This window comes from Macaca nemestrina, assembly GCF_043159975.1.
Source record: "Macaca nemestrina isolate mMacNem1 chromosome 11 unlocalized genomic scaffold, mMacNem.hap1 SUPER_11_unloc_3, whole genome shotgun sequence".
NCBI lineage: Eukaryota > Metazoa > Chordata > Mammalia > Primates > Cercopithecidae > Macaca > Macaca nemestrina.
The window spans coordinates 217,521-347,104 of record NW_027257574.1 but is presented as its reverse complement, the minus strand read 5'-3'; the positions used below and the strand labels follow the sequence as shown (position 1 = coordinate 347,104).

At 47.8% G+C, this 129,584-nt stretch overlaps 1 long non-coding RNA gene and 1 pseudogene across 4 annotated transcripts; one reads left to right on the top strand and one right to left on the bottom strand.

The window, feature by feature from the left end:
* The first annotated feature begins 18,920 nt into the window (after nt 1-18,920).
* On the top strand, nt 18,921-117,192 carry LOC139361154 (uncharacterized). 4 transcript variants are annotated; one of them, XR_011618694.1, is made up of 5 exons: nt 18,921-21,329; nt 21,415-21,470; nt 22,146-22,294; nt 89,889-89,958; nt 90,179-92,232. It is a non-coding gene; the product is annotated as an uncharacterized lncRNA (long non-coding RNA). The 4 variants fall into 4 exon arrangements; XR_011618693.1 differs by having other exon boundaries at nt 18,921-21,470; XR_011618692.1 differs by lacking the exons at nt 18,921-21,329; nt 21,415-21,470; nt 22,146-22,294 and adding exons at nt 46,832-48,015; nt 116,952-117,192 and having other exon boundaries at nt 90,179-91,033.
* On the bottom strand, nt 21,752-22,097 carry LOC139361155 (small EDRK-rich factor 2-like; annotated as a pseudogene).
* Nucleotides 117,193-129,584: the final 12,392 nt, after the last annotated feature.

Sequence of the window (129,584 nt, the reverse complement as noted above, 5' to 3'; positions counted from 1 at the left end):
TGAAGATCATTAAATATTTCATAGTCATGTTTGTCTTGGTGGTTTTAGCAATTTTATATTAAACTTAGAACTGTGAATCAAACCAAATGTGTTCTTTTGCTTTTGTGATACTCCTTTGTATGACTATACTGGTAAAGAATGATAAAATGTGTATTGGGTATTTTCTCTGTGTAGATATTAGGATTTTTAGGGGAACAAATTAATCATTCTTCTAACATACACTGTGCTGTGTGTTGGGCCTTTGTATATTAGTTGAATCACTATAATGAGGACCACTTGAAAGTCTGTTTCTATAGCAGATCTTTTATATGTTGACTTGTGTTATGCAAAATCCTTCATCCTCTAAGAAGACTAAGCAATGGGTTGGAGGAGAGATTTTATCACCCATTAGGTCTATTCTGAATGCCCAGAATTGAATGCAAGTACTAATTATGTTTTTGAAGTGGTGTGTGTGTGGGGGGGTGTGTGTGGTGGACTCCTTTTTAGGTCATGGGAGGCAGGTAAAGCAAAGATGAGATTTGCTGATGAACATTTGTGCATATGCTAGTGGAGAAGTCATATGACTTGACTGCACCTGCGTACTCTGATTTTGGTTTCGTTAGTGTCCGTAGCCGCAAGCCTCAGCCGCCTCTGGGACCCACCCTGAGGGGCTGTGGTGAGGGTTATTACAGAGTCGTGTGTCTTAGCGAATGGCACAAACGGCCTTGTGGGCCTACTTTGGCTTTGTTTGAACCTCTATATTGTTAAACTAAGTTTAACATTTTGAGGATTATAAATTGTGATTCTTGCCTAAGAAGAGGTTTCTGTTGTCTCTGAAGACAGGAGCCCCAATACAGATGGTCCCTGGCTCCCAATGGTTACATATGTGTTTTTTTTTTTTTTTTTCCAACCTTGTGATGGTGTGAATTAGTCACACTCAGTGCATTGTTTGGCCCAAGATGGGCTGCCTCTGGATGAACTCGTTGTAAGTTGAAACTATTATGTCAAATGTACTTTCTATTTAGGATATTTTCAGCTTACTCTGGGTTTATTGGAACAGTTTCATCCCACGGTAAGTCAGGGAGCATATGTGCTCATAAAAGTAGAGACGATCTCATAGATACCGTGAGATATAATGTCTCGGATGTTATACAGATACGATGAAAACAATCAAGTGGGACTTGGAAGCCTTGGAGGGACTCACATGGGCGGCTCCTGGAATGCAATCCTGAGCGCCACTGGCTTCTGGATGTGACATCTGTGCCTTCTGCTTAGCCCAGTGTGTTATCGGCTGCTCTCGAGGGCAGAGAGGTCCAGCGTTCCAGTGTTTAGGTATTTGAGCTGCCTTAAGAGGCTAGGTCAATTCTCACTGGTGTCTTCAGGGCTTTAGGCCTTCTGAACAAGCAGGAGGAAGGACGACGTTGTAGAGCTTTGGAAATCTCAACGGACTTCAGGGCCATCCCCCTTGGCAGGAGAGAGCCCCACTGGAGGCAAGCAGGGTGCCGTGCGGGCCTGTGTTGGGCCCAGGCATGTACGGACGTTGTGAGGGCCACAGGACACAGATCGGTCTTGGTTCACAACTGGTGTCGATGGCCACGCAGCATTTCTGCCAGGTACATGAGTGCGGGGACTTGGGTTTTGGGGTGTGCGTCCTGGTTGCCTAGTTGCTTGGAAGACCCCTCTTCAGACCTCAGCCTGAGTCACCGTGACAGGCCTCCTGCTTCACACGCCACATGGAAGCTGTGGCGTCGGTCAAGGACGTCCGCCAGGTGTCAGATGTGCGTGTGTATCTTCCTTGGTCTCGGGATGGGTCTTGTTTTGAGGTTATAGTAAACGTTCTTTAAGAGGGGTTTTGGATTTTTAATGTTGTTTGCAAGGAGGCAGCAAGGAGTGCTTGACCAGTGAGATGCCCTTTCCAAGCAATGCAATTTCAGATCCCAGCAGGTAATTAAGGCAGCGGAGCTGTGGGATCACTTTTCCCACCAATGAGAATTCAGATCACAGCAGGTAATGACGGCAGAGGGTGGGTGGCAGAACCCTGAACTGTGGCTGTTTCTGGTGTCTTGCCCCGCGGACAGAGCATGCTGGGGCCTCCGTGGTCCTCTGTGGGGTGAGTGGAGCGCATGAGCTGGGTGCTGCTGGGCCCTGGCTGGCTCCCCAGCCCGGGGTTTATGCAGGACTCGTTAGACAACTTGGAACCCAGAAAGCAGCACGAGGAGAACGGGATTGTGCCTTTCTGGATCGTTGGTGCTTCCCAGTCTCAGACACTGAGCAGGCTCTGAGGGGTCTCGCCGGGAAGACTTGCACAGTCGGCCCCCAGGATGGAGTGGGGCTGCAGCGGGTCTTGCAGGAGCTGGAAGTGGGGGTGAATGTCTCGCAAGCGGGACCTTTCAAATGGGCCCAGCAGGATGCATCCGTGGAAATGGTGACTCCTAACGCAGGGCTGCGGCCAGCAGGACCTGAAAGGCTACAGCGGGCTCTGTTTCTGCTCTCTCTCTCAAGTCTCTGCATGGTTTTCCTTGGTTTTTGTCTGTTTGGAGGACGCTTCCCCCTTTCTTGCGCTTACCTAGCCTTCTGAGCTTCCTTGTTGAGTATGACAAAGCCCTGAGAAGGCATTTTTATCGCATAATTGTGTTATCCTGGTGGCTGGATAAATGACCTGCAAATGTGGGTGACTCAGTAGCTCTGAGGGTGTTCAATATGCAAGCCAGAGGTGGGAAGGAAATGTTCAGGCAGGCATCAGAGGATCTGTTCTCTGCTTCACACTGGGGCCCTGGTTTGCTGACAGTCTTCACACTCGATCCAAAATGGGGATAATGAAGTCTCACGGATTCAGCTTCAGCTGAGGGCTGCCTCCAGCACAGTCTTGTGTGAGTAACAGTTTATAGGTTTGGTGCGAAGGGCGGGCGTCAGTTGATCTTATTTGTGGTGGTGCTTATGGTGGGTTTTCCGTAAGGAATGTAGACTTTATTAGCTTTGGCAAGGGAATCCTGAGTGATAAATTGGAAGAAGGTTCCAGGAAATTCTGGAACCTGCAGTGAATCTGGAATCTGTATGAAATTGAGATTTGGATTCTCACGATTTCCTAATGCTACCCCGAAACCCAGTAGTTGAGACAGTCGTAGAGCTTCGGTTGTGCTGCCCCGGTTCCCCATTTTAAAAGGAACACGTTGCTTTCATCTAGAATGTTCTGAGCTCTGAGTGCTGCCGGCAGAGTGAGCAGCTCTCTGCATCAGAGGGGAAGCCAGGGCTGCGCTCACGGCGTCGCGGCAGCTGGGAGCTGACCCTGGACCTCAGGCACGTGTGATGCTGACCATTTTCTGTAAACTCCAAGGGTGTAGCGGTCTCCTTGGTCCTTTACAGTTTTCTGAAGCTTTTGATGTGTCTGCACCTTATAGATTTTTCAGAAGTAGACAGCATTTTCCCACACCCTTGGGCTGAGTTTCGTCAGAGGCTGGTGTATGGGAAGCACCACACCCACATTCTGACAGGGAAGACGCTGGTGCCCAACTGAGGTCAGAGTGGAAATTTGTTCTTCCTTCCCTCCAGTCTGGTCCAGCTGCTCCCTGCATGGCCAGAAGAAAATCCTGCTTATCCAAGTCATAGGCAAACCCCCGAAGTCAAACATTTGTCTTTTTTCTTTAATATGCCCATTTAGTTTATATGGGATGATAAATAGAGAAATGTCTTTCAGGGGAAAATTAATTTCCTTAATTACAGAGAACTTTTTGGATAAAAACTGCAATCAGGAGGTTATTTTGTAATAAGATCTAGTTAAATACTACAGTGGAAAGCTTCCTTATATTTGATCTTAAACTTGGGCCCTGTGTGCGTGTCCGCACGCTCGTGCTCATGACGCCAGGGGCAGATGCGAACTACAGGCACAGTACATACTTTCTGGTTGCTTTTTTGAACGTCTTATTGCTTGGCCTCTCCGACTCCAATGTTGAGTTATGTTGATTCTGTTCAGAATGTTCATCCCTCCGTCTAGGGTCCAGTCGTCTTTCAGGGAGGAACCCACTTCCTCATCTCTGTCTCCTACAGTATTGTATATTTAATAGTCAAATATTTATAGGTTACTTGGGTGACTGATCTGTTCATTAGGAGGAAAACAATGCCAATTTTCACATCATTAGAATGGACTTGTTAAATGATTGTTAGTCTAATGAAGTTTCCATGGCAAAAGAGGCTTTGCAGATGTGAGTGTAATGGACAGTGAGATGGGGGAGGACCCTGGGTTGTCCAGGTGGGTCCAGTGTCTTCACATGTGCCTTTTGAGAAGGCAGTACGAGGGTCTGCCTCAGAGGAGGAGACCTGAGGACGAGATAGAGGCCAGAGGGCTGTGGGGCTGAGGGCGGGGGTGGGGCAGGGGCCGGAGGGGTGCAGGGCTGAGGCCGGGGCAGTGGTAGGAGGGGTGTGGGGCTGTGAGTCAAGCTGCGTGGTCGCTTCTATGAGTTGGGAGACTCCAGGCAGGAATACAAGCTACTGACCCCTTGACTTCAGCCCTGGGACTCCTGACTTCCAGGGCTCAGAGGAGGTTTGCATTTGTGGTAATTTGTTGCAGCAGCAATAGGAAGCGAACGCATTGTATCTGTTCTTCACCTCCAAACCTTTGAAAAGTAACCCTGTTGTTTTGGCCTTTTGTGTGCCTTAAATTCTAATGAGATGGTTTGTAGGAAATAATGGACACAAACGATGGCAGAACAAAAAGTTGGACAGAAGCAGTGTCTTCTGTGTTTCTGTGGTTTGGGTCTGTGAAGTTAGATTTCGGTCAGAGAGTGTGGTCTTGTTCAGCGTATACCTGGAGTACTTGTTCAGAGCTCCTGGGGGAGTGGTCTTTAACACTGTTAGCATTAAAACCCCAAGCACATCAGGGCCAGAGTTCCTGAGTCAGTGTTAGGAGACCTTTGAATAAGAGTTGGCATGTAGAGTCTGCCCACTTTACTAGTATGAAGCAGCAAAATCTTTCTTTTTATTTTTTGAGATGGAGTCTCGTTCTGTCACCCAGACTGGAGTACAGTGGCGAGGCCTTGGCTCACTGCAACCTCTGCTGCCTGTGCTCAAGTGATTCTCCTGCTTCAGCCTCCAAATTGCATGATTTATTTTCCTGTTTTATATACTTACTATGTGAAAACTCTGCAAACTTTATTAATACAAATGACATGCCAGAACTCAGGAGAATCCGGCATTTTCCCATGCAAATTAGTAGTGATGTGGAATTCCTGGGCTGGTTTGGTTTTATAAGACATGGGGCGGATTCCTTGCCTAATTTCTGTGGAGCTAACAATTGTTAGTCACCCAGCACTCTTACCTCCCCCAACAGCTCAGGTGAGGGGGCTGTTACCCCCACTGTCGTGATGAGAGGCAGGAGACTGAGGCTTAGATGAGCAGGTGACACATTACTGTCCAGCCCCACCCACCCTGTAGTTTCCTGCCATGGCTCAGCTGTCTTCCTGCAAGAAAGGACAGACACCCTGGTGCTGGGTAGAATTCCTTGTGACCCCCTTTCCATCCTCCAGGGAGTTCTTGCTTTACAGTGGTGGCTCATGGGGAGTCCTCTGGCCCACTGAGAAAGTGACTCATGTTGTGACATTCCTGCCTCTGTCCGGCTGCTGTCGATTGGGTGATTTGTAAAGAGACATTTATTGCTCACAGCTCTGGAAGCTGGAAAGTCCAAGGTCAAGGCAGTCCAAGGTCAAGGCACCTGCAGATCTGGTGCCCCAGGGCCTGTGGCTCACAGATGGCAGCATCTCGCCGGGTCTTGCGTGGCAGCGGTTGTCTCGTCAGAACTCACGTTGTGGAGGAGCAGGAGGGCTCCTCCAGGCCTCCCAACAAGGACACCAAGCCCAGTCCTGAGAGCAGGACCTCCCAAAGGCCCCACCTCTTAATGTATCCCGTCGGAGATGGTTTCAGCATGAGGTTTTGGGGACATTCAGGCCAGAGCCATTGCTCTGCTGTGGTGTCAGGGCTGCATGGCATCATTACCGCAGCAGAGCCACAGCTTCTTATCTGCATTTGCTGCAGGAGGAAGACGCAGGTGCCTGTGCAAGTTGGGGTTCGGTGCAAGAAGTGGAGACCCTCTGGGAATCTTAGCAGGAGGAACGTAGGGGCTTTGAGAACTGACACCTTCGGACTGTAGTTTTCTTCAGACTGTAAAAACCTTGGTGTGTGACAATACTGAACATTGCCTGAGCCCTGTGATCCTGTAAAACAGTGATGGTTAAGACATTCCCCCTCCCCACAACTGCGCCCCCACTTTTACTGCAAGAAGCCCCTTCCCATGTGGCTTAGGCTGACTGGCGGATGACCATTTACCGAGGACAAGGCCAGATACAGGCCTTCAAACCCCCCTTCTCTGCCTTATAAGTGATTAGCTAAACTGCCTGTTCCCACTAATCAATCACCTCCCACCTTGAAATGGTTCTTCGTGGTGCAGTTGCGGCTAGGGGGGTGGACTTGTCTTTGACTGTCGCCTTCCACAGAGGATGGTTAGGGTGGGCAGGAAAGAATTCTCTGCTACAGGTCTGCATTCCAGGCTGTTTCCAGAAGTGGGAATTCTGGTGCCGTGGAGTCTGCGAATGGATTTCTAGTGTCCCAGCTTCAGGTGGAGTTGAAATTGAGTGAGGCAACCCACCACACCCATCTGGAGCCAGGAACTAGAGCCATTTTTAAAGTGGCAGTTTCTCCATAAGATTACCCAAAAAATGCGCTCAGCACGTTTCTTTCTTTCTCATGTGCATTTGGCCATCTAAAATGGGAATGGTGGTTTTTTGAAGCATGGATGTAGTTTTAAATTTTGAGTATTGTAAACCTTAATGTAGCTTCTTAAAATGTTTGCCTGATTATCTGGAGATTTACTAAACCTTCGGAGTGGTAATAATGAGTTGATCTATATGACTTTGCTTTCTAGGATGCAATGAAAGTACTCTAATTAAAACGTCTGCAGTTGGGTCAGCAGGCGATTGGCCAAAACAAATTCTGCTTTTTGGGTTTCTTTAACCAAACAAGGGAGTAGAGTGTAGGCTGAAGTGGCAAATTCATTTCAGAGCACGCCAGAGCCCTCAGTGGTTGAGCAGCCTTCTCAGGTGAACGTGGAACGTGCCGTGAGTCTTGGCAAGCCTGGCTACTGATATGTGCACGTGACACCACAGAGCCACATCTAGGAAGATGTGGTTTCTGTAACAAGTTTTGGAAAACCAAAGTTCAACCTAATTATCCAACTTTGTTACAGAAAAAGCTTAGACCAGATGGCCAAAGACCTGATTGTTTCACGGTTGAGACATGGTTATAAAATTGCCCTTACTTGGTGCCAATCAGTGTTGGTCCACAGTGATACTCCTCCAACCTCACTGAATAGTTTGGAGACTGATATGAGACTGTGAAAATCTCCTTAAGGTGAAAAGGGCTCTGGGGCACCCGGGAATATCCGCACACCCGTGGCCATTCCCCTATAAGGTGGAAAGGACGGCTGGGTCACGCGGGAGCATCCGCACACCCGTGGCCGTCCTCTTTAAGACGGAAAGGGCTGCTGGGGTGCCCCGCAATATCTGCACACCCGCGGCCATTGTGGCTGTCCCCCTTTCTGCTCAGTCACCTCTGTGTTCCCACATTCAGGCTTTGGGACACTCATGAGTAGCTCGTCCCCTGGGCTGGTGAGGAAGGAGTGGGCGGTTGTTCTGAGGCTCTGTCACTCTCTGCCCTGTCATGAGCTGGGCAAGGCAGTGGCAGTGGCAGTGACCCTGGAGGAGTCTGGTCAGTGAGGGCTCCGGCAGGAAGTGCTGAGGCTTGAGGTGGCTCTGCCAGTCGTAACCAAATGTCTTCCCTCTTATTTCCATGATTCCTTCTAGTTCTGCACCTTGCACTGCAGAGTCTCTGTGTGTCTATAAATACACATGAGTTACGATACAGGTGTCTCTTTCCCCTCTGTCTGCGGCTGGGCCCAGGGAGTGAAGTGCAAGACCCCCTTACTGCTGGATGCCCACCAGCACGAGGCACTGCCTGCCCTGCTGACGAATGCCTACAGCGAGTCCTGGAAGCCGCCTCCTGAGCACCTGGACCGTTGACGGTGTATACGGGAGACAACTGAGCTCCCCTTGCCCCACCCTGAGCAGAGACTGGGGAGGCGGCGGCAGCACTGCCCCCATGGTGCATCCTTGGTGCATGGAGGAAAGTGTGTTCATGCTTAAAACACAGCCCATCCTCTCAAAAGCAGGGTGACAACCACATTTACTTCTGGAATCTTAAAAAAGGGCCTGTCTCTTTGAGAGAAGAACGTGGCATGTATGTGTGTACCTCCTTTGTTTTTTTTTTGGAGACAGTTTCCCTCTGTCACCCAGGCTGGAGTGCGGTGGTGCGTTCTCAGCTCACTGCAAGCTCTGCCTCCCGGGTTCATGCAATCCTCCAGCCTCAGCCTCCCAAGTAGCTGGGACTACAGGCACCCGCCACCACGCCTGGCTAATTGTTTGTAGTTTTAGTAGAGATGGGGTTTCACCGTGTTAGCCAGGATGGTCTCGGTTTCCTGACCTCGTGATCTGTCCACTTCGGCCTCCCAAAGTGCTGGGATTATAGGTGTGAGCCACCGCGCCGGGATGTGTGTACCTTTTTACAAGTCTTGCCCGACCTTTGCATTGAAAAATTATTGAAAAACTTAAGGATGTAACTGACAAGAACTTGATAGGTTTCTCCAAGTAAAAATTTGGAAAAGTTAAGTGAACCCATAATGTGTTTTATTTCTATGAGTCCCACACTTGGATTTTTAAATGTGGGCAAAACATCTGTATGTTCTTCAGCCTGATTTCCGTGGAATCGTGAATGAAACGTGCTGAAGTTGCCGTGCGGATTTTGTTATGTGGCGGTGACAAGTGGGGCTGGTCACTAAACAACTGGAGGGATCCCTGTCCTTTCTGTGCTCCTGTTGGACACTAGGCACGTGCTTGGGTGTTTTCTGTGTGTGGACAAGATGAGGACAGAATTTCCAGATTCACGCGGTGGTATCTTCTCCCTTTTCTGTTAAAACGTGTCTTCTGCTGCTTCTACATAGACCAAGTGTTTCTTTCTCTTGCCTGTCTACAGAAACGCTGTTTCACAAAAACTGTGTTGTAGACATGTGAAGCTGAATTCCACATGATCAAGCAGATACAGATGACTGAGTATACTGTTTTGTGGAAGGAAGGTTTAAAATGATTTTTAGGTTTTTCCCTGAAATAGAGAATACTTTCAACTTTTTCCCTGAGATAGGGAATAATGAAATGGGAAAATAATTAAATTTTCCCATGTAATTGTTAGATTATATTTAATTATTAGATTATTCATGTATTGCAAGGGAAAAAGGAACTAGATCACCCCATGTACCCTAATGAAAATTTAAAGGGTATGGGCGAGTTCATTTGAACTCCTTTAATTTGTTTTTGTTTGTTTGTTTTTGACAGGCTCACTCTGTTTCTCAGGCTGGGTGCAGTAGTACAATGACAGCTCACTGCAACCCCAACCTTCTAGGCTCAAGTGATTCTCCTGCCTCAGCCTCCCCAACTGCTGGGATTCACAGGCGTTAACCACCACACACAGATTATCACCTCTTGGAGACTAGCTTTGAGTTTGGGCATTCACTGAACTATATTTTGGTTAATTCTCAAAGTTTGTCACTGTTTATCTTTAATTTGCTAAAAATCTACATGTATTGTAAAATGCGTTACATTTCCTTAGCATTCACGGATTCCCCGTTAGTGGGGCAGAGACACAGAAGGGCAGAAGGCGTTCGGACATCATCAGGGTTGCAGTTGAATCCTTGCCCCGAACACACTGGAGCTCTGGGCTCTGTGGCCCCACGGGGGTCCTCTGTCCACTGAGGGGGCCAGGTTACCTGGAAGGTCCCTCCAGCCTCTGCAGTTTTGCCCTTTTCCGGTTAACATCTCATCGTTGTCCTGGGCAGCACTGCCATTCGTTCACTGACACACGAGTGAACAGCTGGTCAGTGGCCAGTACTGCTTCCTTCAGCTGGGAGGTGGTGATGTGATAACACTTCCGTGGAATTTGCTTCTTGGTGTATTAAGGGTTCAGTTGTATGTTTCTTTTTAATCTGCACCTCTGAATTGGTCTTTTGATTGCAAAGAGATTGCTTACTGGGTTTGTTTCTGAATATTTGGTGGATAACAGAGAACCTTGCTTATCTGTGTGTTCATTTAATGTGTTTTTGCCAGGCATTTATATGGGTGTGTTAGCCCTCAGCCCACTTTCTGTGTGTGGTGGAGTCATTGAAATCATTTATGTGAAGTCTCTCTTCTATTAAGGCCAGAGGACGTGGGGTGGTGTCTCCCTAAACTAGGGGGAAATGGCACTGTTCTGCCTTCCTCCCTGGGAACGCTGGTGTTTCCAGATCTCTGAACTTGGCTCCCACACTGGGAGAGTGGCTGTGGCTTCTGGAGCCCGTTTTGTGCGGGACTGACTCCTTCACTTGCTTTATTCCCCACCGTCTTTGCTGCTTTATGACGCAGGGATGAGGGAGTTGGGCCCGGGGGTCTTGCCTGTGCCTGAAGGGCCCGATGCAGAAACTCCTCGTGGGAAGGATGATCCTTGAGGGCAGCTTTTGGAGTCTTTTCCTACTTTTAACTGAGAAGCAGCTATTCACATGATTCTATTCTGCTGGTGTGTTTCAAAATAACTGGTGTAGAGTTGTGAAGATGTCCGAGACACCCATGATCCACTCCGGGCCAGTGCAGGACATTGAGCTCAGAATCCTTCAGACCATTCAGATGCCAAAGATTCTTGCTTGGTTATTCTCAAGCTTATGAGAATCTAAAACGCGAGCCACGGTATGGATTTTCTCTTGAAACCCCCTGACTTTGCCTTGTATTTTGGGCATGAATGACTTCATCAAGGGGAAAGAATTTGAGGAAGGAGCCTCTGAGGCTAGGAGGGGGTGGGAAGGGGTTGGTGGAAGAGGAGGGAAAAGGAGCTGTAGAGAGAAGAGCCAGGCTGGGGCTGGGGCATCTCCCCATGATGCTCCCCCACCCCTGGCGCGAGGCCCCAGGGACTGACTGATTTTCCCACAGGGAATGTGTATGATTGCGTGTCTGTTGCCCTCAGGGTGGGAAGGGAGGTCCTCGGTGGTGGCCGCTGTTGGCCTTCGCCTCCGTGGGTGAGGGCTGCTCCATCCCCGGCTCTCCGACTCCTTGCCTGGCACCTCCCTCGTTGGAGGCCGTGATCCATCAACTTTGTCAACACGTGTCCTGCAGACTAGTGCTGACTGCAGGTTCAGGTTCAGGAGTGGTCAGAGGAGGCCAGAGGAAGCCGTCGTGATGCGAAGCTAAACGTTTAATGATGGCGCTGTTGAGGGCATGAGCCGCGTCAGCCCAAGAGTCTGGGTAGGAGGGAACCGTGGGGTGGAGGGAAGACTGGACAGATGGGTACTTTCCTCGGCCCCTGGGAGCATGGCCAGGTCCACGCTCAGACCTCCTGGTTTCTCCCATATTTCCATAAATAGCAAGGGAAGGACTCGGGGCAGAAGTAGTTCAAGGGCCTCTAAAGACTTACGTAATTGTTAATAGGCCTACTTTTATGCTTTCTTATGTATTAAGAGCAAATCATGACACAAACTCATTTCTGTTTGAAGAAATCTTTACTGCTCTCATTTTTGTGGCAAGCAACATTGATTCTTTGCTTAGTGAGCGTTAGTGCCCTCCTGCAAAGTGCTGCTGCCTGGCGTGTCCTCGCACACACCTCTGTCCATTGGTCTCCGTTCACCTTTCCGCCTAGAATTGTAGGAGGGGCACTGGGATCGTAGGGCTAGAAAGAAACTCTGAAGGCCACTTTTAGGGGCGGCTTGCAGGCTTTGGTGCAGTGGAGACCTTAGGACCTGCCCCTCCTGGCACACCTGTGGGTGTGGCGAGCAGTGCCAGGGCTGAGGCACAGGTGCTGAGCCCGGAATGTGAGACGGCAGAGGCTGCACACGCCGGCAGGTGTCTGCTCCAGCCGCCGGGGGTTTCCGCAAGGGGTCGGGGGGTTGGTTTTCCTCCTTGAATTTGGGTGGGGAGGGTGTCCTGGGGTGCTGTGTCTGCACTTGTGTTGCTCTGAGGTCAAGTTGTGGCCCCGAGTCCCTGTCCCTCTGCCAAAGTGAGGGTTTGCCCATTTTCAGGTCAGATTTCCCTTGGGTCCGGGTCTCTGGGAGTGGGGCGCATTCCAAGGGGGCGTGAACACGGTGGACGCGCGTGGGCCTCTTCCTCTCCCCTCAGCTCCTGGGTTGTGTGTGAAGAGCTGCCCAGCAGAATCACCCTCCTGCCTGGGGTTTCATTCACCAGAAATCGTTCTCACTGTGGACTCTTGAGTCAAATGTAATCCAGGAATGGAACTTACTGTTACTAGATGCCACACACAGGATCAGGAGCTTAGTTGGGGATTATATGATCTGACCCCACACCTTAAAAGTAAAGACTATAGTTGTCAGGCCTCTGAGCCCAAGCCAAGCCATCGCGTCCCCTGTGACTTGCACGTATATACGCCCAGATGGCCTGAGTAACTGAAGAATCACAAAAGTTCAAATGCCCTGCCTGAACTTAACTGATAATATTCTACCAGAAATAAGTGAAAATGGCCGGTCCTTGCCTTAAGCGATGATTTTTTTTTTTTTTGGAAATTCCTTTTCCTGGCTCATCGTGGCTCAAAAAGCTCCCCCACTGAGCACCTTGTGACCCCCACTCCTGCCCGCCAGAGAACAAGCCCCCTTTGACTGTAATTTTCCTTTACCTATCCAAATCCTATAAAACGGCCCCACACTTACCTCCCTTCCCTGACTCTTTTCGGACTCAGCCCGCCTGCACCCAGGTGAAATAAACAGCCATGTTGCGCTCACAAAGCCTGTTTGGTGGTCTCTTCACACGGGCGTGCGTGACAATAGTTAGGGGGATACTGAAGTCTTTGGCAGCTCCAAGAGCTTTTTCAGTTTGTGTCAGGACCTTTTAGGCAGAAGGAAAAGCTTGCTAAGAGAATCTTACAGAAATGTTGGGTGCAGTGCCATTAACTTGTGGAATAAATGTGTAACTTTCCGTGGCGGTCCTCTGGAAAGAGATGCACTTTGAGTGTACCCTGGCCTGCTGGCTACAAGAATCGGCCGTGTCACCCCGCTTTCCGTGGGTCTGTAGGTGTGCGTGGTCCATTGCCCTGCACTGTGGCCATGGAAGGGAAGATGATCTGGAATGCTGTCGACAGTTATCGGTGTGTGTTGATGTGTGTTGCTTTCTACAGGGGAGAACATTTCTGTTTAATAAACATCTCATCACGATGATGACTGCAAGATATTTGAGTCTCATTCAATAGTGTTTCTGGGTTCCTTCTGTTTTTAATCTGCTTTCTAGCACTGGGCAAGTGAAGACATGGAAAGTAAAAACCCATCGAACTTGTAGAGACATGGTGTTGTGTAGGAGCAGACTGTAGCCTCTGGCTCTGTTTAAAGATTGTAGTAAACCTCTTACCTGGCATGGTCAGGGTGTAAATTATCTTGTTTAATCGAAATGTGTATGAGTCAAAGCTGGCGCCTGCAGTGTTGATGAAATACCAGATTTTAAGGGAATATGTCAATGTGCCGTAAGATACCAACAAAGTTCCTCACTGAGGTTCAGCGAGGGTTCGGAGGAGCTGGGCCTTAGGTCACCAGGGTCGTCTCTGGGAGCAGATGCTCAGTGTGGGCATTGGTCACTTAGCCTTTCCAGGGCCAAGGAACAGCTCTCTGTGATGGTTTTTGGAACCTGTATTTTGAGTCAGTTTGTCCCACTTGACTCGAAGTTGCCGCGCGATTTCAGACCTTTGCCTCCACCGTGCGCTCGTTTTCTTGTCCCCTGATAACTGCCTCGGTTGCCCCGGCCTGACATTTGAGCCTCGTCGTTCACGGACACAGACTCTGTGGTGGGGCGAAGGCCGCGACTCCGGCTTGCACCGTTCTGTGCCTCTCACCATGGTTTATCACATCACTCCCGGGATCTCCCGTTTAGAGGAAAAGTGTCCCTTTCCTGCAGGTCCTGTGTGGTGTGGAAACCACCCCTACCTACCTTTCTCCTGTTTGAACTGTACCGTGAAGCTATTTCTGTCCTAGTCAACCGTCAGAATTTAAGGAACAGTGATTTATGTAACTTATCATACGCTTCTCAGCAGTTCTTTATGAATTTCATTCTGTTGTGAAATGATTGCAGTTTTCATGGCTATGCTGGTCTCACGTTGTGGCCCTTGAAATGAATTCCCTTCCCCATTGTGTGTTAAGGTTGTGCCTGGGAGCTGTTGAGGCCTCACCTCTGCTTAGGGCAGTGGCTTTGCTCTCCTGACAACAGGAAGAATCTTATTTAGAGCATTTCTAATGTGGCTTTTGCTTCCAGACAGAATTACTTTTTTCACAGAGACAGCCACTAAAGTCATAAATTATGCTCAAGATGGACGCACGGGTCAGCTGACAGAGTGGAGTCCAGAACCGATCCAAAGACGCAAAAGCAGTTCAGTGGAATTTTGAGTCTTTTCAACAAATGGTGCTGGAATTATGGGACAGCCGTATGCAAAAGAGTGAAAACAGGGAGAAATTCCTGTATGAAAATTAAGGTGGGCCATAGCCCTGAATGTAAAATACCAAACTACAAAACCTGTAGAAGAAAGGGAAATTGTGGAGACCTAGGGTGAGAGCTCTTAGCCATACCATGATCCATAATCAAGGAAGAAAACAAGTAGGTAAGACTCATCAAAATTAAACTTCTAATATAAAAGACACCCCTAGGGAATTGAAGAGAGACATTTTCGATAGATGGGGAGAAGATGTCTATGAACCATGCAGCCGGCAAAGGACTCGTATCCAGAATGCACAGGACTCCCACGGCTCCTGACAGAGAACAAACCACCTGACTTAAAAGCGGAAGAGACCTGAACAGATGCTTCACTGAGAAGGACGGGAGGATGGCCCGAAAGCATCTGAAACGACCTTCAGCATGACTGGTTGCACCGAGATGTGCACCAAAGCCACAGTAAATTTGTTCACACCCCTGCTGGAGCGCCTGACTAAGGTCTTCCGACAGCCCCAGGTGCTGGTGAGGACAGGCAGTCGGGACTCCTGTGCGATGCTGGGGTTCAGCACGGTGCAGACAGCTTGGGTTTCTTACAAAACTGAACTCACACAAACGTCGGGCCCGGTGACCCCAATCCTGGGTATTTACCCTAGAGAAACAGAAGCTGATGTTTAAGAAAAACTGTGCCCAGATGTTAATAGCGCTGTCTATAGTTGCCCAAAACAGGTTACAATGTGCCACAGCCATACGTGGAATAATAAATATCCAGCAGCCCCGAGGCCTGGCTGTCGATCGCAGGACACCCTGGGTGCACCTCCAAGCACGATGCCCAGGAAATCGTGATTTTGTGAGTGTTTTGCCACAACGCTCGCAAAAGGCAGACCCGAGGGATAGGAGAACACAGAGAGGGTGGTTGCTGAGAATGGGAGGGTATGCTTATGAGGCCCCGTGAGTGGGTTTGGGGCTGTTGCACTGTTCTGCTTGTGTGATGATGATTATGGGAATATGTGTGCCGAAATTCACAGAACTGAACACTGTCCACTTCACAGTAATTTTTAAAAAGTGGTAATATGCTCATTTTCGGTACTGTTTTTAATGGAAGATGGAGTTTGCAGATGATTTGTCAGGGCAAGCCTGTCTCAAGAGTTTGTAGACGATTCGTTAGGGGCCTGTCTCAGGGCCCTTGGGTTGGGTTGGGTTGGGTTGGGTTGGGTTGGGTTGGGTTGGGTTGGGTTGGGTTGGAAAAGCCTTCCCTGTTGTGGGCAGTAGTACGGGGCATGGAAAGGATATTGCCAGGGAAACACGTAGAATCCTTTGAGGAAACGTGTATTTCTAACTTGCTATAAGATAGAATTGGAAATTGTAATGGTTTTGTTTTCTAGAGTCTTGGTAGAATAGGGAAGACAGTGTAATAAAAGCTAATTTTGAAATGAAGAATTTGAAAGATTTTCAACAGCAATAGCTCTAGGAAGTCACCCTGAAAATGATTTTAAAGATGTTCAATAGCAATAGCTCTAGGAAGAGTCACCCTGGAGTTGCTTCTTGAGCATTGGTTTCCTGGCTGTATCTTCCGACTTTCATTTTTAAGTTTTGCTGTGAGTTGGGGATGTGTGGGAATAGCCATCCCCAGGTGTTGGGTAGGAGTGGCCCTGCAGGGGGGTGCATGTGCCCCGAGGCCTGAGGCACTGTTTCAACCTAGCTTGGAACATGGGGACTCTTGTCAGTGGCTGGAGTAAGAGTAGCAGCCTGGCAGGCTGGGGGAGCCCCGGGGTGGTCTGGGCACTGTCCTCCCTGCCTGCAGGATGGCAGCTGGAGGAGCTCGAAGGCTGCCTGCCTCTTGGCTGTCAGCACAGCAGCCCCTCCTGTCCCTGGAGCAATCTTTGGGTCCATGAGTCTCTGCGCCGGGACTTGCCTCCTGGGACCTCCGCCACTGTCCTGAGGGCCCTGGTGCCACTTTCCCGGTGGGACCCAAGTCTCAGGCAGCTGCGACCCCAGATTCAGTTGCTTTCCCTGCCGTCTCATTCCAGCACGAGTGCTCATCTCACTCAATGTAGAGCCTCAGGTTCCTTCAAGATCCCCAGAGATGGAATCCCCCAATTTAACAAGATAGTTGGTCACAAGATATGAGTGGCACTGATTTAACTCAGCTTCCAGAGTTTAAGTTCCCAAGACACAGTCCTGCTCCTTCCCTGGCCTCATCCTGTGTGGCTGGTGTGGATGCGGGGTTTCCGGAGGATGGGGCTGAGGCAGGTCAGCAGCAGGGGGATGGCTCATTATTGATCGCTCAATGCCTTGAGGATAACTAGGATTAATGACCTTTATAGGGCTGTAGCTTTGGGGTATATATATGTGCGCGTGTGTGTGTGTATCTGTGTGTATATATATATGTGTGTGTGTGTGTGTGTATATATATATATATTTTTTTTAAACGAGGTGGACACGGTTATCATTGCATTTTTCTGACATGAAACTTGGAGAGCCAGAGGGTTTAGGAAACTCCTGAAGCCACATTGTCAGCGGGACCCGGGCGGTCTGGCCTTAGACCCTGCACTGTTTGCCCCTCACCACTCTGTCAGCAGACCCGGGTGGCCTTAGAACTCATGCTGGTCGTCCCTCCCTGCCACGTTGTGGGGTTTTTTCTGTCTCTGGGCAGCATTTGATAGCTTGTGAAACAAGACCAAGAGTTACTCTGAGTGGATATGCCATCATCTGAGATCCAGAACGTTTCCTGGACCTGATGTTGCCGATGTCATGTAAGGGAAGGTAAAAACATTTTCATTGTGGTCACTGGGGCTCCTGAAATGGAATTTTTCCCAGTGAAAATTGACTCATAAAAATCTTTTAACTCAATACTATGTGAACAGGAAGAAATGTGTTGGGCTCTAGTTAAATGTCTCAGAGCCACAGAAGTAAATGAGGGTACCTTCCGAGCACAGCCTCCCGGAAGAGGCCAAGGACGTTTGTCTGGAGGGTTTGCCATGAAGCAGGACCTGGGCAGGGCTGGTCTGCCTAGGGAGGCCTCTGCCATGATGTAGGTTAGTTGAAGTAGTTGACGGGTGGTGGCTTGAGGTCGGTGGTCCCTGAGGAAGCCCCAAGCAAGGCCGGTTTCCGTGGGATGGAAACCTGCCGTTCAGTGGCTGTAATCCTGGCTTCACGGGTCTGACATACAATCCTGCACTTGGATACTTGGATCCCAGCCAGGTCAGATGGCCCTGAAAGGACATTCGGACTGTGACGGCTGCACCCATTCTCAGCATCTGTAGGGTCTCCTATGTATGTGTGTGTTTCCATTTTCTTTCAGCACAATTTCTTCCAGTGAAGTCGTGAGAAATAGAAGGAAACATGGAATGAAGATGTGATTGAGGAAAATGTGGCGTGGTCTTCGACCTTATTTTGCCTTGGGTGGTGCTCAAGAACTCCACCTGACCTCAGAGCTGAGCGTTTCTGCCAGGAAGTCCTGCCTTTTATCCTACCTCGAGGCCTGTTGAGACACTCCAAGAAGCTTCGTTAACAAATTGCCTTTTGCTTTTACAGCAGTTGGATATATTTGCAGCAAAACAAAGGAATAACCCCCCAATACGGTGACTAAATGCATTTAAGTATAGAAAACATTCAGTCTTGAAGGGCCTGGGATTTTAATCATCTTTGGATCATGTAACAAGTGGTGTTGGTGATTAAAATCTCCTGACAGCTTTGTTCTGCCACGTTCCTCAGTTTTGAATGATGATCTTCCTGGTGTTGTACCTTGGAGGGGCGTTTGTGTCAGTAGACAGCAGAGTGGTGGTTCCCAGAGGCTGGGAAAGGACAGAGGTGAGGCCCCTGAAGGACACTGGTCTTCCTGGTTTAGGGGTTTGGGGCTCAGCCACCTTCCTGTGTCCGTGTAAATTATACCCAGGATCATTTTCACTCGCCCCACTTCACTTGAGCATTGGAGCTTCGGGATATATGTGCCCACGTCACCTGGGCCGTGGTCCTGGAGTTGGGTGAGACTGATTCCCGGGTTTATAGAATTACTCTGGGATTATTGAAAACAGAAGCACTTGAGGCATTCGTAATGCTATTTCCTGAACGTAATTTATGTTCAGTTCTTCAGAAACATTTATCTGAGGAAGCATCTATCATTTTTGTTTTCTGCCACTCAGTGCTAGAAAGAATTGTGCAACACTCAAGTGAGTGGCATTATTCCTCTCCCTCCACCATGCAAGCAAGATTAAAGGTACCTCTGGCTCCCCTCAATCTTCTCATCTGCAGGGTGCCTGGCGTGGCAGTGTGCTGCCTTCCGTCTTCTTTTTGGGGAGAATTAGTCGTGTTTGTGTGTACCGCTCAGCTCAGCCTGGTGCAGTTTTGTGGGTGAGGAGCTTGGATGCTAGGTGACCCTCCCAGGCCTGTCTCCCACCTCCCTAGGCCTTGTTCTAAACTGACAGATAAACAGTGTGTTTTGGAAGAGGACAGCAGCAGGGCAAGAGAGAGTTTGTTCAGACTTGCTCCTTGCACTGACGTTTGAGCCTTCATCCAGCCTGGGCCCTTCTACAGAGCTGCCTTTGTGTGTTGCAAACCACTTCCTCCCAGTAACCGTGCTTTCAGAGGTTTGGAAATGTGACTTAACTCATCTTCAATTTAAAGCGTACTATCAAATTTTAGTGTTGAAACTGATGTATTTTATGGCCTTTATTTGATTTCTCTTGATTTTTTTCCCCCATATGAGACATGGCATCTTAAGGGAGACAGCCTGGTGTTGGCCGCCTTTCCTAAGGATGGAAGTGAATTCTGAAAGCCCTTTATGTAGGCAGCGAAATAATCAGGGAACCGTTATTATAGCTATGCCTGTCCATGTAAAGTGAGCACGACTCATAAGCAGAAAAAAGTGCAGCCCGGGGGCAAGGTGAGCCCTAATGCTGCCTGTGCCTCACTTCCCTGCCATGAGGAACGGAAGTGCAAGCGCAGGTGGTTGAATTAGCCTCCAAGCCCAGCCTGCGGCCCCCTCACATCCCTCTGCATTTGCAGGGGCACAGGCCGTGCTGCCACCCCTCGCTCAGTGCCAGGGCTGATGCGTCAGGAACAGGGGGTACTGTCCGCCCCTTGCTCGGTGCCAGGGATGATCTGTCAGGATCCCTCGTGCTCATCTGGTCCTCCTGTCTTCATCACCAGCCTCCTGCTGGTAACGGGCTTGTTATTACCTTGGTATGGATAATAACATACCCATACCAACGTATGTAATAACGTACCCATACCAACGTATGTAATAACATACCCATACCAAGATGTTGTGGGGCGGTGCTCAGTCCTCTGATGGAAACGGCCCTTAGCCGATTCATATTCAACAGGACTGGGAAATGGGTTCTTGTTCCATGTCCTGGATCCCAGGAAGCCCTTGTCCTGGACTCTGTAATGCCTGGGGTCTTCCTGAGAAACGCTGGTGCCACTGGAGCACAGCCCGGCCCCCTCCAGTTTCTCCGCTTTGTAACTGCACTTGTGTTTAGCAGGTCTTCCAGGACTTAGACGCTGCTTGGTGTGAGCCAGGTTTTGTGTGGAAAGAGGACAGATCCGAGCCAGCAACCAACCAGCCCAGAACCATCTTTTATGCTTCCAGATTCTGTGTCCAAAAACTTACCCGTGGACATTGAGGGTGATGCATTTCTGCTCCAAGACATCTGTGGACTCACATGGAGGGATGGAAAGGATGTGGAGCCTCTTCACTCCTGGCCTGGGCTTGGACCTGCTGTGTAACCTCTCAGTGGCACCAGGGCCCCCTTGTGTCACAGCGGCCTCGGGTTGGTGGCACTGCCCCAGGATGTCCCGGGCTTCCTGATGGTAGGGCCTGCTTGTGCCATGGTGGCCTCGGGATGGTGGCACTGCCCTAGGGTGTCCCAGGCTCCAAGGCCAGTGTTCCGTCCAGCGAAGGGAAGTTGTACCGTAAGGTCTAGTATCGGAAGGTGCCTGGGGTCCTATCCTTCAGAGCGGTCCTGCACTCACCACAAATCAAGCCAGGGGAGGCCCTGCCAGAATTTGCAGCTGTGTTTCAGGTTGTTCCACAAGGCCTCTTTTATTTTGGGCTAGTCAGGTATATAATTCTTATTCTCTTTGGTTTTTTTGAGACAGGCAAAAAAAAAAACCTTTTTGTTGCCCAGGCAGTGGTGTGAGCACGGCTTACTACAGCCTCAACCTCCCAGGCTCAAGCGATCCTCCTGCCTCAGTCTCCTGAGTAGCCAGGACCCACAGGCACATGTTCCACGTGTCCCCATGCCTGACTTCGTTTTGTATTTTTTGTAGAGATGGAGTTTTGCAATGTTGCCCAGGCTGGACTCAAACTCCTGGACTTAAGCAGTTCAGCTGCCTCAGCCTCCCAATGTACTGAGATCACAGGCATGAGCCACCGTGCCTGGCCAAGTGTGTTTCTAATTTCAAAGTTAAGAGGACCCAGAGTCAGTTAATGACGTCTCTACTGGAACATGCTGCTTATAGTACATTAGGAAAAATCATCCAGAACTTGGAAAAGGGGCTGGACAGACACATCCCTTCGAGGTTGTCCGATGAACCCCTGGGGTCTTTAACCATCTGGAGGGATGTACCATGTCAGACTCACTGTTGACCGGCTGAAGCCCAGGTTTCATGAGGTTATGTGTCAGCTTGTAGTACTTTCTCTGGCAGAGATGCGAGTGACTTCTGCTCAGTGAGAGTCTCATGTCAGGGACTTCATGGCCTGAGGGACGGCAGCCTGTTTGAGCTGATGGAGCAATCTCGCGCTACCCTTATTTTCTGAAACGCCTATGAGTGACTTCTCACACGGTCTTTGAAGCGGCTTCATGCCCGCGCTCCTTGGTAATGATCGAATGCTTTTTTAGACCCCTCGTCCCCTTTCTTTGGGGTGTTCCAGTCTCAGTTCTCATGTGTTCTGCTTCTGCAGGAATTTCTGAAGCTGCTGAGTGTAGAAAGCACTGAGGAGGCTGTGCTCCCACCCCTGTGAGTCTTCCAGGCATCATGCTCTCCCCTTGGCGAGGCGTCGTCCATGGCACACTGAGGAGGCTGTGCTCCTGTCCCCCGTGAGCTTTCCAGGCGTCCTCGTCTCCCCTCCAGGGGGACAGGAGGAACTTTTCAAACCCTTCTTTTTTTTTTTTTTTTGAATTACAAAGCTACTTTTAATACTTTGGGGTGAGGCCCACAGGAATAAAAAACACTGGGAAGGGGTAACCCCCTCACCCCCGGGAGTGGCCCAGGGGGAGAGAGGCTACCTGAGGGGAAGGAAGCACAAAAGGGACCCGCTGCAGACTCAGGGCAAAGGGAATGCCATCGGTGCTGGGACCTGTGAGCACTACAGGAGGAAACGCGAGCGTGGTGGGACTGGCTCCAGGCACACAGGCGAAGGGCAAGAGGGTTGGACACGAAGCCACAAAGCTACTTGGGTTCCTCCTTCTTCTCGTTTGCCTTTTTCTGCTTCTGCTGCATGATCTCCGAGTCCCTCTGCTTGCGGGCGGCAGCAGAAACCCGTCATCTCGGCGCTTTCCCTTAACTGAGTCGCTCTGCTTTTTCATATTCTTCTGGTGGGCGAGCTCACGCTGGTTACCGCGGGTCATGGCGACGGCAGCGGCTCCCTTTCAGACCCTTCTTAAACTTGTTTTCATGTCTTTGTTTTAACAGATTTCTTTGCATCGTCTCCCTTATCCAGAAGTGAGGGTGAACGCTGAGTTATTCACGGGAGTCAAGAAACCACACGCAGCCCAAAGAGACGTTTGTTTCCCTGAAATGATTTGTGTGTGTTCACCTTAAAATGCAACTCAGGAAAACAGGTGTGTTTCGAGGAATGACTTTAAATTACCCAGGTAAAAATGTGACAGTTAAATTTCATCGTCTGTGCGGGTGTCCACAACCCCCTTCTGTGATTGCGTGTGAGTTTGTGACTTGTGGTTATTTTTGAAGAAAGAAAATCTGTTGCTGAGGACTTCAGAGGGTGTGCTGGGATTGTGTAGGGTGGACATCGGGGGCTTCAGTGTGTGGCTTCCTTGAAGAGGTTCAAATTAAGGCTGAGAGTCCCTACTCCAAAATGCTCTGAAACCTGAAACATTCCGAGCTTCCTCATGACACTGGAAGGAAATGCTTTTCGGAGCACTTTGAATTTCAAGCGGGGGATGCTCAAGTGGAAATTGAAATATTGCAAGACCCTTCTGGCCCCAGGAGCTTGGATAAGGACATGGAGGGGGCCTGTGCCGGGTGTCCCTGGAGTGTGAGGCAGCCTGGGCTTGCTGGACTAGTTTTTGTAGGAGCCACAGAAGGGAAAGAGGGTCAAAGTGGCCACGTCTGACTCCTGAGAAGTCTGGACCAGAAGGAGGTGGGCATGGAGGGCAGCAGTTGAGTCCCCAGCATCCGGGGCTCCTGTCCCTGGTGGAGTTGAGAAACTCCTCTAGTTGTGGCCTCTCCCCTGTCAGCAGCCACTGAGGCCTGAAGGGAGAGGGGGCTGAGGAGAGGAGGAAGGATAGGCCTACTTCTGGAGAGGGCCAGCATCGGCCTGTGCTAGCCTCGTGTGTTACTCCTGCGTCCAGGGTGCACGGCCATACCTCGTGGTGTAGTGGTTCCCGGGATGCACAGCGCTCTTGCCTGCAGTAACGTCTTTGTGTCCGACCCTTGGTGGCAAGTTACCTTTTTCCCCAGTGAAAAGAGGTAAAAAATCGTACAGAAATGCATTTGTTCTAATGTCTATTTTCCGATAAGACATGGTCGCTTAGGCTAAATCTTTGGGAGGTCAAGGCAGGAGGATCACTTGAGGCCAAGGAGTTGAAGTCCAGCCTGGACAACATAGCAAGACCCCATCTGTATAACAGAAAAATTAGCTGAGTGTGGTGGTGCGTGCCTGTGGTTCCTGCTACTCTGGAGGCTGAGGTGGGAAGATCACTTAAGGCTACAGTGAGCTGCGATTGCTCCACTGTACTCCAATCTTGGCAACAGAGCCAAGACCCAGTCTCAGAAAGAAAAGTAAAAAAATAATAATAATTAAAAAAAAATCCAGAAATATCATTTTCTTTTTAAATCATCCCAAAAGAAAAATCGGTTTTTTCTAAGAATGTAAAGGGAAACTGATATGATTGTTTCTCCTTTTCAAATATTTACAGTAGTCCGTCCACATCATCTCTCATCTCATTACAGAGCAGCAGGTTTCTTTGAGGTTAGTGGTGTTTCTCTGTGTCGGACCTTGGAGAACAGCCAGCATGAAACCTCTTACCACGATCGTGCGCATTGTTTGTAGTCCCAATTAAAATCCTCTCCAGAGACGCCTGTGCTGCTTATTATAGCAGAACTTTGGTTGTGCTGAAATGTGCTTTCAGCTAATGATTTTAAGTTCATATCTGAGATGATGCTGTATAATTCATGAAGCATATGGGATCAGTAATGATTGAAGATAATTCTGGCTGATGTCCTTTAGAGGATATTTTTCACTTCAAGTTAAAACTTCCTTCGCGATAGTCATTTTGGGATTCATTTAACTATATGCTATATTTCATAGCTCAAATTTTCATTAGTCATTTCATAACATAGTATTTTGAAAGCAGATTTGGCAAAATCTTTCTAACAAAATGCTTGCTTATGACGTCCCAAGGAGCCGCACTCAGAATTGCTGGTAACTGGTACATTTTAAGGATGATGATCGAAGTCACTTGAACGGGAAGGGCTGCTTTGTGAGGCAGATGGGGTTTCAACCCCGACCCTCCTGATACACCAGTCCTGACCCTGGCCTTCTCTCCTCTCCACTGGGAGATGAGAAGGGTGCCAGCATCCACCTCGCAGGCCGTCCTGAGAACCCGGGACTAAGTGCTTGTGTTCCTCTTGCAGGTGGTGCAGATGTGTGGGGGCTTGACGATATACACACTGCAGGCTTCCAGTGTTGGGGTAATGCAGTTTTAGTCATAAAGGTTGGATTTTCTTTGCTCCCCTGCAGACCAGGTGCAGTGCTGCTATTGTAGCAGATGTGTGGATCCTCTTGGGTGGTCCTCAGGTGGACAACGAGTCACCGATTCGGATTCCCAGTGTTAGATGTGAGAGGACCATGGACCTCCTGTGTTCAGAGGGGAGGAGTAAAAAGCTTCCCTTGGAATTCCAGGACTGTCTATCCCAGGAATGTCAAACCACTGGCTTTCACCTGACGCTGTCGTAGGTGACACTGTCTGGAAATGAGGACTCATGTTCCGCATACCTGAGCCAGTACCCGTCTCCCTCCAGGGCCGTGGCCGAGCCCTCCTCATTTCGCTGGGTTGCCAGCCTGGGGATCTGTAAGCCCAGTGACGTCTCCGGTCTCGGCCTCCCTCCCCGTGGGGACAGGAGGTGGCTTCAGGAGGCTGGTGATGAATGCCTGAATGAAGCCGACTTGTGACTGCAGTTCTGTCTAAGGGCCTCCCCGGGTGTTAGATGTCAGTAAATGACAGCTGTGTGTGGATCTCATGTGATGAGAGAAACAGTGGGGGAAACCAAAGCTTGTGGAGTCTGCAGGTTCTGGACTTGGGGTTGTGTGCGCCTGTGTACTTGGTGAGGGGTGTGATGTCTGGAATGAGTGTGCAGGTGTGTCACGTTTGTGCGTGTGTGGTGAGTGTATTTAGCAGGTGTGGGTGGAGTGAGCATGTTCATGTGTGTTGCATGTATTTGAGGGTGTGTGTGGAGTGTGTACACGCATCATATTTGGTGAGTGTATTTGAGGGTGTCTATGGAGTGCATACATGCGTTTGCGTGTATAGTATTGGGTGAAGGGGTGGCATGTGTGGAGTAAGCATGCACACGTGTATGCTGTGTGTGGGGTTTCTACGTGGTCCTCCCCTGAGCCTGCTCCTGGGCCCTGCTGTCCTGGCAGCTTTACAGTTTGGTGCGTCTTTGATTCCGGAAGATTCTGGAACCAAATTCTGAAGCTGTGATCACAAACTTGCAGCCCTGGAGGACGCTGGCCCGTGGAGCCAGCACGAGGGTCTCTGTGCTGGCCTCTCCCTGGGCTGGGCTCTGTCCACAGAAGAGCATGTCTGATGATTGAGCTGTGTGGGTCTGTGGCTCCCCAGCCTCGAGTCAGCCCTCGGTTCTGTCCCACCTCTGTTTTTCTTGCTGAGGGGCTCCGGGAAGTGGTGCCTGGGATGGCGTTTTCACCCTGGGGTTGCTTTGCCAGCTGCCCAGGTGCTGGCTGCCTGAGCCCTGCTGCCGTCCTGGGTGGACGGGGCTGTCGCGGGGACATCCCTGCATGGGAAGGCAGGTTTAGGAAGTGCCAGAGGTGAGTGGCTTCCTCCCACACTTGATTTTCCGGAAAGTTCTGGGTCTCATATTTTTCCCTAAGGGAAGTTAGAAACTGAGTTTCTCTTTAGGGGAATGTCTTTGCAGCGTCTGTTGTTTGAATGTTCTCCAGGTGTGGAATACTCGGGGCCGTGTGTGTTTGGGAACATCCGTGTCCTGAGCGAATTCAGTAGGGAATGGAGAGAAGCCTCCTGTCATCTTGGCCTGTGTTTCCAGCTTGTTGAGGGTTGACGGCTGCTGGTATCCCAGGGAGAGTAAAACACTGGGTGTTGTGGGATGGGAACGTTCCCTCTGACAAGGTCAGTGGGAAAGCATCTAAACAAACATCGCTGTTCTCCGGGCTCCTCGGGATCGAGCTTGTTTTGTGGTGTTGAGGGAAAGCTACCCTTGTTCCTGTTCCTCACCATTTGAAAGGTGTCCAGGACACGTTCCTCTGGAGAGGTGATGTACGTGAGTGGGGGTCAGGTCACAAGCTCCGAGGTTATTTGGGACCTGTCAACTGATTTCCTGAACGCACATGTGCTTGGTAAAGATGTTCCTGATTAGCTAAAACATGTCAACAGGGCATGATAGCTGGTGGTTGTTTAAAGACTATCACAATTTTCCTGTTACTTTTTAAATGCCTGTTGAATAAGGAAGGATTCACATATTTCCCTCTTCCTGTCTGCATATTTGATATATTGTTTTTTGTTCATTTATGTGGGTGTACAGTTCACAGGATTTAGAAGCAGTCTCAGCCCTGGGGAGATTTCAGGGCCGCCTCAGTCAGTGCTGAAGGGAGGCAGGGATTTGGGGGCTACCTCCTCCATAGGACGGACACCAAGGGTCAGAGGTCAACAATCTCAGTGAGGTCACAAAGACGGGCACGCCCAGCACCCTGGCCCATGTGCCTCTCCTTAACTTTTGTCTCTGCTCAAAGCTGCTCTCCTGGGTCATCACGGGTGATCTCTAGGCACATGCTTGGTCTTGCAGAAGTGGTGTCTGGCTGTGGTCAGTGTGGGCCCTCAGGACTTCCATGTTTTTGGCTCACATTAATATTGGGCAGTGGTGTATGTTTGTTTTGGAGTGGTAGATCGGGTGGATTTTGGCTTGTCAACTCATTTAATACCTGTTCTCCTAGGCGCTGGGACCCTCTCCTAAGCCGCCTGTTCTCCTAGGCGCTGGAGCCCTCTCATAAGCCACATGTTTTCCTAGGTGCGGGGGCCCTATCATAAGCCGCGTGTTCTCCTTCGGCCCTGGGACCCTATCATAAACTGCATGGGAGGGATCTCGGAGGTGCTCCTTATGAGGATCTGATTCCTGACCTGAGGTGGAACAGTTGCAATTCAAAACCAGCCCCCAGAAAAATTGTCTTCCATGAAACCCATCCCTGGTGCCAAAAAGACTGGGGGACAGCTGGCCTAACAGGTGCTAAGATGTCAGTAGATTTTTGGACTCGGGCCTCAGTTGAAGAGGATTAGATTTTGGAAAGTGGGGATTGAAGGCTTCTAAAGGGCAGGTTTTCATCTCCAGTGGGGCCTGGGCAGAAGTGGGTAGAACTGACCCAGAACCTGACAACTAGTCAGGCTGGCTCACTGCCTGTGTCCTGTGTGTGCAGCCTTGCTGTTTATTCAATTGTCTGGTGTTGTGGATTCCATCCACAGCCTCAGAGTAGTGGAACTCATTTCTTCAAGGCTGACCTTATTTAACTTTTTCAAAAAGACATGAAAATCATTTAGTATAAATCTTCCAGATACCTGTATCCTTTCTTTTCCCAGAGGCTTTTAAGTATTGCAACTTAAAAATCCTCTAAAATAACTTTAAAGGAAAACCTCTAAGTACATTTTTCATGAGCACCCTTGACAGCTTTAATATGTGAAGTAAATTCCCTTGACTTTTGTATTCCTGTTTGCAGAAGACTTTATATTTTGTCAATAGTGGCCACTGTTCAGTGACCATCATACCTGCCGTGTCTCATTTAGAAAGTTGGATGTGGATGTATTAACTTTTCAGACACACAAATACATGGGCTGTTTGTTTTTGGTTTTGATTTTTTTGGTTTTTTTTCCCCCCCCAGCTGAATTCAAGAAAGGGAAACAAGCAGAGTAAGTACCCGAAAGCGTCTAAGTGGCTGGGTGGGGGATCCTACTATGGTGTTGGATTATGTTGTGCCAGACATCGCTCCTTGAAAAGCTGACCCCGAAAAGTCTGGCACTGACCTCACCCTGGGACATTCGTCTGTCTCACCAGAAAATGAAGAATCTGCCAGAGTACTGTGAGTCACATTCAGTCAGAACTCGATTAACTAAGAGGCTTTGTCTCAAAGGCCAAAACATGAGGACACATTTTTAATTTTTAAGGAGCACTTCATCGTGAGTCAGTTCTGATGTGTACTGCATTAGGAGACCTCTGAACTTCCACGGTCAGGCCCAGAACTCTGAGGGAAAGTGGTTGTGCCCTTCTCACTGTTTTTGTCACTAGCTTTATTCATTTCCTTAAAACCCTTTTTGTATGAGTTCTATTATAGTTTGAAAAAAATTCACTTAGGTAGAACCGGAAGCGTTTCCGCAGTGTTAATACTCATGACACATTCTGGCTCTCGGTATATGTGTATTGTATAAATGTACGTGTTTGTATGTGGTGAACCCATACTACTTGTATTTCCACTGTGCATGTATGTGCAATGTATAGGTATGTACACTACATATGTGTCTTACACACGTGCATGCTGCAGGCATGCATGTACATGTGTATATGTGTGTATGGGCATATGGGCACTATGGTTATATGCACACTACTTGGACACCTATCTGTTCTGCGTGTGTACATACATGCACGTATTTAATGCCATATACATACCTGTGTACGTACACCATGTGGTTATGTGCACAGTATTTCTGCAGATGTATATATACATATGTGCGCACAAGCATGCATGTATACTATGCACACTGAAGAAACTTCTGGATATGTACACACTAATACATACACATGCTGCATATGTATGTACACAATTGTATATGTGTATACGCTTTATACGTTAGTATATTGATGTACATTGTATACATGTGCATATGTGTACACTGCGCATGTGTATGCATGCTGTCGTGCACCTACGTGCATTGGATAAGAATGTATGCTATATGCATGTGTATACATATAGCAAATAGCATACCTGTGTACACACCAATGTGCATGTGTACGCCATATGCATGTACATACAGGTTATAGTATACCTGTGTACACTGTTTGCATATAGGTGGGTGTACATGTTATGTATGTGCATACATGTTAGCGTACCTATGTACATTTGCTATGTGGATGTATGTATGCTCTATGTACGCACGTAGTGAACTTGTTTGTACACTACATATTTGGATGTGTGTACACTCTATGCGTGTACACTACATGGATCTGGATGTGTGTGCACTCTACGCATGTAGTGCACTTATGTACACTCTACGTATTCGGATGTGTGTACGCTCTATGCAGGTACACATGTTACAGTGTACCCTCATATATGTACACTATGTGAATGTAAATGTGTGTGTGTTCTGTGGCACCAGGAATAGGGCTCCCGCAGGGATCCAAGAATGCACCCTCTCGCTGGCACTGGAGAGTGTAGGATGAAAACAGTTGTTGGTTGCAACCTAGTTGAAATTTGGCAGGTTACTGTACCCTCTGCAACGATTTAGGGACAGTCACTTCATTGATGTGTGTGTTCCTGAAATCATAAACAGCTTTGTGAGGTGTGTCTCATCCCCAGACGAGAGAGGGAACCGAAACAACAATGACTCGGTCACTTAAGTGAAGTAGAACTAACATAGTAACTGTCTAGTTTTCCATATGATAACTTTGTCAGCAGCTCAATGAGAAATCGCCACTCATCAGGAAATGTGTCCACTTTCTACTGTTCCTTATTCGTGGCGTATTTACTGACTCGTGTTATTCCTCACGATGTAGCAAAGTCCCTCCTAGAGTTGTGAATCTAAACAGTTCATGACAAATGTAGTATCTTCTTTGTTAACATTGAAAACGATATGTAAGTTCATCTTCAGATACTGTTTGGAAGGATGAGAAAGAAGATATTTAGGACAAAAGAATAGAGAGCTTTCAAGTAAACAGGGAAAATAAGGACTTTGTGCAAAATATTTCCAAATTTGGAATTTGAGAATACTAAATCTCACATCTAAGATCGTAGGTAGTTTTTTTTTGGGGGGGGGTTAAAATTAGTACTTGGTTTTCCATGTCTTTGGGAATTTCAGTCCTGATGGAGGATTGCAAGAATAATCTGATTTTTCAGAACAGAAGGACAGTCTGTCTCAAAGGTAAATTCCAGGTTCTACCATAGAGAAACAGAAATTGCTGTCAACTTTCTGTAAGGTTCTTCAGTTCTTTCCTCTTCTGTGGTTAAAAAACCATCTCTGGGTTTAGTCTCAGCCAAGTTCCTCTTACTAGGTTGCCTTACATTTCGCACAGCTGTTGAGAGTCTTCATCATTCGTAGTTAACTTGTTAAAAGCAAAACCTTGTACTAGTTAGATCTGAGCACCTTGAAGGCAGGGCTTTGTTTTATATTTTTAATAAGCAGCAGGGTGATGGCGGGACTGGGGCCCTTCATCCCATCATGCGTTCCTCTAAGCTCTCAGAGTTCTCACTGCGTGCTGAGTGTGGTGTTGGCTGTTTAGGGTTTAAATAGGAATACGAGGCTCTGCGACTTGGGACGCTCTTACCACCTTCATAGAGAGCTTGGTGACAGCTTAGCATGACAGCTTGCACACCTGTTGTGTATACTTTATTACGGCCCCACAGAAAGGGTATTGATTTAAACGTGACTAATTTCTCGTGTTTCTTTTTGCCTTTATTCCTAGTTACAGTCCCGATACTTTTTCTTTCTCTAAATCTAACGATTTAATTGGAGGTCATTATTCTTGTACCATGTGTCAGTGCTATGTCAGGATGGCTCAGCTTTACGTTGTCAAAGGATTAACTAGAGCAGGATGCAGCCTTACTGGAACTTGCCCATTTATGAAATATAGGCACTTTATTTTTTGTTATACTCGAGGTGTGCTCAAATGTAAACATTTTGAGCCATGTGAGAAGGATATACAAGATTGTAATGAAGAAATCAACAACTTGATCAAGTACCAGCTAATGAACTTTATGTTTGAAGTATATGGAACATGGACCTAGGCAATCAGTTTTCATCTTGACCTTTTATTTTTTTACTAGAATCTTGGTCTGTCACCCAGGCTGGAAGGGTGGAGCACAGTAGTATGATGTCGTTCACTGCAACCTCTACTTCCCAGGTTCAAGCGATTCTTATGCCTCAGCCTCCCTAGTAGCTGGGGTTACAGGGTGTGTGCCACCATGTCTGGATAATTTATTTTTAGTAGAGATGGGGTTTTGCCATGTTGGCCAAGCGAGTCTCCAACTCCTGACCTCAAGTGATCCACCCACCTCAGCTTCCCAAAGTGCTGGGATTACAGGTCTGAGCCACCATCCCTGGCCTGATCTTCTGTTCTAATATTGGTTATTCAGTCTGAATGATATCGCCTGGTTGTATTAACTTGTTGTAGAAAGCACAATTGCAATGAATCTGGTTGTGTATGTACGTGCTGACTTAGCGTTCATGGTAGCACGGTGAGGTGGGCATTGTTCCTGAAGGAAGGCCAGATGGGCAAGTCGGGGCTTAGATACGAGACTTCTGGACAGTCACTGCTGATCACTGCTGGAGATCAGGCCTGTCTGACTCCTGTACCCCGAACTCTTCTTAACACACGAACGAGCAACTGTCAAGAGTCGGTGCTCGAGTGTGATATGGCCTGTGGTGTTTGTCTCTCAGCCTTGCTTTGGCTGGGGGTAACAGGGCAACAGCTCCCTCCCTCGTATGGCTGCCTGGGAGTCCCAGGAGAACCCACTGATACCGTTTATAAATGCCGGACATCGAACGTTCTCCTTGGTACCAGCACATCTGGAATCGGACAGTGCAGTTAGATTCTCGTCCAGCAAACCTGTACAGGAGTGTGTGAACTCTGCATTTGCTTCTCCCGGACAAAGGTGAATTCCTGGTCACTTCTGGATGGCAACAGGTGTGGCCTCAGGAGCAGCACGGAGACAGGCACCCGGGTGAAGGAAGAGCATCTGCAAGAGGGGTTGGGGAACATGACAGACACACGTGCGGGTTCAGCTATTACCGTGGGAGGTGGGGGGGGGGGTTGGGTAAGACCAGATTTTCTCATTGTTGCCCCTTTCTGTAAAGGACCCTGAATTGACTTCTCTGTGGCTCCTCGCGCCTCCTTGTCAGGTTGGAGGAGACTGCTCCCCTGGCTCAGGCCCTGCTTGCGGTGAGACAGAAGCTGCTGTTGCATGCTCTGCCCTCCCTGTGACGTCCTCTGTGCTGTTCTCCTCCGGGAACAGTCCTGCCGAGCAAGCTTGGACTCTGCTCCCTTCTGCCCTTGGATTTTATGTGTGGAAGGCTTGTGTTCTTTCCTGGTTTTTGATGATGCTGAGCAATGTTTTTGCAAGGGTCACACGTGCCCATACAGGGAGAAGCCCCTTTGCAACTTTAACATCTTGACGCTCTCAAGCAGAGCTTGCTATCGAAGTTGACAGCCTCCTGTGTTTTTGTTTTGGCAGAAACTGAATTTCAGTCCTAGGACAGCTTTAGCACACTTGATCCTAGCTCTTCTCTCTCACTGCTCCCCTCGTGTGTGGCAGAAATCATATGCCCTGAAGTTTACCAGTCCCTTCATTTGAAAATCAGTTAATGTATGCGATCCTCATGAGAATTTTACTTTCTATAAAAGCAATCGCAAAGACTGGGTTTTGTGAAACCAGTGTTTTATGTGTATATTAATTGCACTCACAATAAGCTCTGCTTTCTAAATATTTCATGTTTCAGGTTAGCACTGGAATCATGCCCTGGAATAGTTTTGCTTTTCTGCTTTTATTTTTGGCTAAGGTAAAGTTGAGAACATTGTGATATTAGGTGTAGTGAGCCCTTTTAGTTTCTTCTATGTCTGTTTTCCTTTAAGCCAAAACCAGCAGACGGATACCAGTTTGTGAGCACCTGGCATCTCCCGGGCCTTTCCTGGGTCTTCCCTCTGCTGTCTCGTCTCGTGGACAGAGCAGTCATTCATGGAAGGTGAATCTGAGAATCTGTGCGTGGAATTAAGTAAATGTCATAGCTCTCTTCTGTGACGAACTGAATCACATTAAGCCCGGTAAATTGTAACAGCGGGTTTTGCACATACAAAGCATTGAACACCAGGACAGGTAACCAGGCTGCGACGCTTCTGGTCCTGCACAAGACCTCCAGTATCACAGCACATTTAACAAATTGGCAGCATTGAGTGTTTGAAAACGTCGTGTATGTGCCATGTCCGTGATTTTGGAGGGCCTGGAAAAACACCTCTGTGGTTATAGCAATCTTGATCAATGGGAGCTTAAGGTTAGTACTGGGGCAGACTGTGTTTTAAAGAATTAAGGTCTCTAGAGCATGTTTCAGTTTTCCCATGAAGAAGAAAGATGTTAGCTGTTCTTTCCTGGACTGTGGCTATCAGAGTGCCCCACCACGGTCACTCACATGTTTACTTCATTTCCGTTAGCCAGGCTGGGCTTGGGCCAGAATATTTGGTTGTCAAATGTCATATGAGGCTGAGGAACTGTTTTCTGCTTCATCGTTGGCATATGGAAATGCTGTTTTTCAAAGCATACTCTACTTTCTCATTTGTGTTTATATAAAATAATGGAATGGTTATTTTAACTGTGCAGTTTCCTATGCTTGATTATTTAATTGCAGAAAGATAACGGTTTTATTTTGCTAAAATCTGTGCTAGGAATTGTGCAAAATCTTTGTGAAATGCCCAGTTTACTAGCTTAAGTTATAGATCTTTGTATAGAAAAGAAAAAGCCTATTGCTACAAGGAGCATTGTCTTTATCGATGCAAAAAGCTTTAGGCTTATTGGCCGTGTAGTCAGTAAAATGCATCAGAACGTGGTGAACATTGAGAAAAGCATTGAAGTTTTAAAATGTGCCATGCAGTTTTCTTCAACTCCCTTGCAAGATACTTAATTTGAATAAAAGACCGAATAAAGTGTTCCCATTGAGGAAAGGGGCAGGAGGACTGTTGAGAATGTGTTCTGAATCTGAGCAGTCCTGCCACGCTCGTCTGTGATGTGGTGGTGTCCATGGTACCACTTTTACAGAACTTTAAGAATGCTACTTCTGTGAATAAAATACATTTATTCTTAGCATTTCAGTTTTGAGAAGTGTAAAACGTGTTAATGGTTTCTTTCCCTTACAGAATTTACTACTTCTTAAAAAAAAAAAAAAAAAAAAATGCCGACAAGACTCTGAAGCACATTAATCACTTAAAAAGAAAAGAAAAAAAAAGGGCCAGGCGTGATGGCTCACGCCTGTAATCCCAGCGCTTTGGGAGGCCGAGGTGGGTGGATTGCTTGAGCCTGGGAGCTTGAGACCCAGGAAACAAGCCTGGGCAACCTGGTGAAATCCCACTTCTACTGAAAACACACAAATTAGCTGGGCGTGATGACTGCACACCTGTTGTCCCGGCTACTCCAGAGGCTGAAGAGAATGGCTTGAGCCTGGGAGGCGGACCTTGCAGTGAGTGGAGATCACGCCCTTGCTGTCAAGCCTTGTTGACAGTTTGGACGCTGCCTGAAAAACACCAACGATAATAACGTATGGGTGAACTGCCCGGCTGCTCTGTCTAGAGTAGAATAAATCCAATTACGTTTTTGTCTTTTATTAGCATTGAAATCTTCTTAATCATCCCTTTGTTTTCATTACATTGTAGCAATATATTGCTGTTTAGAGTCTGGAACAAGTAGACTTCTCTGGATCAGGTTCTTACTGGATTACTAAAACTTAGAATGATTTTTCCCCTCCTTGGATGTGACTTATAGAACTTTGCCTTTTGAGGTGATGTGCTGCATTTGATAGCGGACACAGGAACGCCCGAAGAATTCACTTACGGGGCTAAAACGTACGTGCTTTGTAGTGTTTCCCTCCTAGAATGAAAACGGTACCTCTCATTTGGGGGTCGATGATGCTATTTGCTGAAAACATTTTAAATTTTATTTATTTTAATTTTTTGAGACAGAGTCTTGCTCTGTCGCCCAGGCTGGAGTGCAGTGGCACGATCTCGGCTCACTGCAAACTCTGCCTCCCAGTTTCACGCCATTCTCCTGCCTCAGCCTCCTGAGCAGCTGGGGACTACAGGTGCCCGTGACCACGCCTGGCTAATTTTTTTATTTTTGGTAGAGGCGGGGGTTTCACCATGTTAGCCAGGATGGTCTCGATCTCCTGACCTTGTGATCCACCTGCCTCGCCCTCCCAAAATGCTGAGATTACAAGCGTGAGCCGCCGCACCTGGCCAAAAACATGTTTCTTTATTGCCTCAGTCCTCAGTTGGGTAGTCTGTTCTTTGTAGGACATTTAGGGAGCGCGGGGACATCTTGAGTCTTGAAAGGCGTGCTCTGTGAGATGGGAATCTTCCGGCTGCTTATTTAGGGAATCCTGCTGGCTGTCATTGACCGGAGAGCGCAGTTTCCTGGCTGCGCTGGTCTTTGAGGGGAGGGAGACTGAGGGGTCATTTTCCCACCTGGACCAACGTGTTTCTTAAACCTGGTTTGTGTATCATTTGAATCTTTTTAAGAAGCAAAAGCCACATCTGTGACTTTCAGATGTGGAAGTCATGTTAAAAATATATATATATATTGGCTACTATGAAGAAGTTTTGTCCTTGTGACCTGTGAATACAGTCACGGGAGAGCAGAATGTTCACGGTGTGGGTGCTTACAGTGTACATGTAGAGTCACATTCTTCACAGGTATTACGTTGAAAAGTGACAAATAAGAGAGAGAGATTTTCTTCATTACAACCTCGGTAAGAAGCTGGCAACACTCTTGTTTTTGGAGGGGTGTGAAGGGAATATTGAGAAAGTGTCATCAACATTAGACTCGCCCACTCTGGAAATCCTGTGCCGGCTGGAGTGAGGATCCCGTGGTGGAAAGATGCACCCCTCTGCCCGGGAGTTGAATCTTTGTGGCGCTCAGAATGTACGGTTCATCTCTATATAAAGGCAGAGTGTGAAACGCCGTGGAGGCTGAGAGAAGAGATGTGGTCAGCAAGTATGAATGAGACGTTTGGGGCTTGTTAGCACCTGGCGTGTGTGCAGCAAGCTTTGCTATCTGCACACGTGCGATCCTCAGAACACTGGTGTGTGGAGCCGTAGGGCTTCGAGGGCCCCAGCTGCTGGCGGGCTGAGGATTTCCCTGTTACCACCAGGAGAACCGTGATTTTGAAGGCTGTCACTCAATCCCAAGTCCCGGAAGGGGCTCCTTTCAGAGAGGAAAACACCCCTAGAGCCTCGGGCAGAATTCAGTGATTTTTCTTATAATGTTGCTTAGATTTCGCAAACATGAAACCAAGAACATATTTCAGAATGCTTATGGTTCTTTTGTAACCATGGAAACAAAGTAATTTGCAGTCGACGGACAGTTTGCGGAAGCTGAACTGCCTACAGCATGAGCACGGCGCTCTCCCTACCGCCCTGGGCCTTGCTCCGGTTTGCTGGGGAGGCTTGGCAGGGCCTCTTGGCTGGGATACTTCTCTCATGTCCCATGTTGCTACCCCTGGTCACAGCCATACTCCTGGGCACCTGCGCCGTGAGGACACTGGAGTGGACACGGAGCCACGGGGGAGCGGTTGGTCATGAGGTGGCATCCACATGGTCCGAAATAGGTTTCTGTTCATTAAGAATGATCATTGCAATAAAAACAGAGTGAAAGAAAACCCTCTACTGACCTGAGAATGCGTCAGCTGAGTTGGATGGGGAAGTGCAGTGAGGAAGAGTTGGATGGGGAAGTGCAGTGAGGAAGGTGAGGGCTGAAAGGAAATGTGGGAGGGAGAGGAAAGGAGAGAAGGGAAGTGAAAGGGGGAGGGAGGATGGGAGCGAAGACGGAGATGGAGGAGGAAGAAGAGAGAGGGCGGTGGGCAGGAGCCAGGGAAATGAGTCCCAGAGCCGGTTCCTGACCGTCGTGGGTGCGTCAGAGCTGATCTTCCAGGAGAGGCGGCCTGGGAGGGCTGACCCTTAGGAAGTGAGGGCCAGGGGGAGCTGGTTTTTTGGCCCTCAGCGGGGCTGTTGCTGACCTGAGATGCAGTCGATGGTTATCCCGAAAAGGTCGTGTGCATAGTCACCGTTTGCTGCCAGGTTGGAGAGAGAAATGCTCCTCCCCATGGGTTCTTTCTATTTTGTGGATTTTTCCCAGTTTACCTGAGCAGCCTGTCAGTGGAAATATTAGGGATTACTAACATGTCTCCATTCTACAGAGCAGTCGGCCAGCTTTGGATCCTGTAGTTGTTGGGGGCACCATTCCCGTCCTTTCAGTGCCGGCCCAGCGTGGAAGCCGCAGCCCGAGGCGCTGGGAAACCTGCGGGGTTCTCGCTGCCGGGGTTCTGATGGGAGTCGTGCGCTGGAAGAAAGATGTCCTTAGGGCAGAGCCTGGCGAGGAGGGGGTGCTGCTGTTGCAGCAGTACATGGAATTTCAAATGACGAATGAAACAAGCTTTTAATTATGACCAGAACTCTATGCTCTGCGTTCCTTCAAATGGAAACGTTGTGCTGAAATGAATTTGCTGTTAATCGGTTGCCTCATGCAAGACGGAGGGCTGGGAGCAAAGTAGAATGTGGACTTATCTACAAAGCTTCCTCCTCTCAGACTATTATCAGTTGGATGGTGCTACACAGGAATACATGAGAATTTGTGTGAGAAAGGTGATGGGTGCAGACCTGTGTGACCGGCAGGTGTGGGGGGAGGTTTGAGAGAAGCTTTTGGCTGAGTGGTGTCAGGTGCAGGTGCTGAAGTGTGATGTCTGTCTGGATGGAAGAGCACACACGCCTCTGGGCTGCGGGAAACAGATAAAGGAGGAGGTGGACAGACGTGAGTCGTGTCTGAGGAATGGTAGCAATTCAGACAGACCCAGGATCAGGCTCCCACGGGGGAGAAGTGGACATCAGGACCCAGGGAGCGTGGGGCGGGGGTCATGCCCAGGCCTCTGCGGGTCTTGCTCTTGTGTCAGCAGGGCCCTGTGCTTGCCCTCCTTAAAACTTTCGTGATCCATAAAATGGGCACGACAAAATCCACCTTGTGACACTGAAGCTTAAATGAGATGATGTACATGGTGTCTTCCTTCCCTTCCTGACACATCCTAGACTCACAGCTATGGTAGCAGCGACAGACTGGATGGAATGCTGGAGCCGCTTTGCGCCTGGTGAAGCCACATGGATTTGTGCGGTGCTGGCAACTGTCTCTGAAAGCCTTTGATCAGGGCAGTGGCAGTCTCGAGTGGCTCTTGGCATACTTCAGTCTGTGGAGTGCAAGGTTGACTGGAGATTTGAGGCCATTGATACTATCCAGGGGTGAGCTGATGGGGCCCTAAAACATGGGGGAAGGCCGTGAGGACTTGGCTGCCAGAAACATTGTAGATTTCTGGCTTCGAGAACTTGCTGACTTATGGACATAGGAAGGTAAACCCAGATGGCTCCAAAATTGTAAGTCCAGAAGAAAGGTGGGAGGGTACAATTGCTGAGTAGGTCATGGTTGCCCTGTCCCTTTCTTTCTGGCCATCGTTTCTCCTCCCTCCCCCTGCCTTTGTGGGCTGGAGGGCCTGAGCCTGCACAGCGGTCTATTTCATGGTGACGATGGCCGATTATTACCCTGCAGTAAGAAGTCTCTCCATTTTATTTGGCAGCAGTAGTTAAATAAATTTAAGGAGTGATGGTGTAGTAGTATTTGTTTTGTTTTTGCTTTTTTTTTTTAAAATGTCATTTAAGTGAATGTTATTTCCAATTTCACTGATCACTTTGAGAGGCCAAAATATGCTTTGATTTGTTATTTTGTGTTTGAGCTAGTTTATTGCCTCACAGGAATGCCAATTATTCTGTTGTCACACATCATTAAGTAGCTCAAATTGTGTTACTATAATACTTAGCTGAATTACCTCCCTTATTTTGGCTTTTAAAAATCTAAAATCTGTGTGAAACACAGGATGGTGCATCTCCATTGAGGGTTGTTGAGAAGTGTGACTTTTCCTGGCATGCTTGAAAATCAGTGACATTATTTTATAGAAACACTTTGTAACTGACTCCAAAACTAGAAGCTCCTGTAAAGGGCAGGGTAGGCAACGTGTTATGCTTTGAGGGCCACAGAAGTCTCTGCATATATTTCTTTTGTGAAAACTTCAAAGTGTAAAAATCACTTCTGGTTCCCTGGCCAAGGCTCGGTCGGGGATCGTGGTTTGGAGACCCTTGACAGCAGCTTAGCTGAAATCTGGTCTCCCATGCGGTGAGCAGGAGCCCACCTCATTGCTTCAGCCAGGAAGATGCTGCCCTCATGCTGGAATTTACTTCAAACAAACTTGAAAGCTCTGGCACGGCTGCTCATTTCCATACTGTTGCAGGCTATGTAAAATACGGAGCATGCCTTGGCGTTTTGATTTTGTTACTCCTCTTGAACGGCTCTGAGATGGCTCATCGCGAGTTAGACACTTCCAGAAATGATCAAGCAGAGCTGCAGTCATCTTGCAGATCAAGTGAAGTTTTTTCTGAAAGCTTGTTACAGGCTTAAATTTCTGATCCCGTTCCATCCACTGATCTTGTATGATTGGTTTCTTTTTGCACCCATTTGGGCTGTGAATCGTCTCCCCACCGTGGTATAACTTTAGCTCTGATTTCATGCATAAGCTGGTATCCTCACTCCTCTTCTGCGAGGAGAAAGCGCTGCAGGTCCTGCCTGGTTTCCGTCCCCTCCCTGCACGCGGATGGATTGGGAGGTATTTGTGGTGTGTGAACTTGCTACCCCTAGAGGCTCCTTGTTCACTCCCCTGGATCATACTCCTCCCTACTCCCATAGACTGTACTCCTCCCTCGTGGTTCATTCCCCAGACCTCATTCCTCCCTCCTCCTTCCTGGCTCACTCCCCTGGACCACACACCTCCCTCCTGGTTCACTCCCTGGACCACACACCTCCCTCCTGGTTCACTCCCTGGACCACACTCCTCCCTCCTGGTTCACTCCCCGGACCACACTCCTCCCTCCTGGTTCACTTCCTGGACCACATTCCTCCCTCCTGGTTCACTCCCTGGGTCGAACTCCACCCTCCTCCCTCCTGGTTCACTGCCCTGTGTCCCCACGCCTCCCTCCTGGTTCACTGCCCTGGGCCCCCACGCCTCCCTCCTGGTTCACTGCCCTGGGCCCCCACGCCTCCCTCCTGGTTCACTGCCCTGGGCCCCCACGCCTCCCTACTCTCCTGAGCCGCATTCCTCCTTCCTGGTTCACTCCCCTGGGTCCCCACTCCTCCCTCTTTTGGGGGCTTGGTAGTTTCTGCTGTGCTTGTTCCAGCACGATAAGGCTGAGTGGCAGCTCCAGGGCTGTGGCTGCTCACGCAACTGTGGCATTAGTGCAGAGAACTGCGGGGATGCAGCTGCCCTTGCTGTGATGCTTCAAGTGTCATAGTCGATATGGGAAACTGGGTGTGATGTGGATGTCCCAGAAAGGGACAGGAGCCTCCCCTCAGCCTCTGTCAAACACTTCTCAGCCAGGCGTGGTGGCTCATGCCTGTAATCCCAGCGCTTTGGGAGGCCGGGGCGGGCGGATCACCTGAGATCAGGAGTTGGAGACCAGCTTGGCCAATGTGGTAATTTTTGACGCATTAAGGATTAAGGAAAATGACTCACACTCGTTTGCCTTGCTTTATAATTGACGATTGGTGTAGCCCAGTAGTGTGAACTTGTTAAGCAAGCATTCTTACCGAAAGACTAATCTTTAAAACTCTCTTCCTCTGGACACGTCTTTGGCTGCTGTAATCAAATGCAATATAATCAGCACTGGTTAATGGCTTTCCTTGCTGGGCTAACAAATGCTCCTCAGAAACATTGGTTTCTTGTTATTTTCATTTATAAGTATGTTTTAAGCCTTCTAATTTTTCTAGCTTTCCTGCGAGTTGGGAATAACTGTGATGGGTGCTTAGTTTGGGATGTTGACGTACACTCTATGCCCAGCTACTATGCCATTGTGTGAACACTGATTTGTCACTTTCTCATGAAGACTGATTTCACCTAGTTTGGTAAATTCTATTAATTTTAAGGAAGGGGGTGGAATGCAACTGCTGTTAGGAGGCTTTTTTAAGGATCGAGGAAATGTTGCCATGATTATTACCATTACAGAAGGAACATAAAAACACGTGCTGCCTTCAGTCATGATGAATCTGTAAGTCCGCATCTGTGACTGCAGAAAACGGCAGCCCCAAATCTTAAAATCGTGTGGATGCACCAAGTCCATCTGCAGGGCACTGTGGAGCAGCCTGCGTTAGCCGAAGGTGGCCCACAAGCCCTGAGGGATGGTGTCTGAGTTATGATAAGGCTCTGACTTGGGATTAAACATGCCTCCAAATACTGTGATATTCTAAACAAAGACACGATACTGCCCAGGGAGCCCAGTGGACACCTGTAGGCAGTGTAGGTGAGAAAAGGCTCCAAGGAAGAAGCTCATCTAGGAGGATTCTGTAAGGCAGTAGACACATCAATGTTCACATAGGAGTGTTGAGCTATATTCATTCCTTTTAAGCAGCCAGGCTTGTGTGTGTTTTCAGGGGCACTCACATGGCGCCCCTTTCACCCTCACTGCTGGTCAGGTGAGGTGTTCAAGACTAGCCTGACCAACAAGGTGAAATCCCATCTGTACTTAAAAATATAAAAAATTAGTCGGGCGTGGTGACAGGCGCCTATAATCCCAGCTACTCGGGAGGCCGAGGCAGAAGAATCACTTGAACTCGAGAGGCAGAGGTTGCAACAAGCCGAGATTGAGCCACTGCACTTCAGCCTGGGTGACAAAGGGAGACTCTGTCTTAAGAAAAAAAAGATTTTAAAAAACCCTACATGCCCCTAGTTGCTTCTGTAGGAGACGGCATGTTCCCAAAGGTAGACTTTGTGTTGAGGACTCTGCAGCGTCAGGCTGGAGATAGTCTCCCTTCCTAGCAGCGTGGGCCCCTGGGCTGCTCTTCTACCAGAAGGGATGGTGGCATCTCTGGGAGGTATCTGTGGACTCAGATCTGTGTGGATTAGTGACTTGTGTTACTCACAGATACATAATTTTATGGGTAAATGAATACCTGGACTGGCTGCAACTTCAGGACGAGATTCGGAAGTAGGGAGTGAAAAGTGACGACGGAACCCTGGGCTTGTCTTGCCGCCCCAAGGCCCCGATCGGGGCGCCTTCTCATCTGAAGTCCCAGCACGAGGTCAGGGTGGCCTTCCCCTCTGAAGCCCCCAGCAAGTGATCGGGGCATCACTCCCCTCTGAGGCCCCAGAACCTGGTCGGGGCGCCCCTCCCTTCTGAATCCCCCAGTACCTGGTCGGGGCGCCCCTCCCTTCTGAATCCCCCAGTACCTGGTCGGGGCGCCCTTCCCTTCTGAATCCGCCAGTACCTGCTCGGGGCGCCCCTCCCTTCTAAAGCCCCCAGACCCTCCTGGCCGTTTGGTGCTGCTTCTCCAAATGCTGCCCTTGGCTGTTTTCCAGGAGTCACCTGCACCCGAGCAGGCTGCCTGTTTCACTTCTCAGATCTGGGGTGTCGGTGAAGCTCATTTATCTTGTCTTCCTCCTCATGTGCCATATCTCACCTATTGTCTGTCAGAGTTCGTGTGAGTACGTGTTGTGCGTTCTTAGGCTGTAATCGGTGCTTAGGTGACAAGAACGTCTTAGAGCAATGGACTGTCTGCTCTAAAGGACGCTGTGGATGAATCGAGACACGGTTTACTTGTGGGGTTTAAATTTCCTGGGTGTTGGAGGCAATTGGGGAAAAAAAGTCTAAAAAAGCCCCTGGGGATGAGGAAGGCAATAATGAAAAAAATTACTCTATACACACTTAGCAGTGGATTTAATTTGTAGGTGAATTTTGCATTTTGGGAACTACTAAAGCTACTGTTTGTAGGGATTCCTTGATGAGCTTCTTGTTTTCTGTCAAGTGGAAGGTAAATTGGATCGGTTTTGTCTTTAATTCTGACTGACTAGGATCTACTTTCTTTTTCCCCCCATTCACGTTAGGGTGGGGATTGGACTAGAAGAGCTATAGGATCTCTTTATTTCTGATCTTAAATGAATTTTTTCTTTACTCACTTTTTTTTTTTTTTTTTTTTTTTTTTTTGGTGAGCTGCTATTTTTTCCTTTAATGCACTGTTCTTTGGTTTGGGAAATGTGGTCTATTTGTATCGTGCTTTAAATGTACACAATGGTTCTAAATTGCTATTTTTCGTTAAAGTTAGATATAACATCTTAATTAAAATGTCATCTAAAAATCAGGCACAATCTGAGGCCTGGAGACCCCTCTTGTCACTTCCAGCCATGTCTCCTTCCCTGGCCACGTTGCCTCTGGCCACATCTCCTCCCCGCACCACACCGTGTTATCCCCACAGCACGTCACCTCTGGCGACATCAACTCCCTCCTGGCCACATCACCTCTGGCCTCACTGCCTGCCTGCCTCCCTCCCTCCCTCCTGGTGGCCTCCGTGGCTCCTGCTGCCTGCCCTCCCGTGGGTGTGTTCGAGGCTCTTTCCCCATTTTCTGCTCCTGAGTGGGTCTCGGGGCCTGGATGTTTCAGAGGATGCAAGTTTCTTCCCTTCCAGCCACGGGTCTCTAAGCGACAAGTCCAGAGAGGGCACTAAGCTCTCCTTACCCACCTGGGGGCCCCGAGCCCTGACCGCCGACCACCAGGGCTTTTCTGTAGGGTGTGGGGCAGACTCATGCGTGAATTGGGCTAAAAAGGTGCTTCCAGGAATCCTTGTTTTAAGTGCACTGGAGCAGAGCTGGGGAGCGGGGACCACCTGGTTTGCTGAGAAGTTGGTCCTGATCACAGCCGATGAGTCAACATAAGCACCTCCTGAATGAAGCATTCCACAGACTGATTTTACACATGACAGTTGTGATGGCTGGAAAAGCCTTCACACAATGAGAGAGTTTGAGCTGCATTTGAAGGAAGAACAGGTCCCTGTAGGTGGAAATGAAAGATAAGGGTGATCCAAGCCCTCAGCAGCAGCGGGGGTGGGGTGGTGCAGACTCCCCATGGATGGTGGGCATGGCTGAAATGCAGGAGAGGGCAGGGGTGCGAAGCAACAGCAGGGCGGCATTAAAATTCCCCTGCAGAGAGGGGACGTGACTGAGATACTATCACATGTATACAACTGAGAGATGATTTGAGAATGATTTCTGGGAGCCTGTGGGAAGAGCACGTGGTCATCATCAGTTCTGGGGATCTCTTTATGAAGTGAAGGAGCCGTGCCTCTGCCTATCTTGTGAGCTGTTAAGATCAAATCGGATAATCTTCAGTGAGCCTTGTAAATGCTAAAGCTTATGACAGGCTGTTCCATCCCCCTTGTCTTCACCCTCCTTTCCTCCTCGGAAACGTGAACCCTGCTGGGTACCTCATTATCTGCCTGGCTTCCTCATCCATAACGTGAGCCCTGAGTACTTGCTGGGTATCTCGCTGTTCACCTTCCTTCCTCAGTAACATGAACCCTGAGTATTTGCTGGTACCTCGCTGCCTGCCGTACAGCTGGTTGTATCCTTCTCAAACGCACTTAGCTGGCACATAAGCGGAAGTGCTCGCCGGGCTTTGGGAGGGCTTTCTGACATGTGGGTGCCTGCTTTTCCCTGTTAGGCTGGAGCTGCAGGAGCCCTCCTAGACCAGACAGAGGACCAAGGCTGTGGCCTCGGGGTGGGGGCTGTTGGAGCTCGCTGGGTTTATTGTGTGGGTGAGAGCAAACTTCAGTCCCACTGCGGCATCGGGATTCAGGGTTCCTTCTGGAATGTTTTGAGTGAGAAACAGGAAGTGTGCACAGGTGCGTCTTCTGCGGATTTTATGGTTATCTTGGGAGAGCACTGGTGCCTCTGAGCTATGAACCTGCAGAACCACTTCTTCCACTAACGGCCGCCTTTATAGAAAGAATGACTTACAAACGATGCCACTTCAGATGGAGGTATTTGCAGGTGTGGCCTGAAAAATGAACAAAATGACTTTCATCTCAAGGAAAGTACCTCACATTATTCCCAATGATAGACATTTGAGCTTTCCAATGAGTATTAAAATATAAAAATCTTGTGTCCACCACTTTCTCATGTGATCAATGGTGATATTGATGTGTTTTTGTTTGTTTTTTGATATAGAACGAAATGTGGAAGTTGCTCATAATTATGAACCAGTGTTTTCTAACCAATGTGTGATTACAAAATCGTGTGCTGGTAAAAGCCATTCAAGTGCAGGACGGACCAGTTGACTCAGAAGGAATTGGGGCAGAAAGGCCCGTCGACCAGAGCGCAGTCTCTGCGTTGCAGACAGCCTGTGCGGAAGTGCCACTTGTTACATTTGGCAGCAGAGAATACTTAAAATGATCTGAAAACACAATGAAAATACTGCTTCCTACTTGTATATCAGCGTGGGGTCGGACATCTTTCATAAACTTCAGCCACGGCTCTGTAGCCCACTGAACGCAGATGCAGGCATGAGAATCCTGCTGTCTGAGGTGCAGGGATGTTAGGTGTTTTCACAGCAGCACAAACTGTTGCCACGCTGCTGCTTATTTTGGAAAATGGTTTCTTCTTGAAGACTGTGTTAAGATGTAATGACTTTATCGTTGTAAAATAAACTAAATTGTTTTATTTTTTATTTTTATTTTTTTGAGACAGATTCTTACTCTGCCACCCAGGCTGGAGTGTAGTGGTGTGACCTTAGCTCACTTCAACCTCTGCCTCCTGAGTTCAAGTGATTCTTGTGCCTCAGCCTCCCTAGTAGCTGGTACTACAGGTGTTCGCCACCATGCCAGGCTAATTTTTGTATTTTAGTAGAGATGGGGTTTCGCCATGTTGGTCAGTGCAGTCTTGAACTCCTGACCTCAAGTGATCCACCTGCCTCTGCCTCCCAAAGTGCTGGGATTACAGGCATGAGCAGCCACCACTCCCGGCCTGATAAGAAAGCTTTTTTGTGATCTTGAATAAAGTGCAAAGGGTTCCTGAGACCCAAAAATTTGAAAACTACTGGCTTAAACTGAGAAAATTGTCCACGATTTTTCAGTGTATCTTCTAATCTGTTGATGGAGAAAGGACGGTAAGGGTTGCTTTACTTTTTTCCTTTCACAACTCAATGGTGCTGGGACAACTAGGGTATCCACATGGAAAAGGATGGACTGGACCCTTCCTCACCCTACACGCAAAGCTCAAAATGGATCCAGCGTAAGGAGTCGACTGTGAGACCCATTCTGTCAGTCTGCTGGGTACCATAACGGACACCACAGACCGTGCGGCTTAAACAACAGCATCTTATTTCCTTTTTTCTGGAGACTGGAAGCCTGGGATCAAGGTGCGGCCAGTGTTGGATTCTCTGGGGCCTCACCCCATGCTGTGTAGACGGCGTCCTCTCTGTGTCCTCAGAGGTTTGTCTTATGTGCATGCAGCACTGAGGACTGTGTCTAAATTCTCTCAAAAGAATACCAGTCATACTGGATCAGGGCCTACTCTTAAGATCTTATGTGACCTAAATTTCCAAGTTAAAGGCCCTGTACACTTAGGTACAGTGACATTTTGAGTTTCCGGGGTTGTGACTTTAACATGTGAATCTTGAGAGGGGGGATAGTTCAGCCCATGACACCTTTAGGGAAGAATCCTGGTGAAACTGCTACGTTGGATTAGGCAATGTTTCCTTGGCTGAGACGTCTAAAGCTGTAACAAGCAACTGAAGGGAAAAAGACGGGATCAAAATTAAAAATGTTCATTTCAGAGGATACTCTTAAAGTAAAAAGATAACCCACAGAACGGAATACATTATCATGATAAGGACCTGATATCATGAATATATTTAAAAGCTCTTAGTAAAAATCCAATTTAAAAAATGGACAAGGGATTTGAATAGACATTCTCTAAAGAAAGACATATAAATGCCTTAAAAAGCACATGAGATGTTGAGCAGAATTCATCATCTTAGAAATGGAAATCAAAACTACCGTGAGATACCACTTCACAACCACCGGGATGGGTAAAACCCCAGTATTGGACAGGGACATGGTGGTGAATTTGGGAAAACTGAAATCTTGATATATTGCTAGTGGGAGGGGAAGTAAAATGGTACAGTTGATTTGGAAAAGTCTGGCAGTTTCTCAGAAAAGTTAAACATGAAATCACCGTACAACCCAGCAATGTCACTCCTAGGCATACGCCCAAGAAAATTGAAAATATTTTTGCCAAAAAAATCTTATGCAAGAGTCTTCATAGCAGCATTATTCGTAGTAGTAGAAACAGTCCAGGTATCTGTCAACAGGTCACTCACTGTGAGATTCCACTCTCCCTGGACGTGAAAGATGTCAGCACCGAAGGTCACGCACTGTACGATTCTCCTCACAACAGGTGTCCAGAATGGGCAAATCCAGAGAAACGGAAGTCGGCTGGCGATTGCCAGGGGCTGGTGGAAGGAAGGAGCAGGTGCTGACTCTTAATGGGTTCAAGGTTTCTTCGACCCGTGGTGAAAAAGTCCCGGAATTACATACTAGTGGTTGATGTACAGCTTTGAGAATATGCTAAAAAGACTGAATTGTATCCTTTAATATTGGGGCTTTTATGGTTTGTAAATTCCTTTCAATTTCAAAAGGAACTCAAGAACTTCTTTGGTGTTGATATTTGGATTGTGAAAGAGACAGTATCCAAAACAAGTTACTAGGTAACTCGCGTCCCCAGAGTTAAACTTCATTTTCTGAGGATCTTAAAGGAAGTGTTTGAGCCTAGGAGACACAACGATCCTATACTAGATGTTACACCCCATCTTACTGATTTCTATCTCACAGAACCATATTCAGGGAAAACCGACATGTAAACGTGAGCTGAATGCTATGCAGAGACACATTCCTCTTACCCGGATGATCTTTAGTGGTGCAGTAAGAGATGAGGTCATAGCAACGTTAGTTTAGCTAGTTTAATTTCCATGGCAACAGGAATTTGGCACATCGGATGAGTTAGATGTCCCTGCACAGCTCCTAACGGGGTTGCCCATTTCTGTGTGGTGTCTGTGTATATTCTCGCTGTGGAAATAAGTGATAGCACCTGCACAAACACTTGCCCGGAAACGCTCACGAAGCTGGTGAAGGCAGAGGACAGGCGAGAGGGAAGCATGGCTCAGCCCTGGCAAAGAAGATCGTTATTCCGAACGCAGTCAGGTGGAGAGTCTTGCTGCTGGTGTCTGGGAAATGTGTTGTGTTTGCTTCTATCTGAACAGCTGGACCTGAGCGTGTCTGTGCTTTGACATTAAATCTGTACAGTATCCTTGGCAGGGTGTGTATCTCTGTGGCAGAGGACACCCCAGCCACAGCGGATGTCAGCGGCGGTGGCTGGACTCAGGGTCTGTGAATGTTGCGTGATCGAACGTGTTTGGTTCATTCTCAGCTCCTGCCCAGGTGCCTCCCGAGCATCGGGTGCTCTGGCTCCCCAAACCCTTCCCATCTGTGTGTAGCATGACCACCACCTTCCTACCATGTGTTTGTCCTACCATGGCTGCCGTGTCTAACGGGCGCTTTGCTTTCCAGCTACTTTCCTATAATCAAAACCCTTGAGGCCGGGCGCGGTGGCTCAAGCCTGTAATCCCAGCACTTTGGGAGGCCGAGACGGGCGGATCACAAGGTCAGGAGATCGAGATCATCGTGGCTAACACGGTGAAACCCCGTCTCTACTAAAAACACAAAAAATTAGCCGGGCGAGGTGGCGGTGCCTGTGATCCCAGCTACTCGGGAGGCTGAGGCAGGAGAATGGCGGGAACCCAGGAGGCGGAGCTTGCAGTGAGCTGAGATCTGGCCACTGCACTCCAGCCTGGGCGACAGAGCGAGACTCCGTCTCAAAAAAAAAAAAAAAAAACCCTTGAACGACTTTGCCTGCGTTTCAGAGACGATAGGGTACTAGTTTTTCATGATTGCTCTGAGGATTTCCAAAAGCAAATGAAACTTACAGGATGTAAGATATTAGAAGTGACAGTAATTATAGATGAGTTTTCTCAGTGTGTTGATTGTTGTAAAATTACATAGCACTCTATTTTTAAGTGTATGGTTTGGTGGCATTAAGTGTGTTCACACTGTGGTGCCACGATCACCGCCATCCATCTCCAGAACTTCCTGGTCTCCCCACGCTTGAAACTCGGTCTACCCAACACCAGCTCTCCTCCCGCCCCAGCTCTGGGAAGCACTACAGGTTGCTTACAAAATAGGCTTTTTCAGTAAGAGAAGGGGAAGGAAAAGAGCTCTAAAGACTGTCTTGAGATTTGAGGAAGTGTTTTAGGTTTTGCTGTCTGGTCCCCGGTGTAAAGGAACTATTGAAGACATGGGAGGGCGAAGGTCTGTGATCTCAGGAAGTGCTGGGCTGGGCAGCTTTCCCGCTGTGACGGGGGCACTTGCCCTCAAACCCGCCTGAGATAATCTCCTGAGGATGGTGCTGCCTTGTGACAGCTCTGAACTTGGTCTCCTTGAACGTTGCCAAGTACATAAGCTTTGGCGGTTACCGTCTAGTGTCTGTGGGAGACCTAGAATTTGAACATTGTTGACTTTAGAACACACTTGTTTGTATAACACTCTACCTGTTCTCATCAATGTGTTCTCTTTTTTTGCCTTAATATTCTGTGTTGCGGTAGCAGTAGTTGCAGCGGACGCTACTTCTGGTTCATGGTCATTGCCAAACACAAGCTTCTGGAAACCGTGTGAAAAATGAAGGGGAAAGTGCTTTTCTGCAAAGGCCTTTTTTGAATATCTTGTTTTTTTCTGGAATATCTGTTGTGGTGTAAAACGTTTTCATATTTAGGGGTTTGTAACGTGTTTTATACTGGTTAGCTTTGAAACCCCATGTTTTTGCATGTCATGGGGCTACTTTGTCCTGTTATTCTATGATATAGCTGGTTTGCAAAACTATTGGTTATTTCCCTTTTAAAACCAAAGCAACTTACAGATTGAGTGTGATTCCTGTAAGAATTTAATTGTAAAATTGATTTGTGTTCAATAAGCTTACTGGAATGGCTAGATCCGTGGACAAAAAGATAAGAACATGTCAAGTCTCTGGGCCATGAAGGACTTCCAAATAATACACATGATACATAGTAATTTCTTAACAAAAGATTAGATTTAGTGCACAACTATTTAAAACCTCCACATTTTCTATTATAGGCATTCCACAGTGCCCATGGGAGTAGGCTGCAGGACTGCCTATGGAATCCGAGGTCTGTGGGTGTTGAGGTCCCTGCTCTAAAATGGCATCGTGTTTGCATATGACATACGCACATCCTCCTGCAGACAGTCATGTCAGGGTTGCTCGTAACAGCTATACCATGGACATGCCATGGGAGTAGTTGTTTAATGAATAATAAATTCTGAATGCTTAGTACAAACACATTAAAAAATATTCTTGATCTATGATTGGTTGAATCCACAGGCCTGGAACCCCGGGAGAGAGTACAAACTCTAGAAGCAAAACGAACAAAGAACTTGAGGTCAGCAGTGACGGGTGTGGGATCACACTGAATCTCATGTGTTTTGCTGTCTGTGTCACTGTGTCCCGTGTAAACGGGAATCATTTGTCGCTTAAGGTAAAATAGGTAATGGGAAACATTACACAATGGGCACGAAGGCGCGCCCCTCATTACCCCGTGTTACAGCCAAGTTTCTGCCTCCTGGGGAAGGATCTGTTCTGTGGGGAGACTAGACGTTGATGATTTCCGGATGTGTGAAGGGAAACGCCCTCCGAGAAGCGTGGCTTTGGCCGGAGCACATCAGACGAGAGTTAGCGTGGCATGGAGTTTCCACAGTGCCCCTCAGGCCTGCTACTTCTCTCCTCTCCCCACCCCTGGCCCTGACTCTTACCAAGGGAGGAAAGTTCAGCTCCAGTTGAGCCCCGCACAGGGCTGTGGATCTCTAGGGCAGGTGCCACCTTCGCCTGAACAGGCTGTGTCAGAGGAGGGTCTGGCCGTACTTGAGCTGTGAGAGATGCTCTCAGAGATCCAGCATCCTGAAAACCCAGGTGCTGAAGGTTCCTCCTCTTCCACCATCCTGCGGGGAAGGGGGTCTTATCCTGCTTCCCCTCAACCCGAGCTGACTTCTTGTCTGTTCTGTACACCTAGTTTTTCAGAGCAATTATTGTTAATCATCTAGCAGACAAACACCATAAGGTGACAGCCTGGGAGGGTAGAGGGGGCTGGAAGGTAGTTTCCTGAATAACAGCGTTCAGTTTCCTGTTTTGCCATCATTTTACCCAAGGTCCCCAGATAATTGAAATGTTGTCAGCAAAACACCCATTTTTTATTTGTATCTGAGGTCCCCCCCCCTTTTAAGGAATGGGTGCAAACTTTTAACCAGGGACCTGACACAAAAGGATTTCTTTGCAAAGTGAAGGTCGGGGATGGTTGGCATTTGCCATCTGTGACTAGCAGGGACCCAGGCTGCTTCCATTCTGCCGCCTGACTCCTGACCCTCCAGCTCCTGCCCCTGTTCCCACCAGCAGGAAGAGGAGCGGGAAGGTGCCTTTTCCCCTTTAAGGGGATGAGGTGAGAGTTGCACCTGCCAGTTCTCTAGTCCCTGGGGTGATTCTCCAGCATGGGTGGGAGTTGGGTTTGGAGGCCTGAGCCCCGTGAAGCTGGGGTTGCTGTTCCCTGAGCAGCAGGAAACTGGACTCTGGGAAGTGGGGTCAGAGGGTAGCATCCGCAGGAGGGGCCTCTCATCCCATTTGACATCTTCAGTGCAAAAGGGGGTGTGGGATTCATGGTCCATTGACAAATAGAACGTTATTTTTGTGTTGTTTTTTAAGCACATCGAATCCTAATTCCTTTGGCCTTTACTAAAGTGGCGTTTTGTAATTCCACATGATTTCATTGATATACTCGCAGGAGAGAATGCTTCCTGTAAACCAGAAGGATCTCTGAGACGGTTCTCGGCCCATAGAGAGTTAATTTTCCCAAGGTTAAAGACACAGCCTCAGGAGGGGTTGAGGACACACTGCAGCAGCCTCAGGAGGTCCTGGACATGTGCCCAAGGTGTTTGGGGCACAACTTGGTCTTGCACATTTTAGGGAGACGTGAGACATCAATATATTTGAGATGGACGTTGGTTTGGTCCAGGAAGGGAGGGACGGCTCGAAGCGGGGAGGGGTTTCCAGGTCACAGGTAGATCAGACAAATGCGTTTCTGGTGCACCTTTCCAGAGGAAGCAGCCAGATCCGCATTTATCTCCGTGTGCAGATGGGGACTTTGAATTCTCTCCTCTGTCCATGGGGAATTTCCTTGTGGATCGGTTGTGAGGGAGGTACGTGGCTTTTTTTTCCCCTCCCCCCAGTAGCTGTCTCTGTTCGGAAGAGCATGGGAGGCAGGTTTGCTCCAAGCTCTTCCTCACCTTGACGTCCCTTTAGCGTAGTGATTTTGGGGTCCTGAGATGTATTTTCAACTTCATGTTTCTGAACACACTGGCACTCCAAACAGTGTTGTAGGAGGCATCTAACTTACTTAGAAGAAGAATCTATTTGGAAAGACTTGAGCACCTTCGTCCTTGAGAGAACCAAGCCTTTGTTTAGTTTGCTTTGCCCTGAGGCTGTTATGCTGCCCCGGGCTGTGCGGCCTTAGAAAGCTGTGCCCCTCTGAGCTCCTGCCTGTGGAATCTGGTGACTTTGAAGTTAATCCAGCAGCTACATGTTTTGGAAAGCAGATTGCCTCTTAGTGTTGGTGATTATGATTCTAGCACTAGAATTTCAGTGTGTATTTTCCACCTTCTTACTTTGTCTCCTCATACACTGAGATGCTGCTGCATTTGCTCTTAGGGTTCACTGAGGGAGGGTCAGTTCTGACCCTTTCTTAGATATTGACCTTGAACGGACAGAATCGAGATTCAGAAAAACTCTCGAGCTGTGAGAGTGTGCTGATATCTATGTAAGTGGGGTTCATGTGTCAAACTCAGGTTTAAGAAAAACCAATTCTAGGCTGGGCATAGTGACTCACACCTGTCATCCCAGCACCTTGGGAGGCTGAGGTGGGCAGTTCACTTTTGAGCCCAGGAATTTGAGACCAGCTTGGGCAACATAGCAAGACCCTGACTCTACAAAAAAATTAAATAGGAGTGGTGATGTATACCTGTGGTCCCAGCTACTCGGGAAGCTGAGGCTGGAGGATCACCCAAGCCTGGCAGGTTGAGGCTGCAGTGAACCATGATAGCACCACTGTACTTATGGTGCACTGTTCCTCAGTGACAGAAGAACAACCACCCCCCCCCACACACAAAAGGTATCAATTCATGCAGTGGCCAGTTCTGCTGGGACCACCTGTTAAGGCTACTCTGGGCCTCACGGTGTGAGAAGAGTCTGTCCAGCGGCGAGAAGGAGTGGCTTGAAGGCCTAAAAGCCAGTTGTTGTGGTTCAGCATGACTGCGGGTGTGGAGTTGGGGGCAAGGCTCTCCATGGCATGAGTGGGTAAACGGATGGGCTTCCAGAAGGAGCCCCTGTGACTTTGCCTGGTTTACATCCGTCCAATACAAATCCACAGGCTCTTACTCTAGAAGCTTCTGCCAGGGCTGATGGACTGGCCTGGGCACAGAGGGTGCCCTCAGAGCCTCAGGGTGCCGTCTGGTTTAGGAAGAGCACTGAGTCACCTAGATCTAGGATTCAAGACACTACAAGGGGACTCGTCACACTCGGAGCTGCAGCCATCTGCATTCTAGACTTGGTTCTAGGCGAAGTATTTTGGAGCCTGTTGGTACCCTGTGTTCTGTTTATGTGTAAAACCAATTAGAGTTATAACTAGTTAAAACCTATTTTTAAAATTTTGCCACAGAATATGGCAATTGTGGTGGAGCCTGGCCAGAGACTCCCACACTTGGACGCTGCCGCGTGCTGGGGCTGCAGGCGTTGACTGCATCGGCTGTCCCTCCTGGCGTGTCTGTGTTCTTGACACGGGAGCCCATCGAGGCTTGGCCTGTGGGACCCATGCAGCCGTTTGTCTCCGTGTGCCTCTGAGGTTCCACAGACTTCGCGGTCCCGTGGCAGAGTGTATGGTATCTGCTTCATCCTGATCTCCCCAAACCCCAGGACAGGCCAAGAGTTCCTTACACACAACTGCAGAGGGCCCCGTGGTGTGGATTTGCGGTGACACAGCCTTTCCCCAGATCAGCCTTCGTCTCCAGAGTTGGCTTTAGCGTGATAGAAGCTTCCTTCAGACTGGGGGGCCCTGAAGCTTTGGTAATAGGAATTCAGTGACCAGCACGGATGACATCCCGTTTCTCTGTATTTTTAGCAATAGTTGTTAACATGACCACGAGATGTACAGAGGAAGGAAAAAGGAGGTTTTATTTTCAGAGTAACACTTTGTGCTTTGGGAAATGTGGTCTTGGGGGAGCTGTAAGCACACGCCCCTCAGGAGGAGAGGAGGCCGCGGCGTTACACGTTCCGGGGTTTGTTGGTTGTGTGTGTTCATCAGGCTCAAGGAATGTCTGAACCTTTACAGGGAAAGTGGGGTTTGTTCATCCGATTCGTGCAATGTCTGAACACTTACAGGGAAAGTCTAGCACACATGCAGTGAGTTAACCTGTAACATCCATGTTCACCTTGGGGCAGGCGTAACATTTGAAATGAGGTGGACTGGGCGTGTCATGTACAAAGGTGAGCTGTTGGGCGCAGACGTTTATGCGCAGCCTCAGTCACAGCCAGGACTGGCTCAGGGTCTGCAGCTTGTGGTGGGAAAGGACACTCACGAGGCCATTCTGTCCAGTTGGGGCTGCCGGCAGGGTCCCAGGGTGGGGCTGTCTGGTCAGCCAGCGTCTGGAGTCCACCCAGGTCCCGTGGGCAGCATTTCTCTAAACCAGGCTTCTGATTGCGGAGGAGACTTCATGCTGGTTAACAGACTGTATAGGAGTAGTGCCGTGCGGCTTTGGGGTCGACCTTCCCTATGATGCCTGTTACATTTCTCTCCAGACCTCATCATAGCCACAGAGATTATACCTCGTCTGACAGCAGGGGGTGCCATGTTGACATAGTAATTTATTGTATTAAACTTTTTATTACGATATTAATAATCTTTTTTTTTTTCTTTTTAAAGAGATAGGGTATTGCTGTGTTACTCAAGCCAATCTTGAACTCCTGGCCTCAAGCAATCCTCCCACCTCGGCCTCTCAAAATGCTGGGCTTATAGACGTGAGCCAGTGCGCCCAGCCTACAGCCATGTTTTTAAAACTCAGCACTTTAATAATCCTACTCCTTTCACCCCCTCAAGCAGGCTGGTTGGCCTTGTGCAAACTGGGGTGTCACGATCTTAGCCCCCCCTTTTATTTTTCGCTTTGGCCTCAAGATCTGATGAGAACAGCAGTTACAAAATGGGCATTAGGTGATTCTTCTGTTACTAAAGCCAGAATTCTCACTAGTTAGAGATGTTTGTCCCCAGGATCCCAGAAAGCTGCTTTGAATCAAGCCCGTAGCAAATAAGTAAGGAACTAAACTCTTGGTCCTCTGCTTAGTACCAGGGGAATGGGTTAGTTGCTGATACCCTTTGATCTGTGCTCACGTGCTGCATCTCATCACGGGAAGCAGAGTCGCCCTGTGGAATAAAGCCCAGTTCACGGTGGCAGGTCGAGATGCTCGGGGCTGTCAGTCCCTTTTACAGCGGCAGACTTGGAGACTCAGCATCGCGTGCAGAGCCCGGGCAACCAGAGTGTATCCACTTTAGAGACCACACGGATGGTCGGTAAGGTGGACGTCCGGGCATATGGCCTTGATAGGCCCACTGCGAGGTGAATTAGGAATTCGTTAGCAAAGAAATCAAACTCGCCTGTGGGTCCCAGCTGCTTGGAAGGCAGAGGTGGAAGGATTGCTTGAGCCAGAAGGTCAAGGCCACGATGAGCCATGATTGTAATACTGCACTCCGGCCTGGGTGACATAGCGAGACTCTGACTCAAAAAAAAAAAAAAAAAAAAAAACACACAAAAAACCCCCCCAAACCTTACTCTTCATAGCAGGAGGGAGAATTTGTCAAAGTAACTGCAACAAAATCTTAGATGATATAATTTCAGTTGCTAAGTGAGCTGTCCAGCCCACGTGGCTGGCTCACAATGCAACAGAGCCAGGTGCTGCTGCAACTGCCCCCCTCCCCACCCGATCGCTTGTGGACATTTTCTGTTTTCCCATATCTCCCTTTTGGATACGTAGCTCGCTACTTTATAGCTAAGCATCAGTAAAACAGGTTGTCTATTTTGAAAAGTAACTATTATGTCTTTTAAGGACAGAAAATGAAGCCGGTGACAATAGCATGGCGACCTGGTGAATAGATTTAGAGGAATATTTAATACTTAGCACCACGCTGATCCCTTCTTCTCTCATGCTTAGTTACAGCTACCGCCTCCTAGGACAGAACACTTTGAGCTCTGTGAGTAGGAATTAAACATGTTCTGAATCAGAAGTTTTAGTTAAGCAGTATTTTATGTGAATGCCTAGATCCTAAGTGTTCACTGTACTGGTGTGTGGTGTTGAAGAAGGAAGGAGGGGTTGGGGCCGCATCTATGGTGCAGTGTCCGGGTTCCCATATGTGAGATGAGGGCCATGAGACACGGCCTGGAAGGTTCAGACTGTGGGATTGAATGGATCTACCCACTCCTGGAAAGCCTCAAGTCTAACTTGACTTGGGCTGGTTTTAGGGAGATGGTGGCAGCGCTGTCCTCACAGGTTACCGGGAGGGGCTCTGGCACCGTCCCCGTCAGGTGTCTCATGATCAGTCCAGCTTGCTCATCTCAGAAGCTGCTGGTCGTGTTCTCGCTCCTGTTGTTTGTTGCGTGTTATTTAGGTTCTGTTCATGTGGGGACCTAGGAAGTTTCATAGTGAGAGGAGAGCCGCTGAGGCGCCTTCCTGCCTGGACGCCAGCCCCACGGAGGACCGTAACTGCTTGAGGTTGGCTTCTGCCCCCGACCTCACCTGTGGAGGCCTTGATGCAGTGGTACTTTCTAAGCTCCTGGGACACACAGCGCTGTTGTGTGGATCCACAGGCCACTGTGGCGTCCGAGCACGTGCTCCCGGAGGAGAGGACTCTGTGGGCATTGATAGTGGGAGCTGGCTGAGAGTCCAGCGAGTGAGACTCCCTGTGACGTGCACAGCTGCCATCTGCACAGCCCCTCCTGAGGCCAAGATGGTCGTGCGATAAATGCACAAAGCGCGTCTCCAGCAAAAAGCCGCCGAGTGTCCACATCCAGGATATCCATCACGGTGCCTTTTTGGTGTTAATACGATGAATGTGAGCAGCAGGTGGTCTGCGTTCTGGGTGAGTGTGTGACTGTGCCACTGCAGTTTTGTTCTCATGTCTTGATGAGCATGAACGGTTCCTGACGAGGGTAGGTAAGGATGCTGTGACCTGAGACTCTACAGTATTGTAGCTTGAGGAACCAAGGAGTTTTTCTCTTTTGCAAACCCATCAAGGAGGATATTCCAGGCTGGTGACTGCTCCATGAGGTATTCAGGGATCCAGGTTTCTTCCCGACCCCTGCTCTGCTTTCCCAGGGACACGGCTGTCCTTGCCGTGGTTAGGAATGGGTGATTACCACGCTGGCGTGGGAGGCTTAAGGTGAGAGTGGCCGTGATTTACCTAATCTACATAATAGCAGGGAGCTTGGGAGTAAAGTGTAGCCATGGCATGGAGGATGGATGATGGATATTGGTGAACGACTGGCTGCACTCACCGCAGCTGGCCCAGGAATGGGGAAGGATGGCTGAGTATGCCGTTCAACGGTACCTGGTTCTTTCAGATTTGACTTCCTTACGGATTTTCTGCTGTAAAGAGGAGAGAGCCTGTGGTTCTAGGCCAAGCATCTCACTCATCTCATAACATCTTGTATCCCTTAGCCAACATTTATGTCAAGTTTCAGAAGTCCTATCAAACTGGCAAGCATTTCTCAATTTGGTTTAACCATTGGATTTTATATCTGTGTGTGCATGTCTATTTTACATCTATGTGGTTATTTGACACTCTGTAGTACCTTTGTAATAGGTTCTATTTGGTGGAAGTTACTTTCAACAAACCCTTGCTGCTACTTGAATTTTCAAGGTTGCAAAGTAGAAAGGAGAGAATAAAAACCACATCTTCTCTAATTTTAAAATTTGTTGTTTCTCAAATCACACCAGAAGTACAGATATTACAAATTACAAAAGCAGCCAGAATCAAGTTTAAGAGATTTCTGGGTGATTGTGGCTAATCAGCAGTATTTGCTGAGGTGTGTGCAGCAGAGCAACATGCCAAGAAGCCCGGGACGGGGGAGAATTGGGAGGCCAGGCTGTGACTTCGGAGGTGCTGTTGCTTCAGGGAGAGAAGCTAGATGTAGAGAGGATAAATGGCCACAGGTGTGACCACCGCCGTCCTTGCTGCGGTACGGAGGCCTTTGTACAGGGGCCTTTGTAGAGGGGCCTTTGTGAGCTGAGTTAAAAATCGAAATTGAGAGAGTGCAACGCATTCTTAGTTTTTAAAATAAAATGCTAATAGAGAATGTTTGTAAGAATGTAAAATGTTACATCTTTGGAATTTAAGAATAATAATTTGCTTCTGAGATCTTTGTGACTGAGATTTGAAATCTTAAGTATGGCTTTTTCTTCCATGTTTTATACATATGCACGTATACACATATATGTAAGGTATATAAAAGGAAAATAAGCGTGTCTGTATTCACATTTATATACACTTCCATAATGTGTATACTTCTAGTCACACATAGGTCTAAGAGACTACGACTTTACTTGATAACCATGAGAGGGTAATTAAATAATTTACGTGCTCTTAGCCTTGCTTTTGTATGTGAGCAGGGACCCTGCGAAACGTGCCTCCCGCGTTCCAGGCCTCACACAGCCCGTGCCAGGTTTTGGAAGCAGGAGTTTGTCTGCAGCCACTTCGGGAAGCACGTGGTTGCCAGGATTGCCTGGAGCTCCGGGCTGTCTCCAGTCCCAGCCTCCCTGGGGTAGAAGCTGCCCTATCAGGGGCCTGGACATGAACGTTAGGGCCTGGAGCCAGGGACCGCTCCCGAAGCGGGGGGCTCTGCTCACAGCTGGGCATGAGAACCGAGGATAGGAGGCGGAAGCAGCCTCGGGCCAGTGCACGGCCTCCCTGAAGTGCTTGCGGGAAGCCCCAGCTGCATTTTGCTGACCCCATAGACAGCACCACACTCTGTGAGATCCCCCTGGCCCACCCCTCAGGTTCCTAAAATGATTAAGGTTTCCTGAGCTGCAAATTTTTAGGTCTAGGCTTAGTATGTGTTGACGCCCATAGGAGCAGCAGATCGTGGAAAGGTGGGAACCGGGGCTGGGAGGGTGGTGACCACGGCCAAACTGAGAACCGTGGTGGGCTTGGGAGGTCCATCTTCTGTCTAAAGTGTTTTTCAAACTAAAAAACATAGTGTCTCAGGAGCATGAGAGGGCAGGTCACAGACGGGGAGAACGCATCTGTAAAAGACTCATCTGATAAAGGCTGTTATCCAAACCGTGCAAGGAACTCTGAAAACTCAACAAGAAAATGAACAACCTGATTAAAAATGGTCCAAAGACCTGGACAGATACCCTAACAAAGAAGATACACAGATGGCAAATCTACACTTGGAAACATGGCCCGTGTCTGATGTCATAGGGCGAGGCGTAGCTGTGCACCCATCAGCCTGGCCAAAACCCGAACTCCGACACTGCCGCGTGCTGGTGGGTGTGTGGGCATCAGGACCCTCACTCATCGCTGGGGGAAGTGGGGCAGCTCCTGTGGGAGGCAGCGTGGCGGTTTTCCGTGGAACTAAGCTCTCCGACCACAGGAGCAATCACAGTCCTGGACGTTTACTCGGAGGAGCTGAAAGTTTACTTCCATGCGGAAATGTGCACACAGACGTTGACAGCAGCTTTTATAGTTGCCAAAACTAGAAAGCAACCAAGATGCCCTTCAGTAGGTGAATGGATAAACTGTGGCATGTCAGATACTGGGATATTATTCAGCACTAAAAAGAACTGGACCCCTAAGCCATGAAGACAAGGAACGATCTTAAACGCATGTTGCTAAGTGAGACTCCAATCTGGAAAGGCTGCCTGCTGTCTGAGTCCAACCACAGCACAGTCTGGAAAAGGCAAAGCTGTGGAGACAGTCAAATGGTCAGCGGCTGCCAGGGGTTGGGGAAAGGAGAGATGAATAGGAGGAGCATAGGGAATATGTAAGGTGGGAAACAACTCCAGGTGGGGCTTTCATGGGGGATCCATGCCGTTCCACGTCTGAAACGCACAGGGTGAGCAGCAGCAGGCCGAGTCCTCGTGTGAGCTGTGGACTGTGGGGGGTGGTGCCGTGTTGATGCGGGTCTGTCGGTTGTACAGACATGCTGGTCAGGTGAGGGCAGGAGAATAATGGAGGCTGTACCTGTGCTGGGAAAGGAGATATGTGAGGACTCTCTGTACTTTCCTCTTGGTTTTGCTATGAACCAAAAACTGCTTTTAAAAATGTATATTGAAAAGATAAACAAAAGAGTGCTGGCCAGACAACATCTGTGTGAGGGTGTGGCCTGTGTTCTACATTCAGAATTTCCGTTAGAATACACACATCTAAATTTTTCAAAGTTAAACCTTTGCATTAAGTAACTTACTACAAAGTTACAGTATCAGCTTGAGCGCTGCCAGGATGGCCAGGATCCTGTATCCTGACCAGCTTCTCCCCTTAGAGGTGCAGTTGACGTCCATGGCCACATCCCAGTAAGCAGCAGGGCTGGAATCAGGAGTCAGACTTTGCAGGACAGAGAGGAAGTGAGATCTGTAAGCACGTGACTGAGGGCCGTCAGGGGGGAGCCCATGGCAGGGGGCCGGCAGGGATGACTTTTTGATCAGTTTTCCTTATCACTGAGGCCATCTTAGACTTGGGGAGTTGGAGTCTCCACTCTCGGGTGCCTCAGACACCAAAGGCTGCTCGTAATCCTCAAGTTCCAGATGCCTCAGGGGAGGTACCTGGGTTGTTGGCTGCAGTTCCGTTATTTGCTGCTTGGTGGGATTTGCCCGCAGCATTTCTGGTTGTTTTTAAGAGCTGATGTTTGAGCTGCTTAAAATCACATATGGATGTCGATTTATCAATAAAAGTTAAGAATAGAATTTTGGCTCAAAGAGTTGTGAAAATGCTCAAGGTCGTGTACTAATGTATACATTACATTTGTGGAAATATCTAAAAGTCCAGGATTTATATTAAACACTTCTCTTGATTTTTGTAATATCTACCTGTAATTTTTCCATTTGATTAATAGATGTCAGAGGGCTTAAATTTTGAGTGCCTGAATTCACTGAAATTAAAACTTCTTACATCAAATGTAATTGAACTGAATGTAGCCAACAGTGCATGCTTTTATAAGTACTGATTAAAATATATATAAAAACACATATCCACGAACAGGCAGATGGGGGCAACATATTAAACCATGGAAGTAGAATTCGTATTCTTTGTTTTCTGAGAAGACAAATTTTTAAAAAGCCAAGGGGTCTTATAACTGTCTAGTTTCCAACTTATTTACCCTAAAGTGGAAGATTGATAGCAGCAGAAGAGGAGATCCTGGGCCAGTGCAGGCTCTGGGAGCAGCGGGGTGAGTGCTGGAAGGAGCTGGCTGGAGGCAGAGCAGGGAGGTGCTCAGACAGGCCAGGACGGCCTCAGGGCACGCGGCTCAGTGAGTGAGAAAAGGTTCACATTTCTTGGAGAGAGCCCTTGTCTCTGCCCACGGAAAACCCAAACTCCTTCCAACGGGGATGTGCGTCTCACGTAAAAGTTGTTACTCCCAGAAAGAAAGCCAGTGGATATAGAAATTTTACGTATGCAGAAATTATTTCAAATTTGTTTCTAACCTTATCCTTTTCTTCCCCCATCTTAATGTGTGGTGACTTTCTGCAGGTGACGCACACATCTTAGGAGAGCGCTGTATTTCAGTTGCTGTTGGCTCTGATGTGACTTTGTGGTGTCCGATGTTCTGGTTCTGAGGTTCTGCCCAGAACGTGGCTCCTCCCTGCTGAGCGTTGCTTGTTGAAGGCCCGTGTGGAAACTTACCCTGTAAGCTCGTTGACCGCAGCAGTCTTGGTTCAGAAATCTTTGGACCTCCTGAGACTCCACACAACCTTCTAAACTTTCTAGCGTGACCTTTTCATTTTAGTGTTCCCCATTAACTCAGATGTTTTCCAGAAAGTAAGTAATCTGCTGAATGCAGGGTGGGGGTGCCCTCCGTTGGCTCTGGGGAGAAGCATCGCTGTTTCTCCGGGTGGAGCTTCCCGCCCACCATGGTGTGCTCCAAGACGCAGCAGGGTTCTTTGGCAGAAGTAACCATCGAAGGCCCGTGTCTCCGTGGCAGGGTGGCTGTGGGTGTGCGGCCTCGCGGCCATACCGGCCCCTCCCCATCAGTGGCACCACGGAGAGGAGCAGGGGGAGGCCTGGGATCTGTCTCCAGAGTCACAGCTGTGCTTCCGAGACTGCGTCGTCCGTTTGTAACTAGACATACAGAGAAAGTGTTGGAGATAAGCAGGAGACGGTGTCTGTCCCTAATGAGCTCAGGCGTGCCCTTGAGAGGGTCAGGTTTCTGTGCGGCTGATCTGGACTCAGCCTGGCTGTGGCAGTGCAGGTGACTGCTGGGCTTTGGCAAGGCTGCACCCACTGTCCGTCTGAAATGGCCCCCTTCCCTGGCTCGCGGTGCCAACTGGGCCCCCAGGCCTGATTTCCCGCCACGACGGAGGCCCTGTGTATGTGTCGGGGAAGGGGGAGGTGGGGGTCCTACTTTATTGCCGTATCCAATGCCACGCGGGGTCAGCACTCGGGAAACACGTGCTGTGTGGGTCAGCGATTGAGTTCAGAAACCTGGAAAATTCAGCAGTGTAGGCTTTGGGCATGACCCGTCCAGCCTTTGGGGCTCTTTCTTTCTCTGAATTTCCTTCCATGGCATCCTCCTCATCCCAGGGCCCCGTGTTCCCATATGGCTGTTGGCAGCTTCACAGGTTCCTCTGCCTCCCCTCCCAGGCCCTGGTGTGGCTGGGGCAGCTAGTGGCTGTGCAGACCACACAGCCAGTAGACAGTTGGTGCCAATGCCTTGGGCCTGGTTTACTTGAGTCAAGAACTGCAGTACATGGATGAGCTAACCCCGAATGCCTGAATCGGAAGGCCTTGGGTTGCAGAGGGGTGGGGGTTGGATATTGAAGGACACCTGCAAAGCAGAAGGGGAAATGGCTGTGCTGGATGGGCAGCTAGAGGAGTCTATGCAGAGCCTGGGACCCAGTGCAGACACAGAGCTGACATGGGCAATGCAGTGACACGGCCACCGTGGAAGTGGGCAAAGTTACAGTCTTCAGACCGATATGGAGGAGCTGGCCTAAAACGATTCTCATTTTCCTTTAATCCTAGCAATTGCTGGCTTACAGGGTGGGGGAGTGAGATCTGTGGTGGCCACGAGGAGAGACAGGGATTTTAATTAAACCCCTCTTTCTGGGAGAGGGGAGTAGCCGTTTCTGTAGGGCGGTGAGAATCGTCATCTCAGGCAGCTCAGGCTGCTCTAACGAAACACCATTGACTGAGTGGCTTATGAACAACAGGAATTTGTTTCTCACAGTTCTAGCGGCTGGAAGGCAGGATCAGGGTGCCGCACGGGTGGATTCTGGTATGGGCTCCTTCCTGGTTGGCACACACCTTCTCTCTGGCCCTGACACAGTGGGAGGGCGAGGGAGTTGCTGGGCCCCTTTCTGAGGCACAAATCCCATTCAAGGGTCTCCAGCCTCGGGAACTCATCACCTCCCAAAGACCTCCTGACAGCATCACATTGAGGGTGAGGATTTCAACCTGTGTTCTGGGGGGCAGGCAGTTCGTAACCGTCACCCTCTTTGTGTATTTGTGACTCAACATTGAGTCTGTGTTCGGCTCTCCAGGAGACAGAGCCTGTGTGGACACTGAGCAAGGTCAGAGCTGCAAGCATGTGCACATCGGGGGCAAGGGAGCTGCCAGGGGTGTGAGAACGGGGTTTCAGCGTCAATCGGAGCTGCTTTCCCAGCAAATGTACTCATAAGCTATCCTGGCAACATTTGCTTTTCACGAAGAGTCGATCAGGCAGTGGGGGCAGCAGGAGGTGTTGCCAGAAGCTTGGAACTGATGAGCAGCAGAGAAGGGGCAGAGGCCACGACCTTGGGGTGGTCAGCAGTGTCAGGTGTCTGCCCTCCAGGCCTCACGTCTGTGACTGTGCAGAGACCGAGCCGACCGGGGCTTGCCGGCCACTGTGGCGCTCATACAGGTGATTATCGCGGTGTTCTTTCTATGTAATGTTCCCTCAACTCCATGCCCACCCCACCAATTTCTGTGCCTAGCAGAAATCATGCTGCGTTTCCTTGATGAAGCCTTGAGTTTCCTGTGGAGATGTAGGAATAGCACGATTTGGCTCATGTCAAAATACTTTGCAGTGAAGCTGCACGGAAGAGGTTTCTAGGCTTCCATTTGACGTTTTCAACAATGCCTGAGTGTTACAGGACCGTCTTGCTTGTTAAAAAGCACCAGATGAAAAAGGCTACTGGTTAATAAAGGAGACTTTTTACATTAGCACAGAGAAGGGTGGCTTGAGATAAATTCAGTGTAACGTAGGTGTGTTTGTAAGCCGTCTAAAGGACCATCTCTCTGCTGGCGACACATGTTTCCCGGTATTGGTTTTGTTCTGAAAAAGGATGACTGGCATTCGGCAGAGTCATTCCAAAATTCACCTGGAAGTGTTCATGTGGTGCCTTGTTTTCTCCTGACATTCTGGGCACCACGAGGAATTATTCTTGTCTTCAGCACTAGCAGGAGACTTTTCCTGAACATCTGCTCCTCTTTGGCATTGTGGGTGTGAAGGGGTCAGAGTGACCCTGTCTTCATGAAGCTTTCAGACACCATGGGGATAGTGTGGCATGAGTGTCGGGCTCGGGTGGGAGGGAGACTTTCCCCAGAAAAGAGCTGCCGATTCCAGGACGGCCCTCGACCCCTCCTCCCTCTGTTCCTCTGCGTCATGTCTGAATTAAGGCTGTTCTATCATAGCGGGGCTGTCATGTTAACTGGAAGTGTGATTTTTTTTACTGGGCAGTAAGTAAATTAATGGTACATTTGCCAAGGACAGCGAGGTTTGATTTGATGAATCCAGTGGGGGAAAGGAGAAGGGGCTTGGCTGTGTGGGGATGTGTGTGATGGGAGCAGAATGGAGTAGCCATGCAGGCTGTTGGGATGGAGGGGCCACGCCCGCATTTCCATGGGGTCCGTCGCTGTTTGTGCCACTAGACCTGAACCTCTGTCTCTACTTCTAACACCCGCATAATGAGGAAGCCCCTGATGGGCCTGAGTTGTTACTTCCCATGGCCATCACTGGGAAATGCCCCGGACGCCTCTCCTGGCTGGTGACGGCCCTGGGCCTGGACACTGGCTTTGTCCTGAGTTGCTTCTTCTTGTGGCCATCGCTGGGAAGTGCCCCGGACACCTCTCCTGGCTGGTGACGGCCCCAGGCCTGGACACTGGGTTCGTCCTGAGCTCTGCGAGGGGCTTGGGCTCCACGTGCAGCAGGCACCTGTGCATCCCTTTGGATATGAGATGTTGGCGCTTGGCTTGCAGGTCAGCGCGATCTGGGTGTGGTCAGGATCCAGTTCATCCTTTGGAGAGAGAGCACCTGCCCGGGGAATCCTCTGAGGTACATAATCATGCAGTGCCCTCACAGGATGCCCGGTCCTCCGAGAACTTCCCGCCATTCCCCTGGACCCGCAGGTATGGGAGTCAAGTGTGGTGTATGTGTCACGGGCGGGGATACTGAGGACACCACGTGCCTGCTCGTGCGAAGACCTGAAGCGCTGCGTGAGCTCGTTCCCAAGGGGCTGTTGGCATCTGGGGGCCTGTGGGTGTCTTTCCACTGGCAGGAAATAATGGGTGGCCCATGTTACCTTTTGTGTCTTTTTTTTTTTTTTTTTTTTTTTTGCCGAAAAGCCCTAATGCCAATGTCGCTGTCCCGTTGTTGGAACCGCTCACCTCAGGCTCACTGGCCCTCCTGTTTCTGGGCTGCTGCAGTGTTGTGTTGGGATAACTGTGTTACCTTCGTTTGAATTTTCTTCCTGTTCTTTTGGAATAAGTGTTGATAGTTTGTGCTGCTTGTTCACCCCAGAGGCGAGGATGTCCTTTAGGACTGGAGGAGCACAGCCCCTGCAGGGAGGTGCCGGGCCTCTGCCTCTCATGTCGTCCGCAGCCCTCTCCACACGTCTGCTCTTCGCTCCTCGTGCCCACGGCTGGGGTCATGGGCCGCTCGCTCTGCTGTTTGAGATCCTCGGAAAAGGTGTTGCACTGAAGGGAGATTGGGGGTGTGCGGCTGATTTTAAATAGGAGGAAATGACGGTAACAGAATGAGCAATGCCTAGCACTTAGTCTCAGGCTTGAGAAATTGTGTTTTAGAAGCAAGGTATCCCCAACTCCGGTTTTCTTCAAATTAAATCCTTTAAAGAGTCCACAAGTATAAATAGTTAAAGCCTAAAACTATGCAAGAGAGGGCCTAGAGCCCAAACCACTGCCAACTCTGACTCCAAGACACCTCAGAAACTTGGTCCTCCTCCTCAGAGAACCCCGCTTCTGCTCCTCCTTCCACACTGCTCCCTCCACACTCCTCCCTCCACACTCCTCCCTCCACACTCCTCCCTCCACACTCCTCCCTCCACACTCCTCCCTCCACACTCCTCCCTCCACACTCCTCCCTCCACACTCCTCTTCCGCCCCCTCCCCTTCTTCCTTCCCCTTCCCTTCTTCCTTCCTTCCTCCCCTTCTTCCTTCCTCCTTTCCTCCTCCCTCCTCTTCCTCCTCCCTCCTCTTCCCCCCCTTCCCCCCCAGTCCTTGGGCAACCTACATGGAACTCTGGTTCAAAGTCACTGGTCTTTGGGGCCGCCCATTTGATAGACGAGCATGCTGGGGACCAGACACAAGTGACTGACTCAGACTCGCACAGAGGCTGACCCAGCTTGCATGCTGTCTCCTGCCTCCCGTAACACCGGGTTGTCCCTAATGGAAGAGAATCAATGATGCTGCTTCACTGATCTCCAGGGAAAACAGGTTGATAACAGGTTATAAACATGGCAACGATTTGGAAAAACCGTCGTCCACTTGTCAGCTCCATCTCTCCTGCCCGGAAGATGTAGGGAAAACCTGCCTTCAGCCCACCCTCATCCCAAAACAGGACAGAGGACAAAGGGGCAGAGACCCAGGTCCTGTCAGTGCCCTCAGGAAACCCCCCGTTTCCTCCTTATGGTGGAAGTGGAAACCATCCCACTGGACTAGATTTTCCCGGGAAGCCCCTCCACCCCGAAAGCAAGGAATCTGGTTTGAGCACACACCATTCTTGGTGTCATCACTTTCTGCAGCTGAACCCTGCATACGTGGCCCATTAATCTTGCTAGTCCAGTGTTACTGGGTCCTGGGAGTTTCTGTGGGCTGATAGCAGGTGTTTACCATTGTGTTTAGAGAGGAGAATAGAACTTTATTGTGTCGAAATCAGATGATAACCATTGCCATGTGATTCCTTGGGTTGGTTTGGGTGGGGGGTGCTCAATGCTTTTCCTGAGGCTAAGTTCTAGTTTGAGACCGTCTCTCTTTGTCGCCCAAGCTGGAGTGCAGTGGTGCGATCTTGGCTCACTGCAACCTCCGCCTCCTGGCTTCAAGCAGTTCTCCCTGCCTCAGCCTCCCAAGTAGCTGGGATTATAGGTGTGTGCCACCACACTTGGCTAATTACAAAAATGTTTAATATAGGCCGGGTTTTGCCATATTGGTCAGGCTGGTCTTGAACTCCTTGCCTCAAATGATCGACCCACCTTGCCCTCCTAAAATACTGGGATTACAGGCTTGAGCCACTGTGCCCGGCCTGATCCTAACACATTTTAAAGCTGCCTTCATGTACCAAAATCCAGTCCTATGTTTGAAAATCAGTCTTGAAGAGCCTAGGAGGAGAGGGATAAGCTTCAACTAGGTAAATAACTATGTATATGTTAAAAAGATGGGCCAAAATCTACCCCAAATGTTAACTCTTCTGCTTTGCGTATTATATCCATTTATAGTTATTTCAGTACTAAGATTTTTAAAGATTCTTTTGATAATCATGGACAAATTACTATTAAAACTCAGCTGCATTTGTAACACTTCAAAGAACTAATTGGATGACATCATTTTTCCCAGAGGCATTTTGGATTGTTACATAATTAATGTTTATCTCTTTGCCAGAAATCTTTTTTTTTTCTTTTCCAGAACAGATACCTGAAAAGAAACTTTCCTTTGCATTAAGTGTTATTTCACTGTATGACAATCAATTTTTGAACGTGAGAACAAGATCATCATGTATTTTTGGGATAATTCTTGCTTAATAGTGATAATGCTAAGTGTTAAAATTATGCAACAATTTGTTTCTTTGAAAATTACTATTTGCCTGCTCACCAGGTGGGAGCTGATGAGAACATGGATGTAAAACTTAAATTGTATTTAGCTTGTTTAAAAGAAGTTTAAAAAAAAAAAGCTTTTTTTGTTTGTTTGTTTTGTGCTACTACTGACGTTGCTTCGTTGTGGAAATGAGGTTATTGCAGGCACCTAGAATTTTATCTCCTTCACTTGTACAATGGGAAGAAATTCTCCAACAAGCACAGGAATCTGACTTTCTGATATTGAGACTCCTAGGCATCAAGCCCCATGGAAGGGTTGGTGATTACGTGAGCGTTGGCGTTGATGTGGGCACCCTCCAAGCCAGACGCAGGGAGCAGGGAAGGGCAGAACAGGCCCCTCAGGAGCCATGAGAAAATCAAGTGTTGGCAGCAGTGGTGAGGGTTGATGTCAGGGGCTAGGAGGTGGCGGCGAAGGGATCATGTGCCTCAAGGCAGCCCTGGAACCCGCGGTCCCTGCAGTGAGATCTGATCTGCAGGGGATGTGGACGGCCACGTGGTGAGGTCCACAGACAGCCTGGACTTGGCTGCGTCAGAACTCTGGTGGACGTTGCAAACGGCCCCACAGGGTTGCAGTGCACATTCCTCGGACAGAGAGAAGACGCTTGGAACTGTTCTCGGCACGAAGCCAGCGCCCTGTGAACAGTGGCCACTGCTGTCGTGACTGAGTGCTGTCCAACTGGAGGCATTTGCTCTGCTCAGTTCACTTAATTGGGCCAGGAATGGGGTTGCCCTGCCTTCAACAAGCTTGACGCATTGAACGAGGACTCAGTCAGTAAAGTACTCTGTAAATACGCTCTCCTGGCTAGAGCGAGCAAAGCCCAGGGAGAGAGTGGTTCCTCAGTATTAGACAGGTGTTTGTGGCGGGGCCAGCTGTGCGGCTGCCAGAGCGAATGTGACCAGGAAGCCTCTGTCCCCCCGGAGGTGGCCAGCGTAACTGTTACACATGCCGTAGGTAGAAAGTGGGCACTGCTGGGAAACTTGCTCATGTTGCTGTTTTCTGATGGAAATTCAAGGTTTCTGAGCATCCTACATCAAATTTGTACATTGCTGAGACTGTACACCTTTCAACACTTGTTTTTTCCTGCTTTTCAGATCCATACAACCTGGCATTTGGCCGTGGCTTCCAGGACAGGCTGGATGCAGAGTGAAGTCCTCTCCTCACTGTCAATCTTTGCACATGTCTTTCTTGAGAGTCTCCATTAGGTTTTTACTTAACTAGACTTTTAAAGTTGCCATGCACATAACTCTACCAGTTACAATCGTGAGCTAACATGGGTTTTTGGTTTTACTTTGATGAATGTTTAACATTTGCATGCTGGATGTGGGGGTGGAGGTCATTTATCTGCTTTTCATTTCCTTCTTGGTTATACTTAGTGTCTTTCAGGTAAGGTGTGGAAAGCCTGGTACAGGGTGAATTGCAGGCTGCAGTGTGGCGCGGTGGACGAGAGGCGCGGGCTGCAGTGTGCACAGTGGATGAGAGAAGCTATTTCCATCCTCGAGGGAAACACACAAGAAACAATTTAAAAAACTGATCGTCTAGCTTGCATGAGGTCCAACAAATTCAGTTTGCAAAGTTTAACTTCCAAGTTAACTTAGTAACTTTTCCCCTAAGTCATTAATTTAGTAGCTTATGTTTATTGCCTAAAGCAAGTCATAAATTCTGAAATGAATGACTAAACATGTAATAATTTAGGCATACAGCACCTGAAGGGAAAACTGCCAGTATGCTAAAATATTGGATACAGATGCTCAAAAAATATAATGTAGCATTCTTACAATGCATGTGCTTTTAGCAGGTAACTTGGTGAGTAGTTTTGAGCTATATTTGTAGGAATGTGTATCTTGAATACTTTAGGGTACCACTGCAGATGTGTGCTTGAGAGGTATAAATACTGAATGTTCTTCTCCCTTCCCTTAAATGAAAAACATTAGCTCCCTTCATTTTTATTTGTATTTCTTGAAGTGGACTCTCGCTCTTGTTGCCCAGGCTGGAGTACAGTGACGCAATCTCGGCCCACTGCAACTTCCGCCTCCCGGGTTGAAGTGATTCTCCTGCCTCAGCCTCCCCGGTAGTTGAGATTACAGGCACCCACCACCATGCCCCGCTAATTTTTGTATTTTTATTAGAGATGGGGTTTTACCACAGTGTCCAGGCTTGTCTCAAACTCATGACCTCAGGTGACCTGGCCACCTTGACCTCCCAAAGTGCTGGCATTACAGGCGTGAGCCACTGCGCCTGGCCAGCTCCCTTCTATAATGATTTATACAGTTGTTTTTGCTTTGTTTTTTTGAGACGGTGTCTCACTCTGTCGCCCAAGCTGGAGTGCAGTGATGCAAATCTTGGCTGACTGCAGCCTTCACCTCCTGGGCTCAGGTGATCCTCCCACCTCAGCTTCCTGAGTAGCTGGGACTAGACGCACGTCACCACGCCCAGCTTTATTATTATTATTATTATTATTATTATTATTATTATTATTATTGGTATTTTTAGTAGAGACAGGGTTTTGCCATGTTTTCCAGGCTGGTCTGGAGCTCCTGGGCTGAAGCAATCTGCTGGCCTCAACCTCCGAAACTGCTGGGATTACAGGCGTGAGCACCACATTTGGCCCATTTTTTTTTTCTTCCTGGATTTGGAGTCGACTTTCAGAAAATCCTTCAACCTTGCAAGCTTAATTTTCCGTAAAAATATTCCTCTAGGATAAAAACAAGACACAAAGAAGTACGTGTGGACTGCAGTTAAAAATTTTCAACACAACTTAGGAAAGTTGACATTGACAAAGAGCAGGAGGCCGCTTCAGTGCCTTCTAGGCAGTGGGAATGGCGGTCTGTGGGCGACCCTAACATGTGCGGCGTCCTGAGACGTGATCGTGGTGTTCACGCTTTTACCGAGGGCTTCCCGGGAGTACCAGAGGCTGTTCTTCTGCAGTCGGCCAGCCAGGCAGCAGCTGCTGGAGAAGGAACAAACAGTAAAAGACAGATGTACACGGTGTTATTGTGGCAGAGAGGTTAAAACCAGGCTCACTTTGTTCTTACAGTTTTAAAAAGCTAATAATGAAGTCCTTAAATATGTTCAGGATTTCAAAGCAGTTGTGGGTGTGTCTGTGTCTCTAGCTCCCGTTCGGGTACTTCCTGCGAAGAGAGCTCAGAGACGCCGCCTTTCCTTGATGAGGTGACAGGGCCTGGAGAGGTGTGAACCCCGTGGTGGGGGGGATGACTGACCTGGGGTGAGGCTGGGTCAGCGTGGGGATCCACCCCCACTCCACGTTCCTGTAGGGAATCCACAGTTCTAAGTCTTTATGATATGGGTAAAATGAACCTGGAAGAGGGGTTATTTTTTAAGAAGTAAGTGCCATGCTCTTTTTTCCTCATACTTTTCCGTGTTTAAGCAGCATTGAAGGATAAGGCACTAGTAGCCTGTTGGTTTGGAAGCAATATTGTTGGTTATTTTCCGTTGAATCTGACCTTAAGGTTGCCTGGTAACAGAAGTTTTCCTTTAACAACATGGGACTCTGTTGAATCTGTTGCCCCATTGGCTGAGCCGCCTGAAATCAGTGCCATGGCAGCTGAAGAAGCCTCTTCCCCATGGAGGAAGCCGCTGGATTGGCAGGAGGCACCGCCCTTGATTGAGGGAGTGAGGCGGGTTTGCAGGGACCCCACGTGGCCCCTGCAGCTCTCTCCTGCCCCCTGCTGGTTGGCCAAGCAGCCTCGCGACAGTGTGCTCATTGTGAATGTTCACTGGGGCAGGCCAAGGCTTTTGTTCCAGAAACACTGACTTCAGAAAGGGCCGGCTGTGTGTGTTGAGCATGGCAAGAAAGACTTAAGTGTGTCTTAAACCTCTTGAAGAACGCAAGTTGATGTTTCAAATGCATCTCGAAGGCTAATGACTTTGCTATGGTCAATATTCAGGAGAAAAGAAGGTTTGATGAAATAGACAGGAGTGGCAAGTGACGTGCTTGTGCCCTGTATGACTAAGCGATGTCCTGGCCGTTCCACACCATGACCTCTGAGCAGCCAGCCTGCAGATACTGGGTCAATTTAGATATCCCTGATCTCTGCAGAGGTTTGATAAGGTAGCCCAGGAGCAGTTAAACACAAACGCTGACTGGAAACCCTGGCACACGGAGGCACTGGAAACAGCAAGCTGCTATTAACATCATAGTGAGAGGCAATCGCCTGCTCTCTTAGGGGTGTCAGCTTCTTTTGCTTCTAGACGTTCATCTGCGTTACAATACAGTTTTGCTCAGTTTATCCCCATTACTCCGCTGTCTTCGCTGTTAAAGTCTCAGCCGGCACTTAGCTCTGACACTGCAGGAATTTCACTGTGCAGCTGACCAGGCCTACCTGGCTTGGCTGTAAAGCAGGCGAGAGCTTTCCGTGGGGCTACTTTGTCCAGTTATTCTATGATATAGCTGGTTTGCAAAACTATTGGTTATTTCCCTTTAAAAACCAAAGCAACTTACAGATTGAGTGTGATTCCTGTAAGAATTTAATTGTAAAATTGATTTGTGTTCAATAAGCTTACTGGAATGGCTAGATCCGTGGACAAAAAGATAAGAACATGTCAAGTCTCTGGGCCATGAAGGACTTCCAAATAATACACATGATACATAGTAATTTCTTAACAAAAGATTAGATTTAGTGCATAACTATTTAAAACCTCCACATTTTCTGTTATAGGCATTCCACAGTGCCCATGGGAGTAGGCTGCAGGACTGCCTATGGAATCCGAGGTCTGTGGGTGTTGAGTTCCCTGCTCTAAAATGGCATCGTGTTTGCATATGACATACGCACATCCTCCTGCAGACAGTCATGTCAGGGTTGCTCGTAACAGCTATACCATGGACATGCCATGGGAGTAGTTGTTTAATGAATAATAAATTCTGAATGCTTAGTACAAACACATTAAAAAATATTCTTGATCTATGATTGGTTGAATCCACAGGCCTGGAACCCCGGGAGAGAGTACAAACTCTAGAAGCAAAACGAACAAAGAACTTGAGGTCAGCAGTGACGGGTGTGGGATCACACTGAATCTCATGTGTTTTGCTGTCTGTGTCACTGTGTCCCGTGTAAACGGGAATCATTTGTCGCTTAAGGTAAAATAGGTAATGGGAAACATTACAGAATGGGCACGAAGGCGCGCCCCTCATTACCCCGTGTTACAGCCAAGCGTCTGCCTCCTGGGGAAGGATCTGTTCTGTGGGGAGACTAGACGTTGATGATTTCCGGATGTGTGAAGGGAAACGCCCTCCAAAAAGCGTGGCTTTGGCCGGAGCACGTTAGACGAGAGTTAGCGTGGCATGGAGTTTCCACAGTGCCCCTCAGGCCTGCTACTTCTCTCCTTTCCCCACCCCTGGCCCTGACTCTTACCAAGGGAGGAAAGTTCAGCTCCAGTTGAGCCCCGCGCAGGGCTGTGGATCTCTAGGGCAGGTGCCACCTTCGCCTGAACAGGCTGTGTCAGAGGAGGGTCTGGCCATACTTGAGCTGTGAGAGATGCTCTCAGAGATCCAGCATCCTGCAAACCCAGGTGCTGAAGGTTCCTCCTCCTCCACCATCCTGCGGGGAAGGGGGTCTTATCCTGCTTCCCCTCAACCCGAGCGGACTTTTGTCTGTTCTGTACACCTAGTTTTTAAAACCAATTATTGTTAATCATCTAGCAGACAAACACCATAAGGTGAGAGCCTGGGAGGGTAGAGGGGGCTGTGGAAGGTAGTTTTCTGAATAACAGTGTTCAGATTCCTGTTTTGCCGTCATTTGACCCAAGGCCTCCAGATAATTGAAATATTGTCAGGAAGACACCCATTTTGTATCTGAGGTTTTTTCATGTTTGTTTTTGTTTTTGTTTTGTTTTTAAGGAATGGGTGCAAACTTCTAACCAGGGACCTGACAAAAGAGAAGGATTTCTTTTCAAAGTGAAGGTCGGGGATGGTTGGCATTTGCCATCTGTGACTAGCAGGGACCCAGGCTGCTTCCCTCCTGCCGCCCGACTCCTGCCCCTCCAGCTCCTGCCCCTCCAGCTCCTGCCCCTCCAGCTCCTGCCCCTCCAGCTCCTGCCCCTCCAGCTCCTGCCCCTCCAGCTCCTGCCCCTCCAGCTCCTGCCCCTCCAGCTCTTGCCCCTGTTCCCACCAGCAGGAAGAGGAGCGGGAAGGTGCCTTTTCCCCTTTAAGGGGATGAGGTGAGAGTTGCACCTGCCATTTCGCTAGTTCCTGGGGTGATTCTCCAGCATGGGTGGGAGTTGGGTTTGGAGGCCCGAGCCCCGTGAAGCTGGGGTTGCTTTTCCCTGAGCAGTGGGAACCTAGACTCTGGGAAGTGGGGTCAGAGGGTAGCCTTTGCTGCATCCGCAGGAGGGGCTTCTCGTCCCAGTTGACATCTTCCCTGCCAAAGGGGGTGTGGCCTTCATGGTCCATTGACAGAACGTTACTTGTTTTTGTTTGTTTCTTAAGCACATTGAACCCTAATTCCTTTGGCCTTTACTAAAGTGGCACTTTGTAATTCCACATGATTTCATCGTTATACTCGCAGGAGAGAATGCTTCCTGTAAACCAGAAGGATCTCTGAGACGGTTCTCGTCCCATAGAGAGTTCCTTTTCCCAAGGTTAAAGACACAGCCTCACGAGGGGTTGAGGACACACTGCGACAGCCTCAGGAGGTCCTGGACGCGTGCCCAAGGTGTTTGGGGCACAACTTGGTCTTACAGATTTTAGGGAGATGTGAGACAACAATATATGTGAGATGTACGTTGGTTCGGTCCAGGAAGGGAGGGACGGCTCGAAGCGGGGAGGGGTTTCCAGGTCACAGGTAGATCAGACAAAAGCGTTTCTGGTGTACCTTTCCAGAGGAAGCAGTCAGATCCACATTTATCTCCGTGTGCAGATGGGGACTTTGGGTTCTCTCTTCTGTCATGAGGAATTTCCTTGTGGATCGGTTGTGAGGGAGGTACATGGCTTTTTTTTTTTTCCTCCCCCAGTAGCTGTCTTTGTTTGGAAGAGCATGGGAGGTAGGTTTGCCCTAAGCTGTTCCTCACATTGACGTCCCTTTAGCTTAGTGATTTTGGGGTCCTGAGATGTATTTTCAACCGCATGTTTCTGAACACGCTGGCACTCTAAACAGTGTTGTAGGAGGCATCTAACTTACTTAGAAGAAGAATCTATTTGGAAGGACTTGAGCACCTTCATCCTTGAGAGAACCAAGCCTTTGTTTAGTTTGCTTTGCCCCGAGGCTGTTACTCTGCCCTGGGCTGTGCGGCCTTAGAAAGCTGTGCCCCTCTGAGCTCCTGCCTGTGGAATCTGGTGACTTTGGAGTTAATCCAGCAGCTACATGTTTTGGAAAGCAGATTGCCTCTTAAAGTGTTGGTGATTATGATTCTAACACTAGAATTTCAGTGTGTATTTTCCACCCTTCTTACTTTGTCTCCTCATACACTGAGATGCTGCTGCATTTGCCCTTAGGCTTCACTGAGGGAGGGTCAGTTCTGACCCTATCTTAGATATTGACCTTTGAACGGACAGAATCGGGATTCAGAAAAACCCTCGAGCTGTGAGAGTGTGCTGATATCTATGTAAGTGGGGTTCATGTGTCAAACTCAGGTTTAAGAAAAACCAATTCTAGGCTGGGCATGGTGGCTCACACCTGTCATCCCAGCACCTTGGGAGGCTGAGGTGGGCAGTTCACTTTTGAGCCCAGGAATTCGAGACCAGCCTGGGCAACATAGCAAGACCCTGACTCTACAAAAAATTAAATAGGAGTGGTGATGTGCACCTGTGGTCCCAGCTACTCGGGAAGCTGAGGCTGGAGGATCACCCGAGGCTGCAGTGAACCCTAATAGCACCACTGTACTTATGGTATGCCTGAGTGACAGAACAAGAACCACCACCACCACCCCCACACACTCACACACAAAGTATCAATACATGCAGAGGCCAGTTCTGCTGGGCCACCTGTTAAGGCTACTCTGGGCCTCACGGTTTTAGAAGGGTCTGTCCGGGGGCGAGAGGGAGTGGCTTGAGGGCCTAGAAGCCAGTTCTTGTGGTTCAGCGTGACTGCGGATGTGGAGCTGGGGGCAGGGCTCTCCAGGGCATGAGTGGGTAAACGGACGGGCTTCCAGGATGAGTCCCTGTGACTTGGCCTGGTTTACATCTGTCCAATACAAATCCACAGTTTCTTACTCTAGAAGCTTCTGCCGGGGCTGATGGACTGGCCTGGGGAGAGAGGGTGCCCTCAGAGCCTCAGGGTGCCATCTGGTTTAGGCAGAGCAATTAGTCACCTAGATCTAGGATTTATGGCACTACAGGGGACTCATCACACTCGGAGCAGCAGCCATCTGCATTCTAGACTTGGTTCTAGGCGAAGTACTTTGGAGTCTGTTGGTACCCTGTGTTCTGTTTATCTGTAAAACCAGTTAGAGTTATAACTAGTTACAACCTATGATTAAAATTTTGCTACAGAATATGGCAGTTGTGGTGGAGCCTGGCCAGAGACCCCCCTCTCGTACGCTGCCGCGTGCTGGAGTTGCAGGCGTTGACTGCATCGGCTGCCCCTCCTGGCGTGTCTATGTTCTTGACACCGGTGCCCATCGAGGCGCGGCCTGTGGGACTCGTGCAGCCATTTGTCTCTGTGTTCCTCTGAGGTTCCGCAGACTTCACGGTCCCGTGGCAGAGCGTAGAGTATCTGCTTGCATCCTGATCTCCCCAAACCCCAGGACAGGCCAAGAGTTCCTTACACACAACCGCAGAGCGCAGAGGGCCCCGTGGTGTGGATTTGCGGTGACACAGCCTTTCCCCAGTTCGGCCTTCGTCTCCAGAGTTGGCTTTAGGGTGATAGAAACTTCACCTGAACCCTGAAGCTTTGGTGCTAGGAATTCGGTGACCGGCACTGATGATACCTCGTTTCTCTGCATTTGTAGCAATAGTTGTTAACATGACCACGAGATGTACAGAGGAAGGAAAAAGGAGGTTTTCTTTTCCGAGTAACACTCTGTGCTTTGGGAAATGTCTCGGGGGAGCTGTAAGCACGTGCCCCTCAGGAGGGGAGGAGGCCGCGGCGTTACACGTTCCGGGGTTTGTTGGCTGTGTGTGATCATCGGGCTCATGGAATGTTGGAACGTTTACAGGGAAAGTGGGGTTTGTTCATCTGGTTCGTGCAATGTCTGAACACTTATAGGGAAAGTCTAGCACACATGCAGTGAGTTAACCTGTAACATCCATGTTCACCTTGGGGCAGGCGTAACATTTGAAATGAGGTGGACTGGGCGTGTCATGTACAAAGGTGAGCTGTTGGGCGCAGACGTTTATGCGCAGCCTCAGTCAGAGCCAGGACTGGCTCAGGGTCTGCAGCTTGTGGCGGGAAGGGACATTCACGAGGCCATTCTGTCCAGTTGGGGCTGCCGGCAGGGTCCCAGCGTGGGGCTTCTGATTGTGGAGGAGACTTCATGCTGGTTAACAGACTGTACAGGAGTAGTGCCGTGGAGCTTTGGGGTCCACCTTCCCTATGATGCCGGTTACATTTCTCTCCGGACCTCATCGTAGCCACAGAGAGTGCACCTCGTTTGACAGCAGGGGGTGCCATGTTGATATAGTAATTTATTGTATTAACCTTTTTATTACTATTTTAATAACTTTTTTTCTTTTTAAAGAGATAGAGTGTTGCTGTGTTACTCAAGCTAGACTTCAACTCGTGGCCTCAAGCAATCCTCCCACCTCGGCCTCCCAAAGTGCTGGGCTTATATACATGAGGCAGTGCACCCAGCCTACAGCCATGTTTTTAAAACTCAGCACTTTAAAAATCCTACTCCTTTCACCCCCTCAATCACGCTGGTTAGCCTTGTGCAAACCTGGGGTGTCAAGATCTTGGCCTCCCTTTTATTTTACCCTTCGACCTCAAGTTCTGATGAGAACAGCAGTTACAAAATGGGCATTAGGTGATTCTTCCGTTACTAAAGCCAGAATTCTCACCAGTTAGAGATGTTTGTCCCCAGGATCCCAGAAAGCTGTTTTGAATCAAGCTTGGAGCAAGTAAGTAAGGAACTAAACTTTTGGTCCTCTGCTTAGCACCTGGGGAATGGGTTAGTTGCTGATACCCTTTGATCTGTGCTCACGTGCTGCATCTCGTCACGGGAAGCAGAGTCGCCCTGTGGAATAAAGTCCGGCTCACGGTGGCACGTCGAGACGCTCGGGGATGTCAGTCCCTTATACAGCGGCAGACTTGGAGACTCAGCATCGCGTGCAGAGCCCGGGCAACCGGAGTGCATCCACCTTAGAGACCACACGGCCGGTCGGCAAGGTGGATGTCCGGGCATATGGCCCTAACAGGCCCGCTGCAAGGTGAATTAGGAATTCGTTAGCAAAGAAATCAAACTCGCCTGTGGGTCCTAGCTACTTGGAAGGCTGAGGCGGGAGGATTGCTTGAGGCAGAAGGTCAAGGCCGCGATAAGCCATGATTGTAATACTGCACTCTGGCCTGGGTGACACAGGAGACTCCGACTCAAAAAAAAAAAAAAAAAAAAATTGCCAAACCTTACTCTTCATAGCAGGAGGGATAATTTATCAAAGTAACTGCCACAAAATCTTAGATGATGTAATTTCAGTGGCTAAGTGAGCTGTCCAGGCCACGTGGCTGGCTCACAACTCATGAATGTGAACAGCAGGTGGTCTGCATTCTGGGTGAGTGTGACTGTGCCACTGCAGTTTTGTTCCCATGTCTTGATGAGCATAAACGGTTCCTGACGAGGGTAGGTAAGGATGCTGTGACCTGAGACTCTGTAATATTGTTGCTTGAGGAACCAAGCAGTTTTTCTCTCTTGCAAACCTGTCAGGGAGGATGTTCCAGGCTAGTGACTGCTCCATGAGGTATTTAGGGATCCAGGTTCCTTACCGACCCCTGCTCTGCGTTCCCAGGGACACGGCTGTCCTTGTGGTTGGGAATGGGTGATTGCCATGCTGGTGGGGGAGGCTTAAGGTGAGAGTGGCCGTGGTTTACCTAATCTACATAATGGCAGGGAGCCTGGGAGTAAAGTGTAGCCATGGCCTGGAGGATGGATGATGGATGTTGGTGAACCACTGGCTGCACTCACCGCAGCTGGCCCAGGGATGGGGAAGCATGGCTGAGTATGCCGTTCAACGGTACCTGGTTCTTTCAGATTTGACTTCCTTACGGATTTTCTGCTGTAAAGAGGAGAGAGCCTGTGGTTCTAGGCCAAGCATCTCACTCATCTCATAACATCTTGTATCTCTTAGCCAACACTTATGTCAAGTTTTAGAAGTCCTATCAAACTGGCAAGCATTTCTCAGTTTGGTTTAACTATTGGATTTGATATCTGTGTCTGCATCTCTATTTTACATCTATGTGGTTATTTGACGCTCTGTAGTACATTTGGAATAGGTTCTATTTGGTGGAAGTTACTTTCAACAAACCCTTGCTGCTACTTGAATTTTCAAGGTTGCAAGTAGAAAGGAGAGAATAAAAACCACATCTTCTCTAGTTTTATAATGTGTTGTTCCTCAAATCACACCAGAAGTACAAATATTACAAATTACAAAAGCAGCCAGAATCAAGGTTAAGAGATTTCTGGGTGATTCTGGCTAATCAGCAGTATTTGCTGAGGTGTGTGTAGCAGAGCTACACGCCAAGAAGCCCGGGAGCGGGGAGAGTTGGGAGGCCAGACTGTGACTTCAGAGGTGCTGTTGCCTCAGGAAGAGAAGCTAGATGCAGGGAGGATAAATGGCCACAGGTGTGACCACCACCGTTCTTGTGGCGGTACAGAGGCCTTGGTACAGGGGCCTTTGTGAGCTGAGTTAAAAATAGAGATTGAGAGAGTGCAATGCATTCTTAGCTTTTAAAATAAAATGCTAATAGAGAATGTTTTGTTGGTAAGAATGTAAAATGTTACGTCTTTGTTTAGAATTTAAGGATAATAATTTGCTTCTGAGATCTTTGTGACTGAGATTTGAAATTTTTTTTTTTTATTTATTTTTTTTTTTTGAGATGGAGTCTGGCTCTGTCACCCAGGCTGGAGTGCAGTGGCCAGATCTCTCAGCTCACTGCAAGCTCCGCCTCCCGGGTTTACGCCATTCTCCTGCCTCAGCCTCCGGAGTAGCTGGGACTACAGGCGCCCGCCACCTCGCACAGCTAGTTTTCTTTTTTTGTATTTTTTAGTAGAGACGGGGTTTCACCGTGTTAGCCAGGATGGTCTCGATCTCCTGACCTCGTGATCCGCCCGTCTCGGCCTCCCAAAGTGCTGGGATTACAAGCTTGAGCCACCGCGCCCGGCCTTTGAAATATTAACTATGGTTTTTTCATCCATGTTTTATACATATGCATGTGTATACATATACGTAAGGTATATATAAAAAAATAAGCGTTGTAATCCCAGCACTTTGGGAGGCTGAGGCGGGCGGATCACGAGGTCAGGAGATCGAGACCATCCTGGCTAACACGGTGAAACCCCGTCTCTACTAAAAATACAGAAAGAAATTAGCCGGGCGTGGTGGCGGGCGCCTGTAGTCCCAGCTACTCCGGAGACTGAGGCAGGAGAATGGCGTGAACCCGGGAGGCGGAGCTTGCAGTGAGCCGAGATCGTGCCACTGCACTCCAGTCTGGGCGACAGAGCGAGACTCCGTCTCAAAAAAAAAAAAAAAATAAGCGTGTCCGTATTCACATTTACATACACTTGCATAATGTGTATACTTCTAGTCACACATAGGTCTAAGCGACTATGACTTGACTTGATAACCATGAGAGGGTAATTAAATAATTTACCTGCTCTTAGCCTTGCTTTTATATGTGAGCGGGGACCCTGCGAAATGAGCCTCCCGCGTTCCAGGCCTCACACAGCCCGTGCCAGGTTTTGGAAGCAGGAGTTTGTCTGCAGCCACTTCGGGAAGCACGTGGTTGCCAGGATTGCCTAGAGCTCCGGGTTATCTCCAGTCCCAGCCTCCCTGGGGTAGAAGCTGCCCTACCAGGGGCCTGGACATGGACGTTAGGGCCTGGAGCCAGGGACTGCTCCTGAAGCAGGGGGCTCCCCTCACGGCTGGGCATGAGAACCGAGGATAGGAGGCGGAACCAGCCTCGGGCCAGTGCATGGCCTCCCGGAAGTGCTTGCGGGAAGCCCCAGTCCCCCTTTGCTGATCCCACAGCCAGCACCAAACTCTGTGAGATCCCCTTGGCCCACCCCTCAGGTTCCTAAAATGATTAGGGTTTCCTGAGCTGTGAATTTTTAGGTGTAGGCTAAAAAGCCCTGGGACAGACTCACAGGGTTCTTTATGTAGAAATGATGAGTGTGCTGGTGACTCAGAGCAGGCACTGCACCCTCACTCCAGGGTCCTTTGTGCCAGGTGGAAATGAGCGTGTGGGTCACCCAGAGTCCCTGCATCCTCACTCCAGGCACTGCTCTTTGGTTTCTTAATTAAAAGCCTAAAAGCCTTGATAATGAAAATGCATTCTCCCCAGAGAATAGAGTTTCTGGTTACAGAGGCTCACCTGTAAATGCGGTGCCAGGTCCTGCTTCCTGCCCACGGCCAAAGCAGGTACTTCATTTGGGAGGTGACCCAGGGGGACATCTGAGAGGCCTGCCAGTCCCCGAGGGATGAATCCACTGGCCTTCACACTCGTCTCCGGCCTCCATCAGCTCCTTTCTACCTGTAAACTGCCTGCTTTGACGTTGCCATCATTGGAGATATGTTAGGGACTTAGTATGGGTTGACTCCCATAGGACCAGCAGATTGTGGAAAGGTGGGAACCAGGGCTGGGAGGGTGGTGACCACGGCCAAAATAAGAACCGTGGTGGGCTGGGAGGTCCATCTTCTGTCTAAAGTGTTTTTAATAATAAAAAAACATAGTGTCTCAGGAGCATGAGAGGGCAGGCCATAGAAGCGGAGAACATACCTGTAAAACACTCATCTGATAAAGGCTGTTATCCAAACCGTGCAAGGAACTCTCAAAACTCAACAGGAAAATGAATGACCTGATTAAAAACGGACCAAAGACCTGGACAGATACCCCAACAAAGAAGATACACAGATGGCAAATCTACACGTGAACAGATGGCCCGAGTCTTATGTCATAGGGTGAGACGTCAGAGTACACCCATCAGCCTGACCAAAATGCAAACTCCGACACCACCACGTGCTGGTGGGTGTGTGGGCATCAGGACCCTCACTCATCACTGGGGGAAGTGGGGCAGCGGCTGTGCGAGGCAGCGTGGTGGTTTTCCTTGGAACTAAGCTCTCCGACCACAGGAGCAATCACAGTCCTGGACGTTTTCTCAGAGGAGCTGAAAGTTTACTTCCATGTGGAAATGTGCACACAGACGTTGCCAGCAGCTTTATAGTTGCTAAAACTAGAAAGCAACCAAGATGCCCTTCAGTAGGTGAATGGATAAACTGTGGTATGTCAGATACTGGGATATTATTCAGCACTGAAAAGAACTGGACCCCTAAGCCATGAAAAGACACGGAAGGATCTTAAACACATGTTGCTAAGTGAATCTCCAATCTGGACAGGCTGCGCTATCTGAGTCCAACCACAGCACAGTCTGTGAAAGGCAAAGCTGTGGAGACAGTCAGTCAGTGGCTGCCAGGGGTTGGGGAAGGGAGAGATGAATGGGAGGAGCATAGGGGATGTGTAGGGTGGGAAACAACTCCAGGTGGGGCTTTCATGGGGGATCCATGCCGTTCCACGTCTGTGGAACCCACAGAGTGAGCAGCAGCAGGCCGAGTCCTCGTGTGAGCTGTGGACTGTGGGTGGTGGTACCATGTTGATGCGGGTCTGTCGGTCGTACAGACACGCTGGTCCGGCGAGGGCAGGAGAATGATGGAGGCTGTGCCTGTGCTGGGAAAGGAGATATGTGAGGACTCTGTACTTTCTTCTTGATTTTGCTATGAACCAAAAATTGCTTTTAAAAACGTCTATTGAAAAGGCAAACAAAAGAGTACTGGCCAGACAGTATCTGTGTGAGGGTGTGGCCTGTGTTCTACGTTCAGAATTTCCCTGTTAGAATACACATATCTAAATTATTCAAAGTTAAACCTTTGCATTAAGTAACTCGCTACCAAGTTACAGTATCAGCTTGAGCGCTGCCAGGATGGCCAGGATCCTGTATCCTGACGAGCTTCTCCCCTGACAGGTGCAGTTGACATCCATGGCCACATCCCAGAAAGCAGTAGGGCTTGGAATCTCAGGAGTCAGGCTTTGTGGGACAGAGAGGAAGTGAGATCTGTAAGCACGTGGCTGAGGGCAGGCAAGGAGGAGCCCGTGGCAGGGAGCCCGCAGGGATGACTTTTTGATCAGTTGTCCTTATCGCTGAGGCCTTCTTAGACTTGGGGAGTTGGGAGTCCCCACTCTCGGGCGCCTCAGAAACCAAAGGCTGCTCGTAATCCTCGAGTTCCAGATGCCTCAGGGGAGGTACCTGGGTTGTTGGCTGCAGTTCCATTATTTGCTGCTCGGTGGGATTTGCCCGCAGCATTTCTGGTTGTTTTTAAGAGCTGATGTTTGAGCTGCTTAAAATCACATATGGATGTCAATTTATCTGTAAAAGTTAAGAATGGAATTTGAGTTCAAAGAGTTGTGAAAATGCTCAAGGTCGTGTACTAATGTATACATTACATTTGTGGAAATATTTAAAAGTCCAAGATTTATATTAAACACTTCTCTTGATTTTTGTAATATCTACCTGTAATTTTTCCATTTGATTAATAGATGTCAGAGGGCTTAAATTTTGAGTGCCTGAATTCACTGAAATTAAAACTTCTTACATCAAATGTAATTAAACTGAATGTAGCCAACAGTGCATGCTTTTATAAATATTGAGTAAAATATATATAAAAACACATATCCATCGACATGCAGATGGCGGCAACACATTAAACCATAAAAGTAGAAGTAGTATTCTTTGTTTTCTGAGAAGACAAATTTTTAAAAAGCCAAGGGGTCTTATAACTTTCTAGTCTCCAACGTATTTGCCCTAAAATGGAAGATTGACAGCAGTAGAAGAGGAGATCCTGGGCCAGTGCAGGCTCTGGGAGCAGCAGGGTGAGTGCTGGAAGGAGCTGGCTGAAGGCAGAGCAGGGAGGTGATCAGGGAGGCCAGGGTGGCCTCAGGGTACGCGGCTCAGTGATTGAAAAAAGGTTCACATTTCTTGGAGAGCCCTTGTCTCTGCCCACGGAAAACCCAAACTCCTTCCAACTGGGATGTGCATCTCATGTAAAAGTTGTTACTCCCAGAGAGAAAGCCAGTGGATGTAGAAATTTTTTGTATGCAGAAATTACTTCAAATTTGTTTCTAACCTTATCCTTTTCTTCCCCCGTCTTAATGTGTAGTGACTTTCTGCAGGTGACGCACACATCTTAGGAGAGCGCTGTATTTCAGTTGCTGTTGGCTCTGATGTGACTTTGTAGTGTCCGATGTTCTGGTTCTGAGGTTCTGCGCAGAACGTTGCTCCTCTCTGCTGAGCGTTGCTTGTTGAAGGCCCATGTGGAAATTTCCCTGTAAGCTCGTTGACCACAGCAGTCTTGGTTCAGAAATCTTTGGACCTCCTGAGACTTCACACAGCCTTCTAACCTTTCTAGCGTGACCTTTTCATTTTAGTGTTCCCCATTAATTCAGATGTTTTCCAGAAAGTAAGTAATCTGCTGAATGCAGGGTGGGGGTGCCCTCCGTTGGCTCTTGGGAGAAGCATCACTGTTTCTCCGGGTGGAGCTTCCCGCCCACCGTGGTGTGCTCCAAGACGCAGCAGGGTTCTTTGGCAGAAGTAACCGTCGAAGGCCCGCGTCTCCGTGGCAGGGTGACTGTGGGTGTGCGGCCTCGCGGCCATACCGGCCCCTCCCCATCAATGGCACCACGGAGAGGAGCAGGGGGAGGCCTGGGATCTGTCTCCAGAATCATAACTGTGCTTCCGAGACTGTGTCATCCGTGTGTAAGTAGACATGCAGAGAAAGTGTTGGAGATAAGCAAGAGACGGTGTCTGTCCCTAATGAGCTCAGGTGTGCCCTTGAGAGGGTCAGGTTTCTGTGCGGCTGATCCGGACTCAGCCTGGCTGTGTCAGTGCAGGTGACTGCTGGGCTTTGGCAAGGCTGCACCCACTGTCCGTCTGAATCGGCCCCCTTCCCAGGCTCACGGTGCTAGCTGGGCGCCCAGGTCTGATTTCCCATGAGGACGGAGGCCCTGTGTATGTGTCGGGGAAGGGGGAAGTGGGGGTCCTACTTTAGCCGTATCCAATGCCATGCGGGGTTAGCACTCAGGAAACATGTGCTATATGGGTCAGTGATTGAGTTCAGAAACCTAGAAAATTCAGCATTGCAGGCTTTGGGCATGACCCATCCAGCCTTGAGGCTCTTTCTTTCTCTGAATTTCCTTCCATGGCATCCTCCTCATCCCAGGGGCCCCTGTTCCCGTATGACTGTTGGAAGTTTCACAGCTTCCTCTGCTTCCCCTCCAGGGCCCTGATGTGGCTGGGGAAGCTAGTGACTGTGCAGACCCCACAGCCAGTAGATCGTTGGTGCCAACGCCTTTGGCCTGGGTTACCTGAGTCAAGGACTCCAGTACATGGCTGAGCTCACCCCAAATGCCAGGATCAGAAGGCCTTGGGTTGCAGAAAGGTTGGGGGTTGCATATAGAAGGACAACCTGCAAAGGAGAAGGGGAAATGGCTGTGCTAGATGGCAGCTAGAGGAGTCTGTGCAGAGCCTGTTACCCAGTGCAGACACAGAGCTGGCATGGGGTATGCGGTGACATAGCCGCCATGGAAGTGGGCAAAGTTACAGGCTTCGGACCCACATGGATGGTCTGGTCTAAAACGATCCTCTGTTTCCTTTAATCCTAGCAACTGCTGGCTTACGGGGTGGGGGAGTGAGATCTGTGGTGGCCGCGAGGAGAGACAGGGAGTTTAATTAAACCCCTCTTTCTGGGAGAGGGGAGTAGCCGTTTCTGTAGGACGGTGAGCATCATCATCTCAGGTAGCTCAGGCTGCTGTAATGAAACACCATTGCCTGAGTGGCTTGTTCTATCATAGCAGGGGTGTCATGTTAACTAGAAGTGTGCTTTTCTACTGGGCAGTAAGTAAATTAATGGTACATTTGCCAAGGACAGTGAGGTGTGATTTGATGAATCCAGTGGGGAAAAGGAGAAGGGGCTTGGCTGGGTGGGGACGTGTGTGTGGGAGCAGAATGGAGCAGCCATGCGTGCTGTTGGGATGGAGGGCCTGCGCCCGCATTTCCATGGGATCCGTCGATGTTTGTGGCATTAGACCTGAACCTCTGTCTCTACTTCTAACACCCGTATAGTGAGGAAGCCCCTGATGGGCCTGAGTTGTTACTTCCCATTGCCATCGCTGGGAAGTGCCCCGGACGCCTCTCCTGGCTGGTGACGGCCCCAGGCCTGGACACTGGGTTCGTCCTGAGCTCTGGGAGGGGCTTGGGCTCCATGCGCAGCAGGCACCTGCGCATCCCTTTGGACGTGAGATGTTGGCGCTCGGCTTGGAGGCCAGCGCGATCTGGGTGTGGTCAGGATCCAGCTCATCCTTTGGAGAGAGAGCACCTGCCCGGGGGCCCCTCTGAGGTGCATAGTCGTGCAGTGCCCTCACAGGATGCCCTGTCCTTCGAGAACTTCCCGCCATTCCCCTGGACCCTCAGGTAAGGGAGTCAAGTGTGGTGTGTGTGTCATGGGCGGGGTTGCTGAGGACACCACGCGCCGACTTGTGTGAAGACACGAGGCGCTGCGTGAGCTCGTTCCCAGGGGACCGTTGGCATCTGGGGGCCTGTGGGTGTCTTTCCACTGGCAGGAAATAATGGGTGGCCCATGTTACCTTTTGTGTCTTTTTTTTTTTTTTTTTTTTTTTGTCAAAAAGCCCTAATGCCAACGTCACTGTCCCGCTATTGGAACCACCCACCTCAGGCTCACTGGTCCTCTTGTTTCTGGGCTCCTGCAGTGTTGTGTTGGGATAACTGTGTTAACTTCGTTTGAATTTTCTTCCTATTCTTTTGGAATAAGTGTTGATAGTTTGTGCTGCTTGTTCACCCGAGGCGAGGGTGTCCTTTAGGCCTGGAGGAGCACAGCCCGTGTAGGGAGGTGCCGGACCTCTGCCTCTCATGTCGTCCGTAGCCCTCACCACACGTCTGCTCTTCGCTCCTCGTGCCCACGGCCGGGGTCACGGGCTGCTCGCTCTGCCGTTTGAGATCCTCGGAAAAGGTGGTGTTTACACTGAAGGGAGATTGGGGGTGTGCAGCTGATTTTAAATAGGAGGAAATGATGGTAACAGAATGAGCAATTCCTAGCACTTAGTCTCAGGCTTGAGAAATTGTGTTTTAGAAGCAAGGTATCCCCAACTCCGGTTTTCTTCAAATTAAATCTTTTAAAGAGTCCACAAATATAAATAGTTAAAGCCTAAAACTATGCAAGAGAGGGCCTAGAGCCCAAGCCACTGCCAACTCTGACTCCAAGACACCTCAGAAACTTGGTCCTCCTCCTCAGAGAACCCCCCTTCTGCTCCTCCCTCCACACTGCTCCCTCCACACTCCTCTTCCGCCCCCTCCTCTTCCGCCCCCTCCCCTTCCGCCCCTTCCACTTCTTCCTTCCCCTTCCCTTCTTCCTTCCTCCCCTTCCTCCTCCCTCTTCTTCCTCCTCCCTCTTCTTCCTCTTCCCTTCTCTTCCTCTTCCCTTCGTCTTCTTCCCTTCTCTTCGTCTTCTTCCCCTCCTCTTCCTCTTCTTCCCCCTCCCTCCTCTTCCTTCTCTTCCCCCTCCCTCCTCTTCCCCCTCCCTCCTCTTCCCCCTCTTCCCCCTCCCTCCTCTTCCCCCTCTTCCCCCTCCCTCCTCTTCCCCCTCTTCCCCCTCCCTCCTCTTCCCCCTCTTCCCCCTCCCTCCTCTTCCTCCTCTTCCTCCTCTTCCCCCTCTTCCCCCTCCCTCCTCTTCCTCCTCTTCCCCCTCCCTCCTCTTCCTCCTCTTCCCCCCTCCCTCCTCTTCCCCCTCTTCCCCCTCTTCCCCCTCCCTCCTCTTCCCCCTCTTCCCCCTCTTCCCCCTCCCTCCTCTTCCCCCTCCCTCCTCTTCCTCCTCTTCCCCCTCCCTCCTCTTCCTCCTCTTCCTCCTCCCTCCTCTTCCTCCTCTTCCTCCTCTTCCCCCTCCCTCCTCTTCCTCCTCTTCCCCCTCTTCCCCCTCCCTCCTCTTCCTCCTCTTCCCCCTCCCTCCTCTTCCTCCTCTTCCCCCTCCCTCCTCTTCCTCCTCTTCCCCCTCCCTGTCCTTGGGCAACCTCCATGGAACTCTGGTTGAAAGTCACTGGGTCTGTGGGGCCGCCCATTTGATAGACGAGCACGCTGAGGATCAGACACAAGTGACTGACTCAGAACAGCACAGAGGCTGATCCAGCTTGCATGCCGTCTCCTGCCTCCCGTAACACCGGGTTGTCCCTAATGGAAGAGAATCAATGATGCTGCTTCACTGATCTCCAGGGAAAACAGGTTGATAACAGGTTATAAACATGAGAATGTTTTGGAAAAGCCATCGTCCACTTGTCAGCTCCATCTCTCCTGCCCGGAAGATGTAGGGAGAACATGCCTTCAGCCCACCCTCATCCCATAATAGGACAGAGGACAAAGGGGCAGAGACCCAAGTCCTGTCAGTGCCCTCAGGAAACCCCCTGTTTCCTCCTCTCGGTGGAAGTGGAAACCATCACGCTGGACTAGATTTTCCCGGGAAGCCCCTCCACCCCGAAAGCAAGGAATCTGGTTTGAGCACACACCATTCTTGGTGTCTTCACTTTCTGCAGCTGAACCCTGCATACGTGGCCCATTAATCTTGCTAGTCCAGTGTTACTGGGTCCTGGCAGTTTCTGTGGACTGATGGCAGGTGTTTACCATTGTGTTTAAAGAGGAGAATAGAACTTTATTGTGTCAAAATCAGATGATAACGATTGCCATGTGTTTCCTTGGGTTGGTTGGGGTGGGTGGTGGTCAACGCTTTTCCTGAGGGCTAAGTTCTTGTTTGAGACTGTCTCACTTTGTCGCCCAAGCTGGAGTGCAGTGGTGCGATCTTGGCTCACTGCAACCTCCGCCTCCTGAGTTCAAGCTGTTCTCCCTGCCTCAGCCTCCCAAGTAGCTGGGATTATAGGTGTGTGCCACCACACTTGGCTAATTACAAAAGTGTTTAATACAGGCTGGGTTTTGCCATATTGTCCAGGGTGGTCTCAAACTCCTTGCCTCAAGTGATCAGCCCACCTTGGCCTCCTAAAATGCTGGGATTACAGGCTTGAGCCACTGTGCCCGGCCTGATCCTGACGTCTTTTAAAGCTGCCTTCATGTACCAAAAGCCAGTCTATATTTGAAAATCAGTCTTGAAGAGCCTAGGAGGAGAGGGATAAGCTTCAGCTAGGTAAATAACTATTCATATGTTAAAAATATGGGCCAAAATCTACCCCAAAATTTTAACCCTTCTGCTTTGTGTTTTATATCCGTTTATGGTTATTCTTTCAGTATTAAGATTTTAAAAGATTCTTTTGATAATTATGGACAAATTACTATTAAAACTCAGCTGTATTTGTAACACTTCAAAGAACTAATTGGATGACATTATTTTTCCTGGAGACATTTTGGATTATGACATAATTAGTGTTTATCTCTTTGCCAGAAATCTTTTTTTTTCTTTTCCAGAACAGAAACCTGAAAAGAAAATTCCTTTGCATTAAGTGCTATTTCACTGTGTGACAATCAATTTTTGAAGGTGAGAACAAGATCTTCGTGTATTTTTGGGATAATTCTTGCTTAATAGTGAAAATGCTAAGTGTTAAAATTATGGAACAATTTGTTTCTTTGAAAATTACTATTTGCCTGCCCACCAGGTGGGAGCTGATGAGAACGTGGATGTAAAAATTAAATTGTATTTAGCTTGTATAAAAGAAGTTTTTAAAAAAGCTTTTTTGTTTGTTTGTTTTGTGCTACAGAAGTGGCTTCATTGTGGAAATGAGGTTATTGCAGGCACCTAGAATTTTATCTCCTTCACTTCTACAATGGGAAGCAGTTCTCCAACAAGCACAGGAATCTGACTTTCTGATATTGAGACTCCTAGGCATCAAGCCCCGTGGAAGGGTTGGTGATTACGTGAGCGTTGGCGTTGGCGTTGATGTGGGCACCCTCCAAGCCGGACGCAGGGAGCAGGGAAGGGCAGAACAGGCCCCTCAGGAGCCATGAGAAAATCAAGTGTTGGCAGCAGTGGTGAGGGTTGATGTCAGGGGCCAGGAGGAGGTGGCGAAGGGAGCATGTGCCTCAAGGCAGCCCTGGAACCCGCAGTCCCTGCAGTGAGGTCTGGTCTGCAGGGGATGTGGACGGCCACGTGGCGAGGCCCACAGACAGGCTGGACTTGGCTGCGTCAGAACTCTGGTGGACGTTGCAAACGGCCCCACAGGGTTGCAGTGCACATTCCTCGGACAGAGAGAAGACGCTTGGAACTGTTCTCGGCACGAAGCCAGCGCCCTGTGAACAGTGGCTCCTGCTGTCGTGACTGAGTGCCGTCCAACTGGGGGCAGTTGCTCTGCTCAGTTCACTTAATTGGGCCAGGAATGGGGTTGCCCTGCCTTCTACAAGCTTGACGCATTGAACGAGGACTCAGTTGATAAAGTACTCTGTAAATATGCTCTCCCGGCTAGAGTGAGCAAAGCCCAGGGAGTGAGTGGTTCTTCAGTATTAGCCAGGTGTTTGTGGTGGGGCCAGCTGTGCGGCTGCTAGAGCGAATGTGACCAGCAAGCCTCTGTCCCCCCGGAGGTGGCCAGCGTTCCTGTTACACGTGCCGTAGGCAGAAGGTGGGCACTGCTGGGAAACTTCCTCATGTTGCTGTTTCCTGATTGGAAATTCAAGGTTTCTGAGCATCCTACATCGAATTTGTACATTGCTGAGACTGTACACCTTTCAACACTTGTTTTTTCCTGCTTTTCGGATCCATACAACCTGGCATTTGGCCGTGGCTTCCAGGACAGGCTGGATGCAGAGTGAAGTCCTCTCCTCACTGTCAATCTTTGTACATGTCTTTTTGTATAAACTGTATTTATTGAGAGTCTCAATTAGGTTTTTACTTAACTTTAAATGACTTTTCAAATTGCCATGTACATAACTCTCCCAGTTACAATCGTGAGCTAACGTGGGTTTTTGGTTTTACTTTGATGAACTTTTAACATTTGCATGCTAAATGTGGGGGTGGAAGTCATTTATCTGCTTTTCATTTCCTTCTTGGTTATACTTAGTGACTTTCAGGTAAGGTGTGGAAAGCCTGGTACAGGGTGAATTGCAGGCTGCAGTGTGGCGTGGTGGAGGAGAGGCGGGGCTGCAGTGTGCACAGTGGATGAGAGTAAAGAGATTTCCATCCTCGAGGGAAACACACAAGAAACAATTTAAAAAACTGATCGTCTAGCTTGCATGAGGTCCAACAAATTCAGTTTGCAAAGTTTAACTTCCAAGTTAACTTAGTAACTTTTCCCCTAAGTCATTAATTTAGTAGCTTATGTTTAAACATATTTTTCACCTAAAGCAAGTCATAAATTCTAAAATGAATGACTAAACATGTAATAATATAGGCATACAGCACCTGAAGGGAAAACTGCCAGTATGCTAAAATATTGGATACAGATGCTTAAAAAATATAATGTAGCATTCTTACAATGCATGTGCTTTTAGCATGTAACTTGGTGAGTAGTTTTGAGCTATATTTGTAGGAGTGTGTATCTTGAATACTTTAGGACACCACTGCAGATGTGTGCGTGAGAGGTATAAATACTGAATGTTCTTTTCCCTTCCCTTAAATGAAAAACATTAGCTCCCTTCATTTTTATTTTTATTTCTTGAAGTGGACTCTCGCTCTTGTTGCCCATGCTGGAGTGCAGTGGCGCAATCTCGGCCCACTGCAACTTCCGCCTCCTGGGTTGAAGTGATTCTCCTGCCTCAGCCTCCCCAGTAGCTGGGATTGCAGGCACCCAACACCATGCCCCGCTAATTTTTGTATTTTTATTAGAGATGGGGTTTTCCCATATTGGCCAGGCTGGTCTCAAACTCCTGACCTGAGGTGATTTGCCCACCTTGACCTCCCAAAGTGCTGGGATTACAGGCGTGAGCCACCTCGCCCGGCCAGCTCCCTTCTATAATGATTTATACAGTTGTTTTTGCTTTTTGTTTTTTTGAGACGGTGTCTTACTCTGTCACCCAAGCTGCAGTGCAGTGATGCAAATCTTGGCTGACTGCAGCCTTCACCTCCTGGGCTCAGGTGATCCTCCCACCTCAGCTTCCTGAGTAGCTGGGACTAGACACATGTCACTACGCCCAGCTACTTTTTTTTTTTTGGATATTTTTAATAGAGACAAGGTTTTGCCATGTTTTCCAGGCTGGTCTCGAGCTCCTGGGCTCAAGCAATCTCCTGGCCTCAACCTCCAAAACTGCTGGGATTATAGGCGTGAGCACCACATCTGGCCCATTTTTTTTCCTTCCAGGATTAGGAGTCGACTTTCAGAAAACCCTTCAACTTTGCCAGCTTAATTTTCCATAAAAATATTCCTCTAGGATAAAAGCAAGACACAAACAAAGAAGTATGTGTGGACTGCGGTTAAAAATTTTCAACACAACATAGCTTAGGAAGGTTGACATTGACAAAGAGCATGAGGCCCGTTCAGTGCCTTCTAGGCAGTGGGAATGGCGGTCTGTGGGTGTGTGGCGTCCTAACGTGTGTGGCGTCCTGAGACGTGATCGTGGTGGTCACGCTTTTACAGAGGGCTTCCTGGGAGTACCAGAGGCTGTTCTTCTGCAGTCGGCCAGCCAGGCAGCAGCTGCCAGAGAAGGAACAAGCAGTAAAAGACAGATGAACACGGTGTTATTGTGGCTGAGACGTTAAAACCAGGCTCACTTTGTTCTTACCGTTTTAAAAAACTTATAATGAAGTCCTTAAATATGTTCAGGATTTCAAAGCAGTTGTGGGTGTGTCTGTGTCTCTAGCTCGTGTTTGGGTGCTTCCTGCGAAGAGAGCTCAGAGACGCCACCTTTCCTTGATGAGGTGACAGGGCCTGGAGAGGTGTGAACCCCGTGGTGGGGGGATGACTGACCTGGGGTGAGTCTGGGTCAGTGTGGGGATCCACCCCCACTCCGCGTTCCTGTAGGCAATCCACAGTTCTAAGTCTTTATGATATGGGTAAAATGAACCTGGAAGAGGGGTTATTTTTTAAGAAGTAAGTGCCATGTTCTTTTTTCCTCATACTTTTCCGTGTTTAAGCAGCATTGAAGGATAAGACACTAGTAGCATGTTGTTTTGGAAGCAATGTTGTTGGTTATATTTCGTTGAATCTGACCCTAAGGTTGCCTGGTAACAGAAGTTTTCCTTTAACAACATGGGACTCTGTTGAATCTGTTGCCCCATTGGCTGAGCCGCCTGAAATCAGTGCAGTAGCAGCTGAAGAGGCCTCTTCCCCTTGGAGGAAGCCGCTGGATTGGCAGGAGGCACCGCCCTTGATTGAGGCAGGTTTGCAGGGACCCCACGCGGCACCTGCAGCTCTCTCCTGCCCCCTGCTGGTTGGCCAAGCAGCCTCGCGACAGTGTGCTCAGTGTGAATGTTCACTGGGGCAGGCCAAGGCTTTTGTTCCAGAAACACTGACTTCAGAAACGGCCGGCCGTGTGTGTTGAGCATGGGAAGAATTATGTGTGTCTTAAACCTCTTGAAGAACGCAAGTTGATGTCTCAAATGCATCTCGAAGGCTAATGACTTTGCTATGGTCAAATACCGGGTCAATTTAGATATCCCTGATCTCTGCAGAGGTTTGATCAGGTAGCCCAGGAGCAGTTAAACACAAACGCTGACTGGAAACCCTGGCACAGAGAGGCGCTGGAAACAGCAAGCTGCTATTAACATCATAGTGAGACGCAGTCGCCTGATCTCTTAGGGGTGTCAGCTTCTTTTGCTTCTAGACTTCCATCTGCGTTACAATACAGTTTTGTTCAGTTTATCCCCATTACTCTGCTGTCTTCGCTGTTAAAGTCTCAGCCAGCACTTAGCTCTGACACTGCAGGAATTTGACTGTGCGGCTGACCCGGGCTACCTGGCATGGCTGTAAAGCAGGTGAGAGCTTTCCGGAAGGCAGTGACGAGAACCCGAGACAGAAAAGAGCGTTGCTGGTCGACATACAGCAGTGCACCTGCAGCAGAGCATGTACGTGCGCGTTCAGGCTAAACAAGTGTAGAAGAGAAGAAAACCACCTATGATTAGTCACTTAAAATGCCACACACCCAACCTTGAGAGCCTAGTACATACAGTAGTAGGGGGCTTGGAGATGGCAGGTGTGCTGAAGTCTGATTTTCTCACTTAGCTTTTCCAGCAGCGTTTTTCTCATCTCTAAGCTGGGGCTAACAACTGCCCCACATAGATTTGTGAATGGAACCTTGCATGTAAAGTGGGGTAGCCCCCAGGATCTAGGAAGTACTGGTGGTCAGTGTCGGTGGTCATGCATGCTGTACGGGTCCCCCAGGAGGACCATTGCTACAGATAACTCCCTCCGTTCAATGTCACTGAATGTAAAAGGTGGGAGTTTCGCTTCTGATGTGTCTGGTTTGCTGCAGGCCGCGTTGCACCCCGTGGTTCCTGAGCCCTGGGCTGAAGTACGCCCCGCTGCATCGCCTGTGCCGCTTTTGCTGTGCAACGAGAGCTCCTGCCCTGGGAAACTTCCTCGCGCCTGACGAGAACCACAGTCTGCAGCAAGACCTGTCTGAAGCGTGCGCAGCGACTTTGTGGGGTTTGTCGGCCCTTCTCTCAGGTGTCCTGTGTCTCATGGATCAGCCGACAAGCCCTGTCAGATGCCTCTCTCCTGTCTGGAGGAGCACTCTCCAAAAGGCTGCCTGCCACCTGGATCTCCTGGCGCAGAGTGAGGCCACATCTGCAGACCTTACCGCATAGAGTCCCCAGGCATTCGGCAAGAAGGGGAGTGGGCTGCATGTGAGTTCCCCCTGCGGAAGCCGACTCTGCTCCCTACTCTGCTTTTGGGGTGCCGGATGTTCAGACCTGCTGTGTCTATCGGGGGCCATGGCGGGGTGGTGGGAGTGGGGGCCGGTAGCAGCGCGGATGGATCCAGGGAAGGACTTAGTTGAATGCCAGCTGTCCACATACTTTTTGCAGGTCTTGAACAAGCTCCCTAGTTTCTGTGGGCTTCGATTTGATTGTAAGACTAGGACGCCGCCCGAGTCTGAAGATGTCGTTGTGTGCGGGAATGCCTGGCGCAGTCACAATGGGTTTTCCGTCAGCCTCCTTGCCCATCCCTGGGTCAATCAGAATCCATGCGTGCCACAAGTAAATTCCAGTCTGTCCGAAAAACCAGTTGACCCTGAGTTTTACGGTCAAGCATCGTGAGTGTCCTTGCCAGGAAATGCCACTAGATGTCTTGGGCCTTCTCCTCTATGTCCACAGCAATCCCCGGGACAGGCTGGTTCAGGACGTGGGAGGTGGGAGTCGGTGTTGTACTTAGGACAGGCTGAAGTCACAGGCTCATTTATTCTGTGAGGGGTGATCAGGATGACACATCAAGAGGAGTCCCGTGGCTGACCCTGGAGGTGGACGGTCGGGTCGGATTGGCCGCTCTCCAGCAGGTATTTCGAGTGATGCCTTCCCTAGGTCACGCAGCCCTGATCTGTAGCGCACAACTTCCCAGCTCCAGCCAATCTGGTCTTGCCGTCTCCTTCCAAGAAGGTAGGTGTGGCGCAGTTGCCTTTAAGCGTCTCCTTCTGGACACCGCAGGGCGACAGCAAGCAAGCACGGGCAGCGTTTTCCTTATCTTGACCAAAATACGCGGGGCCAACTTTGAACGATCCCATTCAGCATCACACGTGTGCATCGGCCACTCACCTGTCCATCTGCCACAGACAGGCTTGGACAGCACCATTGAGTGGCCTTTACGGCAAAGAGCCTAAAGGGCTCACAAGAAAACTGGAACCAGCGCAATGGTAACAGCAATGGTAACAGCAATACCTGTCATTGATCAAGGGCTGTTCTGGGCCGGACGCGGTGTTAAGTGACCCAGTTCGGTTAGCACTCTTAGAATTAACGCTCTTTTGCCTATCAGGAAATCGAGGATGGAGGGCATTAACGCCAGGGAGCAGGGAGTAAGGGGACACACAGAGGGGCTGAGGGGCTGTGTGCTCTGAGCCCACGGATCCGCCCCCAGGCCCCGGCTGCACGGGCACCAGAGTTGCTGCTCTGCAGGGGGGGAGCAGCCTTAGGGAAAAGATGGAGCCTGACGTGGGTAAAATTTGGATATTTTCAGAAGAGACCTTCAGCCTGGAATGAGGGTGTAAGTGACTGAATTGGAGTGATGAGCCAGAAAGCCCGGCTGCAACAGCTCCCCTGTGAGGTGAGGGAGGAAGGTCTTGGGGGCGCCTGGCTGAGCAGAGGCCCTGGGTCGCCAGGAGCCACCGCGGGCTTGGAAAGGGGGAGAAACTCAGCGCCCTGCACTGCAAGGGCACCGAGACGTGGTTGTGGTTCTTCCTGACCGTGACAGGCACAAATGGTGCTGATAGTGGAATGCACGGAGTCTGCCTTCAGAGAACTCCTTGTGTCTTTTAAAACCTGGGCCTCTCATTTAAACTTGGTGGCCTCAGGTGAATGATCAGAAACAGTTTCTGATGAGGTTGCAGAGATTGTGCGTGGCCTCTGATTATGCACAGCCTCTGATTGTGTTGTCTGTGCAGCCTCTGATTTTGTGTGGTCTCTGATTGTGGCCTCTGGCCTCTGTGTGTGGTCTCTGATTGTGTGTGATCTCCGATTGTACTCAGTCTCTGATTGTGGCATCTGATTGTGCGCGGCCTCTGATTGTGCACGGCCTCTGTGGGTTGTGTGAGTTTCTCGGGAATAAGTAGATAAGCCTCGTGCTGGGGCAGGTGTGCCTTGTGTTGGGCATGTGGAGGAGGAAGAAGTTTAACCCACTCCCTCTTTGGGAATGGCAGGGCAGTAACAAAGGCGGTTGATTTATACATGGCCATCCTCGTGAGGTGAGGACCTGAAAGGTTTACTGCTTTCCTGGAAAGCTGCTCTGGGCGTCACCATCACTGGTCATGGACAGCAGCTCAGAAGCCCGCTTAAGGTGCAGGGAGGGACTGGAGCTGGTCCTGTCTGTGCCCAGGCTGCTGGTCACACCGACGGCCAGGCGATGGCTGCCTTTGCACGAAGCTGGGGTCAGAGTTAATTTGGGCAGTGTCGGCTTTGATTTAGATCAAGACTGGTCCGTCTTCCTAAAATACTAGCCATGAACGCTTTCATAGATTGTAGTTCTTTGGGAGGTTTCTATGTGGTTTTTAGACGTTTAAAGCACAGGGCACATGGCCAGTGTTGAATGACATTTTGTTCAGTGTAACTGACAGGACACTGGACCTGAGTCCCAGGCCTGCCACGGGGTTCAGGGAGCTTCAGAGAGGGGGATGTTTATGCTCAAGTTTTCGCAGATGGAATGGGACATGGGCAGAGGGCTGGAATGCTCTAACTTTCAATCTTCAGTCATCGGTATCACCTGTGCACACGCATATCATTTTCAAAGATGGATGAGCTTTTGGGAAATATCTAAAGACTTTTCAAGTTTTGAAGGAAGCCGGGATGACCCTGGAAATGTCAAGTGTCTTGGCTGGTGACCAGGTCTGTCACCACGCACATGGACCCTAACCTCGCACACCTCTGTTCCCGCACAGTGGGTGACCAGGTTTGGAACCTCGAAAACTTCTGATTGGGCACTGCTGGTGACTAGGTCTGTAACCTTGCCTGGCTCTGATTGGACACAGCAGGTGACAAGGTCCCTAACCTCGCACACCTCTGATCATGCACAGCAGATGACCAGGTCTATAACCTCACACTTCTGTGCACAGCAGGTGAACAGGTCCCTAACCTCAAAAGCTTCTGATTGGGTGTAGCTGGTGACCAGGTCTGTAACGTCGCATGGCTCTGATTGTGTAGAGCTGGTGACAAGGTCGCTAATCACACACACCTCTATTCGTACACAGTGGGTGGCCAGGTCCATCACCTCACACCTCTGATTGTGCATAGCGGGTGACCAGGTCTGGAACCTTACACACCTCTGATCGTGCACAGCGGGTGACCAGGTCCATGACTTCACACCTCCGATCATGCACAGTTGGCGGGTACAGGACCCACTTCAGTGAGGGGCTGACTTCCCAGGTGTGAAGGGGGAATGTTGTGTGGCTCACTAAACCCCTCCATGCTTTGGGGGCTCCAGGCTGTGGCCGGCAAGTAGGATGTTGTCCCAGGAGGCTGCTGTGTGTGGGGGCGGGAGGAGGCAGCTGCAGGGTGGTGAGGGCGTGTGTATTACTGGGAGTGGTCTGATCCATGCCTTCTGCACGTGAGTTCTGGCGATTCTCTTCTGGTAGGTTGGTGGATCATTCAGCACCCCCATCATATTTGAGATGAACTGTGCTCTGTGAGTGGCCCTGCCCTGGGTCATGACCACACGCTGGACTTGAGCTGTGGGAGCCACATGGACAGTTGGAGGCCTCAGACCCCAGGGCTACACACACCGAGATTTCCCGGCTGCGTCTCCCCAGCACTCGTGCTGATCTCTCTTGCTGCTGCTGTCCCAACCCCTGACATGGCACAGCTTCCCTCTCAGAAGATGTCATGGAGCTTGTCTGCTGTTCGTAAATCTTACGCACATTTGGAGGCGTTAGCTTCATGCAGAAGTGCTGCAAGCAGGAGATAATGGAGTCTCGGTTCCAACTGGTGGTCTCCAGGAGTCTCTCTCCACCTGCAACCTAGCAAGTGAAGGTTACCTGAATGTGTTGTCCGAAGGTAACAAGCATGGGAAACATGTCAATGCCATGCAGTGCGAGGTGGTTCTGGGAATACCAGTACACTCTCGTGCTGCCAAATGTCATGTCGTGTGGATGTCACAGGATCCTTTTCTTTGTCACTTGTGTTGCTAATCTCCTGGATTTCTCAAATCTCTGGATTTCTCAGGTTCTTTACTTCTCCAGGAAAAAAACCTGCCCCATTGTCCTGTTACCTCTGAAAGGGGGATTTTACAGCAGGAGGTGATGCAGCAGCTGTCAGTATAGGCACATGCTGCAGGATCCTACTAGTCTCAGGTGCACCCAGAGGGAATATAGCTGGGCAGGTGGTCCCCATCTCCTGTGTCGTCAGGGCCACCCACAGGAAGCACAGCAGGGCAGATGGCTCCATCTCCACTGGTGCCAGGTGCACACAGGAATCACAGTTGGGCAGGTTGTTTATTGCCAGGAAGTACAGCTGGGGTTCAGCCCAGAGCCTCAGGCAGGGGGTTAATAGATTGGAAAGGTTGAGAACCTTGGCTTGATCACTGAGACACAAATTGTGGCAGTAGAAGGTGGACGTTCCCCCCACCGTTCCTCAAAAGTTTTGCTTTCTCCTGTTTCCCTGAACAGCGTCTTTTTAACTCCTAAGATAGCTCCTGCATATATATCTGTATATCATTGTAGAGGGACTAGAGACACTGCTGGAAAGTTAGTAACTCTGTATTGATGAGGTGCCAGTTATCAGTCTGTTGCCTTAAAACATCAGCGGTTGAAATTGCTCCTCCGAACATGACTGGACGTGTTGCCGTTCTCTGTACAGTTTTCTTTTGGGGAGGTGTGCACGGTTCCGGGAAGGGTGCTGGGCTGCAGTAATGTGGGTGTGGACACAGGTCCCAGGAGAACAGTATCCCTCGGAGGGCAGGGTGGGAATCCCGGGGGTTCACGGCAGTTTTGCTAAATGAATGAATGAATGAATGAACCTAGCACTGAGAGTCACATGAGCTCATACAGAAAAGGCTTTGAGTGTTGAGAAATGGAGATTGAAGAGCTCACCTGTTCTCTTCGAGTCCAATTTGGGGTCAGTGCCGCTTGGAGCTGAGGGTTTGACATGCAATAAAAGCTGTGATGTAGCCATAAAGTGTGATGTTCTAGTGATTTGGTTTATGCAGCTGTTGCCTTCTGTTGAGGCTGAAAAGAACCAGATTAGTGGTCACTTGTTACTCAGGCCTTGTGCTTTCTTAGGAAAAAGGAAGGGGCACTAAATTTTTAGTGATAAAGTGACACAACATGGGAACACAGGAAGCGTCTCATCTTTTTACTTGTGACTTGGTCACGGAGCCCGTGGGTACTTCTCAACATGGTCACCCTGCAGCTTCTGAGTCCCGTCCTCACTCTCCCAGGCTAATGTGGCCATGCCAGGGATCCTACTCACAGGTCTGTTGGCAACATTGCATGCTGGCTTTGTCCCCCAGGACTTGCAGGTGGTTCGTGCCTGGAATAGTTCCGTGGTAGCCAGGGTATCAGCGGGTGGCCGGCCTCAGCTTCCAGCATGGCCTTTATTCTCCATGGGGCGTTGGAACTGATTTTTGCGCAATCGTGATTTGACAGTGATTGATATGCTGTGGGTCTCCGGCCCAAGGAGATGGGGATAAATATTCTTTGCTGCTCTTTCATGCTCTGGGTGGCAGGGAGTTGGATTGAAGACTGCAAGTGACACCTGCACGTGTCGTGAGATGAAGAGAGAGTATTTCCATGAAATCCTCTGTTTACAGAATTAGATCAGTTGTATTTCTAACCCAGAAGTTGAAAGCAGTTGATTTTAAGTGTGACGAGGAAGCTGGAATTTAATTTCTGAGTACAATAATTACTGTGGAAATGAGTCTTTGGACTTGGAATTGAAATGAACGGTTGTAAATTTAGGGTAAGTCACAGTAACGTGTTTAGACAAAACATCTGATGTAGGTGGCAGAGTTTTTCAGGTATGTATAGAAACGTGATGAAAACGGTAGGGGATAAAGGAGGATTGTCCTGTCCTGAAAGATTTAAAAAGTGGATTATAAATGCGGACCTCGGTGTTCGTATAGAGGCCATCAAACTTAACTCGGTAGTTCGCACAGCAGAATGGTAAAAGCCGAAGGAATGTTTTTGGATGTTCTTCAAATGACTCCTTCCTCTCAGTGTGGAAGCTGTGGTTAGTGTCCACCGGTTCTGGGTCTGCCAGCGATGTCTCCTGGGTGGTCAGGTGGCGCTCTCAGAGAAAGACGCAAGGAACGCCTCCATGGTTTTCTGCCAACTATAAGATAATCTTTGTAGCCCTTGGTTCCATTTGTTTCTCCCTTGCAGTTTTATTTTGTTTTTTAAATTTATGTATAGTAGCACTGCCACTCTTTTGTGGGCAGTTCTGTTAGTTTCCTAGTGCTTACGTCCATCCACTTCGTTGAAGTGTCTGTCTGACCTTTGCCAATTTTTTTTTAATTGGAATGTTTATTGTCCTCTGTTTCTTTCCCTTTCATGTAACTTTTAGCTTGTCTTATCTACAGAAAGTCCTGGCGGGATTTATGTTGGAATTGTAAGTCTGCAGGTCAGTGTCCTGCTGGGATTTATGCAGGAATTATGTTAAGTCTATTGGTCAATGTGGAGAGAATTGGCGTCTTGACCCTGTTGCCGATTCTGCTTGGACTTGTGGCTCAGCTGATGTAGCTCTTTTCTTTCTTCAGCGTTTTGTAATTTTCTTCATACACATCCTCTGTGTGCTTTGTTAGATTTATACCTACGTGATTTTTATATAGCTACTGTGAGTGTGTGGTTTTTAAAATTTAGGTCCCAAATACTGATTTGCCCCTATGTAGAGTAAGATTTGATTGTGTGCTGTGACTTGGCTAAACTCAGTTATTGGATCTAGGACTGACTGTTGTAGATTCCTTGGGAATTTTTATATGTAGGCTTTTGGTGTGACTAGAGTTTTCTCCTTTCTGTTTTCAGTTTCTTTTATTTGTGCTCATTGTGATATGTTTTTACTGGCTTTGAGTTGAAGATGGCAGCTTAGATTATGGACCTGAGACCTTACTTTTTTCAAATATGAGCCTTTCGTGCCATAAGCTTAGTTCCCATCATGATTTTGGCTGCAATTCATAAATTTTAATTTTTGTTTCAGTTCAGTTGACAATTCTTTTCCTTTGAACACTCATTGTGGTTTTATTTAGTTCACTCAAATCTCATTTTAGCAAAAGATAAAAATTCATGCAGGTTTAGTTCCTGCGTGTGCCTCATAATATCTTCACATTCTATGCCTTGACCAGTAAATAATTGAGCTTATCAGGGAGATGGTTGCATGGTATATTGGTGTTGTAAAAATTATGTGGGAATTTGAATGTTTCTGAGACAGGCTCTCTATCGCCCAGGCTGGAGTATAGTGGTAGAATCAGAGCTCAGTGCAACCTCGAACTCCCAGGCTCAAACAATCCTCCCACCTCAGCCTCCTGAGTCGCTGAGACTACAGGTGCATGCTGTCACACCCAGTTAATTAATTTTGTTTTTTGTAGAAATGGAGTTTCACTCTGTTCCCCAGGCTGGTCTTAAACTCCTGGCCTCAAGTGGTCCTCCCACCTCCACCTCCCAAAGTGCTGGGATTACAGGCGTGAGCCAGCGTACCTGGCTGGGAATTGAAGTGCCACAAGGGTACAGAGGTTTTATGTTTTGTGTTCTGATATTGCCACATACCTGACAGTGCCTGGCCCGCAGTCGGTGCGTAACGCATATTGCTGAGTGAAAGGATACTGCGGTGCCTATGTATTGAATTAAATTTAATTTCACTCACTCGTGTTTCTCTTTGTCAGTCCTTTTGCCTCTCTGGACTGCTTTGTTCTACAAGTTACCTTGTAATAGGATCACGTTCTTCAAGTAGTTTTGCACTTTGATTATTGACCTTTTTTTTTTCGTTTTAAATGAAAGAAGTCCCCCTCCCCCCATTCTCTCTAAGATATTCTCATCTTCCCTCGGTCATTGGGATGTATGGTACCAACACATGTCTCTTCATAAACATGTTATAATAAAAATCCTTGAATACGCACGTGCTTACATAGACAGGCGTTTCTTTTATTAAGAGTTGGTGTTGCAAAGCAGAGATCTTGACAAGTTCTACTTCTTGTAATGTATCAGTGAGTATAGGATTGCATACATTCTACTTTATTTGCCTTCTAAATAAAGAATATTCTTAATCATTGCCACTTAATAAACGTTGGGCAAGATCTTTTAGAAAAGACGTTTCCACAAATCAAAGTTTGTACTATCAGCATTGTTATTTAAATAGCTAGTGAAACCATCAAAATCTTATCACATTTACATGTTGCACTAGGAATCATCTCTGCTTTCCTCCCTGCAACTCGGTATTTTTGACGCGATCTGAGTTAGTGCACAGGAAGCCTCAGTGTTTCCTGGAGGGATGCCCGCAGCTCACTGGCCTCAGAGAAAGTCGTAAGGTGTGCACGAACTTCTCTGGAATAACTTAAGCTTATTACATACATCTTCTGGTAGGTCGTTTGCCCCCTCCACTCTCCAAAAGAAAACCTCAGACGTCTTAAATTAACCGCAAGTCTTTTCGGGACTGAGCCATTATTTCAGAAAGCAAGATTGTCAGAGAAAAAATATAGCTTTAAGGATGATAGAAAGATCTTAGCATCTTCTGAAGCCTGAAACCTGTGGCAGGAGACAGCGCAATCATTCCTGTCCTGAAGGTACCTGGCCTGTCCCGTTTTGTTTTCCTTTGCTTACCCAGATGTGGTGATTTAAGAAAATCACTGGAGTCATTGAATTAAGCATCCCTTTATTTGTAGCTTTTAAAAGATTTTAAGTTAAAATATAACTTTGTAAATCTTTTATGCAGCACACATTTGGCGATGTTATGTCCGTGTTCTGTGTGCGCTTTCTCTGTTTTGTGTAGGATTTCTGTTTTATGTACTCTGCGTTGCATGGCACACAGTAGGTATTAAATATTTGGGGGATGAATGAATGAACTGGGAAACAAAGTTCAGGATAATTTCTACGGCATTTGGAGATTCTCACGTACAGCCTAGGCACATACAGTGTTAGCAAACAAGGCCCAAGTGAAAGCTACAGTATTTATGTGATTAATTGCTAAGCAGCAGTCACTTTCTCTTCATGCATCCTGGATTTGTGGGGTCACAGGACCTGCTGAAGTAGTACCGTATAATGTCTGATGGAGCAGCCAAGGGCTGGTGGCCACAGGTCTCAGGATGAGAACACAGAAGCAGCCATGGGCCCTGCTCCTGAGACAGGCAGGGGCTGGCTGTGAGCCCACCTTTGCCCCAGATGTTCATGAGCAGGGAGGTGGTTGTCAGGGAAGCAGGTGCATGTTGCCTGCAGGGGACCCCGGCATGTACAGATGGAGGGAGTGCCTTTCTGAACCCACATCTCTTGTTAAGGCTAGCAGGAGTCTGCACTTGCTTGAAGGGTCCCTAGTTTTATTCCCTGAGTTTGAGCTTGCTCTCAATGGCCCTGTCCGCCTTCGAAATCCACCTGAGTGAGAGCTGGAAGGCTTAGGGTTGGGGCTACTTCCCCGGTCCCAGTGTGGCAGGGCCAGGTTACTGGAGATAAGTCCTAGTCAGTACCTCGACTACTAACAGGTTCGAAGGGCTTAGTATATCCATGCTCGCTCTATGATAAAGTCAGCAATTTGGCAGATGATAACTGGACATTTAAGAGTTTCTTTAAAAGGTGTCAGTAAAGCCCATGATATGGTTTGGCTCTGTGTCCCCACCACAATCTCACCTCGAATTGTAATTTCCATAACCCCACATGCCAAGGGCAAACCCTTGGGAGGTGATTGAATCCTGGGAGCGGATTCCCCTTTGCCATCCTCGTGATTGTGAGGAGTTCTCACGAGATCTGGTTTTTCGTTAAGTGTAGGACTCCTCCCCCTTGCACGCTTCCCTCTCTCCTGCCACTGTGTAAGACGTGCCTTTGCTTCACCTTCACCTTCTGCCATGATCATAAGTTTCCTGAGGTCTCCCCAGCCATGCGGAACTGTGACTGAAACCTCTGCCTTTATAAATTACAGAGTCTTGGGCAGTTCTTTATATCAGCGTGAAAACACTGATGCAGCTCAGCAATCCACAGAGAGAGGAGGTGACAGTGTGAATGCTGCTGTCAGGCCTGCGATGCCAACATGCGCCACATGTGGTGAACCTCAGCCATGCGGCCATCGAGGGGTCATGCCTGCGATGCTGACAGGGAGTCAATCAGCATCGTGTGTGGTGAATCTCAGCCGTGTGGCCATCGAGGGGTTTAGCCGTGCTGTTCTCATTAAGCAGCCCATTTTCAAAGTCTGAAAAAGGGTAAAAAATATTAACAGGGCTGAAGTTTTCAGAGTCAGTGCCTCGCATGAAAACTGGTGGTTGAGAATTCCTCAAGGAAAGCAGAAGTTGTTCTCAGAAGTCAGCAGTGCTCTGCGGCACAGAGGGACATCGGTGAGAAATGCCAGCATTGCAGATAAGTAACATTCACAGCCATCAAAAAGCGTGTTTTATCTGTAATTAGCTGGCAGGACTCAACAAACGCACGTTGCCTCCTTAATTTGCCCACACTGCAGATGCTTTTTTCAGGCCAGGAGTGTTACTGGGGAGCGGTGAGCGGGGTCCTGGCTCTTCCCAAGGTGCCCTGGAGGTGAGAGGAGATTTTGTACTCAGGGATGGAGGTCGGGACACGCTTGAGCCCAGAGTCTTGGGGTGAGCTGACTTCTTCATTGAAAAATTGTATTTGCTGAGAAGGAAAGGGCAGAAACTTCCTTTCAGACAAATGAAAGGGAAGTCAGTCATCCCTTGACAGAGGTGCATCTCTGACGCGCCCTCCGAGAGAGACCCTCGGGCAGCAGGGAGAAAGAAGAAAGCGTGACTCTCCACTGTTCTACACGTCCTGGTGTGGGGTCTCTGGGCCGGGATCCCCGAGGAGAGGCAAGCGTCTCTACTGCTTCTGTGGCACGAACTGCTGACTGTGAGTGAGATCGGTTCTCTCAGGTGTGGAGATTCGAGGGGCTCTGAGGACTTCATTTAGCTGAGGCATCTCCTGTTAGAGCCGAGTCGTTCCCTGGGTACGGTGTGTGCCTGTCCTCTGCTGCCCCGCCCTTCATGGAGAGAGAACAGCAGTAGCAACACCCTCGCCACAGCCGGGGAAGCTGGCTGGATAGCAAGAGGTTGGAAAAAATTCAAGTACTGTGTTTATAACACTCATGACAGAGGCTGGATTTGGTGGCTCATGCCTGTAATCCCAGCACTTTGGGCAGCCCGGGAGGGAGGATCACTTGGGCCCAGGAGGTTGAGGCCAGCCTGGGAAACACAGCAAGACCCCATGTCTGCAAAAACTACATAGTCAGCCGGGTGCAGTAGTGCCTGCCTGTGTTCCCAGCTACCTAGAAGGCTGAGGTGGGAGGATCACTTGGCCCCGGGGAGGTCAAGGCTGCGGTGAGCCGTGATCACACCACTGCACTCCAGCACAGGTGACAGAGGCAGGCTTGTCTCAAGAAAAATTTGTTTTCAATCTCATGACAGATGTTTTCCCTGTCCCAACCTATTCCAAAATAGCTAATGTTTTTGGCGCTTGCGTTTCAACTCCAAACGTATGAATGTTGCTTCAAGAAATTCTTGCTCTGCGTCCCATCTTTATGGTGGAACCAGCCAGGTGCCGTAACGTTACCAGACGTTTCTCCACGTGGTCTCGTGTGCGTCAGAGGAGCCCTGGCCACTTGTTCAGCTTCTCTGCATCCAAGAGATTGCTGTGTGTGGCAGGACTGATCCTCACTACATATGGTTCGGATTCCTCGGGTGAGTGTCTGGAAGAAGACACCGTCTTGAGCTCATTGCCACGGCAAACACAGTTTGCAAGTGAAGGATGTCTGCTTCTCCGTGTCCAGAGCTGCCCCGTTGCTGATGAAGATTGTGAAGTTGGTCAAAAGAGAAGCAGCTGACACAGCAGAATGACCAGGAAGTACTGAGGGATGTGGGAGGGGAGAGCCTGTATTCGTTCCCCCGCCTGCTGAATGTTAAAAATTTCCGAGACGCAGAGTTGGCCTTCCATGTTCATGGATTCTATAGCCCTGGATTCAGCCAAACTGAAAGTGAAAATATTCAGAAGGAAAAGAATGGCCTAACCTGTTCTGAACATACGTAGAGTTTGCCATTTTCATTATTTTCTAAACAAGATAGTACAACACAGCACTCACGTTGTTTGCGTTATTACGAGTAATGTAGAGATTGTAAGTACACGGGAGAGCACACGTGGGTTCTACGCAAACGATGCGCCATTTTCTATCACGGACTTGAGCATCGCAGACTTTGGGATTCTGACCCTTGGAACCCGCTCCCACAGACACTGAGGGTGACTGTACTTTAACATGCTTTATTTATTTATTTTTCTGTAAGAGACTCACTGGAAGAAAAACAGAATTTTTTCCACACAGATCAATGTTCAAAATCTACAAATAGCTTTTGGGAGGAAGGAAAGGGTTTCAGGGTTTTTTTTCATCTCCGAGTTCAAGCTATTGATAACACATTCCCTCACCTTGTAGTTAATTTGTGTGTGTGGTGAGAATACGGAAGATCCATTCTCTTACCCAGTTTCAGGCAGATGATACATTGTTAACTGAATTTCAGGCAGATGATACGTTGTTACTAATTGTAGTTACCACGCTGTACATTCGGTCTCCAGAATTGACCAGCATTTCCCCATTTCCCCAATCCCAGTCCCTGCTAATCCCTATTCCACTCTTTCTACAAATGTTACTTTTTAAAGAAAAAGTTTGGCACATATAAGTGGATCATGCAGTATTTGTATTTCTGTGCCTGGTTTATTTCACTTAGCAAAATATCTTCCAGGTTGATCCATGTTTTTGCAAATGACAGAATTTCATTCTTTAAGGTGAATTGTACGCCTTGTGTCCATACACCACAATGTCTCTATCTGTTCATCCACTGACAGGTGTGTAGGTCAATTTCACATCTAAGTGACTGTCAATAGCGCTGTGGTGGACGTGAGCATACAGGCCTCTCTCCATTAATGGTTCAATATTCGTTTGGATATTTACCCAGACGTGGGATTGCTGGATCACAGAGTCCTGTTTCTAGTTTTGGAAGATGCTCCATACTATTTCACAGCTGTGCTGCTTTGCACTCCCACCAACGGCATGCAAGGGTTTCCTTTGCTCCACATCTGCCAACACTGCAGAATTTACATTCCTATATCCCTTGGGTTTCCTGGCGTGGGCACAGGTGGCCTGACCGCTCACTGCCACCTCTGAGTTTTGCTTTCTCACGCTGCAGACAGACTGGCTGAGGAGCCTCTTGGATTGCTTTGGCTCTTGGGAGTTTTGACTTAAAAAGGCAACTGAGCAGAAAGCCGTAGCTACTACGCAGCTGCTTAAATAATTCTGCAAAGACTTAAAGTCAGACTCTGGGTGAGGGAGTGTGTGCTTCTAAAACAGGAAGACAATGCTTGATGTGTTGTGGAAAGTCGAAGCTCTCTTGGCCCCCATTCACTGCACGCCTCTGGCTCTGGCATGAACACGCAGTGACCGTGAAGCTCTGATTACAGAGATGGGCTCCTCCTGGGGTTTAGGACTCTGGACTGCATGAGCTTTTGTGTTGACTGAGATTAGCCCACTTCTTTCTGCTGTCAAAGCGATTCCATCTTCAATGCCTTAGCAGTTTTGTTTCCTCAAAAGCACTTTCTGATGCCGAAGGGCATGTGGCTCATGGTACGTGGTTGTAACCACTCCCTGTGGCCTGGCATCCGAGATTGACCGTCCACTTCTCACCTGGGGGTGGTCCAGTGTGACTGTTCAGATCCTGGAAGTGATGTGGACGTTTGTTTCTTCTAGTTGTCATCCTCCCCCTTCAGCAGGGCTGTGACATTCTCTCTGCTGGGGCATCTGAAGCGTCTCCTGCAGTCAGGGGTGGGCTGGCGCCACTGGGCCAGGTGGTTATGCATTATGGCTTTGTTGCCACCAGTCTGGCCCTTTGGCAGGCGTCTGGGACTTGCTGAGACTGTCATCTGTGAAACGAGGATGATAGTGCTTGTGGAATGCTTAAATGACATGGTTGTCTATAAAGTTTGCAGTAAGAGCCCGACTTTGTAGGTGGATGATCGTCCTCCATCCTTTCCCCTGTCCCCCTGTCCTCATGCTCATGTTCCCTCCCAATCCGAAGAAAAATCTCCAAGGGGATCTCTCCCTCTGTCTGTCAGGGAGTAGGGGGTGGAGAGCGAGAGGCTTGCTCTCAAGCCATGAGGCCCACTGCGGCCATCTGAGAAGAGCCCACAGTAGGCGCCAGGCCATACCAGGTCCTCTTCTACATGTCAGTCTCAATGTCTAGCTGGGAATAACAGAAGCTGGGTTTCATTGTCCCTGCCTTGCCCCTTCTCCCTCCCCACAACACCAAAAAATGTAAATACAGCATCCAGTAAAACCAACTTACTGCTGGGGCCTGAGATCTGCAACATTGAGAATGTCATGGGAAAGGGAAGTAGCTGTGTTTAATATGACATAGTCTTCTCAGAGCTGTCTTTTCACAGGGTGGGACTTCTTTCCTTTTTGTGTGAAGGAGGGATTTCTAGCTCCCAGGACATACTGGAGAAATTATGCTTGCCCAAAGAGATTTTAGCAAGTTATGACAGCAGTTTTGTGTGAAATGGGTGTGTTTAAATCCCAGGCGGCTGCAGGACGTGTGTGCTCCATGGTCCTGCCGCTCTAGGAATCCGTGTCGTCCGCACCGGAGCAAGGTGGGAAGGAATCCACGTCATCCGCGCCGGAGGATGAGGTGGGATGTGTCAACAGTCTAATCCTTTCGGGCTTTTTAGGTTTGGAAATTGGCAACAAATCCGTTGCTTCAAGGTATTTATAAAAGCAGCCATCACTGCGTGTGGCCGTGTGCCCAGGACCTAGTAGTTTGCTTTGTATATTTCATCTTATGTGATTCTCACAGCAGCTCTCCAGTATTGCTCCCATTTTACGGATGATGCAAGGGAGGCTTCGAGCAATTTGAGAACTTACTCAGTGTGAGTAAGTGGCAGAGCTGGGATTCTGATGCCAAAGCCTGGACTCTTAATCCAGTTATTCTTCTGTTTCCCTGGAACGCAGGAACGTGGGGTGTTGCCAGTCCCTCGAAGCCTCCTGTCAGCGAGACGGAATCGCAGCTTGCTGAATTAAACGGAAAGAAAAACGAATGTTTCATTTTCATTATTTTAGGAAGGGGTGCTTGCAGAAGATGGAGACATACGGAATGGCTACGTAATGTGTGTACTGTGATGTTGAACTTTTAATAAACTCTTGCCAGAGAAGGTATTTTTTATTTCTCCAACATCATGTGACATACTACGTAGTTTATTGCCATTTTTAGTACTTTAAGAAATGTCGTTAAATAAATGTATTTTAGTTAACCAATTTACCTAACGCTATAAATGTAAGAAGTACCAACAAATTATTTACTCACAATAGTGATCTATTCAATGCTGCATGAAGCTGATCCTGAATAATCCCTTCTCTTAATAGATGGATGCTTTTGGGTTCTTAAAGGCCTAAAGGGAATGAACCATAAACAGCCTCAGCAGAGAGAAAAGATGAGAAAGATCTGCCTCTTTTGGGGTCACCAAATGCACCTCTATCAACTTATTGCCTCTCAGCTCCACATTCACCCTTTATTACCTTCTTCAGAAAACATGGATCTGACCCCTGCAAATTCTGTTCAGTTGTGTTGAAGTTTGGCAGAGGCATATCGGGACAGTGGTTTCACTTCTTAGTCCCAGGGCCGTGCACACGGGGTCTAGCAGGTCCTGCTCCTGCTGGAGTTTCTGGCCCCTGTGTTGCATGGCAGCAGCAGCTCACCCCCAGCCCCGACAGCTTTGTAGGAGCTTCTCCAGCAAGAGCCCTCCCTGCCTGAGAGGGCTGCAGGCCACTGGTCTCCATGGAGCCCCTGTGCTGTGTCTGCCCCAACAGCCCCGAGTCCAGCAGTACCCATTTCATTCCCTCATCCCCTTCTCACTCAGTATTTATGCACCTGCTTTTTGTCTCTGTTGTGATAACACATTAATCCGGCTTTAGGATCCCAAGCTAAAATCATGATTTTTTTTTTTTTTTTTTTTTTGAGGTGGAGTCTGGCTCTGTCGCCTAGGCTGGAGTGCAGTGGCCTGATCTCGGCTCACTGCAAGCTCTGCCTCCTGGGTTCACGCCATTCTCCTGCCTCAGCCTCCCAACTAGCTGAGACTACAGGCACCCACCACCACGCCTGACTAATTTTTTGCATTTTTAGTAGAGACCGGGTTTCACTATGTTAGCCAGGTTGGTCTCGATCTCCTGACCTTGTGATCCACCTCCCTCATCCTCCCAAAGTGCTGGGATTACAGGCTTGAGCCACCGCACCAGGGCTAAAATCATTTTCTCTTTACATGAAATTGCAAGCCTTTACTTCTCAGCCTCTCCGTAGGTAGAAACATCCTTGACCATTTTTGATGCTTATCCTCAAAGATACTTAGAAATACTAGAAAGTCACTGCTCTCTGTCTTAACTGCTGAGCTTCCAGATGATTTTCTCCTATCTTTTTAAGCATTTGCATTTCAGGCATTTGTTGGAGTCCGTGACACTCTGTGTGTCCAGCATGACCAGCGAATCTTGTCACTCTCGTGCCGTCCGCGCACACGTCTGTTGACTCCTCTGCAATCCTGCTTGGTACCTTTACCCAGGATGTTTCCGTTTCTCATGGTTTCCAGTCCATGACCTCTCATCTAATGTCTCGTAGACGTGGCTGGGTAAAACTGTATTTAGGGCATTTGTAATTAAGGCTTTGGAGGGCACTTGGTCAGATGTTTTCATGGATTTCTGATGCTGCACGGGTGCTGGATTTCATCTATCGGCTCATTTTGTGAAAAGGATGTTGTGTTTTCAAGGGAATATTTGTTTTGTAGCAACCTGTTTACCCATGTTATATTTTCCTAAAAGTTCTTCATCTTCTGAGCGCTTCTCAGAATGATCTGGATTTTATGCAGAGCTTTGTAAACGTCTTTGTTCTCAGCTCATACCCTTTCCAGCACTGTGTGTTCATCCAACACTGCCCCCTTCCTCGCACCCAGGCCTCAGACTGGCCAGGACTCCCTGTGACCCGCTGGCATTGGCTCTCCTGGGAGATGGGTCCATCCTGCTCCCTGTGTCCGGTGTTCAGATCTCTCCCCTCACGTGTGGGATTTGGGCCACTGGCCAGTGGACATGCCGCCTTTTAAGCTGGATGACATAAGAGAAGCCTCCCCAGTAGCTGCAAGGGGGTGTTTCCTCTGCAGCAGGGCACTAGCAAAGCATCTGGCTGTGCTGAGGATGCAGGAGGAGCAGCGAGTGGAACCGGGGGGCCATCGTGGCATGCGTTGCCTCCTTGTCCCCTCTAGGTGTCACGTTGGGAAAAGTCTGTCCACAAAGTGCTGTCCACTTAATCGCTATTTTAGGTGTTCATGGTTGGATGCTGCTTTCTGCCTTGGATATTTTGAGTTGGATGGGAATTATTAAACACAGCAACAACTTAGCACATGGAGGTAGATTCTGACTCAAACGTTTCACTCAGTGTCGCAGGAAATGCTTTCAGCCATAATTACACTGCATGCTTCAGAAGCTGATCTTCACGCCTGGACAGGTTGTCCTTTCTCCACGTGTTCGCTGTGTTTTGATGATGGGGTTAGCATGCTCTAAGGGTCTGTGCTGAGAAGACTCCACCACACAATGTGGGGAGGCTATCCTGTTATTGTTCCTCGTCTTAACCTTGTTCAGTGTAGAGTCTGACAGAATCTTCAGGGGTGCTGTTTATAGATGTTTTGAAGTGTCACCGTGCCACCGATTTCAGGTTAAAATAGAATGTGGACATCTTTTCACAATAGTTTTTAATTACTCCGCTAGTTTGTGTTGCTGTCTTTTGCTGTACAGTCCACAGTCTGACGTCTTTGTGGTCCCCACGTTTCCCTCCTGCTCGTATTACCTGATCCTATGGGTCAGCTGTGAGGAAACCACTCTCCGTCCTCATCTGGAGTGGCTTCGAGCTGGGTGTGCTGGTCTCCTTGTGGGCTAAAGTGTTCTTCTGTTACTGTTTTCTCTGTTTTTTGACTGAATTTAGCAGACTTGTGTATGGTGCAAAGACTTTTAAAAATGTCTTTTGCCTTTATGAAAAAAACCACCTGCATTGCTTTAAAATGAACCTTTCCTGTGTCTCCATCCTTCCCCATAGATCGCTCTGTGTTAGAAACTCGGTGGTGTGTGTGCTTCATGGCCTCATTCCATCAAGCACTGTAACCTCTGATTGCAAAAGTGACTACATTCAAGGCAAAAAACTTTGCAAATGTTGAAAAGAATGAATAAAAACAATATATTGTTCTCTTGTCACCCTGAAATGGCTACTCCTAATATTTTGATGTAGTTCTTTCAATTCTTTTTAAGTAAAGTTACTTCTAACACAAGCACTTTAATTGTATTGATCAAATTATATTCAGGAAATAAGGAGAAAGTAAAAAGAATATCCAGTTTGGGGCAAAAAGGAAGACGACATAGAAAGAGGCTGTAAAACTCCCTGCAACTTGAAAAGCTGGGTTGTGGTGGCTGTGGTTTTGTTTTTACTGTGAGAGACCACAGGATTCTTCTTGGCACTGAAGGGCAATAAGATAATACCCTGTGTGTGTGCTGGTGGCCGTATAAACCGAGCCACATGTCCTCTTTCGAAGCAGAGAAAGCATGAGGTTTGAGGTAGTGGTTTGGTAACTTTTGGAAAGTCTGTTTGTAGGACTGCACTGCAGAGATTAGGTCAGTCTGAATTAGAATCGAATGATCTGTTCAGGCCTTGGGAGCTTTCTACACCGGGTGTACGCCTGTTCTGGATGTGGTGCAGAAGGAACAGGACTGGGAGGGTTTCTTGCTTCCCAGTCATAGAAATGCCTGCAATTATCACTGTTTGTTGTCTCTCAGGAAGCTATTTCGGGAAGGAAGTGTCCGTTCGAAGGCTGCTGGTTGGCCTGTCGTCACCCTGGGGGTCTTTGTGTGGGTCACGGGAACCGTGACTGCTCACGCGTGGAGCTCTCTCTCGCTGCTGCGCCGGTGGACAGCTGATCAGCAACAAAGTGTGTGTCCCAGTGGCCTTTGAGAAGAATTCTTTGCATTATTTTTATACAAGGTCCTTTTTCCTTTCAATGTCAACATCGTGTCTTCTAGCCAAGCGATATGTTCTTGCAGAAACAGGAAGTGTGGCCCAAGTGAGAAATGAGGGAATTCATCCATTACTGCTATCAGTTTTCCTATAGTTGAGCCATTGTAATTTATACATAAACATGTTAAATCTGTAGAAGTGAGTCACGGTGCCAGATCCCCACAAATGCCGAATGTCTATGTGGGACCTTATACCAGTATAAGCTGGAGGCTCCTGACAGATGTAGACAGGGACAGAAGTGCCTGTGGATGGGTGTGGGTGCACATGCGTGTACATGCGTGTTGTGTGTTCTGCTTGCCGGCAATGCCCAGGGGCACCGGGTGCCCGGTCTTAGCTTCCAAACACCGTTCTTCACTAGAAGGAGCCCTGGTCCAAGGGCTGGGGAAGCAGGTATCAGATCTGGAACCAGTTGAGCAACAAAACAAACCATTGTAACTGTGAATCATAACCTACCAAGCCAGACTCCATGAGTACATATGAACCATATATAAATGAATGCTGAAAGATGAAATAATTATTTTTCAGTGAATATGGAAGATCTAATGATTTAGAAGGAATGACAGGAAATCAGTGGATGATAAAACTAGTAGTGAAGAATTCATGGAAAACAGAATATGCACATAATGTCATGGTGCCTCCTCCCAAATCTTAATTTCAACATGAGAAGTAGCGTCTTTGCTTTGAAGGAACTTAAGCACCACCTTCACTGAGTTGCTGATGTTAACATTGTCACACAGGACAGACTTGCGGTGTCCCTGCTAAAATGCATACCCTTGAGTCTAGTCTGGAAGATACCAAAATAAAGGACAAGCTGTAAAATAACTGACCTGTATTCTTTCACGTTTCCAATTTCAAGAAACACAAAACCTGAGAAACTTGGATGCTGGACTGGTAAAAATCACATGACAAATCAATTCATGATCCTGGATTGGATCGTAAAAGAGGAAGACAAAGTAAGAAAATTATGGAGAGAGTTGACAGCATTTGAAAGTGAACTTTGTATATGACATTTAAATTTCCCGATCTTGAGGAAAATGAATGTGAGAGCATATCCTTGTGTTTAGGAAATACATTGTAACATTTAGGTATGGAGGGACATAGTATCTGAAATTTATTTTCATTTGACTTAGAAAATTCATGGGGGAGGGAGGAAAGCAGTGTGATGTAAGATAGGAACAGTTGGGCCTAAGTTGAGCCTGGTAAGTTATGTGGGAATTCACTACACTGGTCTTGCAGATTTTCTGTGTCTTTGAAATTACATTCAAAAAGTTTAAAACGGAGAATATGCAAAACAAAAAGCGATTTGTGCAAGTGAGTGGACTGTCACTTCATTGATCCCTTCAGTTTTCGGCCATGAGCCAAGTCAGTCACACAGTGGTTTATGACCTGGGAATTAGAAATAGTGGCCAGATGACCAGGCTCTTTATCTAGTTAGGGAGAGTAGTGTGTACAAAGGCTGACCAAGACCAAGCAGTGCGATGAGCTGCCTGTGGGTGTGATGTTGCGGGTCTGGGTCCTGTCTCAGGTGGCAGCTTGGGGGGTTTAAGCCAGAAAGCCACGTCCGATTCCCTTTCAGTGGGATCATTCTCACAGCTTCAGAGAAAACTGCCCCAACCCGTCTTCACTCACGCTGGCCATTTTTGGTGGTGATGGTGTTTTTATTCTGCTAACACCGTTCTCACTCACAGTTTAGGGCCTTTGAGCGGGCTTTTCCCTGTGTCTCAAAGATTCTCACCTTGACAGCCAGTATGGTTCATTCCTGTTGTTCTGATTTTGTGTTAAGAAGGTTCTTCCCTAGCTTCACAGTTTGGAGTTGCCACTGCATCTGTCTCTGCTTTAATTCCCTACCCCATCTATCACCTGTCTCCTCCATTAAGAAGTGGCCAGCGTGAGATGCCATGAGACTGTCTGCCTTATCACCGCTGCGACCCCAGCCCGTAGGGACTAACAGAGAAGGCATTCAGTGAATGTGTGGAATTAATGTAATGGGTTAATAGCCACAAAATGTGTTAATGGTTGTTTTAGTCCAATTCCATGCTGCTGATAAAGACATACCCGAAACTGGGAAGAAAACGATTTAGTTGGCCTTGCAGTTCCGCATGGCTGGGGAGGCCTCAGAATCATGGTAGGAGGTGAAAGGCACTTCTTACATGTCAGCAGCAAGAGAAAACGAGGTAGAAGCAAAAGCAGAAACCCCTGATAAACCATCAGATCTCATGAGACTTATTCACTATCACGAGAAGAGCACAGGAAAGACGGGCCCCAATGATTCAGTTACCTGTCCCTAAGTCCCTCCCACAACACATAGGGATTCTGGGATGTAGAATTCAAGTTGAGATTTGGGTGGGGACACAGCCAAACCATATCCATAGCCAACACAGTCCTGTCCCATGGCTGGTGTTGAGCTGAGCTGCGACCGTGGCTGTGTGAGTTGGGGTGCGAGGCGTGCACACGCCTCTCAGCGGTACAGTGAAAGGATTTGGAGGCTCAAACGTGTGACCTAAAAGAATCTCCAAAGATCAAGGACCATTCACCCTAAAAAGAAAAATCTCAGCGCAGTTTAGAGCCAGTGTTTGCTTTTGGATATGGATTCTACAGTCATAAAATGAATAAATAAAAGTCTGTAAATAAATTTTAATGTCTTTACTGGAATTGTAACCACTGATTTTCTTTCCTCACCCACCCATCTGTTGGTGAGTTTCAGAAGGTGGATGAACCGTACTGCGGGGACAGAGAGGAGGGTGCAGCTTGGCCTCTGGGACCTCAGCTGAGCACTGAGTGAGCTGTCTCCGTTTCAGACGTCCACACGGAAGTTGTCCAGGCGGCTCTGGCCAAACCCAAAGAGCAGAAGATGGCCGGTGCCTATGCCTTCCAAACGCAGGTCCCTGGTCGTGCAGACCTCCGTGGACGCCTATACCCCTCCAGGTAAGGGACACGCTCCCCGACGCTGCCTCCTGAACATGCTGGGTGCCTCAGAATTGACCACTAGCCCAGTAGTCGGGTTTTTGCCTTCAAAATCATGGTGCAGAAATGCAGATTTTGTGAACCAGAAGTCCGAAAACAGTGTATGAGTTAAACGTGGAAGGAAAAGTAACATTATGTATCTATATAAATACACATTTTTAACTTTTCATCAAGACTCATACATATGATACATACCAGTAAAATCTCACACAGTTTTATTCATTTAATTCTTTGTAGGGAAAAGGGAAGAGTTCGTAACCCTCTGGGTAGAATTGGACTTTTCTTCTGATTAGGCTGGTGCATGCGTGTTCTCAAATCTTCAGACAAGTGTGCTATATTGTTGGATTGTTTTAGAACAAGCGAATTGGACAGTTTAGGCAGTTACTCGAATCAGGTCATAAGCTTTGCCTGCAAGGTGCCAGCTACTAGTGTTTTAGTTCCTGCAGGCCATAAGGTCTCTCACAACCACTCAACTCTGCCCTCTGCCATGGGCGATAGCAAGTGTGTATGGCTGTGAACCAATAAAACTTTATTTACAAGAAAAACGGACCAGATTTGGTGCACAAACCTGCCAACCCCTGATCTAAATTACCGAAGGTAATAGCCAAGTTTTATTTCTGCTATATAATACTGCTTTTATTTAATCTTGAATTTTACATAACTACCCAAATTCTCTCTTTTCTCTGCCCAAATAATTGTAAACTACATTTCATGATGTTCACACCCAAGTAAAGCAGAAAGTTTAGTTATCCAGATACTTGTTAGAGACACGGATTGAACCTACACTATTTGGTGTTTAGTTTCTGTGATATTGATTCTGACATTATTCATGCCGTTGTTGCAAGCTTGTCTTTCAAAGGACCTGAATCACCTTACATCCCACGTTGAAGCTACGTGTTACTTTAAATGACACCGTGTTTTTCCTCCAATAAAAGAGAAACTTAAGGTACAATATGAATAGTTGAAAATGTACATTTTGGGGAATATTTTTACTTTTGAAGTTTAGCTTAGTCTTGGCAAGCAGTGAGACAGAAGGACGTGCTTCAGATTAGAGCTGAGGTCAAGCTTATGTCCACATTACTCCAAGCATCTCCTGAGTTTCACCTTTACGTACCTTTACAAATGAAGGCAGTGGAATTTATAGGACAGAACTTACAGTGCATCATTTTGGGTTTTCGTTGCTTTTTGTTTTGAGACAAGGTCTTGCTCTGTTACCAAGGTTGGAATTCAGCATCATGATGGCAGCTCTTGGCTCACTGCAGTTGGGACCACCTAGGCTCAAGCGGCCCTCCCATTTCAGCCTCAAGCAGCTGGGACCACAGGTGCTTGCCACCACACCCAGCTAAGTTTTAAGTTTTTGTAGAGACAGGGTGTTCCTATGTTGTTCTTGTTTTTCATTGACACATAAGGTGTTCTTCTTCTAAAGAACGCAGTGCCAGCAGGCAAGGGAGTGAATGCCGTGCTAGCAAGGTTGTTGGCAAGGGAGCCCTTTCTGCCAATGTGCTCCCTTGGGCTCCTCCATTTCCTTATTTTAATATTAAGCCACAGCACATAATTAAGGGCTGGGCACGATAGCTCATGCCTATAACTCCAGTAATTTGGGAAGCCAGGGCAGGTGTATAGCTTAAGCCCAAAGGTTCAAGGCCAGCCTGGACAACATGGCAAAATGTACAGAAATGCCTTTTGTACATCTTGTCTTCACCAAAAGTACAAAAAATCAGCTGAGCCTGGTGGTGTGCACCTGTAGTCCCAGCTACTTGGGAGGCTGAGGTGGGAGAATCACTTGAGCTCGGGAGGCAGAGGTTGCTGTCAGCTGAGATGGCACCACTGCACTCCAGCCGGGGCAACAGAACAAGACCCCAATCTCAATTAGAAAAAAAATAACGATAATACATAGAGACTCTTTAGAAATGATTAGGCCAGGCATGGTGGCTCATGCCTCTAACCTCAGCAGTTTGGGAAACCAAGGCAGGCAGATTGCTTGAGTCCTGGCATTTGAGACTAGCCTGGGCAACATTCCAAAGCCCATCCCTACAAAAAATACAGAAATCTGCCGGGCGTGGTGGTGTGTGCCTGTGGTCCCAGCTGCTCGGGAGGCTGGGGTGGGAGGATCACCTGGGCCGGGGGAGGTTGAGGCTGCAGTGAGCCATGATCATGTTACTGCATTCCAGCCTGGGCAACAGAGCTAGACCCTATCTCAAAAAATAATGTGCTTAATCCTGTTTCTTTGGTTTATGGTTATAATTTGTAAAAACTTATGGTAAAAAAATTGCATTTGTATGTGTTCTTTGTGTAACTAACAACATGGACGTAAAAGGATAACCCACTTGAAATATTTTAAACCAAATTTTTGGCACTAACCAGTATGTAAGGCAACAGGCATTTTTCTTGACCACTTTTTATAAAAGAAATGACTTTGAAGTGGAAGAAGCATTGCGGTTATTTGCTTACTTCTCGTATTGAATCCAACCACTGAGAAATGTTACTGGATCATGCATGATGAATAACTTCATTGTACAGATGTCTGCAAAATATAAAAGAATATTATTTGAAATGTTACTTTTGTGAAATATTTGGATTTATTTGACTAGCATTTTTATATAAACCATAAAGCATCCTTTGTAAATTTTCATCAGGAGTCCTCTTGATATCACATGGGGCAGTTTTGTAAAATTATAAATGTCAATATCATAAAAGTTTTTTACTCCCAGCCTATTGTGTGCTTAGCCATAGTTTGCATGTTTATTACCGCAGTTACTTGATCCAAATCTTAGCTGCATTTTCTTACCTAGTTTTCTTGGTTGCTGGTAACAGTGGTTAGATCTTACTCAGTTTCATTGCCCTTCAGAGAATGTTCTTGAAGTTTATCTTCTATGAAATGACTGGCTGCTGACCTCGATCATAGTTTCTGGAGAAACACTCATTAGGATTGTGGCAACAGTAATATTCTATGGCTGAAATTTTCCTTTAGTTTTCAAATATAAAGATATAAGAACAATTTGCCAAAACTTGTTCTAGCCATGATGAGGGAACAGGGACTGAAATCACACATCTGCCATAAACAACTGTAAAGCTGCACAAAACGAATGAGGTGGCTGTTTTTAGTCTGTGACCACAGCTGTGCCAGCCAGAACCTGAGGGCAAGGGCAGGAGAATGAATGAGACGCACCCACAGTACACTTGTCCTCTGGAGTACACCTGCAGATCGAGGCACCGAGAGCTCAGGTGTGGGCAGAGCACGGCCATCCTACCACGTCCAGAAGGCAGAGCTCGGAGAGAGCTCTGGTGTGAGCCGAGTATGGCCACTCTACCACCTCCAGGAGGCGGAGATGGGAGAGAGCTCAGGTGTGGGCAGACCATATCACCGTACCACGTCCGGGAGGGGGAGATCGGAGAGAGCTCAGGTGTGTTCGGAGCATGGCCACCCTACCACCTCCAGGAAGGGGAGATCAGAGAGATCTCAGGTGTGGGCGGAGCATGGCCATCCTACCGTCCAGGAGGGGGAGATTGGAGTGGGTGCAGGATGGGAGCTCTCCACAGATCCACACCAGCAGCGAATCAATCCAAGCCTGCCCATGTCACGATGACCCAGCAGTGCCTGTGCTACTGTGCTACTTGCTAAAACAAGAGCTGGAAAGCTTCAGAGGAAGGTTAGGGATCCTGAGTGTGCTCAACATGTTACCTACAATGTGTAATGCTCAACAAATAATCACTGCATACACAGACAAACAGGAGGTAGAATCTGTGGTCAAGAAAAAGGCAGTAAAAAGTGCACACACATGCAGGGTGGTCTCTGTCACTCACCACATGAGGCGGCTGAGCACATGAAGTGCGCCCGGTCTGAAGTGGACTTGCTGCGTGAAAGACATGCCAGTTAATATAAAAAACAGAAAATATTGTATTTGTATTTTTTTTTTTTTTTTTGAGCGGAGTCTCGTTCTGTTGCCCAGGCTAGAGTGCAGTGGCGCGATCTCGGCTCACTGCAATCTCCGCCTCCCAGGTTCATGCCGTTCTCCTGCCTCAGCCTCCCAAGTAGCTGCCCTCTGCCACGCCTGGCTAATTTTTTGTATTTTTAGTAGAGACGGGGTTTCACCATGTTAGCCAGGATGGTCTCGATCTCCTGATCTCGTGATCCACCCGCCTCAGGCTCCCAAAGTGCTGGGATTACAGATGTGAGCCACCTCACCTGGCCTATTTGTATTTCTTATTGAAAGTATAGTATGAGCATTTCAAGTTAAAAATATACTAGTAAAATTAATTGTACCTGTTTATATGAGGCTACAAGGAAGGTTTCAAGTTCTATAACAGGACTCTCATAATTCTGTTGGAAAGTGCCCGTCTAGATGTCTGATACAACAGAAGACCGAGTTTTTAAATCTACAATTATAAATATTTAGGGAATCAAATTACAACGTGTCAAAGAATGAAAATATTTTAATTCTTGAGCCAGAGGAAGGGAAGACACTTTTTACTATAATGGAGTTGGGGAATTTCAGGTTCCATACTTGATAATCTTGACAATTGTCACTCCCTCCTCACAGGTAAAAAGCTGAGCAAACTGAAAAATCAGCAGTTCTTCTTAAACCTGCACGAGACCTGAGGTCACAGGCAAGCCACTGTCCGTAGATTGGCTGGACAGGTAAAGCAGATGAATCACCATACACTGGAGCACAATGCTCCAAGGAACCCACACTGGGATAGGAAAACCTGAACTGGAATTGACAAATTGCTACAGTGAGGTGCGACCACGTCTGAGAGTTAAAACCTCCAGGAGTCCTGTGCATATGGGTCTCATGCTTTTGTGAGTTGTATCATCAGAAGCTCAACCAGGTTTGCGAAGTAAACATCACAGAAAAATCCCTTCATACGTACTACAGGGGAAAGAGAATAGGAATCATTTTTCAATATGCAGATGCACTCTTCAGTAGGTCTACCTTCCAGAGAAGCTAGTTAACTAGAGACTCACCTGGTGGGATTTTATCAGAGCCTTCTGACCTGGGGGAAAGGGAAATACCCAATTCCAACCTCTAGAACTGAAAAGCAAAAAAGAACAGAGTATCCAAGCACTATGGGACTTCCACAGAGGCAGAAAATATGCATAACGGTAATACAAGGGGGAAGAAAGAGGAACAGAAGAAATATTTGTAACAGTAATAGCTGAATTTCCTCAGATTAATGCCAGACACCAAACCATAGATCCAGGAAGCTCAAGAAACACCAAGAAGGATAAATGTACAAACGAGGACCACAAAAACAAAACAAAAATAAACTCTACTTGGGCATAAAATATTCAAACTATGGTGAATCAAAGATTAAAAAGCAAAGAAACTAGAGTAATCTCCTTCCCTATGGAGGATCAAAGATAAGAATTATATTCAACTTCCCCTCAAAAACCATGAAAGCAAGAAGTGGAGTGAAGTATTTAAACTATTGAGAGGAAAAAAATTCCATTAACCTAGAAGTCTATACTCTGTGAAATTATCTTTCAAAAGTGAAGAAAAAGTAAAGACCTTCTCCGGCAAAAATTGCAAAATTTGTTGCCGGTAGACCTGCCTTCAAAAAATGTTCAAAGTTCTTTAGAGAAAGTAGTAGAGGTCAGTAACTCAGCTGTACATAAAGAAAGGAAGAGCACAGTCTGTTTACAGGGGCTCACACCTGTCATCCTAACACTCTGGGAGGCAAAGATGGGAGAACAGCTGGAGGCAGCTTAGTTTAGAGCAGCCTGGGCATCGTAGTGAGACTCTGTCTCATTAAAAAAAAGCCAAATGTAGTGGCCGACACCTATAGTGCCAGCTACTTTTGAGAGGCTGAGACGGGTCACTTCTTGAACCCAGGATCCCGTTCAAGGCTGCGGTGAGTTATAATGATGCTACTACACTCCAGTCTGGGCAACAGAGCAAGACCTTGTCTGTTTAAAAAAATAAATAGAAAAACAAAAAGCATCAAAGAAGAAATAGTGAAGGTAGTAGAAAATCTTTCATTTTTCTTAATAGATCTAACATAACAGTTCATTCATAATATCGACAGTATATTACATGCTTATGTGTATGTCATATACACACACTTAAATATAAGTGAAATGAAGGAGAGCAGTGATGCCCAAGGGATGGAGGGATGGGAGAGAGCAATTAGGAATTAGGATTATTTTGTTATTATAGTGTGCTTGCATTATCAAGAAACCAGTGTAGTGTCGTTTGAAAGTGGACTTGGGTTACTTGTAAATTTATGTTGCAAATTCCAAGGCAGCCACTTTAAAAAAAAAAAAAAAAGAGTAACTGATATGCTAAAAAAGGAAAGAAAATAAATCATAGAAAATGCCCAATTAAGACCACAAGGGAAAAAAAAAAAAAGAGTGAAAGACAAAAACAAAAAACAAGGGCAACAAATAGAAAATAGTAACAAATATGGTAGATGTTAATTCAAGTGTATATCATTACTTTCATTGTCAGTCCAAATGCACCGAACTATATATTGTCTATAAGAAATCCACTTTAGATATAAAGACATACATATAGATCAACAGTAAAGGGATGGCAAAAGATACAAATGTTAACACTAATTTTTTTGTGTGCAATGGCCTGATCTCATCTCACTGCAACCTCTGCCTCCTAGGTTCAAGTGATTCTCCCTCAGCCTCCTGAGTAGCTGGGATTACAGGCATTTGTCATCATGCCTGGGTAATTGGTTTTTTTTTTTTTTTTTTTGTATTTTTGTACAGATGGGATTTCACCATGTTGGCCAGGCCGGTGTTGAACTCCTGACCTCAGGTGATCATCCCGCCTTGGCCTCCTAAAGTGCTGAGATTACAGGCATGAGCCACCGCACCCGGCCAACACTCATTTTGGATAATGGAAGTGGTGATATTAATTTCAGACAGAGTCGGCTTTACATCAAGGAAAGTTACCAGAGATGACTATTACGAAATAAAGGGATCAACTCTCCAAGAAGATATAACAATCCTGAAATGTATTTTTGCTAACAAAGCATCAGAATGCCAAAACAAAAACTGATACACTTCCAGGAGAAGTAATTAACCCACTAGTATAGTTGGAGAGGTTAACACCCCTTTATCAGAAATGGACCAATTTGGTAGCCAGAAAATCAGTAAGGACAAAATTGAAGTCGGCATCCTCAGTCAACTGTATATAACTGACGTTTATAGACTATTTCCTCCAACAACAGAATACAGAACATTCACCAAGACATACCATGTTGTGGTCCATAAAAAACACCTTAACAAATTTAAAAGAATAGGAATCAAACAAGTATGTTCTCAACCACAGTAAAGTAGAAATCAATAATAGATGACGAGAAAATATATTAGGATATTAAAAAATACACTTATACATAATACATTGCTCAAGGAAGAAATCTGAAGATTTCTTCGAATTTTTGAAGTAAATGAAAATGAAAGCTTGTTAAAAATTTGTGAGCTGCAATGACAGTAATGTTTATAGGGAAATTTATAGATTTTAAATGCATACGTTAAAAAAAAACAAGATCTAAAATCAATCAGCTTCCACCTTCGAAAACTAGAAAAAGAACATCCAATTAAATTCTGAGCAGGAGACAAATAATGAAAGAGCAGAAATCAATACATTGAAAACAATATCAGTAGAGAAAAATCAATGAAACCAAAAGCTGGTTCTTTGAGACAAAATCTGTAAGCCTCTAACAAGAAAAAAAAATACAGCAGATAAATTACCAATATCAGAAATGAAATAAGGGACATAACTACAGATCCCATGGACATGAAAAGGATAATAAAAATTATGAACAACTCTATGGCCACAAATTTGATAACGTGGATGAAATGAACCAATTTCTTTAAAGACAGAATCTGCCAAAATTTCAACAGGAAGAAACGATCTGTATAGGCCTTTATCTGTTAAATTGAATCAGTGGTTAATAACCTTTCAAAACAGGAAGTGCCAGGCCCAGATGGGTTCACTGGTGAATTCTACCAAATATCTAAGAAGAAATTATACCAATTATCTACAATCTCTTTCAGAACATAGAAGCTGAGGAATACTTCTTAACTTATTCTATAGAGCCAGCATCATTTTAATATCAAATACCATTTTAATAACAAAATATTACAAGAAAACTACAGAACATCTCTCATGAACATAGATGCAGTAATCTTCAATAAAATATTAGCAAATTAAATCTAACAAAAATTGTGCACTAAAACCACATGGAATGTCCCATATCCAAAGCTCGTTTAACATTGAAAAGCCAATTAACGTAATTCTTCACATTAATGGGTCAAAGACTAACAGATGCCTCATCTAAGAAGATATAGAGATGGCAAATCGACGTATGAAATCATGCTTCACATCATGTGTCATAGAGAAATGCAGATGAAAGCAACAGTAAGATATCACTACGCCAGAATCCAGAACACTATCAACACGAAAGCCTGTGAAGATGTGGAGCTGTGGGAATTCTCTCTCATTCATGGCGGGTCTTAATGCAAAATAGAACAGCCTTTAGGAAGACAGATTGGTGGTTTCTTACAAAACTAAATATACTCTTACCATATGATAAAGCAATTAGATTCCTTGGCATTTGCTCAAAGCAGTTGAAAACTTATGTCTACACACAAAGCCTGCACGTAGATATTTAGAGCAGCCTTATTCATAGTTGCCAAAACTTGGAAGCAACCAAAATGCCCCTCAGTAGGTGAATGTATAAGTGAGCTGTGGTACATCCAGACAATGGGATATTATTTGAGGCTGAAAATAAATGAGCTAGCCATAAAAAGACACGGAGGAAACTTAAAGGGGCATATTGCTAAGTGAAAGAAGCAATCTGAAAAGGTGGTTGTATGATTCCAGCTTTACAACATCCTGGAAAAGGCAAGACTATGGAGACTGTAAGAAGATCAGTGGTTGCCAGGGGGAGGCTGGGATGAATAGGCAGAGCAGGAGAATTTTTAGTATCATGTGATCTCTGTATGATACTGTAATGGTGGATACATGTTATGCATTTGTCCAGACCCATATATTGTACAACACGAAGAATGAACCCTGATGTGAATGATGGAGTTGGAGTGGTAATGATGTTTCGCTGTAGAAGTATCAGTTGTGACAAATGTACCAGTCTGGTAGGCAATATCGATGATAGGAGATGGTGTACATATATAGGGTATACATGAGACATCACTGTAAAGCTGGAAAATATGACACTGAGATGAAATTGCGCTGATGGGCTTAACAGGTCGGAGAAGGAAGATGAAAAGGAATTAACCAAAGTGAAGGCCAGAGAAACAAAATGAAAGAAAAGCCAACAGAACCTCAAGTTCCTGTGATACGTCAATATACTTGTAATACAAGAAGGAAAAGAGAGAGAAGAGCAGGAACCTTTGAAAAAAGGAGTCCAAATTTTCTCAGATTGATGTCCAACCACCTGTGTCCGGCCCTGAGAAGTTCAGTGAATTCCAAGCAGAACAAGTATAACAAGAATCACATCCACGTTCATGATAGCCAAAGTACTGAAATCCCAAAATGAAGAGGAGATCCTGAAAGGACTCAGAAGAAAAAGACACGTGACACACCAGAGAAGCATTTGAACAACGCGTGACTTCTGTGAAGACACAGTGGAGACCAGAAGACCATGGAAAGACATTTTTTAAAGCACTAAAAGCAGGAGAAAGGCCCGTCAACTCATATCCAGGGAAAATCTCCTTTATAAATAGGGGTGAAACAACACATTCCCAAACATGAAAGCTGAGAGAATGTGTTATCAGCAGAACTACACTATAACCGTGCTAAAGAATGTACTTGGCTGATTGCAAAGGATATCAGATGAAAGGTTAGCTCTATAAAAAAGAACCCTAGAAATCATAACAGTGTGCTCTAAATTTTGTAGAATATAAAATCATAGAATATTTTACTCTATGATTTTATGGCTTTTGTTTTTTAATGATCTTACAATTTTATGATATAAAATCATAAATTGTACATGCTTCTCTATGCCTCCTTTACCTGTTTTGAAGTCCTTGCTGTACCATGCATCGGTAGTTTATTCCTTATTATTTATTCGTATTCTATTTGATAGATATGATACATTCTGTTTATTCATTTACCAGTTGGTTATTCATTGTTTCCAGTATTCAGCTGCCATCGACATTTAGGTACATATCTTTGTGTATGCATATAATTTCCTTTATCTTAAGTGGATGCCAAGTAGCATGATTTAGTCTTATAGTAAGTTTAGGTTTAGCTTTTTAAAAACTGCCAAATTATTTACAAAATAACTGCACCATTTCACACTTCCACCAGCAGCATATGCGCATCCCAGTTTCTCCACATCATCACCACCAATAGTTATTGTTGATGTTTTGATTTTTGCCATTCTAATTGATGTGAAATGGTATATCATTGTGTATTTACTTTGCAACAATGAATGATGCTAAGCATTTTTAATGTGCTTATTAGCTTTTAATGTGCTAATTCCTATCCATAGCCATTTGTATATATTGGTAAAATGTTCAGGTTTTTTGCTCACGTTTTAAATGGGTTTGTTGTCGTCTTATGGGTTATAGGTGCCTTATATAATCTGAATATAAGACTTTTACAGATGTAACGTTTCTCAGTGAAAGAACAAACTATTATGTAGCAGACAGAACAAAGCTTTTCCCCCAAGATACCCAGGTCCAATTCCACGGAACTTATGAATCTGTTGCCTGAAGTGGCAAAAGGGATTTTGCAGCTGATTCATTTAAGATCTTGAGATGGGACCATTATCCTGGTTTAAGTAGGTAGACACACTGTAATCAAGAAGGTTCTCACAAGAGAAAAGAACTGGAGACTGGAGTGATGCCCTTTAAAGATGAAGAGGGGCCAGGAGTCAGGGACACAGGTGGCCTCTAGAAGTTGGGAAAGGTAAAGAAATGGATTTTCCTTTGACGCCTCCAGAAGGAACGTAGTTCTGCTGACACTTAGATTTTACACTTCTGACTTCTCCATCAGTAGGATAATAGATTCGTGTCTTGTTATAAGCCCCTAAGATCAAGGTAATTAGTTACATTAGCTATAGGGAGATAATCATCTTTTAAAACTTAATAGTTTTCTATTTTAATGAAGTCCATTTTACTAATTTTTATGGATTGTGTTATTGGAAGTTTTAGAAGTTTCATGGTCTTACTGTTCTTTCATTGAGGTCTGTGATCCATTTGGAGTTAATTTTTGTGTGTGCAGTAGGGATCTAAGTGGGATTTTTATTTGTTTTGGTTTGGTTTGGGGGATTTTTTTTCCCACGCTTTTTCTTTTTGGTGTGTGGGTACCCAGTTGCCCCTGCAACATTTGTTGAAAAAACAAACTACCTTTCTCTTACTGAATTGTCTTGAGACCTTTGTCAAAAATAAATTAACCATAAATATAAGGCTTTATTTCTGAGTTTAATTCTGTTCCTTTGATGTACGTGTCTATTTTTGTGCTAATACCACTGCCTTGATAACCATGACTTTATGTTAAGTTTTGCAATCAGATAGTGAAGTCCTCCAACTTTGTTTTCCTTTTTCAAAATGATTTTGGCTATTGTAGGTCCTTTGTATTTCCAGATAAAATTGAGAATAAGTTTTCCATTTCACACACAGCCTTCTGGGATTTTATTAGGCAGTGCCTTGAATTAATGGAACAGTTTGGGAAGAATTGTCTTGATAATGCTGAGTTTTCCAATTCACGATCATGAATCTGCCTCCATTTATTTAGTTTCCATTTATTTGGATCTTTAATTTCTCTCAGTAATGTTTTATAGTTGTCATTGTGCACCTTTTTGTTAGAAGTTCAGCTGAGTGTTTCATGCTTTTGATGCTATTGTGAATGGAACGATTTTCTTAATTTTATTTTCAGGTTGTTTATTGCTAGTGTATGTATATCTTTATCTTCTGTGACCTCATCAAACTTTTAGTAATGCAAACATTTTTGGTGTATTTCTTGCCATTTTCTACATCTCAAGGTCTTGTCATCTATGAATAAAGACACTTTTATTCCTTTCTAATCGGAATGTCTTTACTACTAAATTTGTTAATTTATTTCTCCAGCTAGAACCTACCAGATAATGTTGAATCATAGTGGCAAGAGGGGACATCTTTGTCTTGTTCTCCATCTTAGGGAAAATGCATTCTATTGTTTACCATTGAATACAACGTTAGCTGTGGCTTTTCACGAATGTACTTTAACAGGTTGAGGAAATTGCCTTCTATTCCTGGTTTGTTGAGTTTCATTCTCTTGAATTTGTCAGTACTTTTCTATGCCTCTTAAGGCCAACTTGCAGTTCTACTCCGTAATTCTATATTGTGTATGACATTAATTCACTTTTGAATGTTAAATCAACTTGACTTCCTGTCCCCATGCTGTGTAATTCT